Below are 144,179 nucleotides of genomic sequence, written 5' to 3'. Positions count from 1 at the left end.
TTGTTCGTGCTTGTACACCAGTGCACACAGTGTGAGACACAAACAAGGAAGCACTGGTCTATTCCCAGATCAGTGATGTCATCAGTATTAATGAAGTGTAGTGTCATGAGTCCTATGTCTAGAGTACTGGGATGGAGTGGTATAAGTTATTGAGGAGGAACAATCAGAGCAAGTGAGACACAGAAGCTGCACTGTAGGTCAGGAAGAGATTTGGCTGTACAGTGCTTACAGTACAGAATTATGTGTTTGAGAGCTTCTGGATAAAAATTAGAGGTATGGAAAACAAAGCATATCTTGTAGTGGGTGTCTGCTATTGACAGCCCAGACATGGTGATGGTACTGATGAATTACTCTATATGCAATCAGGACAAATCTCTGGACTGGTAGCCCTTGTCCTTATTGGAGAGTTCAACTTCCCAGATATCAAGTGGGAATACCATGCTGCTGTGATGAGCAAGCCTGGGAAATTCCAGTAGTCTGTTGAAGGCAACTTTTTGTCACAAGTATTCAGTGAGTCAGCTAGGAAAGATATCCTTCTACACTTGTGAATAGAGAAGGGCTTGTGGGAGATGTGTCTGACTTGGCCACAGTGATCACAAAATGGTTGCATTTCAAACTGTCAATATAATGAGAAAAAATAAATAAATGACAGCAGAATTGGTACCTTTGGACTTCAGGGAGCTATTTAGCAAAGTACTCTGGGAATCTGCTGTAGAAGGTTTAAGGCTCCATGGGTGCTGGTCAGTTTTTAAGAGCCACCTTTTAGAAGCACAGGACCTGCCTGTTCTGCAATGTTTTAAGTCATGCACAAGGGGCAGGAGACCAGCTTGTCTGAACAGGACTCAGCTCCCCATGGAGCTCAAGAGGAAGGAGAAAGAGTACAATCTCTGGAAGCTGGGTAAGGCTTCACAGGAAGATTACAGAGCTGTGGTCTGCATATGCAGGGAGAAGATATGTAAGACTAAAGCTGAACTGGAGTTGAAACCAGCCAGTGTTGTGTCAACAAAAAGAGTAGGTTTAAGGAAAAAGCTGGACTGCTACTTGTTGAAGTTGGTCACCTGACAAATAAGGATGAAGAAAAAGTTAAGTAATCATTGTTGCTTTTGCCTCCATCTTTAATAATGACAGACCTTGAGTTTTGCTGACTTCTGAGTTGGAGGATCATGACTGCAGGAAGAGTGACTTTCCATTTGTGGATGCTGGAATTGTAATGGACCAGTTGTACCAGTTGAATTTTCATAAGTCCATGGGGCCTGATGGGATTCACCTCAAACTGCAGAAGGAGCTAGCAGATCTTATGGCAGGATCCCTCTCAATCATCTATTTTGGAAGTCTGAGGAGGTCTCTGGTGACTGGAAGCTGGCCAGTGTTTATTCTGGTTTATAAGAACAGTGTGAAGGAAAACACAGGAAACTACAGACCTCTTGTTCTAACCTTATGTGACAGTTTTAGGCTGTGCCTTTAAGAAAGAGACAGCTACTGGAACACTGCGGCTGAATGTTTTGGTGTAAGAATGAAAACAAAGATATTCTAAACGAATTTCATTGGTAGATTGGTAGAATGCAACTTAAACTTTAGCTTTAGTTGAGTTTGAATCTCAGTTCAGTCTGTCTGTTTCAGTCCCTCTGAACAGCTGTTTTCTGTCTGTGCTGGCGGGTGCTGACCTTCAGCTAACAGACAAGAAACTATTTCTTGCATACGCTTTGAGCTAACAGAATTTTCTCCTTAACAATTACCTTTTCTCTCTATAACCCTTTTTGGATAAAAAAGGGAGGAAGGGGAAGAAGGTATAGTTGTGGGACCCTCCTCTTCTGGAGGGGGGAAAGGTTTTCTGTGTTCTTTGCTGTATACTTCTGTATATATTGTAAATACTGTATATATTCACTGCACTTCATCCTGCTTGTACTTATAGCTCTTATCCATTTTGCTCCTCCAACTGGGTTAGCCGTGGTTTCTTTGTGTGTGTGGGAGAACTGAACTTTCTCTCACCACCACACCTTACTATACGGAAAAATTATGAAGCCCACACTGGGCACTACTGAAAAATGTAAAGAACAATTAAATCATTAAGCACGGTCAACATGGCCTCACAAGGGGGACATCCTGTTGCACTAATTTGATACCCTTCCATGATAAGATCACCTGCCAAGAGAATGAAGGGAAGGCAGAAGAAGTAATTTTTCTGGGTTTTAGTAAGACTTTTGATACTGTCCCTCACAGCATCCTTCTGGACAAGCTGTCCAACTGTGAAATAAGCAAGTACATGGTACAATGGGTGAAAGTCTGTCTAAATAGTAGGGTTTAGAGGGTTGTAGGGCTCAGAGAGTTTAGTGAAAGGTGCTACAACTAGCTGGTGACTGGTTACCAGTGGTGTCTTTCAGGGCTTAGTTTTAGGGTGTTATGTTTAATATATTAATCAATGATCTAGATGAGTTGAGTGCACAATTAGCAAGTTTGCAGATGATACCGAACTGAAAGGTGCTTGCTAACTTTCTTGAGAGATGAGAGGCCTTGCAGGGACACCTAGATAAATTGTAGTATTGATCAGTGATTAATGGGATGAAATTTAACAAGTCCAAGTGCCAAATTCTGCACTTGGGACAGAGTAACATTGGGCATAAGTATAAATGGGGAGAAGAGTGGATGAAGAGCAGCTCTGCAGAAAGGGATTGGGAGTGCTGGTCAACAGCAGGCTGGATAGAAGTTAGCAGTGTGCCCTGGCAGCAAAGAGGGGATACCACAGTCTTGGATGCATCAAACACAGTGTAACCATCTAGTCAAAAGAGGTGATTATCCCACTCTATTCAGCGTTGGTGTGTCCTCACCTTGAATACCATGTGCAGTTCTAGGCCCCAAAATTTAAGATGTTCAGGTATTTGTGTGAGTCCAGAGGAAGGCAGTAAAGTTAGTGAAAGGACTGAAAGACATGTTATATAAGGAGCAGCTAAAAGACTTTGGTTCTGTTTAGTTTGGAGAAAAGGAGGCTGATGGGCAGTCCCACTGCTCTCTACAACATCCTGAAGAAGGGAAGTGAAGAGGGAAGTACATAGCTCTTCTCCCTGGTATTCAGTGATAGGATCATACAACCACACAGTCACTGAATGCGTTGGGTTGGAAGGAACCCTCAAAGGACATCTTGTCCAACCCCCCTGCAGTAAGCAGGGATATCTTTAACTACATCTGGTTGCTCATAGCCCCATTGAGCTTGACCTTGAATGTCTTCAGGGATGGGGCCTTCACCACATCTCTGAGCAACCTGTTCCACTATTTCACTACCTTCATTGTAAGGAACTTCCTCCTAATGCCCAACCTACTTCTACAATGCCCTATGTCCCTTTCCAGATTTCCTGTAGGTCCCCTTCAGAGGGTGAAATGCTTCTATAAGGTCTTCCTGGAGCTTTCTCTTCTCCAGGCTGAACAACTCCAACTCTCCAAGCCTGTCTTTGTAGGAGAGGTTCTCTCTGTTCATCTTGGTGGCCCTCCTCTGGATCTGCTTCAGGAGGTCAGTATCCTTCCTGTGTTGAGGACTCCTGATCTGGACATAGTACTCCAGGTGAGGTCTCACCAGAGCAATGCAGAGTGGCAGAATGACCTCTCTTGATCATCTGGCCGTGCTTCTTTTGATGCAACCCAGGATACAGTCTGCTTTCTGGTCTTCAAGTACACATTGCTGCCTCATGTCCAGCTTCCCATCAGCCTGTACACCCTCTCTCTGCTCTCTATCTCATCATGCCCCAGCCCGTGTTGGTACTGAGGATTGCCCCAACCCAGGTGCAGGACCTTGTACTTTCCCTTATTGAACCTGAGGAGGTTCTCCAGCCTGTCTAGGTCCAGCTGGATAGCATCCTACCCCTCAGTCATCAACTGCCCAAGCCACCTCAGTTTCATCAGCAAATTTTCAAAGTGTGAACTCAACTTGCTGACTATATCATTGATGAAGATACTGAACAGCAGTGGTCACAATATGGACCCCTGAGGGATCCTCCAGGATGCATGGGAATGGTTCAAAACTGCACCAGGGCAGGTTTGGGCTGGCCATGAGGAAGAATTTCTTCACCAGGAGGGTGGTCAAATACTGTAACCAGAGAGCTGTCAGTGTTTAAGAGGGCATTTGGGAAATGTCCTTAATAACGTCCTTTAACTTTTGGCCAGCCCTGAAGTGGCCAGACAGCTGGACTAGATGATGTTTGTAGGTCCCTTTCAATGGAATAATTCTGTTATTTTCTGTCCAAGAACATACTCAAAATCCATACCTTCAAAATGTGCTGGTGCTTAATATGGGCAGTTGAATTAAATTCTCCTTCCATTTAAAAAAAAAAGCCTCCATAAATATAATGCTGATACTATGAAACCGATATTCCAGGCAGTATTGTCAAAGAGATGGGTTACAGATGATGCCAGAGGAAGTCTGCATTTAACTAGATCTCAGGGAGGAGCCCAATTCATGAATTCCAGTGTCTGCTGAAGTCAGTTACAAGGCTCTACCTTTCTCTAAAACTGGTAACTGTTTCCCTGGTTTTGTGCATTGATGTAAAACATTTGTTTAGAAAAAAATGTAAGCTTAATTCTTGTCATGTAGCTGGCAAACCAGCAACCTTCTGCTTCCCAGAACAGTAATTAGTGAAAAGGGGAACTGGGTCTGGGTGTGGAGTACCTTGATACCTCTGCAGAGTCTGCCCAAGAGCTAGTAAAGCAGAGTGTTCATACAAAGGAATAACAGGGCCCCAAGACTGATTCCAGGTTTGTCACACTCTATTCCTAATCAGCCACAGCACAGAGATGTGCTGACCAGGGAAGTGGTGGAGTCACCATCCCTGGAGGTGTTCAAGAGGGGACTGGATGTGGCACTTGGTGCCATGGTCTAGTCATGAGGTCTGTGGTGACAGGTTGGACTTGATAATCTTTGAGGTCTCTTCCAACCTGGGTGATACTGTGATACTGTGAACCTGCAGAGGCAGCTGTAGCTCCTGTGGAAGCAGGAACATGTGCACTACACGCATCACCATTTAATGTCTGCAGTCAAGGGATAAAGGCTGGTGGTGTGGGTTTATGCTTCAGCTTTCTGTGGAGCTCTGGTGCAGAGATTGTGGTTGCAGGGCATTCAACCACTTGGGTTTTTTTTTTCTGTTCAGTGTGATTTCTGGGGCTTTTGATGTGAATTTTTTTTTTTTTTTGCTATGAAGTAAGGTCATTAGTTACTGGCATGCAAAACAGCTGCATACATTCCATTTTGTGGTTTTACATTGCCTGGATCTATGTTCAGCTGTATGGAGAGAGCTGGCAGGCACCGACTGATGTAAGAGTGGAGTATGGCTGAGCAGGTGTGTGGTTTAGAGTAGTTTTCAAGGTACTCACCTTGATCCCACCTGACTGTATTAATGAATTTGTCCAAGATAAATAATTTTAAAGACTTTTATTGTTAGCTACAGTTTTGGAGGAAAGCTTGTGGAGGTTTCATTTCTCGTAAGCAAAACCAGTAATACGTAACCTGGGTTTGCTTGCAGTAACCATTGTGGTAGAGGGTCTTCAGCCTAAACATTGAAGCTCAAACATACCATGAAGGTCAAACAGGTTGAATATCAATCTTTGATTCTGCCTCCTGTGTGTTTGTTACTTGTGCAAAATTACTTCTGCTGAAACAAAAACAACAAAAATGTGAAATTAATACATTTGAGGCAAAAATTTTAATAGTGAGCTTGTTTTGAACTATGGGTTTAGTAATAGTCTTGGCTTCTGTTGAAAGGGAATCAAAAATTGGAGATCCACTTAAGTTGGAGGCCTCAAGCATCACAGAGCATTCTCAATCATGATATAATCCTTTGGTAAACCAGAAATTTTTTAGAATCTTGCATGGAAAAAAGTGCATGTGTGCCTAGGGAGATGGAGCAAAAGCTCTTTCTGTACTTAAATGTGAAGATATAAGTAAGGCAGACCTATTGCTTTGTCCTTGCTTCTATTCGGCTACCCAAGAGAAGAATTTTCTTGCCTCTTAGCTATAAATATGTTTGTTTGAGATATTTATGGTATTAAAATATTTGTGTGATGTTCACATGAGATTGGTGATATGTGCAGTCTATAATGGCATCTTGCTAGTATGGGAATGCATACTTGGGCTGCTCAGAGTGAAATCCACTACACTGACATGGTAAGAAGCCATACCTCTTGCTATAGCACAGAAGGAAAGTCCTTAGTAAAGACAACCAAGAAGCATGCACAAACCTAGTGGCAATGACCTTCATGAAGATAGGCAAGCCTCACTAAAACTAAATTAAATATAACAATGGTTTTGTACTGTCCTGCAAGCCATTACATCCTTTTCTTTGATGAATTAGTGGAGTCCAGGATAAACACTTCATCTACCTGGAATTCAGCAAGGCCTTTGACACCATCCCCCACAGCAAACTCCTGGCCAAGCTGTCAGCCCCTGGCTTGGACAGCAGCACTCTGGGCTGGGTTAGGAACTGGCTGGAGGCTGAGCCCAGAGAGTGGTGGTGAATGGTGCCACAGCCAGCTGGCAGCCAGGCACTAGTGGATCAGTACTGGGTCCCATCCTGTTCAATATCTTTATTGATGGTCTGGAGGAGGGGATTGAGTCCATCATCAGTAAGTTTGCAGAAGACACCAAGCTGGGGGCAGAAGTTGATCTGTTAGAGGGTAGGAGAGCTCTGCAGAGAGACCTTGCCAGGCTGGACAGATGGGCAGAGTCCAAGGGCATGAGATTGAACACATCCAAGTGCCAGGTTCTACACATTGGCCACAGCAACCCCAGGCAGAGCTACAGGCTGGGGTCAGAGTGGCTGGAGAGCAGCCAGGCAGAGAGGGACCTGGGGGTACTGGTTGACAGGAGGCTGAATATGAGCCAGCAGTGTGCCAAGGCAGCCAAAAAGGTCAATGGCATCCTGGCCTGCATCAGGAATAGTGTGGCCAGCAGGAGCAGGGAAGTCATTCTGCCCTGTGCTCAGCACTGGTGAGGCCACACCTTGAGTCCTGTGTCCAGTTCTGGGCTCTTCAGTTTAGGAAAGATGTTGAGATGCTGGAAGGTGTCCAGAGAAGAGCAACAAGGCTGAGGAGAGGCCTTGAGCACTGCCCTGTGAGGAGAGGCTGAGGGAGCTGGGGTTGCTTAGCCTGGAGAAGAGGAGGCTCAGGGGAGACCTTCTTGCTGTCTACTACTATGTGAAGGGAGGTTGTAGACAGGTGGAGGTTGGTCTCTTCTCCCTGGCAACCAGCACCAGAACAAGAGGACACAGTCTCAAGCTGCGCCAGGGAAGGTTCAGACTGGATGTTAGGAAGAAATTCTACACAGAGTGACTGCCCATTGGAATGGGCTGTCCAGGGGGGTGGTGGAATCACTATCACTGGAGGTGTTTAGGAGGAGACTTGACAGGATGCTTGGTTGCATGGTTTAGTTGATTAGATGGTGTTGGATAATAGGTTGGACACGATGATCTCGAATGTCCCTTCCAACCTGGTCTATTCTATTCTATTCTATTCTAGTCTATTCTATTCTAACATATTTAGCAAACCCTATCCTAGTTCTCCCTAGCTCCTAGTTTGCCAATCAGCGCCATTTAAAGGCAAAAATAATGCATTATATGGATGGTATTCCCTGGCTGGCCTGATCTGAAGTTGAGTGAAATCAGCAAGGAGATCTCTTCAATAACATATTTAAAGCAGTGAGTGTTTTAAAGGCAAAGCCCCTTGTATTCTTAAAGATAATTAGTTAGATAACCTGGGAAAGGAGAACTTTCTGAAAGTTGTGCTTAGAATGTCTAAGCCCAAGAGTTAGGTAGCAACTGCATAGATTTTGGCTGCAATTTATTTAGTATCCTGGACTTGCTTGGACCAAGATTTGTCTGGTGGTGTCACAAAACTATCAGTGAGACACAAAATATATTTTTGAGAGTTGAAGGGGGAGTCTGCTGCCCTTAGAGTGCTGTCACAAAGTAGTTCACAGGGGGCAACAGGAAAGCCAGTGTTTGTCCTAAATGGATGAATTATAATTTCCATTAACTTATTGGCAAAAGTAATGAGAATGGGCAACAAGCTTGCCTCTGAAGAATGGGAAGGGAGTGTTGCACAGGAAAAGGGTGTGGGGATTCCTCTTCTGTTTTAAGATAATTGCTTGAAGAATGGAAAAGCCCAGGGCATGGGCCAGAAGTAGCAAAATCTGCCCTTGAAATTAAAATGCAGAAAGGAGATCCTAAAAGAAGTATCTTGCCCAGATATCAGGATGAATAAACATACATACTTATGTACATGGCACTTCCAAAATCACAGAATGAAAAGCTTCATTTGGCCTTCCTGGATGTATGAGTAAGAGTCTAAACCTACATTTCCCCAAGGGGCTCTCAGACAACACTCATCTATTTCGGTTGTTCATGATGGAGTTTTCAGCGATTTTCACTAAGGAGGAGGACACGTGCAAAGGCCTTAGGAGCTACAGGGGTGCCTGGAAGTGGTGGGCATTGTGCCTTGGATGAGGTGCAAGACTGAACCCTCAGGCAATGAGTAATGTGCAATTAAGTCGAAAGGGCTCTCTGCCTTTGGCTGCTCTTCTTTTTAAGAAACTTGTGTCATTGTGATGTACGACAAGGATTTTACTGAGGTGCTGACATCAGGATGGCAGAAGATTTATTTGCCCACCATGAAAGCCCTATCCTTTCAAGGTCTCCTTCATTTCTTAACCAAGGCAGCAGCCTAACGGCAGCAGATACGGTAACAGGCTAGCTGCTTTGCAGGAGATACAAAAGCAAGCTGCACATGAATCGAAACAGCATTTTCAAATGAAATAATCAACAACCTATTCAGACAGAGAGGAAAAGAAATCTTACAGTCTTGCATAAATATCATATATATTCTCTGTTAAATCAAACAACATATCTGGAAAAAATGTATTTTTAATCAGAAAAGAGTTTCTGATCATTTCCATCAATTTTTAAAGAGAATTTATGAGGAGGCAAACCCTGTAAAGCTTTCCTCTGGATAAAAATCAAGAGATCATTTATGATTGCTGCAATAAATCACACAGGTATGTACCACTGATCTGAGCAGCAGTGTAAACATGTCCCTTGCCTGAGGTATCCCAGAAAGCATGATTTTCTAGACAGAGCTGCTAAAAACTTCTTGTGTTCTTCAAACAAAAATGCTGGCTCCATACACTTGAAACTCCTGGAGATTTTTAAAACTTTTTCCCCCTCCCCAGTTGTTTAGACACAGTTTTTCAGCCCAAACCCCAGCATTCAGTTTCAGGAGGTACGGTGTGGCTGTACCCAGCTTGATCCTCTCTCTCCTGCACCCCTGCCCCCTTTCTGTGGCTGTTGTCACCAAGCCTGTGGCCTGTGTCTAAACCACACAGTAAAGCGAAGTGACACAGAGCCCTGTATCTCCGTGAAGATTACAGGGTATCACTCTGTGCACCACATCTTGAATACAGTCCTTGTGCTACACAGAGAACCTTCCTGCTAGGAACAAAACTACATTTACAATAAATTCAGGGAAAACAAAGATGAGGTGGTAGAAGACAAATATTTTTTGAAAGGAAGTACATTAAAATCTCTCATTGGCACCTGAAATATCTGTCCTGTGCCTGCTCATTATCCCAGAAAAACCTTTTTGACCTCTGGACTCAGAAGAAACTCATGTTTATTTCTCCATATTGTAGTCCTTCTGCTCTGGGGAGGGTCATAGTGCAGGCACCATTTGAAAGAGGAAAACCAGAATTTCATCATTGTGTTTTACTTGGAAGACTGCCAGGGACCCATTGCTCCCATCAGCCTCGGCCTATTCTCACACTGCCTGCTCTGTACTGTCAATGTAAACAGCTCTACTTGTTTCTGTGGGTTTTGTGACCCCTGACTGAGTTTTGAGGGAATCAAAACTTGTGCCACAGATGTGACCTGTCCCAATGAGAAGTCTTGAGTCTTACGTGTTGGTAACTTAAGGAGCACTGCCTGAGGCAGCCACATGAAACACAACTGCTTTTGCCTCCTGACAGCCAGCAGACCTCAGCTAGCAGAGCCCAAATGTTGCATGTGTGGATGGAGGACAAGGGGGTTTTTAGCTTGATTCATTGCAAAAGTAATCTCTGAGGGAGTTTTTTGGCCTGTCTGCCATCCTTCTTCTTCTGGAATGTTGCCCTCATCAATGACTGATGCTCTATAAGAAAGAATAGTATTCAAAGGTTGCAGTATCCTCTCAATATATGCAGTTTGCTCCTATAATGGAAGTGATGCTTGCAGTAGTGGTGTTGAAGCAATTGTGGAAGTACCAGTAAGACTTTACATCCTGTGTACTTCAAAAGCAGGAGCTATCTCAGAACACTGCTTGTGATAAGATTTATACCAAGTCTCTGTATTTATCAGACTAACCTACTAGAGCGTGTACATAGCACCTCAGAATGTCAAAGCAAAGCAAGAATGAAGACTTTAAACTGCCTAATCCTGTGCAAGTAGTAATCAAAGATACTATAGCCCTTACTCTGGGACTAGCAAAAGGTTATTTATTGGTTTATAAAGAAAGAAGTGAAGAACTGTGAGAGTGCTAGGTAGATTAATTTTAGACAGTCTAACATTTTCAAGATGGAATGATGTCTCCTTCCCCCATAAATTGCAGTTCTTTGAGGCCTTATAATACACCTTAGCCTATTATAAGTATAGTTTCTTTTCTATACTTCAGGAGGTAAGTGATAGTTAAGAGCAATAACTCTATTTTCTTGATATGGAAAGATGTACTTGGCTTTGCTGAGGCAGTCCTTTGGGTAGGACATTTTACAAGGACCAGAATAGTAAATGTAGGGAGAAAATTTTTACACTGCAGTGCTCAGCTTTGCTAATGATCCCGGTGGCACTGTCAGCCACTGAACTGACTGATCTGCTGGGTGGACCTTGAGTAAATCCTCTTTTCTTCTTCCCCTTCATAACAAAAGGGTTGTGCTTAATGGCTTACCTGATGTTTCCCTGATTTCATGAACAAACATCTTATGGTTCTTCCTGGATCCTTGTCTCTGTCTAAGGAAGGAGAGAAGCAGTAGTTCAGGATGTAGTCTTTGTTTTTCCTTTACTCTCTGTAGTGATGCTTGGTGAGTGTTTCTAATAGTTATCTTTCAACGATTTTAATAGCACTACTTAACAATAAATCACACCAGGGTATTTAACATCCTTGCCCCCACATATTTCCATCTTCTGTGATGGAAGGAGGTTAAGTATAGCTGCAATGTCTTGTGTGGTTTTGTACTCCCCCTCAATTACTTTCTGCTTAGAAAAACAGGAAGCTATGGGAATACTCCTTTCATGTTAATTTTCTTCCTTTCTGGTTCATCTGCAAAGGGTTCTCAGAAGATTTTTATTCCAGGATACACTCAGACAAGCTGTAACCAAATTGGTTTTCTGTGAGGCAGAAGAGACTTCTGGAATTCAATCTCTCACCACCTCTATCCTTTGCATTCACTTTATCTTTTCCTTGCTTCACCAAAAATCTCTAGCCTTTCTTCAGATGTTACAGGGATCAGGAGAAACATATGGGCTAGCCTGAGGGTTTTTTCACTCATACAAATCCTTCGCTTCCCTTTGCTGCCACATTCATGTTAGAAGGGGAGGAGGCAACTCTCTTCTGCACTTCAGAGGGGTGTGCTCCACCTCTCCCACTTTGACCTTCCTCATGTTGTCTGTCAGATTCACTGCTGTAGCTTCAGTTGTTTCCAGTCCTTTGTGTCTGAAAGGCTGGGACACGTGATTTGTTGTTGCTTTGCTTCCTTCTCAGTTTTTATCCATTTTTGTAGCAGGACACCCACAAATTAACGTGGATTGATTATCTTCAGTCCTGGATCTAGACCCAAAGATCAAACTTAGACTCATCTACAGACCAGGAGAGCAGATCTCATTCTTAGACCTCCCTAAATTGATCCAGACGGACGTACTTTACTGTAGATGGAGAGGAGCCCTGCAGGTGATGGAGACTGGGTGTATGACAGCAGCAGAGGTTGCCACTGACATTAACCTAAATAGGATTTTTTTTTTTTTTAATGGAGTGCCTACTGATGCTACTGATGGCATTTCCTAAAGGTTCTGGGCTGCTGCAGTATCTGTGAAAATGTAGCAAAATGGAGATAAGTCTCTCATGTAAAATTTAGGTAGTAGACTCCTGGTTATTAGCAACTTAAAAAAAAATAAGAAAGGTATTTATCAGAACCTATCTCTCCTTCACCATCCTCCATTCAGTAATCCAGAAACACTAGAAAGTAGGCAAGTTTCTCAGGATTGATGACTTCTAGTGTTTCATGCCTCTTTTACTGAGGCAGGCATTGTTCTAGAAAGGTCACACAAGAGAAAATAAATGTAGCCTCTGAGACTGCAGCCAGAGATCTGTGACTTGAGCTCTGTTGAAAGACTGTTGTCTATGAAACCTAAATACCCACAAACCAGCTAGTGTAAGGTAACTTAGCTCAAGTAGCTCTGTATGTTTTCATGATGCTGAATCCCTTTGCGTTAGGTAAAAAGCTGGCTCTTTGAGACCATCAAGCAAACAGTTCCAAGACCTGAAAAAGCTGTGGTCTTGGTTTGAGGTTTCAGTCAGCCAGCACGTGTCAGTGTATCTGTCTATGTGCAGCAGATGTACCTTCTTCTAGATAATACCCTAACAGAGAAGCAAGTTGCCCACATAAAATATTACTAACCACAATTTCAGGTGGAAAGACACAGATACATGATTATTTGTAAGTTTAAGAGAACCTTAGCCAAAATATCCTGAATTTAGAGAATTCTGACTATCAGTGCACTTGCCTTCTTGGGATGGACTGGAGAGACTATCATTAGTTACTATTGGTTTCTAAGTGAGTATCATAAAGTTCCTTTTCATACACTAGTAATGTGCTTGTTGAATATGCCTGCCTCTGAGTGCCTTTCCCCTTTCTGACGATGCAGTGTGTGATTCACTGCCAGGTGACCTTGAGCACAGCCCTGTGAGGAGAGGCTGAGGGAGCTGGGGTTGCTTTGCCTGGAGAAGAGGAGGCTCAGGGGAGACCTCATTGCTCTCTACAGCTACCTGAAAGGTGGTTGTAGCCAGGAGGGAGTTGGTCTCTTCTCTCAGGCAACCAGCACCAGAACAAGAGGACACAGTCTCAAGCTGTGCCAGGGGAGGTTTAGACTCGAGGTGAGGAGAGTTCTTCACGGAGAGAGTCATTCGTCACTGGAATGTGCTGCCCAGGGAGGTGGTGGAGTCACCGTCCCTGGAGGTGTTCAAGGGGAGATTGGACGTGGCACTTGGTGCCATGGTCTAGTCATGAGGTCTGTGGTGACAGGTTGGACTTGATGATCTTTGAGGTCTCTTCCAACCTTGGTGATACTGTGACAGGTTTGTGTCTCGGCAGCACAGGTGGCTAAGCTGCAGCTAACACTACAGTGCTGCCCTTCAGTGAAGTATCAGTAATGCCACTTGCAGGCACATTGTAGCTAGAAGTTAATCCATATGCACTTTATCTCCCCTCACAGTGTGCAAGGTTCTGTTTGGGCAGAACCAGGATGTTTAGCAGATCCTCAGGAATTAACCAGCCAAGTGGCTTCTGCTAAATTTGCATCCCAGTACTTCCATGCCCCATTACCCAATCATTCAACATAGTCCATTGTATCTCTCAATCTTCCCAGAGGCTTGTGGGTGATAGGGAATGTGATACACCCATTCTATGCCATGTCTCTTGGCTCAGAAACTGATGGCATTGGTCCTGAAATGAGTCCCATTGGCATGTTCCATTCAGGGGTACCATGTTGCCACAGGATTTGCCTTTCAAGGCCTAAGAGGGTGTTCTGGGCAGTGGCATGGTTTACAGGATATGTCTCCAGCCAGCCTGTAGTTATCTCTGTCATGGTGAGGATGTGGTGCTTGCCCTGGCATGTTTGTGGCAGTGGTCCAATGTAGTCAATCTGCCAGGCCTCACCATAGCAAAAACCCAGCCCTCACCCTCTGCTCCAGGGAGACTTGGCTCTGGTGGCCCTCTTGATTGCAGCACAGGTTTCACAGTCAGGTGTGACCTGTGTGATGGTGAAGGCACATTATACCCAGATCTTGACTCTTGTCCCAGCATGTGGACAAGTTCCCCCTCCTCATGAGGGAGACAAAAGCCAAGGCATTAGCCAGGCCAGCAGGGATCTCTGCATGCACCCAGCACATGGGATGCTTGTGGCATAATTCCAGCTTCATGCTTCCTATAGGCTGAAGCCAGTTGTTTACAAGAGTGCCAACTGGTCAAATCCAGCCTCGAGGAACCTATAAGTATTACCCCAGTTGGTAAACAAGTTGGCCCCCTCTCTCACTTTGTCTCTCTCCTTGCTTGAGAGGACAAAGCTCGTGCCATATCCTCTGCCATTGAGCTCATTGCTATTAAGTCTTCTCTCTCATATATGCAAGCAAACTAGTAGCCTCTGCACGACGAGAAGATGCCTGCATCCAGGCAGGCCTGTTGAGCCTTAGCCCTGAGAATTATCTCCAGAGCAGGGACCTTTGCTGAGCCTGAGAAGCTTCAGTGTCATTACAGCCAGTCTCATCAACCGGGAAAGCCCACCACGCTTCAAGAGGACTGGACCCCCAAGGGTAAGATCTGCCCAACTGTCAGGGAGAAGGGACTTGGCCGAGTCCAGCAGTCCACACACGTCTGCATTAGCCTTAAGCAACAGACTGACCCTGTGTGTCAGATCGGAAGGTAGGACTGCATGCCTGCATAACCCCACCATCGCGGGAGAGGAGTCGCTACTTCTGCTGCTCTGTGCCCTGTAAACCTCAGGGAAATCCAGAGCACAGACCTCACGACTAGACCATGGCACCAAGTGCCACATCCAATCTCCTCCTGAACACCTCCAGGGACGGTGACTCCACCACCTCCCTGGGCAGCACATCCCAATGGCGAACGACTCGCTCGGTGAAGAGCTTTCTCCTCACCTCCAGCCTAAACCTCCCCTGGCACAGCTTGAGACTGTGTCCCCTCGTTCTGGTGCTGGTTGCCTGGGAGAAGAGACCAACCCCTTCCTGGCTAGAACCACCTTTCAGGTAGTTGTAGAGGGCAATGAGGTCACCCCTGAGCCTCCTCTTCTCCAGACTAAACAATCCCAGCTCCCTCAGCCTCTTCTCACAGGGCTGTGCCCCAGCCTCGTTGCCCTTCTCTGGACATATTCAAGTGTCTCGATGTCCTTCTTAAACTGAGGGGCCCAGAACTGGACACAGGACTCAAGGTGCGGCCTAACCAATGCAGAGGGCACAATGACTTCCCTGCTCCTGCTGGCCACACTATTCCTAATGCAGGCCAGGATGCCATTGGCCTTCTTGGCCACCTGGGCACACTGCTGGCTCATGTCTAGGCAGGTGTCAATCAGCACCTCCAGGTCCCTCTCTGTTTGGGAGCTGTGGTGGGTTGAAAGGAAAGGCCCAGCTTTCCCTCCCCCACTAAGAAGAAGTAAAGGTTAAAAAAACACAACTAGCCCAGCCGGTGAAGTGGAGGGAATGCTCTATTTACAAAGCAATTTTGGAATGCAGGGAACTTATCACAGTATCACAGTATCACAGTAACTAAGGTTGGAAGAGACCCCAAGGATCATCAAGTCCAACCTGTTCCAACAGACCTCACAACTAGATCATAGCACCAAGCGCCACGTCCAATCTCCCCTTGAACACCTCCAGGGACGGTGACTCCACCACCTCCCTGGGCAGCCCATTCCAATGACGAATGACTCGCTCAGTGAAGAACTTTTTCCTCACCTCGAGTCTAAACCTCCCCTGACACAACTTGAGACTGTGTCCCCTTGTTCTGGTGCTGGTTGCCTGGGAGAAGAGACCAACCCCCACCTGGCTACAACCACCCCTCAGGTAGTTGTAGAGGGCAATGAGGTCGCCTCTGATCCTTCTCTTCTCCAGGCTAAACAATCCCAGCTCCCTCAGCCTCTCCTCATAGGGCTTGTGCTCAAGGCCTCTCACCAGCCTTGTTGCCCTATGTACACAAATATACAAAATTTACAATATATACAGAAATATACAGCAAAGAAACAAAATCAGAAACCAGACCCCCGACAGAGGGGCTTCCCTCTGTGCCCCCTTCAACCCCCTACCTCCATTCTTCCCCAAAGAGGAGTAGAAAGAGCTGAGGGGTGTTAACAAGATCAGAGGAAAGGGCCTAAGTACAGGAGGGTTAGTTCTTATCTGTTATTTGGCCAGAAGCCCAGAAGTGGTCAGCTAGAAGGGAGAGCGAAGGAAACAAAACTAAACGAAAGTTCCAGCCGCTCCGGGTCTTAAGAGCTTACTCCCCCATAATCCACCAATGAAATTAATTTAGAATACAGTATATTTACAAACATTTAGCCAGAGTGCCCCTTCCTTAAAGGCACAGACTCAAACAGTCACAGGAGCTCTCCAGCCACTCTGACCCCAGCCTGTAGCTCTGCATGGGGTTGCTGTGGCCAAAGTGCAGCCCCTGGCACTTGGACTTGTTAAATGCCATCCTGTTGGCCTCTGCCCATCTGTCCAGTCGGTCAAGGTCCCTCTGCAGACCCTTTCTACCCTCTAACTGGCCAACATCTGTTCCCAGCTTGGTGTCATCTGCAAATTTGCTAATGACTGACTCAACCCCCTCATCCAGATCATCAATGAAGATATTGAACAGGATGGGGCCCAGCACTGATCCCTGGGACACACCACTGGTGACTGGCTGCCAGCTGGCTGTGGCACCATTCACCACCACTCTCTGGGCTCGGCCCTCCAGCCAGTTCCTAACCCAGCTCAGAGAGCTGCTGTCCAAGCCACGAGCTGACAGCTTAGCCAGCAGTTTACTGTGGGGGACAGTGTCAAAGGCCTTGCTGAAGTCCAGGTAGACTACATCCACAGCCTCCCCACATCCACCAGACAGTCACCTGATCATAGAAGGAGATCAGGTTGGAGAGGCAGGACCTGCCCTTCCTAAATCCATGTTGGCTGGACCTGAGCCCTCGGCCATCCTTCAGGTGCAGTTATTGCCCCCAGGATAATCTGCTCCATCACTTTCCCTGGCACTGAGATCAGGCTGCCAGGCCTGGAGTTTCCAGGTTCCTCCATCCGTCCCTTCTTATGGATGGGGACCACATTGGCCAGTTTCAGTCATCTGGGACCTCTCCAGTGAGCCAGGACTGGAGGAAAATGATGGAGAGCGGCTTGGCAGCTCATCTGCCAGCTCTCTCAGCACCCATTCTTGATAGCCCTGGGAGTTCTGGTTGCAACATCATCTTTCCCTAACTGCATAACTAGTAAGGGTTAGTAGTCAGAGGGCTGCACAAAACTGGGTATCCTTCTGGTAATATCTCTAACCTTAGTTCCTGGGAGGCAACAAACTTCCCTGTGAGTAGGGTCTGGCCGACATATGGGACTTTCTATTCCCCTCAGGAGGGAATCACCAATGACAACTACCCTCCTCTTGTTTTTTTAAGGGAGCAGGTCCTGATGCCAGGGGAAGGCTGTTTAACCTTAGGCTGATTTGCCTTAGGCTGTTTTGCCTCAGGGAAAACTCCAGATGTTGTGTCCTCCATCAGAATCACCTCACCCTCGACCTTCAATGCCCTGTACTTGTTTTCCAAGGGCAGTGGGGAAGGTGATGGGAGGCAACGAGGTTTAACCTTGCATCTTTTGAGAGGAACCCGTGTCCATTCCCCTCTGCTTTTTGGATAACCAGCCTCTGCCTGGGGGGCCTGCAGAGCCTGCTTACTCAGGTTCATCACTCTTCTACAATCCCTTACATCTCTAAGTCTAGCAACCTTGTCCTTCAGTCTGGCCACCAGGTTAAGCAGATAGTCAATCTGCTCACATGTTATGCAGGAGTTGTCCCCACTACTCTGCATCTCAAGCGCCAGGCTCCAGCACTGTCTGCAGCCAGATGCCTGGACACCTCCCTCTTGCTTATGACACTTACCTACCTGCTTATATTCCCCCTCAGTCTGAGTCGAGACTGATCTCTTAAAGGCGTTATTGCGGCGAGTCACCACCATGGCCAGCCCTGCGCGCGGCACCTGCTGGGCAAAGGTTTAGAACGAGTGCGGCGGTGCGCGCGTCTGAGTGAGAGGATGGGCTGACCGCTGGGATGGACCCGCCACGTGCTACCGCGGCAAACGCACGGAGCCCAAGCGATCCCGAGCACGTGGAGCATCGGCAGGAGCCGGTCTTAGTCGAGTGCTGGGAAAAGAAAGCAGTTCGTGCTTTTCCGGGGCTCTTGTTCGCGGTGTGTTCCCGAGGGAGCTTACCGCTGTCTTGAGACAGCCTCCAGCTGTTTGTAGAACAATTCATCAGCCTCCTCATCCTGGTTGGGTGGTCTGTAACAGACTCCAACCAGGATGTCAGATTTGTTGGGCTGCCCTCTGATTTTAACCCACAGGCTCTCAATTCCCTCATCTTCCACCTCAAGTTCTGTGGCAGAAAGTGTCTCCCTAATATACAGAGCCACCCCTCCTCCTCTTCTCCCTCGCCTATCCCTCCTAAAGAGCCTGTAACCCCCCAGTGCAGCACTCCAATCATGCCTGTTGTCCCACCATGTTTCTGAGATGGTGACTATATCATAGTTGCCCTGGTGGGCCAGGACCTCCAGCTCCTCTTGCTTATTGCCCAGGCTGCCTGCATTGGTGTACCTGCACTGCAGCTGGGCTCCTGAGCTCTCAATTGACCCTACCTTGTGCCCTACTCTTTCCTCTGCAGAGGGACCGATATCCTCACCCACCCCCTTCAGACCTAGTTTAAAGCCCTCCTAATAAGCCCTGCCAACTCTAGTGCTAGGACTCTCTTACCCCTTCTAGATAACTGCACCCCATCAGGACCCAGCAGGTCAGGTGCAGTAAAAGTTGCCCCATGATCGAAGAAGGCAAAGTTCCTCCGTTGGCACCATTCCCTGAGCCACTTGTTGATGGTGTGGGTTCTGTTCCTCTCAGTGTACTCCCCTGCCACTGAGGGAACTGAGCAGAACACCACTTGAGCTCCTGCCCCATCAATCAATTGTCCAAGAGCCCTGAACTCCTTCTTAATCGCCCTGGTGCCCTTCTTGTCAATCTCATCACTCCCAGCCTGTATTACCAGCTTAGGGGGCTGGTAATTGACTGCTCCATCCATAGGGCAGTCAATTCCAGGTGTATTGCCCTCCAGGTGAAAACAAACTGTGGCCTGCACTGTGCTGCTGATGGAATTGAGAACACATTGGTGATGTCGATAGGAGCAAACCATTTGATTGCCTTCAACTCCAGCTCATCCTGGAGCTCCAGCATGTCTGGCACAGCTGCACTCAGTGGTGGCATCACTTCCTTCAGGCCTTGATAGTCCACTGTTAATCTCCACCCTCTGTCAGATTTCCTCACTGGCCTGATGGGACAATTGAAAGGCAAGTGTGTCTTGCTGATCACTCCCTGGATCTCCAGATGGTGAATTAGTTCATGAATGGGAGCCAGGGAATCTCAGTTTATGTGATATTGCCACCAGTGCACCGTCCTGGTAGCAGCTGGCACCTGTTGTTCTTTATCATTCAGCAATCCCACAACAAAGGGATTCTCTGCAAGGCCAGGCAGGGTAGACAGCTGTCTGATCTCTGTATTCAACATGGCCATGTCAAAAGCCCATTGATAGCCCTTTGGGTCCCTGAAGTACCTTCTCTTGAGGTAATCTATACCAAGAATGCAAGGGGCCTCTGGGCCAGTCAAAATGGGATGTTTTTCCCACTTATTCCCAGTTAAGCTCATGTCAGCTTCTAGTACAGACAGCTCCTGGCAGCCTCCTGTCGCTCCAGAAATCCAGATGGCATCAATGTACACTGTGTCCCTGTGTCTACCATTGCCTTGTATTTCTGTGGCTTTCATGTGCCAGGCCATCAAATCCACACAGTCCAATATACTCTGCCATCCCTTTCGTCCTCCTGGCTGCAGGCAGGGACTCGCTACTCCTGGTCTTCATCAGAGTATTCACTGTCTGATCTGGGCGGTACCTGGCCGGAGGTCCCCTCATCAGGATCAAGGGATGTAACTTCCATTATTTTCCTCCTGGAAGATCGTTGATTACTCTCTTAGCTTTCTACAGCAGCTACCTTTGCTGCCTTCTTAGATGATCCCTTTTTAACCACCATCTTCCCTCTCAGTTCACATACATGAGTTCACCGTCCCACTTCTTCATGCCCTCCCCCTGGTCACACAGGAAAAACCAAAGTGTTCCACATGGCATGCTTTTGGGGCATGTTATATTATCCTGGATTTCAGCACCAAAATAGACTGTGATGGTTTGGACCAGCCTAGGGGCCAGATGCCTACCAAAGCCACTCTATCACTCCCCCTCTTAAATGGACAGGGCAGAGAGGGAAAAAAATATAACAAAAGCCAGTAATAAGATAGAAGCCATTTAATAACACTAATAAGCAAAGGCAATAGACCGTGTGGAAGCAAAAGCAGAGAGAGAGAGAGATGTTAGTCTCTACTTCCCATCAGCAGCACAATGGTCGGTCTCAGGAAGCAGGGCTCTCTAAGCTTGGTGGTTCCTCAGGAGGATAGACACCATGGATGAATCCTTTACTTCCCTCTTTCACTTCATTCTTTTACCTGAGCTGATGTCATATGGCATGGAATACCTCTTTGGCCAGTCTGGGTCAGCTGGCTCAGCCATGTCCCCTCCCCACCCCTCTTCAGGTAGGGAAATGTTGAAAAGAGGTAAACATACTTATCCAAGAGTAGCCAACACAGTGCTGTGTTACCAACTACTGCTGCAAAACACAGCACTAGAAAGATGCTGTGAGAATTAATTCCAGCTCAGCCAAACCAAATACAGTGTCTTCTGAATAAAACCAATTATACAAGACACATGATTAATTATACCAGTCCATTATACCTCCTCTGTTTCACAATGCCATGATTCTTAATAGTTAGAAGTTTAGCCTCTTAGCAGTGTTTCAAATACCAATTATCTCTTGTTGTTATATATTACAGTAACTATGGCAGTAGTGTTCCATCCATGAGTCTCTGGAAGTGCATACGTATGTATGAAAAGGCAGGAAGTGGAATAAGAGTTGGAGTTCAGACCAGAGACCTCTGGGATTAGGGATTGCAGGAATTAGGAATGCAAAGGGCATGGTAAAATCACCTATGTGAAACCAAGAGAGTACAAGTGCAGCTAGTCTGTTGATGGTGTTAATGCTCACAATGGAGACAGAGAATTCAAATTTTCAGCACGTGGGACAGCAGCAAGCTTCGGCAACTTTTGGCAGCGGCTTCCTGCCTACAGCGTGCAGAATGGCTTTTCTCTGGCAAAACAGGCTTCTGGCAAAACACAGCTTGGAGTAAACATGGGCAAGAGCGCACTGGGGTTTACCACTTCAACCCATATTTGATGAGGACAATAGGCCAATGGTCTAGAGTAATACAAGAAACTTTATCCTATGGCATAGAAAAGCACGGAAAAAACACAAGCACAGCACCAGGCAAGCCATGGTTGAGCCATGTGGGCTTGTTTACCAAAACAAGGGACATGCCTAGATGAGCCCAGGCTTGCAGAGACGTGTAGATGATGCCTGGCTTTGTCTAATTTTCATGCCAAACCCCAGAACCAAAAGGAGGGGCTGGCAAAAGGGGGGCTTGTTTACTACCACCACACTGAGGTACTTGGAATTTACGGTCTCCCCAATCCACCTAATACATGTTCCCATTTACATGTGCTCCACCCTGCATCACACCATATGTTCATTTTAATTAGGTTCCTCACTTCTCTAGGTGGAGAAGTTAATATTCAGCAGCCTATTAAGCCTGTGCTCTGTCCTAAAAGTTCAGAAGTTCAGGCTGTCTTCACTGTCTGCTATCTTTGGGGAAACACCCTGCTGATTTACAGCAAGACCCCTGGCAAGGTAATAGCAGAGGCTCTGTGATTTACATATAACATAGATAAAGGTGAAATTAAAGCTCACAGAAAAATGACATTTCTTCACTTTGTATTGAGGAACATGAAGTTGTTTTCATCTCAAGCTTCATAGCTAACTCTGCTGTCCTCTAGGCTCTAGTGGTCTTCCTTGGGGATCCTTTACTCGATACCCATTCAGGTCTCCCTCTCCTGCTCTCTGTCTGCTGCTCTCCCTTCCCTGGCCACCATCCATGTGTCTGCTTATGCCTCTGATTCTCATTTGTCTGGGCTGATATTTGTTGACATAAAATGGGGTAGTGCCACGGGAAACCCCAAAACAAGGAACCCTTGGCCTGCAGAAAGGAGTTATGAAGAGGTATGTTTATTAACAGCACTGGATGTGAGTGGGATCATTCCACCTATCTCACATACCAGTCACCTGCACAAGCTGGGTTTTAATTTACAGAGGTGTGGTGGGTTGAAATTTCCACCCCAACATTAACTTTCACAGTATCACAGTATCACAGCAACTAAGGTTGGAAGAGACCCCAAGGATCATCAAGTCCAACCTGTTCCAACTTTGCCAGACTAACTCAGCTGGAAGCAAATGGAAGCTGTATTTACAGGCAAAACTGCAATCTACAATGGAATGCAATGAATATGTATAAAATAATACAGGAGTTACAATGTTTACAGATATTTACAATTAACAAATAACATGAGAACCCTCCCTGGTCAAGAAGATCAGGGAAGCTGTCCCTCTGCCCCACCACCCCCTGTCCAAAAGGAGCAGAGACAAAGTAGTTGTTAGATTTCCCCCAAACAGTGCAAAGCTTAGGGTTCCATGGGAGGTCATCTCTGGGTGGGTACCTCATAAGGGCTGCCAGTAGGAGGCGTGTCCACAGAGAAACTTTACCAAGCCACCTGCCTAGAAGCCTATCTATTCCAGTGTCCTTCAAGCGGGTACCAAGCTGCAATGCTGACTTGTCACCTACCACCTGTGCAGGAACACCTGTGCCATAGCATGTCCTTAACCAGATCAGCATTGGCTCGGCTGCCCCCCTGCTGGCTCAGCGCCAGTACTGCCGCCATGTTCACCCAGCAGCTTTCCCATTAACTCCTGCTTGCCTGCTACTGCCTGTCTCTGCAACTTGTCCTGTCGCTGTGTCTTCCTCATCACTGGAAACCTCTGCATTAGAGCCAGACCTCCTATGTCTCCTTCTGCACCTAAAGACAGAGCAATTGTCTGCACATCTCTCCCGGTGCAGTGCTATCAGCAGGCATACAATTATTATCACAAAGAGCAGATTCAAACATAGTGAATAAATCATTTTGGGATCCCAATTGCTTAGGTAACTCTCTGACACCAGAATGCTGAACTCATAGATCTCGGCAGAGACAGTTACCATTACATTATTATATTTTCTTAAGCAAATAAACCCCAGGCAGTAATCATTCAGCATTTTCAGCTTGTATTTAAAGCAAAGGAATATCTTATAGGCTAAATATCTACCTAATTTATCAACCATTGCAGAAACACACCACTTATACAACATCACAGTTAGAGCAGAATAGGAAAATGTTTTCAGTTTGACAGTTGTTCCCCATCTGGGCCCCCTGAGACCCCAGGTGTCTTTGTTCTCTCAAACAGCGCCACTGAGGGGTGGGGGTGCACAGGGTACTCTGCTTAGATTGGGGAGTTTGCCCTTGGCTCATGCCTGCTGCACAGGGTCTGAGGGGAAAACAGGAGACTTCTGGGGGAAGCAGAAAGGAGCAGGGGACAGGAGGAAGCCACACCCGGCCCAGCACCTTGGCAGGCAGCAGCTGCAGCATGGCATGGCCCTGCACCACTGTCCCTCCACTCAGTCCCACACCTTGGCAAGAAGCAGAGGCAAGCAGCAGAAGCTACATGGCACAGCCCAGTACAGGTCATTGTGCCCCTGTACTCCACACTGGTTAGGCCACACCTTGAGTACTGTGTCCAGTTCTGGGCCCCTCAATTTAAGCAGGACATTGAGATACTTGAACATATCCAGAGAAGGGCAACAAGGCTGGTGAGAGGCCTTGAGCACAGCCCTGTGAGGAGAGGCTGAGGGAGCTGGGGTTGTTTTAGCCTGGAGAAGAGGAGGCTCAGGGGAGACCTTATTGTTCTCTACAGCTACCTGAAGGGAGGTTGTAGCCAGGTGGGGGTTGGTCTCTTCTCCCAGGCAATCAGCACCAGAACAAGAGGACACAGTCTCAAGCTGTGCCAGGGTAGGTTTAGGCTGGAGGTGAGGAGAAAGTTCTTCACAGAGAGAGTTGTTAGCCATTGGAATGGGCTGCCCAGGGAGGTGGTGGAGTCAGCATCCCTGGAGGTGTTCAAGAGGAGATTGGATGTGGTACTTGGTGCCATGGTGTAGTAGTCATGAGGTCTGTGGTGACAGGTTGGACTTGATGATCTTTGAGGTCTTTTCCAACCTTACTGATTCTATTCTATTCTATTCTATTCTATTCTATTCTATTCTATTCTATTCTATTCTATTCTATTCCTGCTGCATGTGTGCCTAGAGGGCTCTGCCACAGGCAGCCTGTACTGCTGCCTGGCCGCTCCACTCAGCTCTGCCCACTGCTGCTTGAGTCTCAGATGACAGCCACATGGTACAGGTCTGCTCAGCCACTCCACTCACTGCCTGTGGCCTGGAGACAAGCCACATGGCATGGCCCTGCTTCCCTGCCACTGCCAAGAAACTTGGAACTGCTCCTGCGACAATGCCATGATTTTGAAGCCAAGGAAATAGTGATATTCCTTCTCTTTGATATGCATTTTTCCCACTGCTTTCCTTCCCATCTTCCCTCTGCTCCAGTTTCAACCTAATAAACCCAGTTCATTTAGCCATTTAGTGTCATTTCACCTTCACTTACTCCAAGGTAATTATTTGAATCATAACATGGCCCCCCACACACACCCCCCACACCCTGCTGACCAGAGTTGGTAAAGGGAGAACCAGGTCATGGCAACCCCAGGAGTTGGCAAATGAATAAACCTCATGATATTCTAATTATTTTATGCCTGATTGCCAAAACATTTTATTTAAAACTGAGTAAAGTGAAACTAGGATGGATCATAGAATCATAGAATCATAGAATCAACCAGGTTAGAAAAGATCTCAGAGATCATCAAGTCCAACCTCCTACCTAACACCTCCTGACAACTAAACCATGGCTCTAAGTGCCATAGCCAATCTTTTTTTTAACACCTCCAGTGATGGTGACTCCACCACCTCCCTGGGCAGCACATTCCCATGGCCAATTACTCTTTCATAGTCCTTGAAGTCCCTTCCAACCCTGACAGTTCTGTGATTCTGTGACACTTTGAGGTGTTTTAGACTGTTTATGGCTCATTTCAATATAGTGTAAGGGTTTGTACTTGGGATATGTCAGATTGGACAGCAATAATCAAGGTAATGGTGCTCAAACATGTTTGTATACAGTTGCTTCTTCTTAGGCTTTTTAGGAGAGGTTGATGCTTAACATTTTTTGGAGTCTTTTGCAAGCAGTAAAGCAATTCTGTGATTCAGTGATAGTAAAGAAATAAATATTTCTCTTGTACTACCAGCAATGAAGGACTGGAATTACTGAATTTGATACAGAATGTTATACAGAATACAGAATTAACCAGGTTGGAAAAGACCCCAGAGATCATCCAGTCCAACCTACCACCCAACACCATCTGATCAACCAAACCATGGCACCAAGAGCCTCATCCAGGCTCCCCCTAAACACCTCCAGGGATGGTGACTCCACCACCCCCCCCGGGCAGAACACTCCAATAGCCAATCTCTCTGTCTGGGAAGAGCCTCTTCCTCACCTCCCACCTAAACCTACCCTGGCACAGCTTGAGACTGTGTCCTCTTGTTCTGGTGCTGATTGTGTTTTGTCTAAAAGCCCACTCATCCCATATAATCTTCTTGCAAGCTGTGTGGGTTGGTTGTAAGAGAGTAATCAGTTATATGTCCCTCCCTTGCAAGAAGAGATTGCAATGAAGAGCAGCAATGAACTTTGCTGGCATTAGCAGGCCTTTGTCTCCATAGACGTCATGGTGGATTGGTCATGGACTCCAATGTGGTAGTTGAAGGCATTTTATTAATGCATCTGAGAGCCAAAAATAGCTGATGGAACATATGGGCAAAGATACAAAATCTGCAGCTGTACTAATCTAACAAACACATATTCTTTTCACTATTCAATATCATTTCTACTTATCTGCAAGGTCAGGACTGTCTGGGATAGTTAACTTTCTTAGATAGCATTCCATGGATTTGAACTTACAAGCATAGAGTTTCCTTCGTTATTTGTCTGATCTCCTAAGGGGCATTTAGATCCTGCTGGTCCAACTTGCACATGTCCCCCTTCTTTATTAATAAAGAAGACTTGGTTAACCGCATGAGTTACCATACCCTGCACACACTGTAGCATACAGTGAACACATACTGAGATACAAAGACCCACAAACATATCAACCTTCAACATTGTCTTTACAATGTGCTTCAAAAGCATGGATGTTAAGCCTCTTCCTTTTCCTAAGATGGTTCAAAATCATAGAATTGTTTGGTGTCAGCATGGTCAAAGACCAAGGCTGCAGGGTCCTCCCCTGATCCTTGAGGGCAAGGCTGGCCAGACCCCATCCCCACAGATAAGGAGAAGACCTGCCGGCAGACAGCGAGGGTGAGTAAACCCCTTTGCTGGTGTGACTATAGTTTTATACTCCCTGCCTGACAGAATGACATCCTGAATATATGTGGGTCTACCCCATGTAAAATTAAACATAACACAATAATCCATTTTTACTGATCCTAACATACTAATCTCTTGAGGCTCTGCTTCAGCTAAGGGAAGGTACCGAGTCAAATTGTTCCAACCCTTGGCAATGTATTCTAATGTTAAGTTTGTTTTTGCAAATTCTCCCAACTACAGCCACCAAAACTTTTAAATCCTTCATAAGTTCTGCTAAACCACACTAAAAAAAACACATATAAAATGAAAAAAAATAAAAACATAACATGCTTTAGCAGTTCTTTCTTGTGACATAATATGTGCACTCTCCCTTTTTTGTCTGTATAACATAGAAAATGAAAATGTCTTTTGTGCTATAGTCCATTTTAACCATCCCTTTAACCATTTGAGATTATTACTTAACTATTACATTCTGGTGAGCTAACACATAAACCCATGTGAACCTGTTCCCTAATCACACAGCAATTAAACAGTCATCATATTCAGTCCCAATTCAGATGTCTTCTAGTGTCATTCTCGTGTGATCAGCCTCAGATCCATGCTATCAATCTTAGTAACTGTGATCGGTCTTAGGTCTGCTGATTTTCATCTTCATGGGCAATGTTCTTTCATACCTGCCTTGACTCCTGCACTGTCAGCTGAGACGTTTGCAGAACCGAGTTGCAGAACTGATCTTTCCAGCTCATGACATAAACTGACTTTTTCATTCTGGTGTCACTGAAAACCTGTAGGTGACAAATATACCTCCCTTTCCTGCACTAACAAATTATTTGCCTTTTTCTAGGCTAAAAGTCTGTGTGATGTTATCAAGAAATTTTTTTGGTGTGTCTGTATTTTTTATAATCCTTATCTTAAAACACTATCAGAAATATGGAAAAAACCCTACAATATTCCTACCACAAACTCCTAACTTATGCTAATACCAAAAATCCCTAAAAAACTTTAAAACTGTGTTAAAATTAAACCATCAAATTAACATCTGAAAGAAAAAAAAAAAAGGACAAAAAAGATTCTATATTACACAGAGCTCTTTGAAATGGTGGCACACAAAAAAGGTTCAAACCAGAAGAAAAGCTTAACCTATACATTTATAAACCAACTTATTCCATTGAAAATTACCCATTATTACTTACATCTTATTATATTTACTTATTACTTAATATACCTTGTTACAATTACTAAACACTTATCATAATTGCTCATTATTTAGTATCCTTACCATAAAAACTTAACTTCTACAAACATTAAAAAACCACATCTCCAAGATCCATCATAATCAAAAACAATGCTAAAACATTATCCAGATCAGGTCTACACCTACAAAATGCTGAAATATCTGTACCTATAGTATGTTAAAATTTAGTACTGTTACTTTAAATCATATACAGCTTCTGCAAAACTGCAAAAGACTGCAAAGGAGAGAGATAAGAGAGAGAGGAGGGAGGTGAAGGAGGGTAGAGAGGCTTTGCAGAGGGACCTGGACAGGCTGGACAGATGGGCAGAATCGAATGGCATGAGACTGAACACCTCCAAGTGCCAGGTTCTGCACATTGGCCACAGCAACCCCAGGCAGTGCTACAGGCAGGGGTCAGAGTGGCTGAGAGCAGCCAGGCAGAGAGGGACCTGGGGGTGCTGGTTGATGGTAGGCAATGAAGTTGGTGAGGGGTTTGGAACACAGCCCTATGAGGAGAGGCTGAGGGAGCTGGGGTTGCTTAGCCCGGAGAGGAGGAGACTCAGGGGTGACCTTATTGCTGTCTACAACTACCTGAAGGGAGGTTGTAGACAGGTGGAAGTTGGTCTCTTCTCTCAGGCAACCAGTACCAGAATAAGAGGACACAGTCTCAGGCTGCGCCAGGGGAGGTTTAGGCTGGATGTTAGGAAGAAGTTTTATACAGAGAGAGTGATTGCCCATTGGAATGGGCTGCCCGGGGAGGTGGTGGAGTCACCACCATTGGAGGTGTTCAGGAGGAGACTTGATGGGGTGCTTGGTGCCATGGGTTAGTTGTTTAGGTGGTGTTGGATTGGTCGATGGGTTGGATGCTATGATCTCAAAGGGCTCTTCCAACCTGGTTTATTCTGTTCTATTCTATAACTGCAAACAGACAGCAGTAGAAAAACGCTCTTCTTCCATTCTTTACAAGCTGTTATCTTCAGAAATGTGCAGATTTTCAACCTTTAGAACTGAAGTTCTGACTGCATGACTACTGAAAAAAATAGCGTTCCTTTAAAAAAACAGGGACTGGTAACCATTGCTGCTGCCTGCTGTACGAGAGTGACAGGAGCTGCCGTTACCGCTTGGGCTACGGGAGCGGCTGGCAGTGCTTCCCCAAGCTTCCCCTCTCTGAAGCCAGATCTGTGGAAAGGAAAACCAAAGGCTGGGGGAGAACCTGCCAAAACCTCTGCTGCCAAAGCCTCTCGATGTTGGTGCATGCACACCATCGACACATCACTCACAGCAGGATTTTTAAGGGGCACAAAACTCTTTGGCAATTAATGTTTTCCACTTGGTTCTCCAAGACAGCTCCAGCATCAGGCAGTGCTTTAATCACTCCGATCTCATCATCCTTCTTAGCACACTCCCAAAACTTAGCTCCGATCTCATCCCAGACCCCTGGATCATACACTATCTGTCTAGTAATAGAAGCTTGGTAGCCAAAAAAAAAAAGCATGTGCTGAAGAGCAGAGGTACTGATAGACTTCTCATGTTGCTTAAAGATTTTCTGAATGGCTTCCAGGACAGTTTTCTGCTTCCAAGCCAGACCATTCCCCTGGTCTTCAACAATATCGCTAAAACTACTCAAAACATCTCCCTGTTCTTGTGTCCTTCCTTTCAGGATTCTTGCCTAGGGGGTCCCCAAGGATTCGGGTCCCTTACTCAGGCACCATTTGTCACAGCAGATTTTTCACGGACTCCAATGTGGTAATTGAAGACATTTTATTAATGAGGGCCTTATATATGCCCGAAATAGCTGACGGAACATATGGGCAAAGATACCAAATCTGCAGCTGTACCAATTTAACAAACACTATTTCTTCACTACTCGATATTGTTCCTACTTTCTTATCTGCAAGGTCAGGACAGTCTCAGTTAACTTTCTTAGCATTTGAACTTAAAGCACAGAATTTTCTTAGTTATTTGTTTGATCTCCCAAGGGACATTTAGATCCTGCTGGTCCAACTCCCACACATAGGCTTTGCTATTTGCCTTCCATGTGCATTTGTGGGTACAACTGTGTAACTGTAAGACTATGAGGCATTTCCTGTTTATCTACAAAATCTCATCTTCTAAATTAAAATTGGCTCTTTGAGGACCTCATTATCCCACGGTTTAGCTTTGTAATACATGTTAATATTTCACTAGCCTTTGCATCCCTGTCCTGGGATGCACCACAAACCCTCTCTTCTGCCTCCTCTTTTCCAGAGCCTGGAGACAGACCAAGAGGAGACACCAAAAAGTCTGGCGGCAGGGGTACACACATAGACCTGTCCAGACTTGCCTATGGTGTAAAGCCAATAAACCTGATTGGCAGGTACCCAGGCCCCACACTGCTCTTCTGGTGCTCAGAATTTGACTGGCTAAGTTTGAAATTACCTTTTTCTGCCAGTGGTCCGTTTTGGTTCTGCAATGGGTTGGGGCAGACCCCCTCCCCACCACGGGCAGAAATAACGACTCAGACAGATTGCAAAAGTGATGGAAAGTTTAAATAGAAAACAGTGAGTGTGTACAGAAACCAGAAACACAGTGACAAAAGAAACCCCCAAACATACCCAAGAATGTCCCATCCCCACCTGGGGGTACACCCAAACCCTCCAGGGCTCTTTCTCCCCCCCCCCCCACCCCAGCCTTGGGCCTGGGCAGGCCCAAGGGAGGCAGCCCAGCCATGTTACCTAGGCAGCAGCAGGGGATGAAAGACGAAGTGAAGACCCCACGTGGATGTTTTATAGGGGAGCAGGGCATTATGGGAATGGAATACCTGGTTTCCTGTGACCACCACCCTGGGCTGGGCCCACCCCTTGGGACCTCCCAGGTGTGGTCTGTGCAGTGGCATCCAGGCCAGCACCCAGCCTAAACCACCACAGGTTCAAAATGTAATTAAATAGGGTTGTTTTCAGTAACCTCGCCCTGCTCTTTGCCCATGGACTGTGTGCTGCTGGCTCCCTGCCTGCCGCGTGGCTTCAGTTTTCCTTTCAGTGTTTGGCCATGTGCTTGCTCTGCCTTTCTCTTTGGCTCTGCAATTGCATCAGAATTTTGAACACAATTTTGGATTACAAATTTTCTGACCGCAGCTCCCGGAACAGCATCTCGGAGTGACCAGAGTTCTCCTCAAACTGAACACAGATTTTGTGAGTGATTTGGTTATTGATTTTCTGGAAAGCCTCCGGGTTGCTCTGCCAGCAGCTCCGTTTGAGAGCAAAGGGACCCATCTTGTGGCTGAACCAGAAAATCGCAGCTCCTCACTCCAAGTGCTAGGTTTATATGTGTTCTTTTTCCTTTTTCCTCAATTATTTCCACGATTATTAATTGTGCCTTTTGTGTAGACGATTCCCAAGTGGATACATGAACCTTAAATCAATTATATATTTTTTTTAATGTCTTTTTTAGCAGAACCTTTTGTGTTAACAAAGTTTACTATTTTTTAAACATTTCTGCTTATTACAATTAATCATAACTGTAAAATCCCTTGATGGTGCAATATTTATTCCATATGTGTTCCATCTTGTTCTAGATTCCAGTTGGCAGTTGTCATTCTGAGGCTATTCTGAATGGACCTGCTGGTGCTTTGAGCTCATAGGGCTGACAGAGCTCATTGGGCTTTATGTGACCAGGTGAATGGACTGCTGAGGTGGCTAGAAACTCAAACAGGTAACCTGCCTGTACCCAGCATCTCCCCTTATCCTCCTGAGAGTCTCTGAATTCTTCCCTATACATATTATGGTATGGGCAGAGTATTTCAAAGTGTCTTTGAGAACCATGTTGTTCTCTAGAAGGATGGCCTTTTTCACTCTTTCTGTCTGCAAGGTCTGACTCCAGGTCATGTAAAGCAATTAGAGACACTTGATGCCATTTGTTCAGTCTCTACATTAAATGGCAGTCCTTGTTTTTCAGTTTAAGACCACTAAAGCAGAATGTTTCAGAGACACCTCTTTTTCTTACTGTGAAAGCTACTTGTAGTCTATGTAGTCTATGATCAAATTAATACAATTGAAAGTCTGTCAGTCTGTTTATACCTAATTTGCTTCAAGTTTCCTTGTCCTTCACCTAAAATAATAATTCTCTAGCCACCTATGGATTGGCCCACTAAAACAAAACCAGCAAACCATTTTTTTCCTAGAACATAGGAAACAACCAACCAACCCCAAAACAAAACACAAGACTCCCAAACCTAACAACAACAACAGAAAGCCCAACAACAACAAAACAACAACAACAACAATAACAATAATAATTTTAAAAAGCAAGCTATCTAATGACCTGAACTAACAACTTAGAGCAGAAACCATTTTCATAGATTGTTATCCACACAGACACTGTGACTGAGTTCAAAGGTGGGAGTAAGTGAAGCATAAGTGTACCATAAGTATATGATCAGGTGACTGCCTGGTGGATGTGGGGCAAGCTGTGGGTGTACTCTGCCTGGACTTCAGCAAGGCCTTTGTCACCATCCCCCACAGCAAACTCCTGGCCAAGCTGTCAGCCCCTGGCTTGGACAGCAGCTCTCTGAGCTGGGTTAGGAACTGGCTGGAGGGCTGAGCCCTGGTGGTGAATAGTGCCACAGCCAGCTGGCAGCCAGGCACTAGTGGTGTCCCCCAGGGATCAGTGCTGGGCCCCATCCTGTTCATCTTTATTGATGATCTGGACAAGGGGATCGAGTCCATCAGTAAGTTTGCAGATGACACCAAGTTGGGAGGAGTTGATCTGTCAGAGGGTAGGAGAGCTCTGCAGAGGAACCTTGACAGGCTGGACAGATGGGCAGAGTCCAACAGGATGGCATTCAACAAGTCCACATGCCGGGTGCTGCACTTTGGCCACAACCCCATGCAGTGCTACAGGCTGGGGACAGAGTGGCTGGAGAACAGACAGGCAGAAAGCGACCTTGGGGTACTGGTTGACAGTAGGGTGAACATGAGCCAGCAGTGTGCCCAGGGGGCCAAGAAGGCCAATGGCATCCTGGTCTGTATCAGGAACAGTGTGGCCAGCAGGAGCAGGGAAGTCATTGTGCCCCTGTAATCAGCACTGGTTAGACCACACCTTGAGTACTGTGTCCAGTTCTGGGCCCCTCAGTTTAAGGACATTGAGACACTTGAATGTGTCCAGAGAAGGGCAACAAGGCTGGGGAGAGGCCTTGAGCACAGCCCTGTCAGGAGAGGCTGAGGGAGCTGGGGTTGCTTAGCCTGGAGAAGAGGAGGCTCAGGAGAGACCTCATTGCTCTCTACAACTACCTGAAGGGAGGTTGCAGCCAGGTGGGGGTTGGTCTCTTCTCCCAGGCAATCAGCACCAGAACAAGAGGACACAGTCTCAAGCTGCACCAGGGTAAGATTAGGCTGGAGGTGAGGAGAAAGTTCTTCACAGAGAGAGTTGTTAGCCTTTGGAATGTGCTGCCCAGGGAGGTGCTGGAGTCATCGTCCCTGGAGGTGTTCAAGAGTGTAAGAGTCTACTCCTGGTGTGACTCAACAAAGATAAAATCACTTGCTGCTTGCCCACACAGTACCAATCCTGGATGCAAATCACCTTGTGATTGCATCGTGATAACACTGGACTGCAGCTGGCCTATAACAATGACCCAAGGACCCAGCCATCACGCCTTCAAGACAGCTATCAGATACCCCCAGGAAGGGAGGGTGATGAGTCAATGGACTCTCCACCTGTTTCCTGATGTGTAATGGGTGTGTGGACAGGTTAGATGGAGAAGGGAAGGCGGAGGCCCTCCCCCCCACCTCCATCTAGACCCCTGCCTAAACACACAGGATTACACAGAAAGACTTCCTGGGGAATGATACCTGGATACTTATGATTTCCTGGCTCCTGAATTCCTGAGGGACAATGCTTGGACACATACCTAAGGACTAAAAACTGTATAAAAGACTTGACCACTACTGGCTCAGGGGAAGAAAACCGCAGAGGAAGAAAACCGCAATGGAGGGAACAAAAACGCAGAGAGAAAAACGCTGAAGGAGGACCATGCCGCTGAGAAGGAAGGAAGCAGACTGAACCCTCTCTCCATGTCCTCTACTCATGGAGCTGACCCACGCTGCCCAGAGGGACCTCATCTGTTCTCCAGCCAAAGCCTCAGCACCCTTTCTCTACAGACCCAGGCTGCCCAGAGGGATCACATCGCATCTCCAGCCAAAGCCTCAGCACAAACCCAACACCTCATGCAGCACCTCTCCTCCACAGACTCAAACTGTCTTGGGGTGGGTGAGGGGTGTGGTAATATAACTCCTTTCCTCTTCTCTCTCTCTCTTCTCTCTCTCCCTCTCTATCTTCTCCCTCTCCCCTTCTTATTTCCATTTTCTCTATGTAATAAATAGTCTAGCTGTTGATATTTTGGCCTCGTTTGTGCCGATTAATTTCACAGCACGGGAATATTCAAAAGAACTAGTCTCCTTCCCTCTCCGGACCGAGACAAAGAGGGGAGTGGATGTAGCACTTGGTGCCATGGTTTAGTCAGCAGGTGTTGGGTGACAGCTTGGACTTGATGATCTTTGAAGTCTTTTGCAACCTTATTGATTCTATGATATTAAACCACCTAGCTTACCAAAGTAGTAGGGTGAATATAGATGTGTTTAACAGCTTTGATGTTAGCTGGAATGATATCAAGAAGAAATATGAAGATAGAAGAGCCTTACTTTTTTCCACTAACTCAAGTGCAAATCATTCAGTGTTACAGAATCACAGAATCACCAAGGTTGGAAGCGATCTCAAAGATCATCGAGTCCAACCTGTCACCACAGACCTCATGACTGAGCCATGGCTCCATGTGCCACGTCCAATCCCCTCTTGAACACTTCCAGGGATGGTGACTCCACCACCTCCCTGGCAGCAGGGATAACCATGGCTCAGGCTTTTATTGTTAGGTATTCAAAAATATATATTCCACCTAAATTCTATGCTTTATCTGCGTTGCCACAGAGGCAGCTGCCCCAGCACCTGCAGTTGGGCAGAAGGCTCTGCAGCCACAACGGCGTCGTGTGCACTGCCCCGGTGGGTTTTAACTTCCCGCAGCTGACATCACGATCCCGAGCGGGCTCGCGAGAGGACGGCCCTGCCGGACCTCGCCACCTACCAGGGGTGCTCCCAACCCACAAAGCCCCAAAAAGAAAGCAAAAGCAAAGGAGAAAGCTCTGGGTTCAAGCACAGCGGTCCCGGGTGCCGGTGCCAATCAGCTCTGCAGCCAAAAATGGCCTCAGAAGTTAAACATCCTTCTTCTTGCTGCTGTGAACTTCTGCTTCAAATAGCACTGAGAGTCATTTTAAAGGACATTATTTTGCAAAAGCAGAAGTGTGGTATCCAAGCTAGAGCTGATTATGTGGTACAAAAGAAAGGCTTGAGCACTCTTTTCAGGTTTCAGTGGCACTTTGGTCATTACCTCCTATTTGGTTTTTTCTTTCCTACCAACATGGCCATGAAGCACAATCTCTCTGGAGGTGTTTGAAAAGAAAACCTAGCATGACAGAGTTATTCACCGTTATTTGTGAACAACAAATGGGATTTTGCATGGTGTCAGTCATTGCTGATCATCTGTCATTTCCATTGATTCACCATGGACAAAAGCAACATGCAGTAACTTAGACAACCAAGAGATAAAAGGAGTGTCCTATATTTCACTATTTTCTCACCAATTATTTGTGAGAATCCTTTGCAAAAGGAAGACAACCTTCCCTGTCTGCCACAAACAACCAAACACATACTAGCGTTCGGTTGATTTGGGTTAATAATAGTTTTAGACATTCATGTGGCTCAAGAACTTTGCGAGGAAATTGAGTAAACTAGAATGAAAAACTGAATCATTGGAAATATGTTCATAGAAACTCAGAGGAAAATTCTTCCACAAACATTCTTAGCTTTCACTTGGAATCAATTAACCTGACTCAGTATCATCTTCCTCTCAGATTCACTTTTACACGTATCTTAGGAAAACCCTCCCCTCCTCCCCTTTGTCTATATTCAAATTGTAACCAAGTCAAAGACTAGAAGCAGAATCCTGAAAAAAAAGAAAAATTACAAAACTGGTTTTATTCCCTCACTGAGAGATAAACACACAGTGCAAATACCTGCCTATTGCCATGGGCTATGCTTTGAATTCTCCATTACAGGGGAATGTCCATAGGTTCTTCTTAACAAAATGGAAGTTCTCCTGAAAAAGGAAGGAACAGCATCCTGGAGGGAAACATGCAACATGACTGTCTGGAGACATCCCAGCCATATTGACTTTTTGTGTTAATGGAGGTGTATTCTGTAAATTCATTTTCTACAGCTAGTTCATTTCTGTTACAGTTTGGAGGGGGAAGTTTAGCCTAGTCCCTGACTGCAAAGGCTGAAAGTTAAAAAATTACCATTGGATACAGAAGAAAAATAATTGTAAGGTCTGTTTAATTCACTGGATTGCTAATGGAAATACAGAGTAGAGGCATAAAAATTCTTTCTCTTTTTTTTTATTCTTCTGTTGCTTCTGCTTCCAACTTCTCTCTCTCTCTCTCTCTCTTCTGTGGCCTTGCCGGGGTGTATCTGTTTTGACAACTGTGTGAGGTAACAGGAAGGAGGGAGGGAGTGGGGAAGGAGGTGAACAGTCCCCCTGGGTCTGTCCAGAGGGGTCTGAGGAGTTTGTGTTGTTTATAAATTGTAAATATATATATAGTACCTACATTGTATATTTTGTACATCTGCATTGCATTGGATATTTCTGGATTTTAGTTTGCATGTACATAGAGTTTCATTTGATTCTGTGCTGAAGGATGAATATGCCCCAGGATTATGCCTCAAATATTACCAAAACATGACCCTACATGCTTTGCTTAAACCCCCTTTTCACCCTCCCTTCTGGAGTAGGGGGGGATTTTGGCATCAAATGGACAATGGAACAAGGTGTCAGTGAGTCTAGGTAAACAACCTGCCTGGGCATCTTTTCCACCTTTGTGGTCAACAAGGTTCATGCAATTTACTCGTGCTTGCCTTGTGGGCTGTGTATGCATATACTGTGCTGGGCAAAACGCCACCTTATTGGTTATGGGTTAATTATTCTGTGTACAAGTGTTGCTATTGGTCTCTGTGTACAAGTGTTGCTATTTTGGCTCTGAGTGTTCTGGGGAGGAACATCATTGTCATAAACTGCATTGCTGTGCAAAGCCTGCAGTGGGCTAGTCATGGAGCAGTAGTGAAGTGAGAAGTTTTCTCCTGAACCTTTAGTTGGTACAGTAGCATGAGATACAGCACCTGCTGGAATTCTGACCTGCAGAGACCAACAGGGTACAGTTCTGTTGCCTGTGCTCCTGCTAAACAAAAGGCAGGTAAGATCTTGTTGAAGTTAGTTTATCCTCTTAAAGCTGCTTTTAAGCACAGATGAAATGGGTTCACCTGGTCACTGTATATCAAACTGATTTTGAAATAAAGTTGGAACTCATTCTTGAGTCATTTGGGATAATTATCAGGGAATTTTCATCCACCTTTAAGTTTTGTGAAGCTGTGAAAAGAAATGGAATCAAGTGCACACCAAGCAAAGGTTAGATGGTAAAACTACTTGTGGTGCCTTCAACAAAACATGAATACCGCAATGTACAGACAGCGTAGTCTCACAGATGCTGAAGCATAAATGATGTGCAGTATCTTGTAATTTTCAGATTCTTGGGACCCTTCTGAGATGCTGGTGGTATCTAAAATTGTATTACATGTATTAGTGAGAGAAATATTTGAGGGTTTGGGGTGTTTGTTTTGTTTTGTTTGTTTGGGGTTTGCTTTCAGTATTAGACCCTTCTGATGAAGTTGGCTGCTTAATATGCTTAAACATTTTGTAACTTGGTACAGCATGTCATGAAACAACCTGATCTCCATGGATATTCTAAGTATGAAAATACTTGAAAGGAAGTTACACAGGAAAGTGTAATTGATGAATGATGCATGGCAGAAGGCTGGTGAAAGCGAAGAAAGAGTCAGAATTAGAACTCTGCTCTGAGCTTCCAGTATATTTTTTCAGCTGTAATTGTGAGCAATAACCAATTCTGAGTAAAAAACATGCTTCAGGCTGTGTTAAAGTGAAGGTACAGCATTGTTCCTAACACACTGCCTTATACCACAGGAATTAAGAAGTGTGTCAGAAGTGTGCAATACACCACCAGGAGATAATTTGATTGGCTTTGTCCTTTTTATTCTAAATAACAGACAGTCCTAGCCTTGAGAACTGTGAACCTGGAGACTTTACTTTGTTCATGTGAGAATAAAGCAATTGTAGTTTATCAATGAGTGAAAATTTGCCTTGACTGCAAAACACTCTAACCAGAAGTTTTTTTCTCTTAAAGAGGAAATAAAAATCAGACATGGGACCCTGTGACAAGTGTGGGCATCGCTGCCAGCATCAGAGGTGCCCTACCTCCAGCCAGGTGGAGGCCAGCGACAACAGAGTGTACTGGGATGTCTATGTGAAATGGCCTGGCACTTCAGAAGCCCTGAAGTACTGAGCTCTGGTGGACACCAACTGGCCAGAGGGTGCTGACTTGGGAATGCCACCAGAGCAGACAGTGAGCCATGCTGAGGAGGTTCCCCATACAACCATCTCCCTGACAATGAGAAGGGCTATGGTCTGTTTACAGGCGGGTTCTGCCGGCTTGTAGGAAGCAAGCGGAGATGGAAGGCAGCTGTCTGGAGCCCGACAAGGCAAGGAGGAATGGGTGTCAAAGAAAAGGGAAGCCTGTTTGGGCTGCTGACCTGTGGCAAGACATTGCTGCCCACCTGGACAGGCTGCCAATAAAGGTGTGACACATGGACGCACACATCCCCAAGAGCAGACCACTGAGGAACACAAGCACAACCACCAAGCAGATCTGGCTGCTAAAACCACCCAAACAGACTTGGCCTGGGAACACAAGGGCAAGCTGTTCTTAGCTCACTGGGCCCAGGACACTTCTGGCCACCAAGGGAGAGATGTCACATACCGGTGGGCTCAGGACAGATCCGTGGACATCTCTATGGAGGCCATCTCACAGGTCATCCATGAGTGTGACATCTGTGCCGCCATCAAGCAGGCCAAGTGCATGAAGCCTCTGTGGTATGGGGGGAGATGGTCGAAATATCAGTATGGAGAGGCCTGGCAGATCAACTACATCACCCTTCCTCGGTCTCACAGCGGCAAGCAGTACGTACTGACCATGGTGGAGGCAAGTACAGGGTGGCTGGAGACCTACCCAGTACCTCGTGCCACTGCTCTCAAAGCCATGGGGGGTGGAACCTTTAGGAACTGGGAAAGACACCTAGCTCAAGCCACTTGGTTAGTGAACAGCAGAGGATCTGTGAACCGAGCTGGTCCTGCCCAGTCCGACCTGCTGCAAACAGTGGATGGAGATGGAGTTCCTGTGAGTTGTGACAAATACCTGCTGGGGAAGTCAGTGTGGGTTTTCCCTGCTGCTGGTGGGGGCAAACCAACCCAAGGGGTGGTCTTGGCTGAGGGTCCTGGTCACACCTACTGGGCCATGTTAGAAACTGGGGACATTCAGTGTATCCCAGAGCAGAACGTGACTCTGGCTGAGAGGGGATGCACTCAGAGGGGTAACACAGATCAATGTAACGTAGTCAGTATATAATAGTTATAAGTTCTTGTAAGTTTTCTTTCCTAGTTTAATACCAACCCAGCGTCCAGGACTCAACATGAGCACACCGCATACAAGCACCAAGCCAGAGGGCTCCTGCATCATCTCACCTGCACCTCTTCCTGATGCCCCACAGCAAAAGACTTCCTGTTTCCCTACAACAGCAGACTGTTCCTGATTCCCCTTCAGAGATAGATTGTTTTCTGGTTTCCTGTTCTTCTCCACATTCCTGCTCAGCTCAAGCACCACCTGCATCAACTGGCACTGGAGAGACAGACTGCCCTGTGGGAGAGACAGCTGGGATAAAGAAGGACTTGCAGCAAGAACTCTAGTACTCACCACAATTCATGATGGGATAAAGAGACTTGGACAGAAAAGTGGAAGTGGAATAGAGGGGTGGACTATGCTGGGTGTTATGGGGTGCTCCAAACCCCCTTCCCCCACCTCCATCAGTGGAGGTTTGAATGGAGGAAGACAAAGGTGCTGAATTGCCTTCCCCTGCCCCTGGGGACAGGTAAAAGGCTCCATTCTCCCTGCCGGGCCGGAGGTCCCTCACAGGTATCTGCCTGTGGGGTAAGTGCGCTGGGCTTGGGAACTATGATTAGCAGGGTGCTTCACACCCAGGATACGCTGGCACTGGCCACACTGTCTAGGAAAGCCTTAAACACAGCGAGCAGGCCGTGGCCGCGCTCTCATTTTCCACTCTCGTTTGGCTCATCTTGGACTCGCTCTGCATTTGTGGCAAAGCTGGAGAAACCAGCACCGGGACCTGGCTTCTCCCTGGCCCTGCCTGCCCTGGGGTCCTGCTCCCTGCCTGCCATAAAACTGCAGCTTTGCTTGCACTGTTCAGAGTGCTGCTGCTCGCGAGTTTCCCCTCGTGGCAGCAGTGTCTAAGGACACTTTGATTCTGGCAGATCCCTTTGGATTTGTGCCACCTTACCCACAAATCAGATTATAAAACCTGCAGTTCTGGAGCCTGCCACCAAAGAGAGACCTGGGGACCATCTCCAAATCCCTGCCCCGTCCTGGTGAGTACACAATATGCACTCTCATTGGCTTTCCTGGGTTGTCTCTGTTTTACAAGTGGGGTGAAGCTATTTTGTGGCTTAGCCTCTTCCATTTTCTGAATTCTCTAAATTGCAGTAAAGTTGCCCAAGAGCATCCTGGTAGAATTTGTGACCAAACAGAACCTGCCTTTCATTTAATCAGTTTTGTACATAGTTTTGGGATGGGGTTTTCAAGAAAAATAAAGATAACCATATTCTTATCATTCCCACCTCATTAAATTAATTCCAATCAACACACTGGGTTACACCCATTGTGACCTGAAGTGCAAGAGTTCATAAATATCATAAGTTGTTGTAACAGACACCCTGATCTTTTAGTTTTTCTCCAACGCTTGCTAACACCTTGGTAAGATACAGGTGTGAGTGTGATGCATTTTCTGTAGCCAACCCTGAGTTGACAGCTGTTGCTGGAACGAGTCTAATAACCAATCACAAACTGCTTTTGAGTTGTGTAAGCCTTTACAAAGGAAAGATTTTGAACAACAAAGTTGACACGTAGCCTGGATCAGGCTGCGTCCCGTCTCTCAATTGCGGCACAACGGGATACCTCCACAGGTACTGAGGGAATTGGCAGACGAGGGCACTAAACCACTCTCTATTGGATCCCAAAAGTCCTGGCAGTCTGGTGAAGTCCCCACCGACTAGAGGAGTGGAAACATAATCCCCATTTTCAAAAAGGGAAAGGAGGATGATCCAGGAAACTCACCTCTGTGCCCTGTAAGATCACGGAGCAGATCCTCCTGGAGGCACTGCTGAGGCAGAAGAATTAACAAAGAGGTGATGGGGTACAGTCAGCATGGCTTCACCAAGGGCAAATCCTGCCTGACAAACCTGGTGCCCTTCTATGACAAGGTCACAACATCAATAGACCAGGGAAGAGCAGCCGATGTCATTTATCTGGACCTGAGCAAAGCCTTCAGCACTCCCCCACACCACATCCTGGTCTCCAAGCTTATGCAGGATGGGTTCCATTGATGGACCATTCAGTGGATAAACAACTGGCTTGATGGCCACACCCAAAGAGTGGCTGCACCCAAAGAGTGGCTGTCAATGGATCTGTGTTCAAGTGGAGGCCAGTGACAAGTGGAGTCCCTCAAGGAGTCCCTGGTCTTATTTAACACCTTCTTCGGTGAGATGGACAGTGGCACTGAGTGCACCCTCAGCAGGTTTGCTGATGACACCAAGCTGTGTGGTGCTGCTGGCAGCTAGAGGGAAGGGATGGCATCCCTTGACAAGCTGGAGAGGTGAGCCCATGACAACCTCATGAGGTTCAACAAGACCAAGTGCAAGGTCCTGCATCTGGGTTGGGGCAATTCCCAGGCACCAATACAGGCTGGGCAGGGACTGGCTTGAGAGCAGCCCTGAAGAAAAGGACCTGAAGGTGCTGGGGGATGAGAAGCTCAACACGAGCCACCAGTGTGCACTTGCATCCCAGAAAGCCAATCACATCCTGGGCTGCATCAAGAGAAATGTGGCCAGCAGGCCAAGAGAGGTGATTCCCCCTCTCTACACTGCTCTTGTGAGACCCTACCTTGAGTCCAGCTCTGTAACCCTCTATATTACAGGAAAGATACGGACGTGCTGGAAGGTGTCCAGAGAAGGGCCACAAGGATGATCAGAGGGCTGGAGTTCCTCTCTTAGGAGGACAGGCTGAGAGAGTTGGGGCTGTTCAGTTTGGAGACGTGAAGGCTCAGAGGAGACCTTGTTGTGGCCTTCCAGTATCTGAAGGGGCTACAAGAAAACTTTTTAGGTTGTCAGGCAGTGATAGGACTAGGGGGAACAGATCCAAGCTAGAGGAGGGTAGATTTAGATTAGATGTTAGGAAGAAGTTCTTCCCCATGAGGGTGGTGAGACACTGGCACAGGTTGCCCAGGGAGATGGTGGAAGCCTCATCCCTGGAGGTTTTTAAGGCCAGGCTGGATGTGGCTCTGGGCAGCCAGATCTAGCGTGAGGTGTCCCTGCCCGTGGCAGGGGGGTTGGAACTGGATGATCCTTGAGGCCCCTTCCCACCTTGACAATTCTGTGATTAAATGCATCCCAGAGTCCTGAGGGCATTGGCTGAGTGGTTGCCAGGCCTCTCTCCATGATAGTGGAGAAGTCCTAGCAGCCAGGTGAGGTCCCTGGGGACTGGAAGAAAGGAAACATCACACCCATTTTAACAAAGAGTAGAACGGAGGACCCTGGTGACTACCAACCTGTTAGCCTCCCCTCCATGCCTGGCAATAGCATGGAACAGATCCTCCTAGATGCCATGCTGAGGCACATGGAGGACAGGGAGGTGACTGGAGACAGCCAGCATGGCTTCACTAGGGGCAGGTCCTGCCTGACCAATCTAGTGGCTTTCTGTGACAAAGTGACTGTGTCAGTGGGTAAGTAACAACCTGTGGATGTGATCTGTCTGGACTGCTGCAAGGCCTTTGGCACTGTCCCCCCCAGCAAGCTGTAGAGCTATGGATTTGATGGGTGGACTGCTCAGTGGATAAGGAACTGGCTGGATGGTCACATCCAGAGGGTGGTGCTCAATGGCTTAAAGTCCAGATGGAGAGCAGTGACAGTGGTGTCCCTCAGGGGTCTGCACTGGGACCTGTACTGTTTAATATTTGTATCAATGACACAGACAGTGGGGTTGAATGCACCATCAGCAGCTTTGCAGATGACACCAAGCTGTGTGGTGCTGTCGATACACCACAGGGACAGGACCTCATCCAGAGGGACCTGGGTGGGCTGGAGAGGTGGTGCCCAGGTGAACGTCGTGAGGTTCAACAAGAGCAAGTGCAAGGTCCAGCACCTGGGCTGGAACAATCCTTGTTATCAATACAGTCTGGGGGATGAGGTGTTAGAAAACAGCCCTGAGGAAAAGGATTTGGGGGTGCTGATGGATGAGAAGCTGGACATGAGCAGGCAGTGTGAGCTTGCATGCCAGAAGGCCAATCACATCCTGGGCTGCATCAAAAGAAGCAGATCCAGAGAGGTGATTCTGCCACTTTGCTCTGCTGACACCTCACCTGCAGTACTGTGTGCAGCTCTGGAGCCCTCAACACGGGAAAGGACATGGACCTGATGGAGAGGGTCAGAGGAGGGCCATGAAGGGGGCTGGAGCAGCTCTGCTATGAGGACAGGCTGAGGGAGCTGGGGCTGTTCAGCCTGGAGAAGAGGAGGCTCTGGGGAGACCTGATAGCAGCCTGCCAGTACCTGAAGGGGGCCTACAGGAAGGATTGAGAGAGACTGTTTACAAAGACCTGCAGTGCCAGGACAAGGCATAATGGCTTCAAACTAGAGAAGGGCAGATTTAGATTGGCTATCAAGAACAAGTTCTTTACCATGAGGGTGGCGGAGCAGTGGAACAGGTTGCCCAGGGAGGTAGGTGGTGGAGGCTCCTTCCCTGGAGATATTCAAGGTGAGGCTTGACGAGGCCCTGGGTAGCCTGGTTGAGTTGGCAATGCCCCTGCTGACTGCAGGGAGGTTGGACTGGATGACCTTTGGAGGTCCCTTCCAGCCCAGCCCATTCTGTGATTCTGTAAGTAGGAAAATAAGAATTGTTCCAAGAGAGAACTGGGAACTGCAAACAGGAAGAAGTGTAACTAGAAGAAAAAAAAATATGATAGCATTTTTAACCAGTTTGTGTGTTTTTTTAAAGTGCCTGTTGATGACTCAGATGATTTTACCTCAGCTGTGAGGCTTCAATATTAGCTAATACTTTTGCTACGAGGTTTTTTTTCTTGCAATGTTTAAAATGGTCCCATTCTGAGTAGGCCACTATGCCCCGTGCTGTACCTGAGCGGTCTTCAAGAATTTGCCTCCTTTTACGACCCAGCTGTGTGAGAAGCGAGTACCCAGCTCTTTGAAGAAGCAGCTATGGTTTCACTCTCCTCCTGGGGAAAGTTGCCCCCATCATTGCATTTCATCTTACCTGTTGAGCTCCTCTGAAGGGTAAGCAGGAACCAAAGACATCTGTTATCAGCATGGTACTCACTTTACTGAGGGGAAAATGCTATCCCTGTCTGTGGGTCCAGACATCCCAAATGTCTCTTCACAGGTTGGAGCTATACAATTCCTCAGTTGGCTGAGCAGAATTGGAGGTGACAGTTTTGGAGGCAAAGGTCAGCTGGGGAGGGTGTGGATGGGTAAGAATCCCAAAGCATTAGAAAAGATCTTGAAGACCAGTGAGTCCAACTGGACATTAAGAACAATTTTTCCCAGAAAGAGCAGTCAGACATTGGAACAGGCTGCCCAGGGAGGTGGTTGAGTCACCATCCCTGGATGTGTTTAATGGTCATGTAGATGTGGTGCTTAGGGATGTGGTTTAGGGGTGAACTTCGTAGAGGAGCCTCAATGGTTGGACTTGATCCCAGGGGTCTTTTCCAGCCTGAGTGATTATGTGATTCTAGGAGTTACACATGCAGATAGCTGTATGCACACACAGGTACTTAGGCAGTTGTCCAGTTTGAAAAGAAGACTGGCCCCATCCCGCTCTTTTAAGTATTTATAAGCGTTGGTAAGATCCCCGCTCAGTCTCCTCTCCAGGCTAAAAGGGCCCAAGTCCCTCAGCCTTTTTTCAGAAGACAGACCTTCTAGTCCCCTAATCATCTTTGCAGCCCTTTGCTGCACCTTCTCAAGTAGTTCCCTGTCCATCTTGGTCTAGGGAGGCCAGATCTGGACGCACTACTCCAGATGAGGCCTCACCAGGGCAGAGTAGAGGCGGCAGATAACCTCCCCCAGCCTGCTGGCCACACTCTTCTTGATGCAGTCCAGGATACCGCTGGCCTCCTTGGACACAAAGGCACATTGCTGGCCTTGTCTGTTGTCCGCCAGGACTCCCAGGTCTTTTTCCACAGAGCTGCTTTCCAGCAGATCAGTCCCCATCTTGTACTGATATGTGGGGTTATTCCTCCCTAGGTTCAGTCCCCTACACTTGCCCTTGTTGAACTTCATAGGGTTACTCTCTGCTCAGCTCTCTCCAGCCCGTCCCGGTCAGGGTGATGACACGCATCCCAGCCTGTGTCATCAGCAAACTTCCTGTGGCTATGCTCTATCCCTTCATCCAGGTCGCTGATGAACCTATTGAACAGGATTGGAGGCAGTACTGACCCCTGGGCCACACCACTTGTTACAGACCTCCAACTAGACTGCCACTGAGCGCAACCCTCTGAGCTTTATCTTTCAGCCAGTTTTCAATCTACCCCCCTGTCCATTCATCTAACCCGCACTTCCTAAGCTTGCCTATGAGGATGCCGTGGAGACGGTGTCAAAAGCCTTGCTGAAGCCAAGGTAGACAATGTCCACTGCCCTCCCCTCCTCTGTCCATCCAGTCATGCCCTCATGGAACGCTTGTCAGGTTATTCAGATGTGAATTCCCCTTGGTGAATCCACGTCGACTGCTTCTGATAACCTTCTTTTCCTCTACGTGCTTTGGAGATGATGCCCAGAACAAGCTGTTGCATCATCTTTCCAGGGATGGAGGTGAGGCCTGGAGCTTCCTGGGTCTTCCTTCTTGCCCTTTTTGAAGAATGGAGTGACACTGGCTTTCCTCCAGTCCTCAAGCACACCACCTGTTCTCCAGGACCTTTCAAAGATGATGGAGAGTGGCCCAGCAGTGACTTCTGCCAGCTCCCTCAGCTCTCATGGGTATATCAGGACCCATGGATATCCAGGTTAATTGACCTCTACCTTGATCCTCTGTTGTAGTTTGAGCTGGGTGCCCCCCTGGTGCATTCACTTCCTGTGTCCAGAAGTCCAGCCCAGAGGGATGGACACAGGAAATTGTGTATTTCCTACCATAATTCTTTGCACCACTATAAGATCCAGTGCGGAGTCTGGCACTTCCTCTTTCCTTCCCTCTCCGAGACTGGGTAACTGGGGGAGAGATCTCCCGGCCATGGGCCTGATTGGGCCCAAGGCCACAGGGGGATGGGCAGTCTCAGGCCTGGCCAGCTGAGACTAGCCCAGCAGAGGGAGGGGGAAGAAGGAGCCCTGGGGGTTTTGCATGCACCCTCAGGTGGGGATGGGATCTTTCTTTGTCACTGCGCTTTGGGTTTTCTGTAACATTCACCGCTTTCTATTTAAACTTTCATCACTTTTGCAATCCGTTTGCCTGAGTCGTTATTTCTGCCTGTGGTGGGGAGGGGACCTGCCCCAACCCATTACATTTTGGCGCGCCAACGTGGGGCCAACTGCAGCTCGGATTGCAAAAGATGGAGAGTTTAAATTTAGTTCTGGGCGTCGGTTTGGGTTTGGAAAGTTGGGGCTCAGGTTTTGTGCTACCGGGGCGACTGTGTGAACTCCTGTGGACTGCAGAAGGATAGCTGGTGTGTGGCTGATGGCATGGAATTCCCTCCTGTTGTTTGGGAACAGCGAGGGGTGGTTCTTTCTGTGACTTTCTGCCCAGGGTAGCTTAAGAATGCTCGAGTAGCCTAAGAAGGCGAGACCTGCCTTCTCCTCGTTCTCTGCGGAGCGGCAGGGAGCGGAGGAGGGGCAGCGGCAAGCAGAGTGTGGTCGGCCCGCGGCCGCTGCGGGGAGCGGACACCCGCGGCGAGCGGGCAAGCGACTGCTGGAGGTGACTCGGACTCTGCATCGCGGCGACAGAGACGGCGGGGGCCGGGCCGGGCCGCGTTCAAGCGGCGGCGGCGGCACTGCCCGAGCCGGGCTGCGTTCAGGCGGCGGCGGCAGCTGTAAATCTCCCTGGCGTTTTCGGACGTGTTCCAAAAATGGCGCCGAGCACCTGGCTCCGCCTCCCTGCTTCTTCAGCGGGCTGTGGCGCAGCTCCTCCCTCTGCTGGGGGTGGAGGTTGTGCAGCCGGATGCTGTCCTGCCTCGGTACGCGAGCGCCCAGCCGGGGGGTGCGGAGTGCCTCTGACATGCATCCGTGCAGCTTTGGTCCGCGTGAAAGCGGTTGGCTGCGGCACCCTGGATGGATTGAAAAAGGCAGTCGTGGAGCCGGATTGTTCCGACTGGCCTGCCCCAGGGGTGGAGAATTTGCCGCTGAATATGAGAGTAAAGGCTTGGCTGAGAAGTTGTGAGGTATTTCCAGGTGACCAGGATGTCCCAAGGAGTCCACAAGGAATTCACACTGCAGGAGAAGGACTGCGTCGCTGGGAGGTTCCATCACATGAGGAAGAACAACTGGAATGGACTGACACTTGAGCCTGAATGAGAGACTGTTTGAGTGGACGCCCAGATGAAGATGTGGACTTCGCCGGACATGTCATCAGAAGTTTTCTGATCTGATGATGTGTTTGGGTGCAAGGATTATGGTATGAAATACAGGGGTGGCATGTTGTAGTTTGAGCTGGGTGCCCCCCTGGTGCATTCACTTCCTGTGTCCAGAAGTCCAGCCCAGAGGGATGGACACAGGAAATTGTGTATTTCCTACCATAATTCTTTGCACCACTATAAGATCCAGTGCGGAGTCTGGCACTTCCTCTTTCCTTCCCTCTCCGAGACTTGGTAACTGGGGAAGAGATCTCCCGGCCATGGGCCTGATTGGGCCCAAGGCCACAGGGGGATGGGCAGTCTCAGGCCTGGCCAGCTGAGACTAGCCCAGCAGAGGGAGGGGGAAGAAGGAGCCCTGGGGGTTTTGCATGCACCCTCATGTGGGGATGGGATCTTTCTTTGTCACTGCGCTTTGGGTTTTCTGTAACATTCACTGCTTTCTATTTAAACTTTCATCACTTTTGCAATCCGTTTGTCTGAGTCGTTATTTCTGCCTGTGGTGGGGAGGGGACCTGCCCCAACCCATTACATCCTCCTCCAGGCTTTTTCTGTTATCCCCAAAGTCAGGGACTCCTGGGGGCTGAGCTGGGCATTCAGTAAATTCTGCCTTCTCTGCATCACCATGGCACCTGCCTCATTCAAGAACGAGCACACATTCTCTCTAGTTTTCCCTTTGATACGCTTGAAGAAACCCTTCCCGTGGACCGTGATGGCCCTAGCCAGGTTCGGTTCCAAGCAGGACTTGGCTTTCCTCGTTTCATCCCTGCACACTTGGACAGCCTTCTTGTAATCTTCCCAAGTGATCCGTCCCTTCTTCCATGTCCTGAAAAAGCTCCCTGCTTAACCATGCAGGTCTCCTGTTTCCCTTGCCTAATTTACTGCTCTTAGGGATCCACTGATCCTGAGTTTGGAAGAAGTGGTTCCTGAATATCAACCAGCTCTCTTGAGGCCCCTACCTTCCAGAGCCCTAAACCACAGGACAAAGTTAGCCTTCCTGAAGTCCAGGCTTGCAGTCCTGACTCTTTTGTGCCTACTACCCATGATCTTGAAGTCTGTCTTCTCGTGATCACTACTGCCAAGGCTGTCCCCAGCCCTAACGTTCTCCACCAGTCTCTCTTTGTTTGTCAGCACTCGATCCAGTAGTATGCATCTCCTTGTTGGCTTCCCCACCACCTGAGTCAAAAAGATATCATCAACAGACTGGAAGAAGCTCCTGGCATGTACATGCCTAGCTGTGTGGCCTTTCCAGCAGATATCAAGGTGATTTGAAGCCCACCGTGAGAACCAAACCCTTTGATTGTGAGGCTGCTCTCATCTGTTTGTAGGAGGCCCCATCTGCTTCCCCGTCCTTATTAGGTGTATAATCACCCACAGCTGTCTCTCGTATTAGCCTGCCCCTTAATCCTTACCCACGAGCTCTCAACTAGCTCTTCATCTGCTCCCAGGGAAAGCCTGATACATCTCAGTTGCTCTTTCAGATAAAGAGCAATGCCTCCACCTCACCTTGCTGGCCTGTCTGTTATAAAAATGACATAGCCATCCATGACAGCGTTCTGCTCATGGGAGCTATCCCATCGTGTCTCAGTAACTGAATGAGATCGTGTGCCTGTGACTGCACAGGAAGATCTCCAGTTGTTCTTGTTTCTTCTCCACGCGGCGTGCATTGGTGTATAAGCATTTCGGGAAGGGAGTTGAGCATGCAGCTTTCAGCCTTGAAGGGGTGCTAAGCTTTCCAGCTTTCCAAAACACCAGCACGCTGCCCCTACTACACCAAGGCACCTTCCTGGCAAGCCCAGTTGCACCACCCTTCCCCTTCAAATGTAGTTTAAAGCTGTCTCAATGAGCCCTGCTAACTCTTGTGCTAGAACCCATTTTCCCCTGCAAGATAAGCTTTTCCTGTCTGTTGCCAGCAGGCCTGCTGTCTTGTAAATCAATCCATGGTCAAAGAACCCAAAGTCCTGCCAGTAGCTCCAGGCTCAGAGACAGGCATTAATCTGCTGGCTCTTCTGTTTACCACCACGTCATTCCCTGCAGTTGGAGGGAATAACAAAGAACACAAATTGTGCTCCCAATCTCTTCACCTTCTTTTCCTCCACACGCTTTGAGATGATGCCCAGAACAAGCTGTTGCATCATCTTTCCATGGATGGAGGTGAGGCTGACAGGCCTGTAGCCTCCTGGGTCTTCCTTCGTGCCCTTTTTGAATTATTGAGGACTGGCTAGAACATAAATGGATTTGTCTCTTACCAAATTTATCCCTCTCTAAATGCAACAGTACCTTATCTGCCAGAGCTGCGAGATCCCGTTCCAGGCCTTCACGCTTGTACAATAAAGCCTGCTATGCCGGCTAAGTCTCTGCCAGAACTGTCTGAGGCCATCAGCTGCCCTTTCTTCTTAATCCAGCTGATTGTTTCATCCACATCCCTTCAAAATAAAGCACAAAATTGAAGCCAGTCTATCTTGTATGGAAAAATGGAGAAAAGCAGGATGCTTCCCTGTATGTATGCCAGATGCTCTTAATGTCCAGTTGGACTCACTGGTCTTCAAGATCTTTTCTAATGCTTTGGGATTCTTACCCATCCACACCCTCCCCGGCTGACCTTTGCCTCCAAAACTGTCACCTCCAATTCTGCTCAGCCAACTGAGGAATTGTATAGCTCCAACCTGTGAAGAGACATTTGGGATGTCTGGACCCACAGACAGGGATAGCATTTTCCCCTCAGTAAAGTGAGTACCATGCTGATAACAGATGTCTTTGGTTCCTGCTTACCCTTCAGAGGAGCTCAACAGGTAAGATGAAATGCAATGATGGGGGCAACTTTCCCCAGGAGGAGAGTGAAACCATAGCTGCTTCTTCAAAGAGCTGGGTACTCGCTTCTCACACAGCTGGGTCGTAAAAGGAGGCAAATTCTTGAAGACCGCTCAGGTACAGCACGGGGCATAGTGGCCTACTCAGAATGGGACCATTTTAAACATTGCAAGAAAAAAAACCTCGTAGCAAAAGTATTAGCTAATATTGAAGCCTCACAGCTGAGGTAAAATCATCTGAGTCATCAACAGGCACTTTAAAAAAACACACAAACTGGTTAAAAATGCTATCATATTTTTTTTTCTTCTAGTTACACTTCTTCCTGTTTGCAGTTCCCAGTTCTCTCTTGGAACAATTCTTATTTTCCTACTTACAGAATCACAGAATGGGCTGGGCTGGAAGGGACCTCCAAAGGTCATCCAGTCCAACCTCCCTGCAGTCAGCAGGGGCATTGCCAACTCAACCAGGCTACCCAGGGCCTCGTCAAGCCTCACCTTGAATATCTCCAGGGAAGGAGCCTCCACCACCTACCTCCCTGGGCAACCTGTTCCACTGCTCCGCCACCCTCATGGTAAAGAACTTGTTCTTGATAGCCAATCTAAATCTGCCCTTCTCTAGTTTGAAGCCATTATGCCTTGTCCTGGCACTGCAGGTCTTTGTAAACAGTCTCTCTCAATCCTTCCTGTAGGCCCCCTTCAGGTACTGGCAGGCTGCTATCAGGTCTCCCCAGAGCCTCCTCTTCTCCAGGCTGAACAGCCCCAGCTCCCTCAGCCTGTCCTCATAGCAGAGCTGCTCCAGCCCCCTTCATGGCCCTCCTCTGACCCTCTCCATCAGGTCCATGTCCTTTCCTGTGTTGAGGGCTCCAGAGCTGCACACAGTACTGCAGGTGAGGTGTCAGCAGAGCAAAGTGGCAGAATCACCTCTCTGGATCTGCTTCTTTTGATGCAGCCCAGGATGTGATTGTGTTCCCATGGTTTATGACCCGTCAAGGCTAATACATCTCCCCCCATCAGCCTGGTGGTGCTTGGAGCTCTGCTCTCCAAGTTTAACCCTTCACCGTTGGGTCCCATGGACTTGTGTATTCTCACACTCTTCAGGTGGTCATGAACCTGATCTTCACTTACAGTGGGCTGTTCCTTCTTCCAGCCCCTGCCTTTATCTTCTGTGATATCAGGAGTGCAGCTGGAGCCCTTGCCAGTGAAGACTGAGGTAATGAAGTCATTGAGAACCTCAGCCGTCTCCACATCATTTGTCACCATTTCTCCCACTTCCTTTCTGAGGGGCCCACACCTTCTTTAGTCTTCCTTTTGCCATTAATCCACCTATAGAAACTTTTGCTATTCCACCTGATCTCCCTGGCTAGATTTAACTCCAACTGATCACAGTAAGATCACAGTACTGAGCTTCAGATTTTCTAACCAGGTCTCTTGATGCTCAGTTTCCTTATATGTCCCCATTCTTCTCTGCCAGTTCCACCAGTAAGTGTAAGACCCAGAACCTGGCCTTGCTCGTTGTTATCCTCAGCCCATCAATCCAGTCTGTCCAAGACCCTACCCTTGAGCAGATCAACATCCTCACCCCACCCAATCTGTTGTTGTCTACAAACTTACTGAGGGTGCACTCTATCTCCTCACCAAGATCATAAAGATGGTAAACAGAAGATAAACTATACAGTATTAGGACCATCATTCCCTGAGGAACACCACTTGTGACCAGCCATCAGCTAGATTTAACTCCGTTCACCACCACTCATTGGACCTGGCCATCCAGCCAGTGTATGCCCATCCAAGCCAGGAGCAGACAGTTTTTTCATGAGAATGCTTTAGGTAGACAACATCCACAGCCTCTCCCTCATCCACTAGGCAGGTCATTTTGTCATAGGAAGAGCTCAGGTTCATCAAGCAGAATCTGCCTTTCATAAATGCATGCTGACTGTGCCTGATCACCTGGTTGTCCCATATATGAGGTCAGGTTGACAGTTCTGTATTTCCTTTCAGCCTTTCTTGTAGATGGCTGTCACATTTCCTACCTTCTGGTCCACTGGGACCTCCCCAGTTATCTGACTGAGGCAAAGAAGGTATTAAGTACCTCAGCCTTTTCGTCATCCTTTGTCCATGTTTCCCCCTGCATCCAATAAAGAATGGAGATTCTCTCTAATCCTTTTTTTGTTAATGTATTTATATAAACATTTTAAATTGTCTTTAACAGCAGTAGCCAGGTTGAGTTCTAGTTAGATTTTGGCTCTCCTAATTTTCTCCCTGCAGAGACTTCCTACATCTTTTTAGTCTTTGTGAGAGCCTGCCCCCTCTTCCAAGGGCCATAAATTCTCCTTTTGTTCCTGAATTCCAGCCAGGCTGGTCTTCTTCTCAGCTGCCTTAGCTTTTGGGACGTGGGGACAGCCTACTGGAGAGCAGTCAGGCTGAGAGGGACCTGGGGGTGATGGTCGACGGTAGACTGAACATGAGCCTGCAGTGTGCCCAGGCAGCTAAGAGGGCCAATGGCATCCTGGCCTGCATCAGGAACAGTGTGGCCAGCAGGAGCAGGGAGGTCATTCTGCCCCTGTACACTGCACTGGTTAGGCCGCACCTCGAGTACTGTGTCCAGTTCTGGGCCCCTCAGTTTAGGAAGGAGGTTGACTTGCTGGAACGAGTCCAGAGAAGAGCAACAAAGTTGGTGAGGGGCTTGGAACATAAGCCCTACGAGGAGAGGCTGAGGGAGCTGGGGTTGCTTAGCCTGGAGAAGAGGAGACTCAGGGGTGACCTTATTACTCTCTACAACTCCCTGAAGGGAGGTTGTAGACAGACAGATGTTGGTCTCTTCTCCCAGGCAAGCAGTACCAGAACAAGAGGACACAGTCTCAGGCTGCACCAGGGGAGATTCAGGCTGGATGTTAGAAAAAAGTTCTATACAGAGAGAGTGATTGCACATTGGAATGGGCTGCCTGGGGAGGTGGTGGAGTCGCCATCACTGGAGGTTTTTAGGAGAAGACTTGACGGGGTACTTGGTGCTGTGGGTTAGTTGTTTGGGTGGTGTTGGATTGGTTGATGGGTTGGACGCGATGATCTTGAAGGTCTCTTCCAACCTGGTTTATTCTATGTATTCTATGTATGTACTCCTGTATCTTGAATACTTCCTTCTTGAAGAATGTCCAGCCTTCCTGTAGTACTCCTTTACCCATCAGGACTACCTCCCAAGGACTTTGTCAATCAGTCTCCTGAACAGGCCAAGGGCTGCCCTCTGGAAGTCCAGGGTGGCAGTTTCACTGATCTTTGTTTCCCTAAGAATTGAAAACTCTGTCATTTCATGGTTGCTGTGCTCTGGACTGCCTACAGTTGTTACTTCCTCCACAAGTCCTTCTCTGTTCATAATCAGCAGGACAAAGAGTGCACCTTCCCTATTTGGCTCCCTCACCAGCTGCATCAGGGGTAGCGATCATGAAACCTCTCCCAGCTTCTTACAGAATATTTCATTCACCTTCATCCTAGCTGGATGGTCTACAGCAGACTGCCACCACAGTATCAGCCTTGTTGGCCCTTCCCCTGATTCTTACCCATACAGACTCAACTCTGTCATCATTACCACTAATTTGTAGGCATTCATATGTCTCCCTAATATAGAGGGCTGCCCCACCATCTCTTCTTTCTCACCTATCCCTTCTGAAAAGTTGGTAGCCATCGATTGCAGCTGTGTGAGTCACCTCACCAGGTTTCTGTGATGACAGCTATCTCATAGTTTCTTGCTCCAGCTCCTCTTGTTTATTGCCCATGCTGTGTGCATTGATGTATATGCAATTCAGCTGGGCTAATCATCCTGCCACCATTTTGTGGGGAGAAGCCCTAATTCCTACCTGACTATTCTCAGCCACTTCTAGACTCTGCAGCAGAGTCTTTCACCAAATCATCTCAAACATATCCATCTACCTGTTAAACCAGGGGACCCCCAGCACTGCACACAGAATCAAAGATGCATCCTCATACTTCCTTTGCTCTGTTGGCCACTTTCCATTAACATAAATAATTATAAAGTTCACCTTGAATGATGATATTCAACCCAGTTTCATCACCACCCCATAACCCCCAGATACTTTCCATCAGTATTGCTATGATGTCTCACTCTGTACTAATGCACAGGATTATCCCATCTCAAGTGCAGACTTTTGGATGTCATCCAAGCTAGTGACAAAGCTGGCAATAAGTCTGAATCTTCTGAAGACCAGCACGGCATTATTGCCACACTCAGCAAGTAGCAAAGCAGCCTCAATCACAGCTGCTATTATTGGAAATCTGAAGTAATACTTCCCTTTCTATTTTCTGTTTAGCAGTGGTAATACTTTGTGACCTTCACAGTACTTATACATGATCTATTTAAATTCAGAAGGTGCTTTTGACATCTCCTGGCTATGTAATAAATGTACTTATACTACCATGACATTTTCTTCAGGACAAGTACTCTTTTCCTTGAGATCTAACAAAACAGTGGATCAGAAGTCTCTACCCATGCTCAGTTCTAATGGCCAGCTGTGACCTGTAGATAACTACATATGTCAAGAGGACCTACATTCACATGTCTGAGGGTAGAATTTGTCCCCTAAACAGTTTGAAAGCTCATACATCTCATGTTCAATGTGTGTGCATACAACTACCTGTATGTGTAAATCACAGAACTGCAGAATCACTCATGTTGGAAAAGACCCCTGGGATCATCAAGTCCAACCATTGAGGCTACTCTACAAAGTTCACCCCTAAGCCATATCCCAAAGCACTCTATCTAAATGACCTTTAAACACATCCAGGGATGGTGACTCAACCACCTCCCTGGGCAGCCTATTCCATTGTCTGGCTACTCATTCTGAGAAAAAAAAAATCTTAATGCCCAGTCTAAACCTACCCTTTTGAATCTTGAGCCATTCCTTCTTGTTCTATCACCAATTACCTAGGAGAAGAGACCAGCACCAACCTCTCTACAACACACTTTTGCATAGTTGCAGAGAGGGATGAGCCTCCTCTTCCTCAAACTAACCATCCCCATCTCCTTCAGTAACTCTTCATCAGATTGATTCTCCAGGCCCTTCACAGCTTCCTTGTCCTTCTCTGCACTTGCTCCAGTACCTCAACATCTCTCTGGTATTGAGGTGCCCAATACTGGACACAATACTCAAGGTATGGCCTCACCAGTACTGTGTACAGGAGGACAATCACCTCCTTACTCCTGCTGGACACAGTATTTCTAATACGAGCCAGAATGCCATCGGCTTTCTTGGCCACCTGGACACACTGCTGGCTCATATCAGCTGCCTGTAGGTTAGAACCCCCAGGTCCCTTATCATCAATAAAGATGTTAAACTGAAGTGGTCCCAACACTGAGCCCTGAGGAACACCACTTGTGACTGGCTGCCAGCTGGATTTAACTCCACTGGTCACCACTCTTTGGGCCCTTTCACCCAGGCAGTGCTTTATCCAGCAGTGCATGTGTGCACCCAAGCCACGACCAGCCCATTTCTCCAGGAGAATTCCGTGAGAAATGGTGTCAAAGGCTTTTCAAAAGTCTAGGTAGGCAATATCCACAGCCTCTCTCTCATGCTGGCAACTGTAAGACCGGGAGGTTTTTGTGGTATCTGTAAAGCATCAACATCACATTCAAGTATGAGCAGTCAGTACTATCTGTGTGCACAAGGCAACAGAGGAGGATACAAATAGATGCCAAGGTTAAGTCACGCAGTATCTGAGGAAGGAAGGACATATTAAATCTCTGCCTTTTGCCCGTTGCTGAGTGCTTTTGAGTATCCAATGTCTCATTTAGCTGACTAAACAGTGATTGAGCTGTAACAGAAACACAGACCCAGCTGCCAGAGAAAACTGGAAAATATGTCCTGGAGTAGTTTTGAAAAATCAAATTATTTTTCTCTATATAGAACCCTGGCTGATTTTAGTTTCCACTAAGCTAAGTTTAGCTGTGTGTTATCATCTGAAAGTAGAAAAGACACATTAAAACTACTGAGGTTAGCCCAAGTGCATGCTGACTAAAACTACATGCCTTCACCAATTCATGACACAGCAGAGAACCACACTGTGACAAAGACTGCAGAGAAGGTAATTTTTCATTTCCATTTTTTTTTCCTTATTCTACCATCTAGAACTCTAAGTACTTACTTTAAAAAATAGTTCCATAGCACAAGACTGTGAGGATAGCTTTGGAATACTGTAAAATAGCTTTTATCAGCAATGGTATGAGGGTTTTCAAGTTTGAAGAGTTTTACCACCTTCAAGACTCTACGAATGCCCCAAAGAAAGTGGGAATGGCCTGCGTCCATTTCTGTCATTATTTGAGCCAAATACTTAGAAGGTGTGAAATAAATTCTATAAACAAAGGAGATGTGAATAATCATTGAAGAAAACAGTAGCAGCAGTGAAGAGCTTATGAAAGAACTTTAAGTGTCAGATTAAAAGCGAGTGTAAAGGAGCAGCAAGAAATCAGAAGCTTGTGAAAAAATGTAATGATCAAATTGCTCTGCAAAGTATCTCACAGAGGTCAAATCTCAAGCTGTATGGCTGTGTGACTATAACCTCCTCTCCTTTTCATATCATAGAATCACAAAATCATGGAATGGACTGAGTTGGAAGTGACCTTATAGATTGCCTAGTTCCAAGCCCCCTGCCATGGGCAGGGACACCTCACACTAGAGCAGGTTGCTGAAGGCCTCATCCAGCCTAGTCTTAAACACTCCAGGGATGAGGCATTCACAACTTCTCCAGGCAACCTGTTCCTGTCTCACCACCCTCCTAGTGTCTAATATTTCTTCCTAATGTCTAATATTTCTACCCTGCTCTAGTTTAAAACTGTTGCCCCTTGCCCTATCACCACATGCCCTTATAAAAAGTCCCTCTCCAGCTTTCCTGTAGGCCTCCCCCTCAGGTACTGGAAGACCAACAGTTCTCCCTGAAGGCTTCTATTGTCCAGGCTGAACAGACCCAACTCCTTTGAGCCTATTCTTGTAGGACAACTCTGATCATCTTTGTTGCCCTCCTCTGGACCCTCTCTATGGCTTTTTCTTGCAGGCTCCAGAGCTAGATACAGTGCTCCAGAGCTAGATGCAGTACTCCAGGTGTGGTATCACAAGAGCAGAGTAGAGAGTCAGAATCACTTCCTTTGACCTGCTTTTGATGCAGCCCAGGATATGGCTGGCTTTTTGGGCTGCCAGTACACATTGCTAGCTCATGTCAAGTGCTTCATCAACAAGTACCCCCAAGTAGTTCTGTGCAGGGCTGCTCCCAACCCACTCATCACCCAGCCTGTATTTGTGCTTGGGATTGCCCCAACCCAGTGCAGGACCTTGCAAACTTGGCATTGTTGAACTTCATGAGGTTGACACGGGCCCACCTCTCCAGCCTGTCAAGGTCCCTCTGGATGGCATCCCTTCCCTCCAGCACGTTGACTGCACCACACAGCTTGGTGTCATTGGCCAACTTGCTTCAGGATGCGCTGGATCCCACTGCCCATGTCACCGACAAAGATGTTAAACAGCACTGGTCCCAGTACTGATCCCTGAGGGATTCCACTTGTCACTGGCCTCCATGAGGACATTGAGCCATTGACTGTAAGTCTTTGAGAGCAGCCATCTAGCCAACTCCTTATCCACTGAGTTGTCCATCCATCAAATTGATGTTCCTTCCAATTTAGAGACCAGGATGTCATGCAGGGCAGTGCTGAACAACTTGCACAAGTCCAGGAAGATGCTATCAGTTGTTCTTCCCTCCTCCATCAACGCTGTGTCCCCATCATAAAAAGCCACTGAATTTGTCAGACAGGATTTGATACCATTGTGCCCTATATGGCATACTTTCATTGTCACTTGGCATTTCAGCATACCACACACCTTCTGCTTCCTTGTGTTGCTTATTTCCATGTAAACTATCACAAATCCCTGAAATCTATACCTACTGATCTGTAGCTGAACACGAATTTGCAAAGGTCATTCAAATGAACTAGAGAAATTTGCTTAATTTTCATGGACCCATCTCCTTATACCTACAGGGTAGGAGAACAGTTTTGCTCTTTAATTCACATTCTTTATCTCCACTCCTCATTTTCAGGAATATTTCAGCTTCCTGTGTGCCCAGGGACCTCCTGTTATTTTGGCAGTACTTCACGGTATGTCAGTATTCCAGAGGTCAGCTGAGGATCCACTCTAGTTAAAAGGCACTAAAATAGGCTGCAGAGGACAAAAACTCAAAACCCCAGATCTATCATAATCTGAGCCAACTAGATACTTAAAATATGCATCAAAAGTAATTTTTCAAACCTCTTCTCCAAGTCTCCACTGGCACCCCCAGAGGAGATTATTTCAAACTACTCAGAGTAGTTTGAACTCCTGTTCAGGCCCTTGAAATCCTTCGAGCAACACACACCCACACAGCAGCATTATTTTCTCACCGCCTCCTTATAAAAACAAAAAAGTAACGTGAGAATAGTGGGCTGGAGATGAAGCTGTTGAAAGTGCAAGTTGGAAAGATTAATTATGTAATACGCCCCCTCTCCCGCCCTTTCCCACAGCAACATGAGTGAGGTAAATTTAATCCTCCCTGCTGACAACTCAGAACTAGAAAGTACCCGGAGGAGTGAAAGCAAGATAAACGTGTGGGGAAGGTGGCAATGCACTCCCACAGAAGAAGATGTCATTAGGAAAAGGTTAAAATGAACTTCAAATCATCTTTAGCCCCTTCCCTCCCCAGCAAGACCCCTCTCTCCACCCCCTCCCTTTTCAGCAGGAGATGCAGCCCTATCGGCACTGTATTTCTATGTAGTTCACAGCAATCTGATGGAGTATGGCCCTGCTGAAAAACTTCCAAGTACAACAGAAGCTGGGAGCACACACGCGCAGGTCTGCTCCGAGGAGAGAAGCTGGAGCAGACTTTTGAGATTGCTCTCTAAGAGCCTTGCCGAGAGCCCTTGTGAAGAAAAGCCTTCCTGATTTAAAAGGAGGGATGGAGAACAAAACCAAATCCTACATGTCTGCGAGGCAGACAACGTGTGTCTGTGCATGCATGCTTGTGTGTGAGAGGATGCTGGCGATGGCTGGGGGGGGGGGCTTCATACGTGTTTTGGTTTGTGGCTTTTTTCATAATAAAGACACAGGAATTGCAATTCCTATAGAAGGGCACCGAGCTCTGCCCAGGAGTAGGAGTAGGGAGAGAAAGAACAGGAGAGGGCAGGGCAGGACGGGGGAAGGAGGAGGAGAAGGGGGAGGAGAGGAAAAGGACAAGGAGGAGGAGGGATTGCTATTTCAGAAGATACACATAGGAAGAGGGTGGCAAATTCTGTGACCATCTTTAAAGGAAGTTTTTTGGAACCTAGAGAGAAAGAAGAGCCCAAAGAAGCAAAATAAAGGGCTATGATTTCCTTGTCCTGTTGCTTTGTCTCTGGCTCCCTCTGCCTCTGGAAGAGCAGCCACAGGACACAAAGATGCCCAGTTGGTCACTGCACGCCCAAGTTCAGTTTAGCTGGTGCTTCTCTTCTCTTTAGCCCAACTGCTTTCTCTGAAGGGGAGGACTCGCAGCCCGGCAGCCTTTAGTTTAACCTGAAGAGCGTGTGCCGCCTCTACCCATACCAAGAGCTCAGCGGAGGTGGAAGAGGGGAGAAAGAGGACTTGCAAGTGCCCAAGGAGCTCCCGATGCCAAGAGGAGACAAACATTTCTGTGGACGACGCAGAAAGGACAGAGCTCACTGAATTATTGCTGGGGTTTGGGGTTTGTGGGTGGGGGGGTTGGTGGCATTTTTCTTCCTTTTTTTTTTTTTTTTTCCCCTCTCTCCCTATCTTTTGACGCGCACCCGTGTCTGGAGACCTTGGAAAACACAAACAAAAACACCAGCCCCGAAGACCCAGTCCCTTGGCTAGCTCTTATGGGAATGAAACATTCCTCCCGCTGCCTTCTCCTCAGGAGGAAAATGGCGGAGAACGCCGCCGACAGTAGCGAGGTAAGGATGCGCGGCGGAGCCCGGCGCCCGAGCTCCTCCAGCCCCGCCAGGCGATCCCTTAGCAGCAGCAGCAGTAAGTGCAGATAAACTTTCCTGGGTCCCTGGCTGCTCCGGCTAGTCCCTGCCGCCGGTGCTGCCATGATTTCCCGCATGCCCCACACCTCCTTTCCCCCCGGGCAGGGAACTTCGCGCCCCGCTGAACCCCTCCCGCGGCTCGGCAGCCTCCCGGAGCTCCTGGCTTTCCGCCTGGGTCCCCGAGAATGTGGGTGGGCCGGAGTGGGCCAGGCGGGGGGAGACGCCGTGCAGGAGTGCCGTGCTTTGCCTTGCAGCCCAGCGGGCAGCCCTGCCGGCTCTCCCGATTTTCTGCAAGAATCTCCTCCCCCTGTACCTTCTGTTTCCTCGGCACGGGGCTTGAGCAGCCCTTGTTTACTTGTCTAGGGCTGTACTGACCTCGCTGAGGTCACCGAGCAGAAAGCTGCGGGATGCAGCCCCAGCTTCTCTGAGAGCATGTGAGGAGACAGGCCGAAGTGCCAGTGCGTGCCAAACTTCCCGTTTCTATAAACAGACCTTCCACTAATTGACGTGCACTTAGCGAATTGACGAACGCGACACACGGTTGCACGATAGGCAGCACAGCCCTGCACAGACCCCCAAGCATTATACCCAAGCTGCAGCGACTTTGCCCTCACCTACACCGGGGGCACTGGCTCCTCCCCAGTTGCCCTGCGGAGGTAGTTAAGAATAAAAGCGCCACTTAAGTGTGGGTGAGCACGATTGTTCTCTCTAATGTCTTCTCCTTTCGGGTAGCCCTCCCAGTATGTGCCCTGCTCTCATGAATATCGCATTTCTCTTCCTCATAGTGCTCTCTCTGCTTCGTAAATATGCCTCCTTTGCCATGCCAGGTAAAGAGTAGAATTTTCTTGATGTGGTGGAAGCATAAAATCAAAGAACATGCCAGCCACTGCATAACAACCCCGTACAGTACTGATTTCAAGAGAGGGATCTATAAATAGCAGAAGTCTGGCTGCACATCTGTAAACTGTGGCAGTACTGACAACACGTATGGCATTAAAGGTCCCAGAATCCTGAGCAGTATCGCAAGGAGAAATGTACAACCACAGCCAGTTCCTTACAAAGCTGGTTTTCAATGGAAATTGCCCTTAGACAGGGAAAATAGGTGAGAGGAGCTCTTTAAATATTCCTCTACTACTTCAATTCCCCATTAGTACATTTTCGTTGTTCAACTGCTTTGGTCTTTCTGCTTGTGCAATGGTGCATGCACTGCGATGTCATTTTATGGAGAAGGCTTTCTTAACAATGACAGTTTTATTCCAACGTTGCATACAACTTAGGAGACTATTAAAATGCTATGCTTCCTCTCAGATTATCCATCAGTGACATATTTGTGAACTGAGAGTGAAAATGTTGCAGATGGGGCATATCCTGCTGCACTCTACCTTCAGAAAATCAGAAAGGATACATTCATAACAGCTGTCAAATATTTTCTATTTTATTAATTTTCACATTTGTGATGTTAAGATTTGTTACAAACCAGAGAAGTGTACCAAGCAAAATACACCAAGACCTGTGAAGCTGTTCCGCCCATTGAGCATCTATATTTAGCAAATATAGCAAATTTGACCTTCAAACCTGTATTTCTCTAACTTTCTCCTGAAGTTAGCAAATGTTCTATGACAGAAGGAATACAGGACAAAGCATCTCTTTTGAACTTACCACAGTGTTAGAGAAAATTAGGAATTGATATGGATTTGCTTCTTCTGAAACCAATGACAGTATTGATGCTCACTAAATTTCTGAAGTGCTTCGTGACATGATTATAGGATGACAAACAAAGAGTTAAAACATTTAACAATGGTTAAAATGCCTCACTTCCAAGTAATTCCAAAAACCTTCTGGTTCTTACTTGGATTGATATGAGGCAATTACTTATGGTACAGCTTCACAGTTTTGTTTGGGTTGTTTGGTTTGGGGTTTTGATGTTGGTTAGTTGTTTGGTTTTGGTTGTTTTGTTTTTTAATCTAGCACAACTAAGAGCATTATCAAACCTCTGGCCAAATATGACAAAGTGTACTGTTTCAGTAACAGGGTCGTTCAAACAAACAAACAAACAAACAAAACCCCAAAACAAACAAAAAGCCCAAACTCTATTGAGACAAAGAATATGGACACTGTATGAGAAGTTTTTAGTCCCTTAATTACACTCCAACTACCCACCATTAGCCTAAAGAATTTAAAGAAATTGCAACAAATATAGACAAACCAGCTAAAGTAAGACAATGCTCAGTTTCCTCAAACAAGAGAGTGGAAGAGCAGCAGCATTACTTTTCAGCCAAGGAAGAGACCTTATCTTACAAGGAAACCTCAAGTGTGCTCCTGTGGTGCCACATTGTACAGACATTGTGGTGGTTTGGCCCTGGTTGGGGACCAGATGTCCACCAAAGCCACTCTATCATTCCCCTCCTTAGATGGACAGGGGATAGGGAAAATATAACCAAAAGCCCACAAGTCAAGGTAGAAGCAGTTTAATACAATGAAAAGCAAAAGCAAAGGCTGTGTGTGGAAAAACAAAGATGTTATTCCCTACTTCCCATCAGCAGATGATGTTTGGTCACTTCCCGGCAAGCAGGGCTTCAATATGTGCAGCAGTTGCTCCAGAGGATGGATGCCATCAACACTTCCTTCTTTCACTTAGCTTTTCTATCTGAGCTGATGTCATATGTCATGGAATGCCCCTTTGGTCAGTTTGGGTGAGCTGGCCCAGTTGTGTCCCCTCCCAAGATCTTGCCCATCACTCAGCCTCCTGTTGGGGGGAAAGTGTTGGAAAGGCATGGCCTTGGTGCTTGACTTAGCAATAGCAAAACAGTGATGTGTTATCAACACCCAGCTACATCACTGCAAAGTACAGCACTATCAAAGATGCTCTGGGGAGAATTAACTCTAGCTCAGCCAAAACCAATACAGACATTTGCATTAACACTATCCCCATAGCCTTATAGTCTGATACAAAACATAATTCAATGAGTGGAAGTATTGCCACAATTGCTGTTGCATCATACATCAGGCTCAGAATAGTTTTGTAGTTCTATTGTACTGATAACAGCCTACTAGAGTTTAAGTGGAACTGCTGGGGTTTTGTGTATGTTGATAGCAGGCTTGAGAGTACACAGTGCTTTATAAAAAACTAAATTCAAGGAGAATAAAATTTTAAGTCTTTTCTACTTAGAGCCCAACTTAAAGGCCATAGGGGTCCCACTAATAGGAGGCTTGTTGGAATGGTGTTGGATCCTTGTTTGGAATGTATACAGAGAAAAAAAAGGTACAGAAAACCTCTATTCCCCTTGGCCATCCCATGAACTTTTAAGTGAAGTTCCATTGGAACAATCAGTGAAATAGTGGAACAAGTTGGAGACATTGAAGGTCTGGATTGATAGGACTCTGAGCAACTTGGTCTCGTTGGGAATGGCCCTGCTTTTACGGCAGGGGAGCTGAGCTAGGTGGCTTTTACACACATGCTACACAGTGCATTCTAGGAAAAGCTGTAGAATCCCTCATTATTTAAAAATGAACATGTGTATTGCTAGTCATGAGAGAAAGCTTGCCTAAATAAAGCAGAACGGTTTGCATCAAGAACAGAGAGCAGAGCAGAGCGGAGTTCTCTGCAAATAATGAAAGGCACTCGGATAATAAAAACAGTGAAAGAGAACATGTTCATTGAAGCACATACTCAGGAAGAGTCAGCAAAATTCATGGTGCAGACTGGTTGTAGATTTCTATTTCTGTGCCTTTTTATTTTAAATTTATTTTAAATGGAAGCCATATTGATAGTAGACCTGATATCAGTGAAAGAAGTGAGATCTCAGGAGTGTGCCTGAGTGTAGTTTGTGAACTTAGGCTGGGTGAAGGGAATAGAATCACAGAATAGTTAGAGTTGGGATGGACCTGTACAGGTCATCTAGTCCAATCCTCCTGCAGTGAACAGGGACATCTCCAGCTAGAGCAGGTTTCTCAGTGCTCTGTCCAACCTTACCTGGAATGTTTTCATAGATGTAATAGCTACCACCACTTTGGGCAACCTTTCCAGTGTTCCACCAGTCTCAGTGTAAAAGATTTCCTCCTTACATCTATTCTAGAGCTGTGCTATTTTCATTTAAAACCCCTATTGCAACAGGCCCTTCTAAAAAGTCTATTCCCATCATTCTTATAATTCCCCTTTATGTGCTGAAAGGCCACAATACGGGCTCCCCAGAGCCTTCTTTTCTCCAGTCTGAACAACCCCATCATTCTCAGCCTTTCTTTGTAGGAGAGCTGTTCCATCCCTCCAATCTTTATTGTGGCCTTCCTCGGGACCCATTCCAGCAGGTTAATGTCCTTGTGCTGAGGACTCCAGAGCTGGCAGAGTTCCACCAGAGTGGCATAGAGAGGCAGAATCATCTCCCTTGATCTGTTGGCCACACCTCTTTGATGCAGCCCGGTATACGACTGCCCATTTGGGTTGCAATCACATGTCACCAGCTCATGTCCAGCTTTTCACCAACCAGTGCCCCCAAATCCTTTGCAGGGCTGCTCTCAATTCCTGCATCCCCTAGCCTGTATTGATGCTAGGGATATAGCCTTAATACAGTTATTTTACTGTAGAAAAATGTCTCTGTACTATCTTTATATCTGATAGGCCTCTTCCTTTCACAATAGAAAGCCATAGTGCACATAAAATGTGTCTTTGCCCCTTTGTTAAGTGAAAAGCAAAAGTGTTTATACTTGTAAGACCTATTTCCACCAGGTAAAACAGTGTTCTAACCATGCCTACTGGAAACAAAGGCACTCTGATCTCAAGACAGATTTACCCTCATGTAAATGCACCAGTTTCAGCAGAATTATTTGTGATTTATGTAGATTCAAAGCCAACTCACATCTATATATAAAATCATACTTAAAAGGATGAATCACCAGTGGCTTTGCCCAAGAATAAAGTTTTCATAATTCTGTTTCAGGATTGTACAAAAATGTTGAGTGTACTTTTCTCCTATCCCTTTCTTCACTGTGTTTAGAAGATGAGTCTGAAGCAGGCAAATGCTTATTTTCTTGTTAACATAAAACTACACAAGTCTGATTCGTATCGACATGGCTATCAACAACTGCTTTTGAAAATACATTATTGAGATATCTTTTTAACATATATGGTTCAGAACCTGACATAAATTGCTGAAGATCTTTGAACACTTCAGTAACTATAGTAGTAATAATGCAGGAGTGCTATGTACACTGGCTTACTCGTGTGCATTAGTAGCACTTGGTGTGATTTCATACTGGCAGTGTAATTGAAACCCTTTCTTACCCAGCTTGGATAATATGGAGCAAAAGTAATTCCTGTAGAACTAGTGGGATTACCTGTGTTCTGAATGTTCTGAATGTTAGATACATACATTTAGGTAGGTTGGATTGGTTGATGGGTTGGATGTGATGATCTTGAAGGTCTCTTCCAACCTGGTTTATTCTATGTATTCTATGTATTCTATACTAAGTTTCTTAAATAGCTGCTGAAAACACATCTAAGTCAATTGTAGTATTTGCAGCCCTCTTGAGAACAAATTTGGTACTCAGGCCTGGAGTTGATGGGTTCTTAATCTCAGTGTCTGTGGTGGTTTGAAAGGAAAGGCTCTGCTTTCCCTCCCCCACTGAGAAAGAGACCACGGCTAAACCCAGTCAGAGAAAATGAGATTATATTTTACAAGGAAACAGATTCTATGTAACACAACAAATACAGGGATTTTACAATATATACAGGAATATACAGCAAATGAACTCAACCAGAAACCAGACCCCCCACAGAGGGGGCTTCCCCCTGTGCCCCCTTCACCCCCCTACCTCCCTTCTCCCCCAAAGAGGTAGAAGAAGAGACGAGGACGGTTAACAGGGCAGGAAAGGAAGAAAGGCCTTGCACAGGAGTTAGTATCTTATCTTAGTTGGCCAGAATCCCAGAAGCAGATCCAGCCGAGAGGGACAGCGAAGGAAGGAAGACTGAGAGAAAGTTCCCAGCTCCCCCGGGTCCAATCTGACCTCCCACAATCCTACCAATGAAATTCGTTTAGAATACCAAAATATTTTACAAACATTTAGCCAGTGTGCCCCTTTCTTAAAGGCACAGCGTCAAACGGCCACAGTGTCTTACAACAAAATTTCTCAGACTAGGTAAACCAAAACTACATCATGTTTAATGGCAGAATATGAATGAGTGTACTTCATTAGGCTAAATGTGGGAAAAAAATTAGAAAGGCAAAAGCCCATTTAGAATTTAGACTGGCCACTGCTGTGAAGGACAATAAAAGATGTTTTTATAAATGTATTAATGGCAAAAGGAGAGGCAAGGACAAGCTCCACTCTGTAGTGGACATGGAGGGGAATATTGTAACAAAAGACTACGAAAAGGCTGAGTTACTTAACACCTTCTTTGCCTCCATTTTCAATAGCAGGACAGGTTGTCTGCAGGACAAGTGGCCTCCTGAGCTGGCAGATGGAAACAGGGAGCAGTATAGTTCCCCTGTGATCCAGGAGGAAGCAGTTAAGAGACCTGCTGAGCCACTTGGACCCCCCACAAGCAAACTCCTAGCCAGGCTGTCAGCCCCTGGCTTGGACAGCAGCACTCTGAGCTGGATTAGGAACTGGCTGGAGGCTGAGCCCAGAGAGTGGTGGTGAATGGTGCCACAGCCAGCTGGCAGCCAGACACTAGTGGTGTCCCCCAGGGATCAGTGCTGGGCCCCATCCTGTACAATATCTTTATTGATGATCTGGAGGAGGGGATTGAGTCCATTATCAGTAAATTTGCAGATGACACCAAGCTGGGGGCAGGAGTTGATCTGTTAGAGGGTAGAAGAGCTCTGCAGAGAGACCTTGACCGGCTGGACAGATGGGCAGAGTCCAAGGGCAGGAGATTGAACACATCCAAGTGCCAGGTTCTGCACATTGGCCACAGCAACCCCAGGCAGTGCTACAGGCTGGGGTCAGAGTGGCTGAGAGAGGCCAGGCAGAAAGGGGCCTGGGAGTACTGGTCAACAGTAGGCTGAATACAAGCTAACAGTGTGCCCAGGTGGCCAAGAAGGCCAAGGGCATCCTGGCCTGCATCAGGAACAGTGTGGCCAGCAGGAGCAGGGAGGTCATTCTGCCCTCCGCTCAGCGCTGGTTAGGCTACACCTTGAGTCCTGTGTCCAGTTCTGGGCCCCTCAGTTTAGGAAAGATGTTGAGTTGCTGGAAGGTGTCCAGAGAAGGGCAACAAAGCTGGGGAGGAGTCTGGAGCACAGCCCTGTGCGGAGAGGCTGAGGGAGCTGGGGTTGTTTAGCCTGGAGAAGAGGAGAGGGTTCAGGGGAGAACTTATTGCTGTCTACAACTACCTGAAAGGAGGTTGTAGCCAGGTGGAGGTTGGTCTCTTCTCCCAGGCACCCAGCACCAGAACAAGAAGACACAGTCTCAAGCTGTGCCAGGGGAAGTTCAGGCTGGCTGTTAGGAAGAAATTTTGCACGGAAAGAGAGATTGGCCATTGGAATGTGCTGCCCAGGGAGGTGGTGGAGTCACCATCACTGGAAGTGTTTCAGAAGAAACTGGATGAGGCACTTGGTGCCATGGTTTAGTTGATCAGATGGTGTTGGGTAATAGGTTGGACTTGATGATCTCAAAGGTCTTTTCCAACCTGGTTGATTCTGTGATTCTGTAAATGTACAGAGTGCTGAAGGACATATATGTCATCCTTACTGTAAGTAAGGACTGTTCAGTCACAGAAGTACACAACTGCTTTTACAGTCTGAAGATATTTATTTGTCCATTACTAAGCAGCCTTAGGAAAAGCTTTCCTCAACAAAGTTTTTTTAAACTTGAGATGTAAGTTTAATTAGCTGCTTTAATGTGGTTGCAAAATACCACCATCATTTAAAAAAAAAATCCAGTGTAGTTCCATCCTGATAATTACCTAATTGCCAATAGGACATCCAGTCACACCGACACAACAGCTTCCACTGTGACACTATTTGAAGTTACTCTACTTCCATAATAGAAATAAAATGCAAATGCAACACACAGCCCTAGTTCTGATTGAGCAAGACTCTGCTGTTTAATAATTCAGTGACTGCATTAACACTGTGCTCATGTGTTATCTCAGCCACACAGGAAAGTTTGCAGTTCCTTAAACACTTCCTAATATGCTTACTTACAAAATGACTTACCATATATGCACAGTGTCATATTTTAATAAACTCAAAACTGAATATTATGATTTGACTTCCATTTCTTTGTGCACCCAGGTTGTCAATGTTCCTAAAACTGTGTCAGAGATGGTGATAGCGTGCCCATGTGGACTCATGCTGTAAAATGATAACATTCTGGTTAAAGTCTTATATGGCATAAAATGTTTATACATTTATGTACTTATAAAAAAATGTATATACAGATGTATATACCTGCCCATGGCAAGGGGGTTGGAACTACATGATCTTTAAGGTTCCTTCCAATCAAACCGTTCTGTGATTCTATGAATATGTAAAAGCCTGGTTCTCAAAAATATTTTTCTCCAAAACCTCTGAAAATTTAGGCAGTGTTCCTATCATTCCTTCTTAGTCACTCTCTTCAGGCACATTTCACCATACCCAGCTAATCTTGTAGGGAGAATACAACCAACTCAAAAGTACAAAGAGATTATTTATTGTTTAGCCCCTCAAAGGCAGTTATTAAGCAAAGCACTAATGTGCCTGTCGTTTCCAGCATTAATGTGCCTGTCATGACACAGCATCTTTCCTGCCCAAGAATCACGAAGCAGCTGCTGCTGGGAACATTGGTGTTGTTTCATGTTGCTTCATGCTCATGCTTCACATAGCTGTTGCCATCTTTAGAGCCCTTTGGTATACTACATCTCTTCACATTATTGGTCTCTTTGTGAAGCCTTGAACTTTACAGATTTATTTCACCTTATTTTCTCTTTCTTGCCTCTATGCTATGTGCTTTGTCAAACCTCACACAATTTAAGATTTTTCTTGGGCTACATCTGAGCAGCTGATCATTGCTAAGCCTTGAATCACTGTACTGAACCTCTTGGAGAAGGGGTTGGAGGCTAGAGAGTGGGGTGCAGCAGCTAGGAAGATACTGAGCTGAATCAGTACTTTTGTAAACCGTAAGTTTCTGAATGCTTCTTCGCTTCCATACTGTTAAGTGATGTACAAAGCTCCACTCGCCTCCTCCAGCCTCTCTCAAGCCCAGGACCTCTCCTGACTGGCCACTGAAGCCCAGTCTGGTGCCCCAGGGACCCAGAACCTCTGATTCTTTCTTGTTTGCAGGTTGAACCAGTGACAAGGCTGTGCCCAGACCTACAGACACACACACAGAGGACACCAACATGGCCATTTACCCAGGCTGCCACAGACAAGGTGCTGCCTTCAACAATACATAGAATAGAATAGAATAGAATAGAATAGAATAGAATAGAATAGAATAGAATAGAATAGAATAGAATAGAATAGAACAGACCAAGTTGGAAAGACCTTCAAGATCATGGCGTCCAACACCACCTAATCAACTAACCCATGGCACCAAGCACCCTATCAAGTCTCCTCCTGAACACCTCCAGTGATGGTGACTCCACCACCTCCCCGGGCAGCCCATTCCAATGGGCAGTCGCTCTCTCTTACTAACCTGCAGCCTAAACCTCCCCTGGCACAGCTTGAGACTCTGTCCTCTTGTTCTGGTGCTGCTTGCCTGGGAGAAAAGACCAACCTCTGCCTGTCTACTACCTCCCTTCAGATAGTTGTAGAGAGCAATAAGATCTCCCCTGAGCCTCCTCTTCTCCAGGCTAAGCAACCCCAGGACTCATATAGAAGACAACTCACAGACAGCCAAGGTCCCCACACCTCTGTCAGGCAGAGGCAGAAGGTCACTGATGCAGGCACACATTCACACATCACCCTCCATGTTCACAAGCATGCACACATTTGCAGATCCCTTGATTACTAATGTGACTCCTCTGCCTGCCCAGACCTCTGCTGGATCCTGGGCCCCCTTACCTGCCCCACAGGGTCCCTAGTTGTGGGTGGTCCAGCTTGGTACTTGCTGCAAGCATGCAGCACTCACACACTTGTGCCTTATGTAATCCACATTCACAAGTCCCCGTGTGTGTTTGAGCACAGCCACTCTGCTTGGGGACCCTGGCCTCAACCCTCGGCCTGCCTAGCTGCCAGCTAGTCCAGTTTATAGTTTGCTGGTGAATATGCATATGTGCCCCAGGCACCTCAGAATTGGGGAAGATGCGCTCTCACTCCACAGATGGCACTAGGCGCAGGGACAGTGGCATGGGCTTGTTCCAGTGCCTCTGAAGTGGCTTTCTTGATAGCCTATCAGTTAATTTGCCTGGTGAGGTTTGTTTCTCACCATTGTTTCCATGTTTGTTTTGTCTGATCTGTGTCTCTGTGTTTTGTTTTGAATTCCCCACCTTTTCCCTTAGTTTCTTAACTGACAGGTCCCCAGTCAGATAACTTAACTGGAATGAACTTTCTGACACTCTGTTATGTCCTTAGCAGTTGATGCAACGGACCAGGTTTGGTTCTCATCACTGCCTCTGTTACCATGTCAGTAGGTTTGTGTTCCTCTGTTCTGCTGTGGAGGAGGTCCTTGAGCAGATACCCTTACCTGGAAATCCTGCCCATCCTCTTAACTATACTGTATGCCTGTACTTGCTGAGACATTTAGTCTAGTTCTGAACAGATGTTTTGTATAGATTACATGTATGGATTTTGAAAGGTTTACCTGGGAATGGCCAAATGAGCTCTGTGTTTTTGAATGGTGATTGTTTTGCACGCCACGCACATTTGTGTAACATAAACCAAGTCTGGGATTAGTAGTATAATTTAAACTTGTGGTATAATCTAAACCAAGTCTCTGGTATACTTAAACCAAATCTGGGACTTACTATGCCTATTGTACAGTAAGTTTGATGACTCGTAAACATGCTGGATTTAGCACACACAAACCACATTTTTCTGTAAGCAGAAAACAGAAATATTTTCTGAAATTTCTTGAAATACATTATGTCTATCCAATCACAGACAAGTAAGCCTTGTCTTAAGACTGGAATATTTCAGATAACTATAGATACACCAAGAGAATTAATTAAAAAGTTGGTTGTACCTCATAGCTTACCTATGCCAAATACCAATCATATATTAAATCCCTGAAGACTTTGAGAAATAAGATCCCTGTTTTGTTTTATTTAGAACCTCAGTGCAATAGTAATCATCAAGTCACTGTTATGCCCATCATTATGTATGATCAAGAGTTGTCTTTCTTGGAAGCTGAAGTTATATCCCTACATAAATCCATGACCAGAAAGGACAGAAATAAATGCTACAAGTACCTAGTTATGGTGAATGTTCAACAGGATTTAGTGATTCTGAATTGTACTATGTATCTTTTATATAAAGGGCGAGAATAACTCTCTAGCAGCTAGTTTCTCCCATGTCATTAACAATACATTTTCCTGTAAGATGTCATAATAATGAACATCACTATTTATATTCTATGAAGCACCATTTATATTTTTCATGCTGTTATATTTTGTGCCTCTTGACTGCATTTGATGTTTTGCATTACTTGCAAACTTTTCAGAAGTATGAAAGCCTAACCCTATTAAAAACAGAAGCCACTGGGGGTCAAAGTTTCTCTTAAAATCCACTACCACTTAGAGCTCTGCTAAGGGGATTGTGAGTTACAAGGGTATAGGAGGAGCAAAATAGGGCAATGGAGAATTAATATTTTTGCCAGAGAGAGGAGATCTGATATATGATTACTGATTTCCCTGTTCAATGATCTCCAATAATGAGGAAAAATAAACCCAGAAAATAGCTGAAACATTGATTTTACATCCAAATAAATTTGAATAAACAAATCAAGGCTGGCAGGAACGTCATGAAGCTCAGCAAGGGGAAGTTCAAAGTCCTGCACCTAAGGAGAAACAACCAATATATGCTGGGGGCCACCCAACTGGAAAATGCCATGGCAGGAAAGGTTGTCCTGATGGACAGGTTGAACATGACCCAACAGTGTGCCACTGCTGCAAAGAAGACTGATGGTATCCTTGGCTCCATTAGACAGAATATCGGCAGCAAGTTGAGAAATGTGATCCTTGCCCTTCGTGGAGCATGGGGCCACACATGGAGTACTGTGTCCAATACTGAGCTACTCGGTTTAGGACAGGTGCAGACATGCTGGAGAGACTTCAACAAAGGGCCATGAAGATAGTTAAGGAACTGGAGCACCTCTCATATGAGGAGGAGTGGCTAAGCGGGATGAGACTGTTTAGAGAAGAGAAGGTTCAAGGAGATCTTATGATGGGCACAAATTTAAACACAGGTTCCATCTGAACATGAAGAATTGCTTCAGTGTGAGGATGACTGAGAACTGGCACAGGTTGAGGGGGGGAGGTAGTTCAGTCTTCCTCCTTGGAGATACTTAAAAGCAGGTCTGGGCAACTGGCTTTAATGTGGCCCTGCTTCACCAGATTGGATTAGATGACTTCCAGATGTCCCTTCCAACCTTGACTATTCTGTGGTTGTGTGAAATGAAGCACAAGACATTAATAAAATTGGAGAATTGGAAAGTGGAAATATCTGTCTATATAGGTATGTTATACATTGCATTCTCTCCTTGGTTATTTAGGAATTTGTAACAGATTTAGGAACTTTTACATATTTAGGAAATTGGATTGGATTTCCTCAAACATTCAGTCCTGTAGAATATTGTGTATGTTCACATCTCTATGTGTTGGTTTTTTTCACCCCTGACAAACTGAGGTCTCACTAAAATGAGAAGGACCTATGATTTATTATAGTTACTCAGTTGTACAGTTTACACAATCCAGAACAAAGGAAATCAAGATAATTATTACTTCATGTAATTACCAACAATTCTGTGTTTGGCTTTCATCACTTTGCATTAAAGTCTTTTAACTGCTGGATATAGCTTCACTATCTCTGACACCAGTTTTAGATCAAATCCTACTTGATCACTTTAGTAAGAAGTCCTAAGCTGAATAAAAATGGTATTTTATATTTGGAACCTTTTTAAGGAGGTAGGGGAAGTGCTGTTTTCAGTTTCCTTTGTTCTTCTCTATTTCTTTCTAATCATTTCTCTCTTTCTTCGTGATATGGTCTTCAGAAGAAACTTGTGTCAGTCGTGCTGCTGGGGGCAGAGCAGTGCATTCTTCTTATTCTTCTGACTCCCATGATTCAGAATTTTGCTGAAAATTGCTATGGTGTCAATAAAAGGAGGAAAACAAGCACTGTTTTTTATTTGGTGATGAATAGTTTTTCCTCCAGTGATTTCATGTCTCAAGAAAACCCATTTTTGCAAGCCTTTTGCAGTGCATCTTTCCTGATAAAGCTCAAGTTACCAGGTCACTCTTTTGGATCTTCTTAATGACAGTAATTTGTTTTCTGTGCTGTGTTAACAAATACACAGAACTTATTGGTTAGGGTCTTGGTATTTTCTGTAATTGGACCAAAAAGATTTCTTGTTTTCTAGGATCTAGATTCTGCTCACATAAATTCAAATGCTTAAACAAGGTGTGTGAGTTGGTGGCCTACTTGTTCCATCTAGTCAACAAACACCTCTGTATGGCAATTGCTCATCTCAAACCTGAATCATACTTTAAAGCAACCTCTTTCATTCTATTGATCCTAGACACAGCCGAGGGTGATTTGGCTGCCAAACATCAGTAATGCTAACAGAGCAAACACTGTGTTTGTTCATGTATGACAGACCTGAAAGCAGATTCCTTGATTCCTACCTATGGAAAATTCCTTTTTGTTTTTTTCCTGTGGTGTTCACATACTCAGAATCATCTTCCTGTGCTATTAGTCATGAGTGTGCAGCCAGTTCAGAAGTGAGAGCTGATGCTTCTTCTCTTCTATCCTACTCAGCTGCCAATCATGCTATGAACAGTAGTGTTGTGGTTTGAGCCTTAACGGGAATTTAAGAGCTCAGATGGTAACAAACCGATAATTCTTCCCTGCTCCCCCTTCCTTTTTCCTGATAAGGAAAAAAGAGGAAAGAAGGGGGGGGGGGGGGGGGGAGGGGATAGGGAAAAGGGGGAAGCAGGTAAATCTACCAAAAAACAAATCTGGAGTTGGTTTGGAAGTAGGAGAAGTAAATTTTTTTACAAAAAATATATATAGCAATAACAGAAAGGGTTTGCAAGGGTAAGGAATAAGGATGAGTAGGAAAATACACAAAACCAAATGTGGATGGCCTTGTATCTCCCTCAATGTGTGTGGGTTTCAGTCCTTTTGAGAAGCCTGGATGCAGCAGGGAGAAGGTCAGGCCTGCCCACATGGCAGAACCAGGAGGCCAGCAGCAGCTGTTGGTCCTTTCAAACAGGCAAGGCAGGAGCCAAGAGGCAGATGGCCTCCACGGCCTCCCCTTTATAGTCTTGCTGGACAGGAAGGGGGAGTGGAACAGACCAACTTAGACCCAGGTGACCCCTCCCCCTGGGAGGGAGAAACCACATCCACCTGGATCAGGTTTCTTTTGTCCCCTGGGGGAAGCAGGGCTCTTCAACCCTTCCCCCCAGGATGGGTGTAACCCAGCACAAGTAGAAATATTTAAAGAAGCAGGATCCCAAGAAGCCTGGTATGTTCCAAAAAGGGGAAAAAAATAACAACACTCTTCTGTCAGTAAAACCTTGAATCATCTTCACCCTTCTCCCACTCTCTATGTTAATTTATTGCAGCTTCCAACAGCCACCACTAGACAAACTGGGAAAAATGTTTCTTTCTTGGGAATGAGGTATGAGTAGTACTCAAGTGAGCCAAATGCTGTTCTTGTAGTCCTTAGATTCACGAAGAAGATAAATCAGCTTTGGCAGATCTCAGTTCAGTAACGTGGCCAACAACAGGCTATAGGGGAATATGAATTTTGCTTCTGTTACCTTTCTTGCTTCTGGTTTGTTGGTTTGGTTGGTTTTTATATGGTTTGGGTTTTTGGGGGGTTTGTGGGTTTTTGTTTGTTTTGTTATGTTTTTAATACTGTTTCTTAAATCATACTAAGGTTCAGAAAACTAGCAAGTGAAACTTTCAGTCCTGTGGTTTGGCTCAGGGTTACCTTAAACCACAAACAGATTTTGATGGATTTTTTTTTTTCCTATCAGCACATCAAAAGATGAGAGAAAACACTGAAACACAGATGGAGTTGGTGCAGTAAAGACTTATATTGCTGTACATCATGCTGTGCCCGCGCTGTGGCTACGGAACAATAATGCCAACCTCATCTATGGAAAGGTGATAAGGCTGGTTAAAAAAAGACTCTGGATTTGCGTCAGTGCGTTCCTTTCACAGGCCTCTCAGAACCCAGAAACTTTACTCAGGATTTTCAAGGTTTCTTCATAACTGTGAATAGTAAAAACCTTTCTAAAACTGAGATTTATTCCCTAAGCTTTTCAGGTTAAGAAAAGTCACTTGAAAAACTCAGGTCAGAAAATCGCAGGTCAGAGGCATCATAGAACATCAGTCTTCGTGCTAATCAACCTATGGACACAGCATCAACGCCAGACTAACTTGAACAGAAGCCCAGTTGTATGCATCTTTCTACTGTCAGTTACATTTTCTACTCATGTTGTCTCTAGTAGTTGAATTTTTGCTCTACAGTTCTTCTAAGTGAAGACACTTCTTCAGTCTGTAGTGATTCTACAGTAATCATTTGAATTACTTTTCTGTTACTGCCACTCGTGTATTTACATGCAAGTCCATGTGCTCTTGTATGTGGCAGAAACAAAGATTTTCACAACAGAAAGGAACAATCAGGACCCATAGAGGATGTCAATGGATAGCAGAAAGCAGGCTATGCTTGCGTGCTTGAGACCTGCTGGAAACATTCTGCTTCAGCTGATGCCGTGTGGTGCAAGTAGCAGTTCCTTGTGGCAAAGAGGCACTGGCAGCTGTCACCACCCTCACAGATTAAATTTTCTGGACAAAACATTCTACATTGTGTCTGTGAATTAGGCAAGTATTTCCATTCAGTTTTAGCCAAAAGTGCACCTGCTGTTAGCACACACTAACATATGCTGCCTTATGGATCAGCATTAGTGCTGAGACAGGGCACCTAACCCCTTAGGAAAATGGCAAGAGCAAGGCAAATGGTAACGGCAAAACCTGGGGTGGAGACATCCCCTTAACGAGTAACAATGGAGGTGGTTCAAAGTAGACTGATATTTTTCCTGAACTGAAAGCATTCAATATGACATTAAAACAGTCACATTCACACTCTCAGGTGAGCCTAGAAATGGAAGAGAACATGCACGCTTCATTGTAAATCTCAAGAGGAACAGTCAGAACTTTCCTCCCACCTTATACTTAACCATGCTTGTGAGGCAGAAAACCTACTCTTTTTGTATTAGCAGCTGGGTTTCCTGAGTACAAGTTAAAAGCATTCTGCCAGTTTTTCCCCCAGTGATTTGTTTATAGTTGGGGCCATTACATTTAATAAAAAGTAAGCTTTGAATGTCTTCACAAGACTTTTATTCTAATGATTGCAAATGGAAATGCTAGTTGTTAGTGTCCAGTACCCACCCAGTTTCTTCCATGCACAGAGGATGTAATGTTAAATATCAAACATCTTACTATCATCTTACTTGCAGGCAGTTGATAGATGTGATTTCTGATGTAGTAGAGCGATACAAAATACACTGAAAATACAATATAAATATATGTTGCACTTAACAAAATATAGGACCAGCAATTGCAGTTCAATCCCAGTATCAATGTGATGCCCATTACTGTTTTGTAATGTGCTCACTGTGGTGATGCTGAGCATCCCCAGTAACCAGGTTAAAGATACCCATTGCTCGTGTCTCTCAGTTGAGGCTTAGGTTCATGCCTGTTGTGCAGGAGCCAGTGAGTTGATATCCACCTTCTAACCTTGAATGATCTCCTCAGAGTTGTAGGAGTTTGTACAGGTCACAGCAAAGAAAAATGACACAGTACTTGTCCATAGGTCACCTTTTGGTTACATAACTAATGGTCTGCACATGTTCTCAATAGTGACTAGTTCATTATACAAATGTAATCTGACGTTAGTATGTTAGGTCTCCTTGCAGAGAAACTTGGATACTTCTTAGACAGAGACTTCCTCTAGAGCTGAACTACATCTGAAACTGCAGTGGAGTGTATATCAAAAGTTTGGCTAGGATATGGAGTAGGTGATCAACTGCAAATTATTCCCCATTCCCCATTCTAAAGCTCAGCAAATGCTGCAGAATTTAATGAGTTCCTAGAGCTATGTGAGAAATCTGAAGCTCAGTGAGAGGGGAAGAGAATGACTGGGATATCAGATGCAAAATTGCTTTCAGGGATCAGTGAATTAGAAATTTGCTAAGTAGAGGAGGACTTATATTAAGTTTTCCACTAATTTAAGAAAACTATTTATACAGATAGAATGCTCTCTTTATTTTTGTTAATAATTATCTTCTAAAAATAGCTAAGTTCTACTTGTGAATTTCAGCTTACTGCTCAATTCCCAGAAAGAGCCTAAAAATAACTGTGTTTATAGTTGATTAGCACTTTCTGATTCTTGTTCTCTCACTAGAGTCAGTCAAGGTGACCATGGGGCTGGGAAGAAGCTGTCAGTGGTATATCTACTTCTTCAATAAGAAACATACCATGCACAACGATAACAGGGGTTGCAGCACACACACACATCCCCTTTCCCAACAGATTTTCCTGCAGTTGTGAGGGTGATCTAATGCAGCTTTAAAGTACCAAGTTATTTTGTTTCCTTCCCATTTTGTGTCTATCACAGAATCATAGAATTGTTAGGGTTGGAAGGGACCTCAAGGACCATCCAGTTCCAACCCCGCTGCCTTGGGCAGGGACACCTCACACTGCAGCAGGTTGCTCACAGCCACCTCCAGCCTGGCCTTCAAAACCTCCAGGGATGAGGCTTCCACCACCTCCCTGGGCAACCTGTGCCAGTCTCTTGCCACCCTCCTGGGGAAGAACTTCTTCCTAAGATCCAATCTGAATCTACCCATTTCTAGTTTTGTTCCATTCCCCTCAGTCCTATCACTCCCTGACACCCTCAGAAGTCCCTCACCAGCAGTCTTGTAGCCCCCTTCAGATACTGGAAGGCCACAATTAGGTCTCCTGGGAGCCTTCTCCTTTCCAAACTGAACAGCCCCAACTCCCTCAGTCTGTTACAGTATCACAGTCTCACAGTATAACCAAGGTTGGAAGAGACCCCAAGGATCATCAGGTCCAACCTGTCCCAACAGACCTCACAACTAGCCCATGGCACCAAGTGCCACATCCAATCTCCCCTTGAACATCTCCAGGGACGGCGACTCCACCACCTCCCTGGGCAGCACATCCCAATGACGAACGACTCGCTCAGTGAAGAACTTTCTCCTCACCTCGAGTCTAAACCTCCCCTGGCACAGCTTGAGACTGTGTCCAGGTGAATGACCTCAGGTGCTTGGCCTTCATCTACTGATGTTGTGACCTTGTCACAGAAGGCCACCAGGTTTGTCAGGCAGGATTTGCCCTTGGTGAAGCCCTGCTGATTGTGCCCAACCACCTCTTTGTGAGACTGCCTGGCCTATAGTTCCCTGGGTCATCCCTCTTTCCCTTCCTGAAACTGGGAGTGGTGTTTCCCCTTCTCCAGTCAGTGGGGACCTCCCCAGCCTGCCAGGACTTTTGGAATATGATGGAGAGCAGTTTAGCAGCCTCCTCCCCAGCTCCCTCAGCACCCCTGGGTGTATCCCATTGGGTCCCACGGACTTGAACACTCAGGTTCTTCACATGGTCACAACCTGATCTTCATTCACCGTGGGCAGTTCCTTCCTCCAGCCCCTGCCATTACCTTCCAGTATTCTGGGAGTGTCTGGAGCCCTTGCCAGTGAAGAGTGAGGTAAAGAAGTCATTGAGAACCTCATCCTTCTCCATGTCACTCATCACCAGCTCACCTCTTCCCTTTCTGAGGGGCCCACACCTTCCCCAGGCTTCTTTTTACCATTACTGTACCTATAGGAATATTTGCTGTTCCCCTGGCTCTCCCTGGCTAGATTGAATTCTAACTGAGCTTTAGCTTTTCTAAGCAGGGCTCTTGCTGCTCAGGCAGCTTCCTTACATGCCCCCATTCCAGCTGTCCTCTCTTCCACTCCTGGTAGAGTTTCAGTGTGCCAGTGTGTCCAGGAGCTCCTTGCTCATCCAGGCAGGTCTCCCAGCATTCTTTCCTGCTTTCCTCTTTGTGGCTATACTTTGCTCCTGGGCACGGAGAAGGTGATCCTTGAACACTGCCCAGCTGCCCTGGGCCCCTCTTCCCTCTAGGGCTTTGTCCCATGATACTTTGGCCAGCAGATCCCTGAAGTGATCAGAGTCTGCATGCCTGAAGTCCAGGGTTGTAAGCTTGGGATACATCCTCCTAGTTGCCCTGAGGATCTTCAGTTCTATTGCAGCCAAGGTTATCCCCGAGCCTCATGTTGGTGACCAGCCCTTCCCTATTGGTGAGCACAAGCTCCAGCATAGCCTTTTCTTGTTGGTTCCTCTACCATTTGGAGGAAGTTGTCATCTATGCATTCCAGGAACATCCTGGCATGCTGGTACCTGGCTGTGTTGTCCCTCCAGCAGATGTCAGGGTGGTTGAAATCCCCCATGAGGAGCAGGGCCTGTGAACATGAAGCCACTTCTGTTTGCCTGTGGAGTGCCTCATCTGCTTGGTTCTGCTGCTCAGGTGGCCTGCAGCAGACCCCTACAGTAACATCACTTTCCCCTGGCTTCCCCTTCATCTTCACCCATATGCTCTCCACCAGCTCATCATCCTTGCCCAGGTGGAGCTCCACTGATTCCAGCTGGTCACTGATGCAGCCTCCTCCCCTCCTGCCCTGCCTGTCCTTCCTAAAGAGCTTGTACCCACCCATCCCTACCTTCCAGTTGTGGGTGTCATCCCACCCAGTTTCAGTAACAGCCTCTGTGTCATGGCATTCCAGCAGTGCAGTGCCCTTAAACCTTGCTGTTTGTTGCCCCAGCTGTGTGCATAGAGGCACTTCAGCTGTGCTGGCCTTGTCACCCTCTTAGGTGAATCCCCCTTGACTCCCTTGGGGTGACCCAGTGCTTAGTCCTTGGCTTGCCTCAGGGCAACAAGTGGAGAGCCCTTGCTAGCATCCATCCCTCTGCCTCTGGTGAGCTGCCCCAATGTTTGTCACAGGCCAGCATGAAATTAACAACCCCTTCCCCCTCTGAATCTAGTTTAAAGCCCTGTCAATGAGCCCTGCCTACTCCTGCTCCAGAATCCTTTTGCCCCTCTGGGCCAGGTACATCCCATTGGTTGCCTGCAGCTCTGGTGCCTTGCAAACTGAGCTGTGATCATAAAATCCAAACTCCTGTCGATGGCAGCAGTCCCAGAGCCATGAATTGACCTCTTGGCTCTTCCTGAATGTTCCCTTGTCCATTGCCAATGTCAGAGGGATGATGGAGAACACAATTTGAGCTTCTGATCCCTTTAGCAGTTGCCCCAAGGTCCTGAAGTCTCTTTAAATGGATTGTGAGCCTCTCACTGCTGCATCATCACTACCCACCTGAAAGACCAGCAGTGGGTAATAGTCTGAAGGACTCACAAGGGTGGGAAGTTTATCCTTCACCCAGGCACCAGGGAGCCAGCAGAGTTCTCTATGGAGTGGGTCTGGTCCTCTGCTCCCCTCAGCAGGGAGTCACCTACAACAATGACCTTTCCATTTGGCTTTTTGGGGTCAGTTTTTATGGCTGGCCTGAGGCAGGTTGGCCTTGTGGCACTTTCGGCCTTCGTGAGCCCTCATCCTTGCCCTCAACCAGTTCCTCCTTGAGAGCCTCATACCTGTTCTGCAGGAGCACTGTGGGTGGTGTGCTTCTGAAAGGAGCAGGTTTGCTCCATTGGTATTGTTTGTTTTGTTGGGTAGCTGCCTGTTCCCATTTGCCCTGCATGGGTGAGCTACTGCAGGAGGGCTGGGGGCTACCTGATGAGAGGATATTGAATGCTCTGTTCCACTAAGAGTTGACTTCTGTCCTGTACTTGTAAAGATCAGTTTGTGGAAGTTACTTATCTCCTTCTCACTCTCCCTGATGCTTCTTAACCTACTCACCTCTTCCCTGAGCTCCATCACTTCACCTGGAGCTGTGCCAACCGGCTGAGCAGGTCAAAAACCTGCTCACACCTCACACACCCACAGTTAGTGTTGCCCTCTGTTGCCTCTGAAAGGCTGTGGCATCCCTCACAACCTGGATGCCAGTCTCCATTTTGGTAGGTGCAGAGAGCAGTCTTCCTCCTCCGAGTAGCCACCACCATGCCTTCAGTAAGGCTGAAGCACCTCGTGCCCTGCCACACAGCCTGCTCATGCCAGCTACTGAGCTGATTCACAAGGAGCCCCTGGGGCACCCTCAGTCACTCTTGGCTCTCCCTGTGCCGGCCTGGCGCTCCCAGCTCTCTGCCCATGCCGCTCCCTCTCACACCCCACTCATAGGCTGCCAGCCGCGCACAGGCTGCTGCCTGCAGCTCGCAGCCTGAGAGCCTCTGCCGGTGTCGCCGGGGTTTAAATCTCCAGCGGCTTCTCCGGGAACGTCCCCAGCCCTCTGAGGCAGCCTCGAGGGAGCCTCCGAGTCGGGTCGGGTCGCCTCTGCCCCTCTCCCTCTCGGTCTCCCTGTCCCCGGGAGCCCTCTCTTCTCAAGAGCTCGGCACGGAGCCAGCCGGTGCGGATGCAGTTGCCTCACGGCTTGCAGTCTCATGATGAGATTCTCATAGGGGGGTTTATCACTTTGTCGCTGGAACCATGATTCTGTTCAGCAAGACAAGCACTTATGCAGCAGCACTGATAGTAGCAACCCATAAGAAAATCACAATGGAAAGTTCACACTTCAAGATTTGTAGCTTCATAACTCTTCATGCCATGATCTGAAACAAACTCTTCTTCTTTTCAGTGTTGATATTTTTAATAGAGGCTCCTCTAACTTCTGTTGCTCTCTCTACAACGAGCTGTGCCTTGTGATGTGAGTAATCTGTCACATGAAGCTGTCACTCTTTACTTGTAGATGAATAAAGAACATCAGCCATGTTTACATGGCTCACTACTTTCAGATCACAGTAGCATGTCTTTCCTGGTTTATAGTTGATCACAAAGGGAAAACAGCTACTAAAAAAGGCTGGGATTTTGTGCTTCAGAGTATTACTTGTCCTTAAATTTTTGTTTGTTTGTTTGTTTGACAAAAATACCTCTAACTACCCTCTGTCAACAGGTCCCTAACTTGCAGATTACCGATCCCTGTGCACCTCTCACAGCCTTGATGCTAAATAGTCTGTGTTCAGAAAGTATTTGTAGACATCTGTTACAGGGCCTTGCACAATGAATGTTGAGCTTTGCAGACAAATGAGGGGGTAGTCTTTTTATCTTCCAGTGTTCCATCTACATTGTGAACTATACTGTGGAAAAGAAATGCTGAGGTGACACTGATCATTCTCCTCTGATGCACATAGAAGGGCATAACAGTGAGAATCTTAAATCCTCCTCCCAGCTAGTCCAACAATTTTGTGCAGAGGCAATCCTAGGAAACTGCCTTATTATTTACTGAGCCTCACGGGAGGGAAGGGAACTGATTCATGACTTGCTAAATAACAGTACAGGCTTTGAGCTATTCCCAGGGAAACATAACTTGGAACAATTTGTTCAACCTATTTGATTGCAAAGTGCCAAATCTACCCAAGCAGCAGAGAACACTACTCATCAGGAACCTTGAACTATCAGTGTTCATGTGCACACTCATGGTATCCAGGTGTCCTACAACTAGCACTAGATTGACAGAACTTCACTCAGACAGCCTGAGGGTCTCCATCTGGTCTCAAAAAATGAGGCAAGGCTGGTGCTATTGGACCACTTGTGTTGCAGAATACAAGAGAAAGGGAAAGGCTAACAGCTATAGTTTAAGCCAGTGCTGTTCCAGCAATATGATGTACTTGCAACCATCTTGCTCTGTCTTGCCAAACCTGAATGAAATTGAAAATGGTAGTTTGGCCCCTGAACCAGCACACTCTAGCTGTTACTTGTTGTTATAGAAGTGCTTGCCCAATCAGACCAGATGGGATATTAAAGTACCAGTGTCAGTGCAGTGGTAAGCATTTCATGTTAAAAATTGTCACTACCAAATATAGAGGTGATGTATAATGAATGCTCAAGAACAAAATTGATAGAGTATATTTTTAGACTCCTTTAGTTTGTGACCAATACTTTAAAATCAGCTGGAAGACCTGATGTGTTTTATTAATGCAGAGAGATTTTCTGTTCTTGTGCAACTCCCCAAAATGAAAATCAGGAATAAAATGACACTAGGCACAGAATAGCATCATTTCCCAGAGGTTACAGCCTAATTTAAACAGAAAATTCTGCTATTAGTTTTTCCACTTCTATCCCTTCAAACAGCAGGCAGGCAGCAGATACACCTCAAACCTCGCCTCTGAACTATCACAGTATCACAGTATAACTAAGGTTGGAAGAGACCCCAAGGATCATCAAGTCCAACCTGTCCCAACAGACCTCACGACCATGGCACCAAGTGCCACGTCCAATCTCCCCTTGAACACCTCCAGGGACGGTGACTCCACCACCTCCCTGGGCAGCACATCCCAATGACGAACGACTCGCTCAGTGAAGAACTTTCTCCTCACCTCGAGTCTAAACCTCCCCTGGCACAGCTTGAGACTGTGTCCCCTTGTTCTGGTGCTGGTTGCCTGGGAGAAGAGACCAACCCCTTCCTGGCTACAACCACCTTTCAGGTAGTTGTAGAGAGCAATGAGGTCACCCCTGAGCCTTCTCTTCTCCAGGCTGAACAACCCCAGCTCCCTCAGCCTCTCCTCACAGGGCTGTGCTCAAGGCCTCTCCCCAGCCTTGTTGCCCTTCTCTGGACACCTTCAAGTGTCTCGATGTCCTTCTTAAACTGATGGGCCCAGAACTGGACACAGGACTCAAGGTGTAGCCTAACCAGTGCAGAGTCCAGGGGCACAATGACCTCCCTGATCCTGCTGGCCACACTATTCTTGATGCAGGCCAGGATGCCATTGGCCTTCTTGGCCACCTGGGCACACTGCTGGCTCATGTTTAGGCAGCTGTCAATCAGCACCCCCAGGTCCCTCTCTGTTTGGCAGCTCTCAGCCACTCTGACCCCAGCCTGTAGCTCTGCATGGGGTTGCTGTGGCCAAAGTGCAGCACCTGGCACTTGGACTTGTTAAATGCCATCCTGTTGGCCTCTGCCCATCTGTCCAGTCGGTCAAGGTTCCTCTGCAGAGCCTTTTCCACCCTCTAACTGACCAACATCTGCTCCTAACTTGGTGTCATCTGCAAACTTGCTGATGACTGACTCAACCCCCTCATCCAGATCATCAGTGAAGATGTTAAAGAGGATGGGGCCCAGCACTGATCCCTGGGGCACACCACTGGTGCCTGGCTGCCAGCTGGCTGTGGCACCATTCACCACCACTCTCTGGGCTCAGCCTCCAGCCAGTTCCTGACCCAGCTCAGAGTGCTGCTGTCCAAGCCAGGGGCTGACAGCTCTGCCAGCAGTTTGCTGTGGGGGATGGTGTCAAAAGCTACAAAAGTTACGCCTCTGATAGCCATGTTAGAGCAACAGACTGTTTCCCCTTCTTATATCTATGCATTTTGATTGCTCTAGACTAAAGTTTTGGATGTTGTGCCACAAAGAGAAGAGATTTGTCCAAATCACAAAAAGTAGAAAGAAGAAAAATATGCTGCAGGAAAACATACAACAAAGTTTATACCTACTGAGTTTTTTCTGGATAATTAAATGCAAGAGAAAGAAATTATTCTGTGGTGATCAGAAAGTTTATGTGCTCTCTGCCTTTAATGGCTATTTTAGGTATTAAGTGCACTTCAGATTGTGATAGAATACCAATTCTGCAGCATATGGCTCACCTCAGTGAGTGTTTAATTTTGAATTCCTGTGATGATATCAGAATTTTACCCAGTCAACACTGACTGGCTGAGAACCACCTTTTTAGGCACCTTTCTGTTTCTCACTGTTGTGATTTCTCAGCTTATACCAAATTAATGAAGTAAAGTAAAATTCTCATCTTCTTTAGCCAGAAAATGAGAGACTTAAAACAACAGGAAGGTGGGAAGAATTTTAGTTTTTTTGTAATTTGGTTTCATTTGCCTTTCATGTTCCCTTAAAAGTGATGGAATGCCCCAGTGGAAAGCAGGAACTTTCAGTGTTACTATGTCAGATGTAGCTGCAAATCTGCACAAGACTAGAAGCCGCAGCTTACGAGAGCTACTGGCCTTGTGAGGCTGCTGGTTGCAGTTTGTGCTGTTCTGTGCTCTACACGCCAGAGTCAACTTCTCATTCCAGATTCTGGGATAGGAAAGAAGGTTGCTTTAACATACAGAAACTTCTTGGTGAGGCACCAAATTCAGAGGCACTCATTAGAAACTGTGCTGTTCCTAACAGTCCTGATACATGGTATTGAGCTAGAAAAGGCTGAGAAGTGTGGAATGCCTGTCAGAAACACCATAGCCCTGGTGGTCTAGCCTTTATTTCTCATCCTGCCAGATTTACTTAAGGTGATAATCTTGTGTCAAAATAACCAGTGTGCTCGAGTGTAGCCACCTCTTCCATTCCTAATGACACTAAAAAATGGAAATAAAACCACAGGACATGACAGTTTGCCTCCTTCATGAGTTTTGAAGTTATCCTGTATTTAATTTCACACCTCTTGCCTCACGTGACAGAGCTCATTGCACTGTAACAAACCCATATGCTATTTTGAGAGAACAGTATGATTTTATTTAGAAATCTGTTTCCAAATTTGCAGTAACTTAGTTTCTACCCCATAAAATGAAGAATTCATTTAGCCATCTGCCATCTGTACTTCTCTTTTAATATTATTTACCAGAGGGCCACACTTCTAAAACATGATTCCCCTTTGAGCAGAAGCTTGGAAACTCAAGTAGAAGTGGATTTGAGACTCTAGCCAGGACTTGAGAAACTCCTCACTGTGTGACTTAGCACACTCCTCTTGAGACTTAAGGTGCTTCAAACAAACAGATGGGCAGCAAAGTCTAATGATAGACCATCTGTTCTACACAACAGAATGTAGGTGAAAGCACAAGGCATTTCTCCAGCTGTTCTTTGTAACAGTGATCTTGTGAATCAAGGTGTTGCAGTTAAGTCTGTGACATTAAACCTACAACTACAACTATAATAATCATTAGGTCCATCCACATACCAAAGATTAGCAAAGTGTGACTTTGTCTTAAGGAAAGGTACCTCTCAGCATTTTTAATATGCTTTCCTGTCCTTTCAGGAGGCACTTTGCAAAGAGTCAATTTCAATTAATGCATTTGTCTCTTATTTCCATCTGCTGTGTTCTGAAACAGAACTGCCAGTGCCCTGCTCTGGAACTTCCCCATACCCACTGCAAAATCTCCCCCTTTTATAAAAAGGAACACCACCTCAATTAGCTGTCAGCACCCATAACTACACTTTGTCACCTGTTTCTTGCTGTTGTGCTCAAGCTGCACTCTAATGTGCAGTAAGCCCTCAAGAAGGCAGGCTGGTTAAAGCGCATCGTTACGTGTGCTGACACAGAGTGATCATCTCATAATGTGCATTCTTTAATCTCAAGAAAACAAGTTCTGTGCCTGGTGTTGGTACTAATCTATAACCCCAAATTTATAACCCACCCCATAATCTACATTAGGCTTAGATTTACAGGTTTCTTCTGCCGTTGCCATCTCCTGCATAGTACAACTGTAACTACCTGTGTCTTACACCATAGAACAATGTGGGTGGGTGGAAGGGACCTCTGGAGGTCATCTAATTCAGCATCCTGCTCAGATAAAAGATAACTTTAAAGCTAGATCAGGCAGCTAAGGACTTTATCCAGCTGAGTTTTGCACTCTGCAAGGTTGGAGACCCCACAGCTCCTTTAAGCATCTGTTTCAGGGCTTAACCTCAATTTGGGGGCAGAATTATTTCCTTATATGTATCTGGAAATTTACTTGCTTACTTTGTGACCTGTCAGTAGGAAGATTCTGGCTTTCCCCAGCTGAATCTTGACAGTATATGGTACCCTAAATCAGATCCACATATTTCCAGGTCCTTTCTTGTATCTAAATTCCTTTTTAACTCTCAAACAATAAGTAACAGATTTGCAAGCTTTTGTGATTATTGCATTCCATCTTGCTATGTGGTGTTAGGTCTGCTGCAGCCAAAGTGTTACACCCATGCCTTTATCATACTGAAAACCTGCTTGCATCTTTGTGACTTTTTCAGGGTTTGGACACAGTTTCCAATCAATTTCCCTGTATGACTGCTCGGATGTTCTGGACAGAGGCTTTATTCTAAAGCAAACAATAGAGCATCAGATTTCAGACCAGCACTCTGTTTGCACAGTATTTTTACTATTGGCACAGGGATAACATGGTAATTGTACTGTAAGCTATCACTGTCTGTAAAGGACAATGAGTTTCCTGCTGCTAATAAATGGACAGGTTTGTCTGTGACAAGTTGATCTTACATTCCAGACACTCCATGTAGAAAGTTCAGAGCAGTGTTTGACTGATGTGGCTGAAAAAGGAGTAGCTTCAAAGCAAGCGGTTTTAAGAATCACTTGTTCTTCACAATTTTCTTACAGTCTGGATAGATTTGCAGTTTGGGAGTTTAGAAAGATTTGAGGTTTCCTTGAACTCATAGTTATCTGCAAATTAAAATCAACTGAACCTGATTTTTATCAAGCAGATAGCAGGCTTATAGCTGCTGAGGAACTGGCTATTTCATCCTGATTTTGAGAAACATCACAACATAAAGCCTCCACTGAGAAAAACAATATCCACAGCAAAAGGCAAACATTCTTTACTGGTGTCAGAGGGCCCTACTTCCTGAAAACATGTACCTAATGCACACATGTGTAACATCTGTGTTTCCAATTAGTAGAATAGAATACATAGAATACATAGAATAAACCAGGTTGGAAGAGACTTTCAAGATCATCGCGTCCAACCCATCAACCAATCCAACACCGCCCAAACAGCTAACCCATGGCACCAAGCACCCCATCAAGTCTTCTCCTGAAAACCTCCAGTGATGGCGACTCCACCACCTCCCCAGGCTGCCCATTCCAATGGGCAATCACTCTCTCTGTGTAGAACTTTTTCCTAACATCTAGCCTGAACCTCCCCTGGCGCAGCCTGAGACTGTGTCCTCTTGTTCTGGTACTGGCCGCCTGGGAGAAGAGACCAACATCCGTCTGTCTACAACCTCCCTTCAGGTAGTTGTAGAGAGCAATAAGGTCACCCCTGAGTCTCCTCTTCTCCAGGCTAAGCAACCCCAGCTCCCTCAGCCTCTCCTCGTAGGGCTGTGTTCCAAACCCCTCACCAACTTTGTTGCTCTTCTCTGGACTCGTTCCAGCAAGTCAACCTCCTTCCTAAACTGAGGGGCCCAGAACTGGACACAGTACTCGAGGTGCAGCCTAACCAATGCAGTGTACAGGGGCAGAATGACCTCCCTGCTCCTGCTGGCCACACTCTTCCTGATGCAGGCCAGGATGCCATTGGCCCTCTTAGCTGCCTGTGCACACTGCAGGCTCATGTTCAGCCTACCATCAACCAGCACCCCAGGTCCCTCTCTGCCTGGCTGCTGTCCAGCCACTCTGACCCCAGCCTGTAGCTCTGCATGGGGTTGCTGTGGCCAAAGTGCAGCACCTGGCACTTGGACTTGTTAAATGCCATGCCATTGGACTCTGCCCATCTGTCCAGCCTGTCGAGGTCCCTCTGCAGAGCCTCTCTACCCTCCAGCAGATCAACTTCTGCATCTGTCTGCAGCTGGTTGGCTCTTTTGTAGCACCATGAACGTGCGCTGCTTGTGAACTTCACCTACTTAGCATAAAACATTTTTTTCCATTAGTAAGGGAAGATACAAGCCTTTTTTTCCTGCTCTTCATCCCCCAACCTCCCAACCTAGCTATAAGCTCTTCCTGCACCTTCATTACTGATCATACATTATGGTTGCTCAAGGATATGGCATAATGGTGGCCCTAGAAGAGTTAGATGATGATTGGACTTGATGATCTTGAAGGTCTTTTACAACTATAGTGATTCTGTGATTCCAGGTTGGTCTGAAGATTACACATTACATGTGTAACACAAGCCAGTTAGATTAATAAATCTAGAGTGAGTAGAAAGAATGACAGCTGAAATCTGGTAGCTTCAGTTTCAGTGGATGGGTGGATGGGTTCCATAGATGGACCATTCAGTGGATGAAGAACTGGCTTGATGGCCATACCCAAAGAGTGGCTGTCAATGGTACATGTCCAGGTGGAGGCCAGGGACAAGTGGAGTCCCTCAGGGATCAGCACCGGGACCAGGCTTGTTTAACATCTTTGTTGGTGCCATGGACAGTGGCACTGAATGCACCCTCAGCAGGTTTGCTGATGACACCAAGCTGTGTGGTGCAGCTGACAGCTGGTGGGAAGGATCCATCCAGAGGGACCTTGATAGGCTGGGGAGGTGGGCACAAGCCAGCCTGCATCTGGGTCAGGGTAATCCCAAGCACCAGTATAGGCTGGGCAGGGACTGGCTTGAGAGCAGCCCTGCTCAAAAGGACCTGGGGGTGCTGGTGGATGAGAAGCTCAACAGGAGCCAGCAGTAAGCACTTGCAGCCCAGAAAGCCAATCACATCCTGGGCTGCACCAAGAGAAGCATAGCCAGCAGGTTGAGGGAGGTGATTCTCCCCCTCTGCTCCACCCTGCTGAGACCCCACCTGGAGTACTGCATCCAGTTCTGGAGCCACTATCACAGGAAAGCTATGGACATGTGAAATGTCCTGTGTTCTGATTTGTACCTGTTGCTCCATGTCCTGTCATTGAACATCACTGAGAAGGGCCTGGCTGTTCTTGGAGCCTCCCTACACTCACCCTTTACATATCTATAAACACCTCTCAGTGTCGTCTTCTCCAAGATGAAGAGCCCCAGCTCCTTCAGCCTTTCCTCATAAAGAAAATGTTTCACTCCCTTAATTATCTCTGTGGCTCTGTGCTGGACTCTTTCAAGCAGTTCCCTGTCCTTCTTGAACTGAGGAGCCCAGAACTGGACACAATGTTCCAGATGCAGCCCCATGGGGTCAGAGTAGGGAGGGAGGAGAACCTCTCTTGACCTACTAACCACACCCCTTCTAATGCACACTAGGATGGCATTGGTCTTTTTGGCCATGAGGGCATATTGCTGGCTCATGGTCATTGTTCTACCCACCAGGACCCCCAAGTCCTTTTCTCCTGTGCTGCTCTCCAATAGGTCCCTGGGGTTGTTCTTTCCCAGATGCAAGACTATGCTTGTCCTTGTCGCATTTCATTCATTTCTCCCCACCCAACTCTCCAGCCTGTCTAGGTCTCTGAATGGCAGCACAGCCGTCAGGTATGCCAGCCACTCCTCCTAGTGCTCTGTCATCAGCAAACTTGCTGACACTACACTCTGTGCTCTCGTCCAGGTCAGTGATGAATATATTGAATAGTACTGGTTCCAGGATTGACCCCTGAGGGACTCCACTACATACAGGCCTCCAGCTAGACTCTGTCCCATTGACCACAGCTATCTGACTTCTTTCTTTCAACCAGTTCACAATCCACCTCACTGTCCAATCATCCAGACCACACATCCTCATATTAGCAACAAGGATGCTCTGGGAGTTGGTGTCAAATGCTTTCCTGAAATCAAGATAAACCACATCCACTGCTCTACCATCATCTATCCACCTGGTTATGTCCTCATAAAAGGCTGTCAGGTTGGTTGAACATGACTTTCCCTTGGCAAAACTGTGTTGACTGCTCTCAGTGTCCTTCTTGATAATCCCAGAGACAGCACCAAGGGTAAGTTGTACAATCAGCTTTCCAGGGATGGAGGTGAGGCTGACAGGTCTATAGTTACCCAGGTCTTCCTTCTTGCCCTTTTTGAAGACTGGAGTGACATTTGCTTTCCTTCAGTCCTCAGGCACCCCTCCTGTTCCCCATTGCTTACCAAAGATGTGGGAGAGTGACCCAGCAATGACTTCCACCAGCTCCCTCAACACCTGCACGTGCATCCCATCAAGACCATGGATGTCCAGATTGCTAAACTGATCCCTAAGCCAGTCCTCATCAACCAAGGCAAACTCCTCCTTTATTCTGACTTGCTCTGGGCCCTCAGTGATCTGGGGCTCCTGAGGACAGTCTCCACCAGTATAGACAGAGAAAAGAAGGCATTCATTAGCTCTGCCTTCTTTTTATCCTCTGTCACCAGGGCACGCACCTCATCCAGCAGTGGGCCTGCCTTGCCTCTAGTGTCGGTTTTGTCTGCAGTGTATTTAAATAAGCCCTTTTTGTTGTCCTTAATCTCTCTTGCAAAGCTTAATTCCAAGGAGGCCTTAGCTTTCCTAGTTGCCTGCCTACATCCTCTTGACAACAGTTTTATATTCCTCCCAAGTGGCCAGCTCCTCCTTCCATGACCACTTGACTTTACCCAGCGGTTCCCTGTTTAACCATGCAGGTCTCCAGGCTCCCTTTCTTGATTTCCTATCCATTGGGATGCTCTGATCTTGATCTTGGAAGAAGTGGTCCTTGAATGTTAATCAACTGTCTTGGCCCCCTTTACCTTCTAGTTCCCTGTCCCATAGGATTTCACCTACAAATTGCTTGAAAAAGCCAAAGTTGGCCCTGCTGAAGTCCAGGATTATGATTCTGCTTGGTACTCTGTTCCTACTGCACAAGACCTTGAACTCTGTCATCTCATGGTCACTGCAGCCAAGGCTACCTTCACTGCTTCAAGCAGACCCTCCTTGTTAGGCTTTCTGGTCTTCATTAATACTGGAACACTGGCCCACTGGTGCAAAACCAGCAGCAACCCCATCCCTCATATCTTGGTTAAAGCTCTGTGAATGACCTCTGCATTTTTTTGCTCTAGAGCCCAGCAAAATAAGTCTTTCCCACATATTACTGCTAGCCATGTCATTCATGTACTGTGGGGCCCAAAACTGAACAAAGTATTTGAGATTCAACCTCACCAGTGTTGAGCACCAGGTCGTGATCATTTCCTTGCTCCTGCAAGGAAATGGATCACAGTATTCCTGATACAGGCCACGATGCTGTTGACCTTGGCCACCTGAACTCACTGTTGGCTCATGTTCAGATGGTTGTCAACACCCCCAGGTCCTTTTCCACTAGGAAGGTTTCTGGTCACTGCCCCAAGCCTGTAGCATTGCATGGAGTTAGTGTGATCCACGTGCAGGACCTGACACTTGGCTTCATTAAGCCTCATTGATACAGCCTGTGCAGATCTCTTTGCAGAGCTTTCCTACCCTCAAGCAGATCAACACTCTCATCCAATTTAGTGTCATCTGCAAACTTAATGAGGTGCTCTCAATTTCCTTATCCAGGTCACTGATAAAGATATTAAAGAGAACTGGCCCCAATACTGAGCCCTGGGGAACACAACTAGTGACTGGCTGCCAGCTGGATTTAACTCCACCACCACTCATTGAGCCCAGGCATCCAGCGACTCATCTACCTATCCAAGTGTCATGGTCTAGAGCAGGACAGATTGCTCTAATACTGCTGGGGCAAAAGAATACTGTTTCATACACAGGACTGGACTATTGGGAAGTTTATTAAAAAACCTATTCATAAGCTACAATAGTACAATGTTACAATGCATAGTGGTAAGCATAGCAAATCCTGTAAAATACAGAGGAATGGGTTTAACATAGAATCATAGAATCAATAAGGATGGAAAAGACCTCAAAGATCAAGTCTAACCTATCACCCAAGACATCATGACCACTAAACCATGGCTTCAAGTGCCACATCCAATCCCCTCTTGAACACCTCCAGGGATGCTGACTCCACCACCTCCCTGGGCAGCTCATTCCAATGGCTAACAACTCTCTCAGTCAAGAACTTTCTCCTCACCTCCAGCCTAAACCTCCCCTGGCACAGCTTGAGACTGTGTCCCCTTGTTCTGGTGCTGGTTGCCTGGGAGAAGAGACCAACCCCTTCCTGGCTACAACCACCTTTCAGGTAGTTGTAGAGAGCAATGAGGTCACCCCTGAGCCTCCTCTTCTCCAGGCTAAGCAACCCCAGCTCCCTCAGCCTCTTCTCACAGGGCTGTGCTCAAGGCCTCTCCCCAGCCTTGTTGCCCTTTTCTGGACACCTTCAAGTGTCTCGATGTCCTTCTTAAACTGAAGGGCCCAGAACTGGACACAGGACTCAAGGTGTGGCCTAACCAATGCAGAGTCCAGGGGCACAATGACTTCCCTGCTGCTGCTGGCCACACTATTCTTGATGCAGGCCAGGATGCAATTGGCCTTCTTGGCCAGCTGGGCACACTGCTGGCTCATGTTTAGGCGGGTGTCAATCAGCACCCCCCGGCCCCTCTCTGTGAGCACTCAGCCACTCTGACCCCAGCCTGTAGCTCTGCATGGGGTTGCCGTGGCCAAAGTGCAGCCCCTGGCACTTGGACTTCTTGAATGCCATCCCATTGGACTCTGCCCATCTGTCCAGTCGGTCGAGGTCCCTCTGCAGAGCCTTTCCACCCTCTAACTGACCAACATCAGCTCCCAGCTTGGTGTCATCTGCAAATTTGCTGATGACTGACTCAACCCCCTCTTGCAGATCATCAATAAAGATATTGAACAGGACGGAGCCCAGCACTGATGCCTGGGGGATGCCATATAGATGTGCTAAGCTTGTAAATCATATCGAGGATTCTCTTCAGTTCTGGAAAGAGTACAAGAAGCTGTCTTTTCCTTGATACCTTTTCTCTTGAAGGTGTGTCTCCTACAGCAGGTATACCATATTCCTACAAGCTTAATTGGTTTCAGTTTTACAGTCCCAGAGATTTTGTTATGGAATATAGTTCTTTCATTTATAAATGATATGGCAAGTATTAATAAAAATATCCATAACCTTTTATTAATATGAAAGATTGCCAAAACTTATCAAAAAGGTTTGATGTACAGTGAGAATATATTTACAATGGGAATGTACAGGATTTAGGCAACCATAACAATGTCAACAATTTTATGCAAACCAGGAGGAAAGAATGGAAAGAGAAAATCCCCAGGAGCGAAAGGCTCTCGACCACAGGGGGACACTCGACCAGCACCGTTAAGCCAAAGCGGCAATGATTTAACTACTCACAGCTGGTTCCACCCAAGTGCTCCCAAGTGCTGCTGTGTGTATCTGGTGGGGCTTTGGGGTGCTCTCATGAGCCAGGCACGGCAGGTTGCCGGCAGGAATGCCACGCGGTCGTCGATGGCTGGTCTGGCTTCAGCGGATGGCGGGTGGTTTTCGACGCGTTCTTCGCCACGGGCGCTGGCTTTGTCCTGGGGAAACTGAGGCACAGCAAAATCCTGGTTGCAAGGGTATGCAGGCTTGGCTCTGACTCCTAAGCTCATGGCTTCTCTCATAGCTTGCAGTGTGTAGGCTCCTGCCTTTATCCCAGGCTGTGGACCAGGCACTGGAGGCAATGTGACTCGAGGCAACTTCAAGCAGGCTTAAGCAAGGAAAGGCTTAAGCAAGGCAAGGCAACTAGAGATCAGCCTGTATATAAATATTGCCTGAGATTCAAGTGGGCCAATAGGGCAACTGAAGCCAGCACATAGTTACCCAATGAAAAGGGCTCTGCCAGGCTGTGGTCATGAAAGGCAGAACCATAGGCCTGGTCAGGCAGGAGCAGTGAGCAGCACATGTGCCCTTACCCCAGATGCAGGTTGTTTGCCAGACCTGTCCCCTTTGTTCCTTTTCCTGTGTTACCCTGGCTTTCTGCAGGAAGAAGGGGGAGAGTGGGACCATGTCTAGACACATTAGGGTCTGTCTGGGTATGGACTGTTGCCATTTGGCCCTACCATGACTGATGCAGACTTCATTGTGTGTGATAGAAGTAATAGCTTTCATTACATTGGTGTGTTTTGCAGTTGTCCACGATGTTTATTTTCCTGAGATATATTGTTGGCATAGGACTTGAGTTACTCTTAACTGAAGTTGTTCACAATGTCTATGGTGGATGTGTGACAGGGGGTTCCTGAGCACTGCATTATTCTTGTAATTGTGACCGTGAGGTGAGGTTTCAGAACGGCAGTGCCATACGCAGGTATTGTAGCTGTGGGTGCTGCAGATGCTGCAAGAAAATACTTTGCTATAATTTGAAAGGTCTGTATTGCATTAATATACCTAAAGCAGAAATGAAGCAGCTGATTTAGGGTCCCTGTGACAGAGTGCTGCTGGCTGAAAAGATTGCCACCCCTATGCAGTTTTCTATCACCCCTTCTGCATGAGGCTGTGATACTCACCGTACAGGTGTTACAGAAACATAATCCACTAGTGTTCATTTTTCAGAGACAGAACAAAGAATCCATCAGAAGGTGACACATTTAAATCTCCAAATGAACAATGTAAAAACTGCATGGGATTTCTTTTCCTCTTTTTTTGGGGGGGGGGAGGGATTGGTGAGGGTTTGTTGGGTTGGGCTGGGGTATTTGTTGTTTTTGTGGTTTTTTTTTAATTCAGGTAACCTTAACTAGGCTAATTAATGCTATTCAGAGAGAGTACATTTTGTGAAAGTATCTAGGCACATCTGGCCCCACTGGGAAAGTACTAAATCTGAAAACAAAACGTGGAAGAGGAAGTGACATGCTGTAAGTAGGACTGACCTTCAGAATACGTGGTGTGGTTGACCCATCATTTGCAGGTGACAGTGCATACATGAAGCTGTAGTGTCTTGCTCAGTCTCAGGTTTGGGTGTTTTGCTCCATGATGGGTGTGAGCATTCTTACTCTGTTGAAATTTTGGTGTTGAAAATTAAGACAGAAGATAAAAATGAAGTGCAGTGGGCCAGGGGCTGTTGGTAGCACATGACTCCTGCATCTGGCAACAGTAGGAAACTAAAGATCACATACTTCATGCACCTTCCTACACTGCTCCCTGGACATGCTGAGAGACCTTCAGATAGTATCAGGGACTTTCAAATATTGTGAGCGTTCTTAGACCTACCTCATAAATACAGCTGGATATATTGCCTTACAATTAAGAATTGACTGTGGATCCTGTCCTTCTTGGCAACACTGTGTTAAAGAATCCTTTGATAATTTCTTCTTGGCAGTGTAACTGTTTATTTATTACAGCTTACGTCTCAAAGCTATGGCAGTTTGAGAGAAAATGACAATGGAGAAGAAAACCTAGGTCTTACCTGCCTTGTGTCAATGTTTGGAATCACCTACTTCAGCCAACATCAATAATTTGCCATCAGTTTGCACTGATGGAGCTATCTGCAGAGGAACATAAAGGAAAGAGACTGTAAGGTTTTTTTCCCAAGAGAGATCAAATAAGTTAGAGTAAGGAACAGAAGGCAACCTAAATTTTGCTCAGCAGGTTCACCATGAGCCAGCAATGTGCCCTCATGGCCAAGGCCAATGGTATTCTGCAGCATGTTAAGAATGTGGCCAGCAGTCTAGGAAGGTTCTCCTCCCCTTCTACTATGCCCTGCTGAGGACACATCTGGAGTTCTGAGTCCAGTTCTGGACTCTCCAGTTCAAGAGGGACAGGGAAAGAGTCCAGTGGAGGGCCACAAAGATGATTAGGGTATTGGAGCATCTCTCTTACCAAGAAAGGCTGAGTGATCTGAATCTATTTAGAGAACAGCAGACTGAGATGGGAGCTTATCAATACATATAACTATGTAAAGGGTAGAGCTCTTGAGGATGGGAGTGGACTTTTCTCAGTGGTGGCCAGTGACAGGATGAGGGATAAGGGATACAAACAAGAACACAGGAGTTTTCACTTGAACTTAAGGAGAAACTTCTTTAATTTGAGGGAGCCAGAGCACAGAACATCTGGCACAGAGAGGTTGTCAAGTCTCTTTCTCTGGAGACTTTCAAAACCTGCCTGGATGCATTCCTGTGCAACCTGATCTAGGTGTACCCATGTTACCAAGAAAGTTGGACTAGATGATATCCAGAGATACCTGCCAACCCCTCTACCATTCTATGATAAATGTCTTTGATTTTGCTGTTTCATAGCTAATTGTAATAATATCACTATGCTAGAGAGAGAAATGTTTTCTTTTAATGATGCCTCTTAACATGATTCCATATTCTCCTAGGTTTGCACCAGCCCAGCCCAGCCTCCTCATCCTGCTGTTGTTCCAAAGCCAGTTCAATCTGTCATACATGTCCCATTGCAACCAAGCTGCCCAGGCCGAGGCAAGATGGCAAAACTCATAAATCCAGAAGAGATGACATCCAGAGATTATTACTTTGATTCCTATGCTCACTTTGGAATTCATGAGGTAATGTTTATTTCTATTTCAGCAGTTATTACATCATCATCATCATGTGTTTGTATTTATTAGTTATTTATCCCTATCCCTCTTGCTCATTATTGTATTCCTGTGCCTTTCCTCAGAAAACTGTATAATCTAGTTCAAGTGCCAAAGATATCATCCACTCCTCTGGAGACCTGTACTCAAAAATCTCCGTCCTATTTTGATCCTCACATATGAGTTCTCCACAGAGCTTATATTAGCTGTTTAGACAGTGATCTTTATGAGTGCATCAATTTACTGCATTTGTGAGGGCTAACCCAACCTAACCAACCCAGCCACACCTGGGAATCACCTTATTGAGATGTTAGGCTTTTTGTTCCAATAATATGGTCAAGGTGGTGGAAGCATCCCAAGGGCCTACCAAATTCTCTTTGCCCAGTACCATTCCATAGAAATCTGAAATCCTTGTAATTAGAAAAGAATTTCTAACACCATAACACCAAAGCACATAGCAGAGCAGCATCTCTAACCCCATGCCAGAAGCAATAAACTGTACAAATTCGTTAATCCACAGTGGTAAAGTCACCCACAAATTCAAAAGCAGCTCTAGAAACAAATATCAGAGAATTGCCCCCAGTGACCCTCCTACCCAGATCACCAACAGAATGAATTCTTGTAACAGCTTGGTTAAATACGAAGTCTAGCCCTTTGAGACTCTCTGTTAAAGGTCTGTAATTCTCCCAGGTGAGCTGTTTAAGTCACATGCCTGATAAACACTGAGCACCAAATAAAATGTCTGTGTTTAGTCCATACCTGGCGCTAAAGCCTAGCGGTTGCTTCACCTTCCAATGGCATCTTCCCAGCAGAGAAGGGGAATCAGGACAAGGTGACAAGACCCATGGGCTGGAATTAAAACAGATTTATTGAAACAACAAAATTGATACCAATTGAAATATAAAGTTATACTCATCCCAGTGACTCTTGATCTGCTTCCAGACCTGTAGCTACAGAAATGATTCAGTGCCTTCACTGTTGATGAGGACATGAAGTTCTGTCCAGTGAAGCCTCAGAACCGGTTTGCCCTGAGCCATGCAGAAACACAGGGAGGAAGCAACAAGACCCATCCATGGAAGGCTTTCTCTTAAAGGGAACAGAGGCCTTCATCTGCTGACCTGACCTGCTGCCCAGCTGCTTGCATCTGCAGCATTGTGGAGAGGCTGCCAACATTTGTCCAGCCTCAGATTACTGCTGCTGCTCTTTCACATGAGCACCAACGAGGCCTGGAGCATATCAAGTGTGATTGCAAGGCTCCTGGGATGATTATCAATAGCCTGGTCTGCCAGGTGGTTTTTTGCCTCAATTCTAAGAGTGCAAATAAAGACTTGAGGAGAAGTGCTCCTACAGGTTCACAACTGGTTGTACAACTGGTATCAATGACAAGCTTTTATGTCTACAGGAACTTCTTTGAGGACTGAAGTCTATTAGGAAGTGGTGAAATCCATCTGACAAAACAGGCTAAAAGCATCTTTGGCAGCAGGTTGGCCAACCTGGTGATCTTTAAGGTACTTGCAATAGAGGAAAGAGATGATGCCTGAAAGTCACATGGGGTCTGCAAGTGATGGACGAAGTTGGGAAGGAAAAGCCTCAAAGTAGTGTAGACATGACCTCCTAGTCAGTCAATGAAACATAGCAGAAGGGGCCAACCCTAAGCATAAGCACACAAAAAAGGAAACCAAGAGGTGTCATTATGGGAGAAGCTCTCGTACTTCTTCTGGAAAAGCAACATGACAGAGAGCATCTCTGAAGGGCCTGTGCATTAATACATGCAGCCTGGGAAGTAAACACAATCAAGTAGAGTCAGTGTGCAGTTGTATGGCTACAGCCTCACAAAAACAAAGAGGTGCTGTGAGAATGGAATGCCACAACAGCTGAACACAGGCTCTTTAGGAGAGACAGACTGGGAAGGTAAGAAGGGAGACAGAGCAGCTGAATGCATGGAATCATGTCCAGTATGGGACTGACAGTGTTTCAGTGGAGAGCTTACAGGTCAGGATTAAAGAGCAGACATTGGTTGACATTGTTATGGGTGTCTGCTACAGATTACTGAATCAGGAAGTAGATGAGATCTTCTTCAGACACTGAAAGAAGTCCCATATCTGCATGAGACATAAGTCTGATTTCTAGCCTTTAGAAGACTTTAATCACCCCAGTATCTGCTGAAAGGAAACAGAACAGGACATCAGCAATCCAGGACATTTTTGGAGTGCATGGTGATACATTTCTGGCATAGATGACCTGAACCAAAGCTGGGGACAGAGAAAAGAAGAGTGAGGTGTTTGTGTGGTGCTCTGCTCATGCTGATATTTACTGGAACTCCTGAGCCAGGTTGGATTGTTAATGGTCAGGACAGACTTGGCTGTGGTAATCATGAGATGATGAAGTTCAGAGTCCCGAGATGCTCTCTCAGCATCCATGCTATTTTTCCAAGGGAACAGTCTTTATCCTTTTCAGGGGTCTGCTTGGAAAATTCTCCTAGGAGATGATTCTGCAGAGATGAGTCCAGGAAAACACTGATTTTTGTGGTTCATTTCCTTGAAGAATAGTCCATTTCAACATGCAGAACGTCAGGCAGTGGTGGCAGGAGGCCTTCATGAACGAACAACAATCTGCTGACAAAATTCAAACAAAAAAAGAAGAGGCATACCCAGAGATAGAGCAAGAATCAGCTGACCCAGAAATTATTTCAGGACCAGGGTTAGGACAGCTAGGTTGCATCCAGGTGTGAATCTAGCAAGGGTGGGAAGTGTAACAAAGCAGGGCTTCTCTAGGTATATAACTGCAAAATTAAAACTGAGGAGAACATGGACTGTTGCTGAATGGGGCAGAGTATCTAGTGACAAAGGACATAAAAAATCACTTCTTCAGTTTTTGTTTTACTGGTAGGAGTTGCCTTTAATAATCTCAGGTCCCTAAAATGAGTGGGCAAAGTTGAGAGAGTAAGGATCCTCAGCAGAGAAGGATCATTTGAATTGGACATACACAAATGATGAGACCTGATGGGCTGTCTCCAGTGGGGCTGAAGGTCCTGTTTGATGTCATGGAAGAATATTTGGAAATATTTTTTTTACCAAGAGGTTGGTAAAATGCTGGCTGTGGAGCCTCTGTCCTTGGCAATATTTAAAACTTGATTGGACAAGGCTCCGAAAAATGTACTCATGTCATTTGTGCCTCTTGTTCTTTAATTCGTTACCACTGAGAAGAGTTTATCTCTGCCTTCCTTTCTCCCTCACTCAACAGGTATTTATATACATTGATAGGATGCCCCTGAGCCTCCTTTTCTTCAGATCAAACAGTCCTGGCTCTCTCAGTCTCTCATGACATATCAGATGATCCAGTGCCCTAGTCATCTTCATGGGCCTTCACTGAACCAGTCTTGTTCAACACCTTTGTGGGTGCCAGGGACAGTGGCATTGAGTGCACCCTCAGCAGGGTTGCTGATGACACCAAGCTGTGTGGTGCAGCTGACACGCTGGAGGGAAGGGATCCATCCAGAGGGACCTGGACAGGCTGCAGAGGTGAGCCCATGACAACCTCATGAGGTTCAACAAGACCAAGTGCAGGGTCCTCTATCTGGGTCAAGGCAACCCCAGGCACAAATCCAGGCTGGGCAGGGACTGGCTGGAAAGCAGCCCTGAGGAGAGAGACTTGGGGGTGCTGGGGGAGGAGAAGCTGAACAGGAGCTCTCAGTGTGCACTTGTAGCCCAGAAAGCCAATCAGATCCTGGGCTGCAGCAAGAGAAGTGTGGCCAGCAGGGCATGGGAGGGGATTCTCCCCCTCTGCTCAGCTCTGCTGAGACCCCACCTGCAGTACTGCCTCCAGGTCTGGAGCCCCTGCTACAAGAGGGATCTGGAGGTGCTGGAAGGTGTCCAGAGCAGGGCCACGAGGATGAGCAGAGGGCTGGAGCACCTCTCCTGTGAGGACAGACTGAAGGAGTTGGGGCTGTTCAGTCTGGAGAAGAGAAGACTCCCAGGTGACCTCATTGTGGCCTTCCAGTATCTGAAGGGGGCTCCAAGAAGGCTGGGGAGGGACTGCTCAGGATCTCATGTAGTGATAGGACTAGGGGGAATGGAATGAAGCTGGAGGTGGGGAGATTCAGGCTGGAGGTGAGGAGGAAGTTCTTCCCCATGAGAGTGGTGAAGCCCTGGAATGGGTTGTCCAGGGAGGTGGTTGGGGCCCTGTCCCTGGAGGTGTTTAAGGCCAGGCTGGATGAGGCTCTGGCCAGGCTGATCTAGTGTGGGGTGTCCCTGCCCATGGCAGGGGGGTTGGAACTGGATGATCCTTGTGGTCCCTTCCAACTCTGACTTGATACTATGATACTAACCTGTTCAAACATATCTTGTCCTGGGAAACCCAGAGCTGGATCACCAGTGTGGTTGTACCAGTATTGAACCACTTCCCTTGACCTGCTCTTGATGCTTTTTTTAGTGCAGCCCAAAATGCTGCAAGAGCACAATGCTGACTTACGTTCAAGCTGCCCCCCACCATGTGCCCAGGGTCATTTTGGGCAAACAGTGCTTTCCAGACAGCCAGTCCTCAGCATATACATTACTTTGTTCCTCTCCATGAGCAGGACTTTGCATTCCCCTTTGCTGACTTTCTTTTGATTCTTGTGAGTTCTTTCTTCAGCTTGTTCAGGTTGTTTTGATATGCAGCACAACCATATGGTGAATCAAACAGCCCTTCTGGTTTCTGTCAACTGCAAACTTGCTGAGACTGTACTCAGCAAGTACAGCAAGACTGTACTCTCCCATCATCCAGCAGATAGTCTTCATAGAGAGATTGCCCATTGGAATGTGCTGCCTGGGGAGGTGGTGGAGTCACCATCACTGAAGATGTTTAGAAGGAGACTTGATAGGGTGCTTGGTGCCATGGTTTAGTTGATTAGATGGTGTTGGATGATGGGTTGGACACAATGATCTTGAAGGTCTCTTCCAACCTGGTCTATTCTATTCTATTCTATTCTATGGTACCATTGCTAGCAACTGGCTTCTAAATGGACTCTGTGCTTCAGATCACAACATTATGAAAACAGCAGTTTCCAGTCCACTGTCCATTAATGCAGTCCATATTTCATTAATTTTTCAATTAGAATGTTATGGGAAATATTAGTAAAAATATTGATAAAACCAAGCATCCACTCTTTTCCCCTCATCCACACAGCCCATTACTTCACCACAGAAAGTGGTCAGGTGGTCAGTCATCTCCAAATCCATGCTGAGCACTCCTCATCACCTTCTTGTCATTAACATGTGTGAGAAGGTGTCTGTGAGAGTGTGTTCCATCACCTTTTCAATGCTGCCAGACTGTTCCTCTGCCTCTTTCTTTGTCTGATGCCAAGACATGCTTTATGATGACAAAAATAGCCTTTTATTTACCTATAGGGTTTGCATACCTATACTCTCCTGCCAAGACAGGTAAGTAAGCAACTGCTCTATGTATCACTCTGGTGCACTGGTGCTTCAGGCTGCTGGGCAGTGAACTAATTCTTTATATCCTTGAATTCAAAAACTCATTTTCCTTCTTGCTTAAACTATGAAATGATGGCAGTAGTATCAGAAGAAGTTCAGCCTGCTAGACCTAACAAGCGATTTGAGAAAATTAGAGTGTGTACTGAGTGCCCTACACTTCTCTTCAAAAGGGCACTTGAATCTTAACCTCAGTGCTCTTTATTGCTGTAATTTCACTGATACATACATACTTGAGAGCAAGGTGTCCATGGGATGAAATGCATGTGCTTGCTGCTAGCAATGAATCAAAAATCATCACCTAACAATGACAACTCACAACAGTGAGGTAGTGGTCTAAGTTGTACATTAATACCTTCTGGAAACTGGTCATATAAATGAGTGGAAAAGAGCAGTGAGAGTGCCTACAGCAGAACACTTCTAAGCTCTGCTATGGACTTCCCGCATCACTTCAGGCAAATCTATCAAGACTGCTGTTTTGGAATAGAATAGAATAGAATAGAATAGAATAGAATAGAATAGAATAGAATAGAATAGAATAGAATAGAATGGAACAGAATAGACCAGGTTGGAAGAGACCTTCAAGATCATCATGTCCAACCTATCATCCAACACCACCTAATTAACTAAACCATGGCACCAAGCACCCTATCAAGTCTCCTCCTGAACGCCTCCAGCGATGGTGACTCCACCACCTCCTCAGGCAGCCCATTCCAATGGGCAATCACTCTCTCTGTGTAGAACTTCCTCCTAACATCCAGCCTAAACCTCCCCTGGCACAGCCTGAGACGGTGTCCTCTTGTTCTGGTGCTGGTTGCCTGAGAGAAGAGACCAACCTCTGCCTGTCTACAACCTCCCTTAAGGCAATTGTAGACAGCAATAAGGTCACCCCTGAGTATCCTCTTCTCCAGGCCAAGCAACCCCAGCTCCCTCAGCCTCTCCTCATAGGGCTTGCGTTCTAAACCCCTCACCAACCTTGTTGCCCTTCTCTGGACTCGTTCCAGCAAGTCAACCTCCTTCCTAAACTGAGGGGCCCAGAACTGGACACAGGACTCAAGGTGCAGCCTAACCAGTGCAGTGTACAGGGGCAGAATGACCTCTCTGCTCCTGCTGGCCACACTCTTCCTGATGCAGGCCAGGATGCCATTGGCCCTCTTGGCTGCCTGGGCGCACTGCAGGCTCATGTTCAGCCTATCATCGACCAGTACCCCCAGGTCCCTCTCTGCCTGGCTGCTCTCCAGCCACTCTGACCCCAGCCTGTAGCTCTGCCTGGGGTTGTTGTGGCCAATGTGCAGCGGCACTTGGATGTGTTCAATCTCCTGCCCTTGGACTCTGCCCATCTGTCCAGCCTATTGAGATCCCTCTGCAGAGCCTCTCTACCCTCCAGCAGATCAAGTCCTGCCTCCAGCTTGGTGTTGTCAGCAAATTTACTGATGATGGACTCAGTAAAAAAATTTACTCAATTGCTTACAGAATGATTTCTTGTGTGTTCAAAGAACCTCAGAAAATCCCTTCACAGAGGGTTTAGGATATGGATGATTTAGGAGAAAACAAAATCTTGTCTTTCTGTATGGCTCCTGTCTATGTCCAAGGCAGTGCCATGGTTAGATTACATTCTGGTTGTGAGTTGTAACAGTGAAATTGTATTCACAGAAATAAAATCATATAAATGACATTGTGATTCTTAATAATTCACTTCTGAGTAGCTGGCATTTTACAGCTGCCTTGGTGTGTGTACCCCAAAGTAACTTGAAAAACTCTTCAGGTTGTGTATGAGCAATGCTTAAATTATAGTAAGGGAATGCTCGCAGCAGCAGTGTTGAAAGCACTTCAAATGATAACATGATGTGTTTTTTAATCACAGGAAATGTTAAAGGATGAAGTGCGCACATTAACATATAGAAACTCAATGTATCACAATAAACATGTCTTTAAAGATAAGATTGTCCTTGATGTTGGAAGTGGCACAGGAATCCTCTCGATGTTTGCTGCCAAGGCAGGAGCTAAGAAGGTATATGGGGTAAGAGGACTTTCATGTTTTGAGTTTGTGCACTTTATCTGAGAATTTGGCTTGGTAATTTACCTTTTCTTACTCGCCTTGGTTTGAATTTCTTCTCTCTAAGCTCTTCTGTGGCTTGATTTAGAGTGGCTTTGCTGGAGTTCTGTTGCTTTATATGACTTGCAGTAGTGTGCCTTTTCCAAACAGCTATGATGGTGTTCCTTGTGTGGACTCTTTGGTGATCTGAAGCATACCCACATTTATTCTCGGTTGCAAAAAATTATCAAACAAACTCACTCCTACTCAACAGAGGTCAAAGGATCTATCTTGCTTTTTGTAATCCTGAAGTTTTTAGTCCTGCAACTTTGTAGTCCAGGAAACTAGTACACTTCTCCCTGTGCATTACAGCTCAGCAAATCATGTTAAGAAAGTGCATGTTTCCTGTCCTAACAATAATGCTTTTCAGAGGCAGAAGGGCATGATTACTGTGAATACACTGAACTTTGGGAGCATGAATGTGCAGCTTTCTCAGAGAAGTCACTAGAGAGAGCATGGATTTGCTTCCTAACTATATTCTTATATTCAGAATTGTTTGTATTGATTCACAGTATCACAGTCTCACAGTATAACTAAGGTTGGAAGAGACCCCAAGGATCATCGAGTCCAACCTGTCTCCACAGACCTCACGACTAGACCATGGCACCAAGTGCCACGTCCAATCTTCTCTTGAACACCTCCAGGGATGGTGACTCCACCACCTCCCTGATTCAAAATGACAAATACTATTTCTTGTTGCTTTGAACTTCTCTTTGTCCAGCAGACGCTACATGACATAGAAAATGGGAAGTAGACTTCATTTGTGTGCTACTTTGTCAAAATTGTTTACTAGAACCTAGTTGGCTATACCTGTGCAGTTGAAGACACTGATGTACTGAATATCTAAACTGTGTCTTGTTACTGGTAATGAAATACAAGGACACCTGTTCAATTCTCAGGCTTTTATTCTCAAAATCCAGTGTTAATTCTGAGGGACTCATCTGAGTGTTAAACTAGAGTATTGATGTCTAGATAGCTGAAATCACAAAACTTCCAGAGTTTAAGCATGACACTTAATACAAAGAATAGGCAGGTAGCATGTATTACTTGTAAACAACACACACAATTTATTATCTCAAAGCCCCACAGAGAATAAACCTGTAGCCTTCTCTGGTGTAGGAATGCAGGTCTTGCACAAGGATGTTGCAGTGCTGTGGAAGTATAAGCATACACAAAAGGATGATATTGTGTGCCTTCCCTAGATTTCTGGCCATGCGGTCTTCCTCCCCACCCCTTATCCTGGCAGTGGTGCTTAGCTGATTCTATGGTGGCAGAAAATTCACCCAGCAAAAGAAAAGTATCACAGTATCACAGTAACTAAGGTTGGAAGAGACCCCAAGGATCATCAAGTCCAACCTGTTCCAACAAACCTCACAACTAGACCATGGCACCAAGTGCCACGTCCAATCTCCCCTTGAACACCTCCAGGGACGGTGACTCCACCACCTCCCTGGGCAGCACATCCCAATGACGAACGACTCGCTCAGTGAAGAACTTTTTCATCACCTCGAGTCTAAACCTTCCCTGGCACAGCTTGAGACTGTGTCCCCTTGTTCTGGTGCTGGTTGCCTGGGAGAAGAGACCAACCCCCTCCTGGCTACAACCACCTTTCAGGTAGTTGTAGAGGGCAATGAGGTCACCTCTGATCCTTCTCTTCTCCAGGCTAAGCAACCCCAGCTCCCTCAGCCTCTCCTCACAGGGCTGTGCTCAAGGCCTCTCCCCAGCCTTGTTGCCCTTCTCTGGACACCTTCAAGTGTCTCGATGTCCTTCCTAAACTGAGGGGCCCAGAACTGGACACAGGACTCAAGGTGTGGCCTAACCAATGCAGAGTCCAGGGGCACAATGACCTCCCTGCTCCTGCTGGCCACACTATTCCTAATGCAGGCCAGGATGCCATTGGCCCTCTTGGCCACCTGGGCACACTGCTGGCTCATGTTTAGGCGGGTGTCAATCAGCACCCCCAGGTCCCTCTCTGTTTGGCAGCTCTCAGCCACTCTGACCCCAGCCTGTAGCTCTGCATGGGGTTGCCGTGGCCAAAGTGCAGCCCCTGGCACTTGGACTTGTTAAATGCCATCCTGTTGGACTCTGCCCATCTGTCCAGTCGGTCGAGGTCCCTCTGCAGAGCCTTTCCACCCTCTAACTGACTAACATCTGTTCCCAACTTGGTGTCTCTGACTCAACCCCCTCATCCAGATCATCAATGAAGATGTTAAAGAGGATGGGGCCCAGCACTGATCCCTGGGGGACGCCACTGGTGCCTGGCTGCCAGCTGGCTGTGGCACCATTCACCACCACTCTCTGGGCTCAGCCTCCAGCCAGTTCCTAACCCAGCAGTGTTGCTGTCCAAACCACGAGCTGACAGCTTAGCCAGCAGTTTACTGTGGGGGATGGTGTCAAAGGCCTTGCTGAAGTCCAGGCAGACCACATCCACAGCCTCCCCACACCCACCAGACAGTCACCTGATCATAGAAGGAGATCAGGTTGGAGAGGCAGGACCTGCCCTTCCTAAATCCATGCTGGCTGGGCCTGAGCCCTTGGCCATCCTTCAGGTGCAGTTATTGCCTCCAGGATAATCTGCTCCATCACTTTCCCTGGCACTGAGGTCAGGCTGCCAGGCCTGGAGTTTCCAGGTTCCTCCATCTGTCCCTTCTTGTGGATGGGGACCACATTGGCCAGTTTCCAGTCATCTGGGACCTCTCCAGTGAGCCAGGACTGGAGGAAAATGATGGAGAGCAGCTTGGCCAGCTCACCTGCCAAATATATATAATATATATATTTCCACAATTTTTTTTTTGTTTGATTTGGGGTTTTTTTGTTTGTTTTTCTTTTTCTTTCTTTTTTAAGGTTTGGGTGGTTGGGGTGGGTTTTGTTTGGCTGGGGTTTTGTTTGTTTCAGTTTGGGGGTTTTGGTGGGGGTTTTTTGGTTGGTGGTTTGGGGTTTTTTTTGTTTGGTTTTGGTTTGTGTTTTGTTTGGTTTGGGTTTGGTTGGTTGCTTGGTTGGTTGGGGTTTTTTTCCACTTTGGAGTTCGTTACAGTTCAGCCTGTACCTCAGGCATTTATAAAGCTGTGTCAGCTGAGCAGTGTTCAGCACTGAAGCTGGGGAATGTGCTATCCAGGAAGCTTAGTTCTCAAAGGAACTCAGGTGTGAAACTCCTCTGCTACACCCTAAGAGTTTCAGCTTTCTAGGCACATGAGCTACCTCACCATGAACCCTGTCACACAGCAAGCTTCAGAGTTGTATTTGTGTTGGAAGGCAGGTATTCCAGAGATTCAGTAGTGGCAGTCTTACAGTAAAATTCATGCTTTATGGTCCTTTTGGCAAAGAGCACCATTGGAAACTGTGTGTTCCTTTTAAAAAGCAAACATTTGCCATGAGCTAGAATATAGATGTTCCAGTTTCTTCCCTACAGTTAGATGTGATTTTTCAAATAGCATGGTGTTGACAAAAAAACCCCACAACTGTTGACAAATCCAGTGTTGATTTTCTTGCTGAAGTGCCACTGAGATCACTCTCCTCTTTCACACTCTCCCTTGAGGTTCACATTCCTCCATGACTCTGCCTGATTCTTCTTATCCTCTCTTACTCACTGGTGGAACTTACTGGTTACCACTACTTTAGTCAACTAGTAGAACCATCTCTGGATCTTCAAGAGGTGTAAATCATAGAATTACTGACTCAGAGGAAGGTTTAATTCAGAAGACCTGTGGCTCAAAGCAGACTTACATTTAAAGCTATATCACACAGAATCACAGAATGTTAAGGGTTGGGAGTGAGCTCCAGAGATCCAACCCCCTGTGCCAAGCAGGGTCACCTAGTGCAGGCCACACAGGAACACATCCAGGCCATTTTTTAAGGCCCTCAGAGAAGGAGACTCCACAACCTCTCTGGGCAGCCTCTTCCAGTGCTCCATCACTCTCACCTCAAAGAAGTGTTTCCTCATGTTGAGCTGGAACCTCTTGTGTTCTGGCTTGTACCTGTTGTTCTTTCTCCTGTCTCTGGGCACTATCAGAAGAGGCTGGCATCTTCATCCTGACACCCACCCATCAGATATTTATAAATGTTGGTAAGATCTCCTCTCAGCCTTCTCTTCTCAAGACTAAACAGCCCTAGGTCTCCCAGTCTTTCTTCATAGAACAGATGTTCAAGTCCCACAGTCATCCTTGTAGCTCTCCACTGGACTCTTTCCAGCAGATCCCTGTCTTTCTTGAATTAGGGAGCCCAAAACTAGACAGAGTATTACAGGAGTAGTCTTACCAGGGCAGAGTAGAGGTGGAGGAGAACCTCCCTAGACCTGCTAGACACATTTTTTCTAATGAATCCCAGGATGTTGTTTGCCCTCTTGGCCACAAGGGCACATTGCTGTCCACTAGGACTCCCAAGATCTTTCTCCATGGAGCTGCTTTCCAGCAGGATGACCCACCTGTTGTTATTCCTCCCCAGATGCAGAACTCTGCACTTGTCCTTATTTGCCTTGCCCAGCTCTCCAGCCTGTCCAGATTCCTTGGCAGAGCCTTTCTACCTTCAAGCTGATCAACACTCCCACCCATTTTAGTGTCATCTGCAAACTTACTGAGGGTGCCCTTAATTCCCATCTCCAGATCATTGATAAAGGTATTAAAGAGAACTGGCTCAAATACTGAGCCCTGGGGAACACCACTAGTGACCTGCTACCAACTGGATTTAATTCCATTTGCCAACACCCTTTGGACTCAGCCAGTCAGCCAGTTTCTAACCCAGTGAAGCATCCACTCATCCAAGCCATGAGTAGCCAGTTTCTCCAGGAGGATTCTGTGAGAAACAGTGTCAAAGGCTTTAGCAATGTCCAGATAAACAACATCCAAAGCCTTTTCCTCACCCACTAAGAGGGTGACCTTGTCACAGAAGGAGATCATGTTCATCAAGCAGGACCTGCTCTTCGTGAACCTGTGCTGACTGGGCCTGATCGCCTGCTCACCCTGCACATGCTGCATGATGACACTCAAGATGACCTGTTCCATGACCTGCCCTGGCACCAGAGTCAGACTGATAAGTCTGTAGTTCCCCAAATCCTCCTTCAAGTCCTTCCTATAGAGGGGCATCACATTTGCCAATCTCCAATCAGCTGGGACCACCCCAGTCAGCCAGGGCTGCTGGTAAATGATGCAAAGTAGCTTGGTGAGCACTGCCATCAGCTCCCTCAGTACCCTTGGATACATGCCATCAGACTTGTGTATGTCTAAGTGATGCAATAGGTGACTAACCATCTCCTCTTGGACTATGGGGGCTTCATTCTGCTCCCCATCCCTATCTTCCAGTTAAGGGACTGGGTATCCAGTGAAAACTGTTCTTACTACTAAAGACTGAGGTATTGAGTACCCTGCCTTTTCCTTACCTTTTACCACTATGTTCCCCCCTACATCACAGATTCTCCTTAGTCCTCCTTTGGTTACTAATGTATTTGTAGAAGGATTTCCTGTTGTCTTTAACAGCTGAAGCCAAACGAATTTCTCCTTGGGCTTTGGCCCTTCTTTTTTTCTCACTGCATAGTCTCATGACAATCTTGCAGTCCTCCTGAGTGGCCTACACTTTCTTCCAACAACCATAGACTCTATTTCTCACTAAGCTGCAACTAAAGCTCTCTATTCAGCCAGGCCATCCTTATTCCCTGCTGACTTGTCTTTTGGCACATGGAGATGGCCTGGTTCTGCAACTTTAAGACTTCTCTTTTGAACAGTGTGTAGCCTTCCTGGATTCCTTGGCCCTTAAGGACTCCAAGGGACTCTATCCACCAGGCTCCCAAACAAGCAAAGTCTACCCACCAGAAGTTCCAAGGGGCAGTTCTAATCACCCACCTCTTCTCCAGTGGCTGAGAACCATTTCATGATGGCTGTGCCCAAGACAGCCCCCAACCATTACACCACCCACAAGTCCTTCTTTGTTCACAAGCAGCAGGTCCAGCAGGGTGCCTTCCCTAGTTGGCACCATCACCAGCTCCACCTGGACGTTATCCTCCACAAACTCAAGGCACCTCCTGAAGTGCTTCCTCTCTGCTGTTTTGTATTTCCAGGAGACATCAGGGAAGAAGAGGACAAGGACAAGCTATCACAAGACTTCTGCAAGATGCCTAATGAATCTGTCTCTTCATCCTGGTTGGGTGGCCTGTAACAGTCTTCCACCAGGATTTCTGCCTTGTTGGCCTTACCCTGATTCTTACCCATAAATACTCAACCCTATCTTTAACCTCAATACAATCAAAACACTCCCTTACATACAGGGTGTAAGAATCCATCCAAAGAACATTATCTGTCTCAACACTGTCATCAGAAATCAGGACCCCTGAAACTTGGACTCATATTCTTGCTAACATCTTGACATGAGTTTGCAGCAGTCTGCTTCAGTAATAAGTTACTGATTAAGCTACTGAGCCTGTACAATGGAATGTGGTTTCCATGGATATACAGGTGCAAGCTCCATGAGAAGGAAACTGATTGGTACCAGGAGCACCAAACCAATTCAGTTGCCTAGTGAGCATCGTGATGATGGATCATTCTACAGTCCCAGCTCATTCTGCCAGAGAGGAAAATCATAACTGCTGTCAAAAAACGATTGATGTCCCAGGTTGATGAGGAAATTGTGATCCTTAGGTGAACTTTTCTCATTATAATGTTGTTGTAATGCAAAACCAGACCTCCTAGTCAAAAGCTGCCCACCTCCAAGACATATCATGCCTCAGACACTCCTCCCAGGGCATAGACCACACCTCGGACACTTGTCCTTGGGCATGAGTGGAAGCCTCACTTGTGAGGGGTGGAGAGAGTTGGGGAGAGGTGGAAATTGGCCATGGGCAGGTGTGTGATTGACTATACAGTCTCTCTAGCAATGAGACTTCAAAAGCTTTCCGCCCCAGGATCAAGAGAGGATCGGAAGGACCAGCAGGACTGGACCTTAGACCAGAGAGACATCTTTGGACCCTCACATTGTGTTGTGGGTTAAGGCTAGATGCCTTTAAGAACCAGAGAGCTGACAGTCCTCCAAGTGTATATCAGAAATTGTAAGTTGTGTTATTTTATCCCATAAGCCCTGTATCTGCTATATAAGCTGAGTGCAGAGATGATTCAGCCATTTTTTCCCCTGGCTTTCTACCTCTCTCTCCCTTCCAAGCTCAGATCCTTACCTCTTGCCATGTGGAGGAGGTCTCAGTCATGGCAAAGCTAGTTCTGTAGCAGAGCCATTCGGCTGAGCTTGGGAGGGTAGGGAGGAAGGGTGTGAAGCCTGGATTGTTGGAAGGCTTTTAGCTCAAGGAACTGGTTGTAGGCTGGGATGTGAACTCAGGGCTTCTGCATTCATGTAAAGAGTGTAAATATTTGTACATAATGTATCCATTTACATTTCCAATTCTGCATGGAGAGTTTGGAAGGGGTAAAGGAGATTTTCTGTCCACTCTAAACCAAACTAAGACACACTGGTTGTAGCTATAAGCCTCTTTCTCTTCCCTCTCTCTATTCTGGTTTACTTTACCTTTCTCCTCTTGCACTGTTCTACCTGTCATGCACCACCGTTATGGGTCAGTAACAAAGCTGTACTGTCGATTGAAGCAGACCCCCCGCTGTCGTTTGCCTTAGGTTTTGCACTTCAAGATCACATCAAACAAACTGTAACAAGTCCACTGAATGGACCATGACACAGGGCCACACAACTGCCTCTTTTTCCTTGCCCATCTCTTCTGAAGAGTTTGTAACCATTAGTTTTGGCACTCTGGTGGTGTGAGCTATCCCACCACGCTTCTGTGATGGGTACTCTATCAGAATTCCCCAGATACACAATGGCTTCCAGCTCCTCCTGTTTGTTTCCCATGCTGCGTGCATTAGTGTCGATGCACTTCAGTTGGTCTAAAGGTCTCACCACCTTCTTGCAGGGAGAAGTCCCAATTGCTATGTGGCTGTTCTCAGATGCTCCTGTGGTTGCTACTTTATCAGTAACCTTAGCATCCTTGCTGCCATGTGCCATTCCCTACCTCCACTGATATAGCAGACTGAAAGACCTCCCTAGCACACCATCCCTGAAGTATTGGTATGCTGTCCTCAGGCTTCTTTCTAGCAAGCCTGGTTTTGTGCCCTAACCCCATCCAATCTAATTTAAAGCTATTTCAATAAACTCTGCTAGTCTGTGGGCTAGGACCCTTTTCCCCTTTGAGACAGATGTGTCCTGTCTGTTGCCAGCAGACCTCGTGTCCTGTAAATCAACCCATGATTAAAAAGTCCTGCCAGAGACACCAGGCTTGGAGCCAGGCACTGATCTCCTGGCTGTTACTGTTTATTCCCTCATCACACCCTCAACTGTGGGGATAAATGAGAACACTATTTGCACTCCTGATTCCTTAACCAGTTGTCCTAAGGCCCTGAGATCACAGTATCACAGTATAACTAAGGTTGGAAGAGACCCCAAGGATCATCAAGTCCAACCTGTCCCAACAGACCTCACAACTAGACCATGGCACCAAGTGCCACGTCCAATCTCCCCTTGAACACCTCCAGGGACGGTGACTCCACCACCTCCCTGGGCAGCACATCCCAATGACGAACGACTCGCTCAGTGAAGAACTTTCTCCTCACTTCAAGTCTAAACCTCCCCTGGCACAGCTTGAGACTGTGTCCCCTTGTTCTGGTGCTGCTTGCCTGGAAGAAGAGACCAACCCCTTCCTGGCTAGAACCACCTTTCAGGTAGTTGTAGAGGGCAATGAGGTCTCCCCTGAGCCTCCTCTTCTCCAGGCTAAACAACCCCAGCTCCCTCAGCCTCTCCTCACAGGGCTGTGCTCAAGGCCTCTTCCCAGCCTTGTTGCCCTTCTCTGGACACCTTCAAGTGTCTCGATGTCCTTCCTAAACTGAGGGGCCCAGAACTGGACACAGGACTCAAGGTGTGGCCTAACCAATGCAGAGTCCAGGGGCACAATGACCTCCCTGCTCCTGCTGGCCACACTATTCCTGATGCAGGCCAGGATGCCATTGGCCCTCTTGGCCACCTGGGCACACTGCTGGCTCAGTCCCTCTCTGTTTGGGAGCTCTAAAGATCTCTCTTCTTTGCCCTTGGACTTCTTTTCATTACTTCATGACTGTCTACCTCAAAGATCAGCAGGAGATAGTAGTCTGAGGGCTGCACTAGGGAAGGAAACTTTCTCCATATGTCACTACCCTGGGCCCCCAGGAGGTAGAGGGCTTCCTGAAGACACGGATCTGATCTGCATATTGGGCATTCCACTCCCTTCCAAAGTGAGTCACCCATGGCAATCACCCTTCTTTTATTCTTAAGTGAAGATGTTTTAATGTGGAGTCTAGACTGTCTAAACCTCAGCAACTCCTACAGCCTGGGTGACTCTTGTCACTCCATTCCCATGCTCCAGTCTGTCCCATTCTCATGCTCCAGTCATAGGACCCATCCCAGCACATCTCAGTGATGTCATGTGCATGTCTCTCCTCCTGTTTGTTCTCCATGATATGTGCATTAGTATAGAGGCATTTAAGTTGGGCTGCTGTTGGAGCTGACTAATTTATTTGAATTCTCATGTACTTTTCAGGACTGCTCTCTATCTATTCTCTGCCCAGACTGTATTTGTTCTTGGGATTGCCCCAACACAGGTGCAGGACCTTGCACTTGGCTTTGTTAAACTTCATGAGTTTGGCACTGGCCCATCTCTCAAGCTTCATAGATATGAATGCAGACAGGAAAACTGATTATATGTTATAAATGTCTGTCAGTACAGACAAGGCATGTAGTCTGTACAGTTTACAATAAAGGACAAAGAAGCTGGATGGAGAAAAAGGATAGAGTTCTTCCCAAGGGATTGGCATGACTTGCCACTTGTGTGTCCTGCAACTGTGAGTGCCACTCTCTGGGCTCAGCCTCCAGCCAGTTCCTAACCCAGCTCAGAGTGCTGCTGTCCAAGCCACAGGCCGATAGCTTGGCTAGGAGTTTGCTGTGGGGGATGGTGTCCAAGGCCTTGCTGAAGTCCAGGCAGACCACATCCACAGCCTGCCCCACATCCACCAGGCAGTCACCTGGGCATAGAAGGAGATCAGGTTGCTTTTAGGCTAAAAACTTAAGCACAAATCTAAAACTAATTACTTTTGAATTCCTTTCCTAGTCAAAGCTCAGAACTGGTCATAGGAAAAGACTTTGAGATGTGGGTGGGTAATTTCAGTAATTTCTCCTGTGTGAAATGCCTGTGTTCTTTTTTATAGCATGCAATACCACAAATGTTAGATTTTTCATGGAAAAGAGCAATGGCTTCTTGACACAGACCTGTATTGACATAGTTTTAATTTGACATCATTCACTCAATTTGGATGTATTTTGTTTTAAAAGATACATGAAGACCATGCTAATGCATTCCCTTCAGCAGATTATTATAAAGAAAGAGGCAATATTCTGAAGTAGCAGATAAAAATTAAGTAATATGACTAATAAATTATGTAATTCTGTAGTTGGGAGCTCTTTTCCCCACATTTCAACAGTTTTAGAAACAATGTTTTCTGTGTAAGCAACTTCAACTCAATCTTTAACCTGCAGTTTATGTATGACAGTGTCATGGATCACAGTCCTGCCCACACGAGTTTGATTTAATTGTTATCGATGGTCAAGGGTTCTGCTGCTGTCAGTAGATTTAGTCATATAGCTGAGACCTCTAACACATAATAACTCTTGCTCTTGCTTTTTCTCTTTGTTCCTTAGGTTGAATGCTCAAGTATATCCGACTACTCGGAAAAAATTATCAAGGCCAACCACTTGGACAACAGTAAGGCGTATAAAAAATACTTTCTTCAGAAAAAGGAGAAGCTAATTGTTTGTTTGTTTGCTTGCTGCTGGTTTCTTTTGGTTGTGTGGTTTATGTATAAAGTGCATTTTGCACAACAGTTCCTCATGGAAGTAGTTGCTTATACACTTCATTGTGTATAGTACACAATAGAGGCTTGATGGGGCTCTGAGCAATCTGATTTAGTTATACACATGCCTCCTTACTGCAGGGGGTTGGACTTCCTATGCTTTCTGTGGTTCTGAGATCACACACCTTGGGTGCAGAGCCTGTATATTCCCAGAATGGCCTTTTATCAGATAGCTACACAAGCAGCGTGCCACAAATCAATTCACATCTGGATTTTCAGCAACAAGAACTATGTGTGAAGGGACCATAAAATCATAGAACCATTAAGGTTGGAGAAGACTTCCAACTATTAACCTCATTGTCAATCCACCACTAAAGCATGTCCCTGAATGCCATGTCCACATGTTTTATAATCAGAACAAAGAAGAAAGATCCAGTGTGCTCCAGAGGTTGTGGAAGGTGTTTATCTCTGCTTCTTCCTCCTGTTTCTCCTAGGAGCAAGTGTTTGTCAGAACTGTGGAAGGAAAAGTAGAGAGCCCTAGTCTTTGGCAGAAGATTTGCCTGAGCAGAGTCAGCAGTCTGTCCAGCTGCAGTTTAGTCTGCACTGTAAATGGCACAACTGAGCCAACATTTACAGTTGCACACTTTACCATGACTCATGTTTGGGTTTATATTAATGCATCTACACACTGAGCCGAAGGATCTTGTTGCTCATGGAATTTTTTTGCCCCCCATTGAGTAGACAAATCTAGAGTCAGCAAAAAGGGCTGAATCAAGAGAAAACCCACTGTTTCTAGAACAGATACAATACAGCTGGGGACATCACAATCTGTTCCCACATGATGCCTTATGAAGATAATTCATCACAGTAAAGGGGGGTGAGAGGAACTTGTGTTGCTGCTGCTTACATTGTGGCTGTTCCAGGTACAGAGGGCTTCAAAGTCTGCACGTATGTCACTGGCAGGTGTCAACAGTGCTGAAATTTCACCACTCAAAAAACAGTGGCAGTCAAAGGTCTCTGGAGAAAAGAGAAATAAAGAGAAATTCTTGCTGGAGCTTATAGGCAGTAAAAGCCTTCAGTATAACAACAGAACTATTTACTGTGAAAGGAACATGCTTCAGAATGGGAAGGAGAAGAGAGAACTCTGCTCTAACAGCTGATGCTTTGTGTTACCAGTCTGAACCAATGTTCCAAACTTCTAAGGGGGCAGTCTGGATTAAAAGTTTGCTATGCACATAAAGTGGCAACATCTGGCTAGAATAATACTAGTAGTGCATGTCTTTTGGGAAGACACTTCCTGTTAACAGCTAACCCAGTTCTACCTAAATCAAAGCACCTTCATTTTCCTCAAATTGAATCCTGACCACTTTTATCAGTAAAAATTACTGTTGTTAAAAATTGCTGTTTATTAATACAGCAATATCATAAACTAGTAATGTAAAGTAAAATACTCCTTACTCAATGTATTCCTCAACTGCAAGTGCATCAGTTACCTTGTCAAGGAAGAAACCCGATCCATGAGCCTTTACCCACTGCAAGAGACAATATAAATAGCAGACAAACACCAGCTGAAAATGATTTCTCTGAAGAATCTGGAATACAAGTGTAAAGAGGAAGTATATTTTTTTAAAGTGAAAAAATAATTGGTGAAATGTGTAGGGATCCTAAAGGAAATATTTGATACAACTGAATTAAATGTGCCATTCTACTGCACCCATCTTCCAGGAAATTTTAATTTCCTTGAAACTAATTTGATGACAGAATACCTGACAGCAATGTTTTCCATCAGTCATTTCAGATAACTGTTGAAAGCTGTGCAGGTCTAAAGCAGCCAGAAGATTCAGAGTGAGAAGGACAGTACACTGGACAAGATTTGGTCATGGAGCAGAAAGGAATGAAAAAATTATTCTCTCATGAGAAAACAATGTTTGTGCAAACTTTCTTGTTTGCATATTGTCAGGCTAGATGTGACTTCTTCAGCTGAGTCGGTTCCCCCTTAGTTTCCTCACTGTGAAGCCAGCATAATATATTTGAAAAGAAAATGAGAATTAGTTCCATAAAGATCTGATATCTCAGAGATGAGATCATGTATCAATACAGAGATGTTTAAAGGATTCTAGGTGAATTCTTTGCATTTTATGGCAGTGATCTAGAGATGTAGATGTGTGTAAAAATGAGATCATGCAGGTTACCAGGTAAGGCCTGTTTTTCAGTTGCTTTTTAATATATGGGTTTTATTTGGCTTGGGTTTTTATCTTTTATACTGATTCTAAAACTTCTGTTTATTGTACTTATTGAGTTTTAAAATAGCCTTGAGTCTCGTGGAGTGAAGAAAATAATACTGAAAAGGTCAGCCTGACATTCACCAATAAGGAGCTTAGTGAGATGTTTTGTTATGTGAAACATATTTCTTTGGATTCTTTTTTCAGTAATCACAATATTTAAAGGTAAAGTGGAAGAAGTTGAATTACCTGTGGATAAAGTGGACATCATCATCAGTGAGTGGATGGGTTACTGTTTGTTCTATGAGTCAATGTTAAACACGGTCATCTTCGCACGAGACAAGTGGCTGGTAGGTGCTCTGCATGTGACACTGCTGCATCAAGCATCTTCTATTTTCTGACTATAAGCCTTCCCCCTCCCGCTCTCACACTAACAGGCATGGTTACATCTCCAAGTGCCATTTCTTAGACTTTAATGTAAAGATTAACAAAGGGCATCTCAGTGAATGAGCTTTGCTCATTCTGACTGCTGGTGAAATACCTAATGACATGGCTGCAGGCTGCAGGAGTTTCTCAGATTAAAGCTGATGTGACAGTCTGAAGGAAAACAATAAAGGCATGCAGGGGGTGCTTGTCTGGTTTTTGTATGTGCAGTTCAAAATGTGATGTCTTTGTCAGGTGAATAGATTACGAGATCCATTTCCCCACAATTCATCAACAGAAACCTGGAGGGCTAATGTTTCCAGACCGAGCTGCTTTGTACGTGGTAGCAATTGAAGACAGACAGTATAAGGACTTCAAAATTCACTGTGAGTAAATGGCTAAGAGTAACACCTTTTTAGTAGTTATTTCCCCAAAATATTTGCTTTATTGTGGTTGACTCTAATTTCTTTGCTGGCAAAGTTCTGCAAAAGCCAAGAAATGATGTTGACCAGGCCAGAATTCTAATATAAACATGAACACTGATAAAGCCCTAATCTGGTGATAAATGTAAAGTGCACAAGGAAAAGATGCATGAATAAATTGATGTAGAATTGCTTAGAGTAATCTTAGTACCTTTACCTCTATTTTTAAATGTATATTTTAGGAGATTTAGGTTTTGGACTGCTATTAAAATTGATAATATTCTTTTCCCATCCTGCTGCTGGTTTTTATTTTTTAAATAAGAAAACCAAACAACCAAAGATGCAAATGAATTGTCAATGTTAAGAAGTAGGAGTAGGGAGGGCATTGTCCCCTTGTACTCAGCTCTGGGGAGGCTACACCTTGAATATTGTGTCCAGTTTTGGGCACCTCAATACAAGACAAATGTCAAAGTGCTGGAGCCAGTGCAGAGGAGGGCAAGGAAGCTGTGAAGGGCCTGGAGAATCAATCTTATGAAGAGCAACTGAAGGAGCTGGGGATGGTTAGTGTGAAAGAGAGGAGGCTGAGGGGAGACCTCATGGCGGTCTACAGCTGCCTGAAAGGACATTGTCGAGAGGCTGATGCTGGCCTCTTCTCACAGGTAATTAGTGACAGAACAAGAGGGAATGGACTTAAGCTGTGACTGGGTAGGTTTACACTGGACATTAGGAAAAAAATTTTCACAGAAAAAGTGGTCAGGCATTGGAATGTGCTGCCCAGGGAGGTGGTTGAGTCACCAACCCTGAATGTGTTTTAAGGTTGTATGGATGTGGTGCTTGGGGGTATGGTTTAGGGGTGAACTTCTTAGAGTAGGGTTATTGGCTGGACTTGGTGATCCTGAGGGTCTTTTCCAACCTGAATGTTTCTGTGATTGTATGAAATAAGCTTTAAAAAAAATCTCATAAATAGCCTTGTGGAAAAACCAGCATGTAATGCTTTTTTAACTTGTAAAGATACTTTGTGAGGACATTAAAATTAAAAACAAGTATCTCACATTTTCCTTTTATTTTGATGTGAAGAAAAATTCTAAACTTTATTTGCTTACTTCATAGATACTTAAAATTGCTTTACATTTCAAATGTGATTTTTTTTTTCCTTTAAGTCTCTTTGAAAATTGATGCTGCTAGGGACCTCTACAGCTCCAGCCTCCTGCTAAAAGTCACCATCACTGGAGTTGTTTAAGAGGAGACTGAATGAGGCACTTAGTGCCATGGTTTAGTTGATGAGATGATGTTGGGTGATAGGTTGAACTTGATGATCTCAAAGGTCTTTTCCAACCTGGTTAATTCTATTCTATTCTATTCTATTCTATTCTATTCTATTCTATTCTATTCTATTCTATTCTATTCTATTCTATTCTAAAAGCAGGACAGATTTCGGTTCAAACAGATCACTCAGGGCCTTGCACTGCAGTCAGGGTAGGGGGTTTGGTAGCATCTCTGAGCACTTTACTCTCAGGAGTAGGTATGTCTCTGAATATCCAGTCAGAATTTTCCTTGTGGAACCTTGCCTTCATTGTCCTTTATCAGATGATGGGAATCTGTTTCTGTAGCAGCAGAATGTGATTACATCTGGCCCAGGCTTAGCAAACCAAATTTGCTTGGACACCTCTCATATCTTAGCATGTGGTTCACATTCATCTCCAGAAGGTCATAGTGCTGGTTCACATTCAACTTGTCTCTCAGATCATCCAACTTCAGATTTACTAAGTCACAATAATTTTGATGAAACAAGTTCTATATTATTTCTCTCTTCTTTTTATTAAGCTTTGGTTTTGTTTTTATTTGTTGTTTTTATAGCTGGTCAATTTCACTTCAAGGCATTTTCTATTAGCAGGAGGAATAAATCCACAAAATTCCTAAGCAATTTTATTTACCAAGGATTCTTAGAAAACCTTGGGTAAGATTGGTGGGTTCAGTCAACCTTTACATGAAAATGCCTAAGTCCTCATTCTTTGCCTCCCAGCTCCTCTCAGAAGAGAAAGCTTCCTGTTTCTGTAATCAAATTCATTATCTGGAATATAGCAGGTGACATAGAAAATTGGTGTAGGGAGGAAAGAACTAAAGGAGAGCTGAAAGTTAGGGGATTGTAAAAAATGTTTCAAATTTAAGATGCTTTGAGAAACAAAAAATATTTTTCATTATTACTGCTAATCTTTGACACATCCATTTGCATTGACAGGGTGGGAGAATGTGTACGGCTTTGACATGACCTGTATTAGGGATGTTGCCATGAAGGAGCCTTTGGTGGACATAGTAGATCCAAAGCAAGTGGTGACCAATGCCTGTTTAATAAAGGTTTGGTAATTCCAAGTATATCTAATTATGAATGTTTAAACCTAACTGCAGAATTCTTTGGAGACCTGCTTCTTATGTTTTACTACTGTCTTTGTATGCCTTCATCTCGCTGCAGAATGCCATTGCTCTAAGAAGGAAAATTGTGCAGTTTTAAATTAGTCAGTACTAGTATGTTGCACATACCCAACACCATCCCTCCAGCAAAGTATGGACTACCTTGACTAAGGATGGCATACCCAAAAGCAAGCTGCTCCTTGTGATTCCTTTGGTTACTACTCACTGTAGCTTAAGACTCCTACAAATGATACATGTGCAAATACTGGCTAGAGACATGGTGTGAGCTTAATTTGTCCTACCTTCTTGTTAATAGCGGTTGCAAATGCTCCTGAGGAGAAGGTGTGAATTAATTATATTTGCAGTTTAAAAGACTGAAGTATCAGTTTCTTCATTGCTCGGCTCTAATTAAATAACTCTTAATTTATTCCAAAGCATGAGATCAGAAATGGAACTTAATTTATTTGTACAGCTTCCTGGTTGCTAGCCCAAACATCTGCAGCCAGGAGTTGATTTGTATCCCATTCTACGTATAGGACTAATCTCTGATAACAAGACCAGGTTAAGAATCCATAGACTGCAGGAAATGATGAAAGCTCTAAAATTCCTTCCATGTGAAGGAACCCTCATGTGGGGCTGCTTTTGTGAATAAGGCAATAGCAGTGGCACTCAGGTCTGTGAATCCAAGACTGTTCTCATTTATCCCAAAGACTCAGTTCTAATTTTTCCTTGTCACTTTTTGCTGGTAACAAACACAGCATTAAGTATTGCCATATGCAAAAAGGCAAGACAGAACCTTTACTGCAGAACCATTCCTGAAAGCAGCAAGAAGGAACAGAAGTAGAAATACTCTGTGAGTGTGTGTGCATGCACAGTCCATCTGCACTTAGGGGAACACAAGATAACTCTGTCTGAAAACAGCCTGGGCCAGAGCAAATGGGAATTGCCATACGCACATAAACACATAAATTATGTCTGGAGAGTGAGAGACTGGGTGGCAAAATGGGTTGGCTTCTCTGTAATAAAGTCATAAAAGGTGCATGCCCTTAAATGAAGTGCAAAAGTGATGCTTTCTTTAGAAGGTTTTTGAGAGTAATTTGGTTTAAGAAGACAGAAATTTTTTTCCTGACTGTTGCTATTCAGGTTTAATATTTAATTCTGCACAGCCTGCTATCTTCTGTCCATACAATGAATGGTGTTTTACTGTGTACCTTGGAAGCAAAGTGGATGGTAACTAGACAAGCAGCAGCCACTTCTTGTTCCAGAATCTGTCCCCCGTCCCTAATATCACAAAATGATGAGTCAGAAAAGAGAGCCCTGTCAGTGAAAGGCAGGAGAGAGAGAGGCTTTTGTTCAAGTTAGCAATATAGAAGCAGGAAGACTGAGACTTTCTTCTTTTAATTTAATTTACTTTTACCCATGGTTGATTTATATGAAGTATATTTCTTTGATGTTGAAAATAGTTGTGAAGTCAGAGAATAATATTAGCCTAAGAAAACATTAGAGAATAAACAAAGCAATAATGTTTAATTATTCAAATGTTTTATTATAGCATTTCAAGATGGCACAGCTTATTCATATTAGATTCACAGAAGGATATTGTAGGGGTATATGCAAACCACAGCCAGCTACCTTAGGGTGCTTGCTAGATGAGTCTGGGTTCTCTGTACATTAATCAGTAGATGGATTAGTCGCTAAATGCAGATCAATCAGAGCCCTGTGCTTCCGTTCTACAAAATCAGCAAAACAAGACATGTCCTCAGCAGTGCTCTCAGGAATGCTCTCAGCAGTGCTCTCAAGACCCAAGTCTTGAACTCTTCAAGAGCCTCTAGCCACTAAGCCGCAAGTGCACTGCGGATGGTGCATGCAGAAAGTAGAGCATCTTCTCTGTTGTGAAAGCATTCCTCTTGCAATGATCTCTTAAATACGTGCTAGAAGCACAGGAATTTTCCTGGCAAGTAGCTGTCTTCTGTTTGAATTGCAAACCAGTTCAGCCAGGGCAGGTAGATGGACCAGAGCATCTTCAAATTGCCAGAGACAATAACTGATTTCAGGAAAAGTGTACTAGTAGCATTCTCAGGGCCTGCTGCTTTCAGTAACATGGCCTGGAAAATGGAAGTTTGTTTCAAACTCAATAAAGCAGGTGCATTTTTTTTTCTCTGATCCCCTTACACATTAAAGAAGCACAAAGAGGTTTGGGTTGACACAAACCTTTATCTCCAGAGACTACAATAACAAAAAAAAAATCACTTATTCACATAGCTGTAGAAAAACTGCAAAGAGCGAATGGCAAAAAATACCCATCCACCCCCCAAAAAAATCAGACCATGCCAACTGCAGTTTACAATAAAATATACCATGGAGAAAGAACTAAATGAAAAACAAACAAACAAAACAAAAAAACCCCAAACCCAACCAAACAAAAGAAATCTGCTTTTGTGCTCCCATTTGTCCCACACTTTCCAGGAACAGTGTAAAGCTCCTTCAGGTCACACATCACTTTAAGAGTTTAATGGTCCCTAAAGCACAAACTGCCTTCCCTGAACACCAGAAAATGAATAAATCAGGGAACATTCTTGTTTACCAGAGAACATAGCATAGTAACAAAACAACAGAAACACAAAGAAAACCAAGATGTTGACCTGCTCAAATGGGCAGTTACTTGAGAAATTTCTGCCTCTTTGGAACCATGATTGAAGCCTTATTTGGAACTATGACAGGAAGCCTTATTTCAAAGAACCTGCAGCCTTTTCTGTTAAAAGGTATTGCTGCTCAAAGATTTCCTGCCACACAGTTGGCACTGATGAGCCCCATGTTCTTCTTCCACGTTAATCTTTACCCATGAGGTTTAAGACAAAGCCCTTCTCACAAAGCCTTTCTCAGTCAGCTCCCCAATCACATTACTTTCTCCCAGCGTCTCCTAAAGTAAAGCAAGAGGCAGCTTTGCCACTTAACTTTCCATCTTCCTTCAAACACTGGTTGTAGTTTTTCCCATGTTTTCTTCTACTCTTCTTCACATGAAAAATCTCCCTTCTCTTTCCTAAGTGACTTTCCCTGTCACTCTTTCCTCTCCAACAGTTCTCCCTACAGTCTTTTCTTGTCAGCATCCTCAAATTTACTTCCACCTATTCCCCACCCCCACCAAAAGCAAAGAAACCCAAACAACAGCAACAAAATTTAAAAAACAAAAGCTAACAAACCAACCCCCAAAGCCAACCAACAGTCGCAAATTCCCAGCATTTCCTTCTGGGCAAACATGGAAAAGTGCCAGAAGAGGGGCACTGGCAGGAGGCCAGGTCTCTGCTATCTAGAAGCTACTCTTTCTATCCTGTTATTTCATCTAGTAGAAAACCAACATATGCTTCAATATCTGGTCAAAACAATATCAGATACTGATTTTTCCTTTCAGTGCTCCTTAGAAACATCCATGATTTAACACAGTTTCTTCTCTCTCCACATTAACAGTTTGTTCTATGCAGTCCTTAAAAAAAGAAAACAAAGAAACTTATTTTCTTCTGGAAAAGTGGATGCACTCGGGGTTCTGCCTGTTGCATTCGGTGGTCAGCTCACATTTAGATGCATTGTCAAATGACAATAGAGGTAATTTTCTCAGTGCTTCTCAAAAAAGAGAGTGTTCAACCCTTTCTGCTTTCCCGAGAAATTAATTTTACTTCTCAGCCTTCAGAACAATTGTTTCCTGAAGCTGGCAATACTGCTTGTACCCCAGTGCCTCTTGTCCTCCAGCTTCTATGTCAGTTCAGCACTTTTACCTGTTACAAGTAGCACTGCCTCCACCATTCCATCCTATGTTTGGGTGACCATTTCCCTCTTTGTGCAAACTAAGACAGAAGTAGGGGAAAAGCCCCAATCCCAAATCCGAAAGCAACCCAGCAAACATACCACAAAACCCAGGCATTCACTGAGATTTAAAGCTTTAACCTTTAATCTCCATCCTCACACTGGTGATTAAGCTGTCTGACTGGAGAGGTTATCAGAAAAGAGAGGCAGTGGCACTGTAGAAGCAGCCTTAATTACTCTGCGTGAGGAAATGGGTGACACCATTCAAGCAAGAAATACATCTCAGCTGGTGACACCAGAGCTCTACCTCAGTGTCATCATCCTTGTGATTCTAAATGATCTTGTACACATTGTTTGCTCAGTCTTAGACCAACTGGTGCTATAGGAGAGCCCATCAACCATTTTTTATGCAGTGAATGTAAAAAATAGACCTCTGTCTCTCTGCAACAGGGACATATAGTCTCATGGTCAGCCACAGACCTCCTTATTTAGCTGATAGTTCTGATACTTTTATTGTTGCTTAGGTTTACACATTTATTTATTTATTTATTTATTATAATTAGAAGCTATATATTAACTGGATACCTGCTTAGCTATGCCAAATTGGTTGGTGTTGTTTTATAAATCTGAATGGAATCCATTAAATCGTGACTTTCCACCTATTTGATGCAAAAATAGATTAGTCCCATGTGTTAGGGACTAGGTATCATTAGGTATCATTAATCTTCAGTGAGCAGTAACATTTAATAAAACAATACATAGTAACTAGTGTACAATTCACAGTGACCACCAAAACAGGCCACTTTCAAAACTCTATTAATGAAACTCCAGCACATGTCATACACCTTGCATAGTAAGCAAAAGGGCATGCTTCTCTGCTGAAGTGAAAAAAATCCTGCAATACTTTGTGCATTTTATCCAGCATGTCCATTCAATGTTTTTGAGACATCTCCACTAACTTCTGTAATAAAAATACCATCTTCTGCTTTTGATTCCACTTTGCACAACACAGCTCAGAGAGAGGGAGCCAGATCCCATTTATGTGCCATATTACCAGACTTTATTCACAATTTCCCCAGAGGATGCCACTAAAAAGACACCAAAAGTTACAGACATGTGCAGCTGTCACCCACCAGTCCAGTCTAGCCTGTCAAAGAAAATTTTGCAGGCTGCTATTGAAGTCTGCCAGAAAATTAAGGAATTCTTACTCTTAGTATGCTTTTTTAAATTTTCTTTTGAAAGAAAACATTTGAAGGCTATCCCAGTTTTAAGTGACTGTTTATAAACACAGATCGCTTACAAACACTAGTGACTCAGAGTGCCACTGCAGTGTAGTAGAATGATTTTCATTATGGTTAAGGGTTTTCTCATCAGCACTGCTAATCTGACAGGCTAAAACTATAGCTTGCTTCAGTCATCTCAGCACAAGCTTTCTGGATTTCAGACACACATGCTAAGTGGTCTCTGACTGAAATATGGCTGCCTGTTTTGATGTCCATTCTTGCAGACTTCTCTTAGGCTATGGAATGCAATTGCCAAAAGAGCCTGCTGTTGTGCCCTACAAGAGCCCTGTAGTGGACATTCTAAACTCTCCATTTTTGCAGTGTGGTCTGAAATGTGATCAGAAGCTGGTGAGGTCATGTTGATAGAACCAGAGGAAATGTGGATTTCTGCCTACAAAGCTTCTATTTCTCTATGTGCATGAGCAGTTTTGTTGTTAATAATAATTTTCTGAATAACAGAAAAATATGTGTGGGGTATCTGTCTCTTTCCAAATTTGCTCTGACAAAGACAATAAGGATAGTGAAGCCAGACACATATAAGAGGATATCAGAAAGCGCAGCAGTAGGAAACATTCCCCATGGCACTGGAATACAATTAGCAGTATTTCAGGCTTAGTATCCCCCCTATCATGACTACAATGTTTGGAAACGATGCAGATCAAAGCAATACATAGTTGGGGAAATTAGATCCATCCAGACAACTCACTTTAAGCCTTAAAGACTGAGATTTAAATATTGATGGAAGTAAGCAGCTCTGGAGACTGCTCCCAACTACTGCAACCAAGCCATAGTAGATTTACATTTTTGTCCTTCTGTCTAGTTCAAGAGTATCCCTGTGCTTACTGTTTGGAATCAGTTATCTGACACAGGTCTAGAAAGCATTTCCAGCAAAAGGCATGCCCCTGCCATGCCTCATGCTTGGCAGTCAAAGTGTGTTCCCTTCCAGAGATGCTTAAACAAATCAGAAATTTATTTTTCTGCCAAACTCATCTCTGCCTTCTCTCCTCATGCTGACAGTCCCTGATTACAAAAAGTCTCAAAACTGGGTCCTGAATCTCCATTTCTACATCCATTGTGCCTACCTTTTGTCAAAGCACACTTCTACCTTGTTTCCCTCCTGCAGCCCCTCCCTGCCATTTCCAAGGAGGCACACTCTCCTTGGGTGCCTCTCAGCACATTCTGTCAGCTTAGTCAGATAAGTGAATGCTTTGCTGACAAGTGATACATTCAAATGTACCACTGATTCCTTGCAGTGGTAACAGGCCACCAGTGGTCGTTGCTGCTGGTCATTCAATAAAATGCACCACTTAACACTGAGCTGAGAGTCACAAGTAAATGTCTTTTTCTTTCTCCCCTAAACAGGAAGTAGATATTTATACAGTGAAGACTGAAGAACTGGCATTTACTTCTGCATTCTGCCTCCAAATCCAGCGCAATGATTACATTCACGCCTTGGTCACCTATTTTAATATCGAATTTACAAAGTGCCACAAGAAGATGGGATTTTCCACAGGTGAGCTGCATCCTTGTTAATTTCATTTCTGTTGCTATCAAGACATCAGTGCTACTGTCAGATGTTATGAGAAGGTTTAATGTACCAGTAGCCCTGAATTTCAGTAATGAAATTCCTTGTCACTTCGGGGAGGGAGCGGATGGATGCTTGCAGCAACCCTGCAAAAACAAAGGTTTTCAAAATAGCTGCAAAACTAAGGAGCTTAGCGGGAATTCTGACCCAGGACTTCACACCTATTGCCAGTTATATATAAATCTGTGTCAAGTTTCTGAGAATATGCAGGCAATTGTCATCTCAGTGAGAGACAGCAGCTCTGCATCCTAGTTTCCCCCGTATCTGAAATTAAACAAAAGCTCGTCTCAGTCTAGGAGAAAAACATCTTTCTCCCCCCCCCTCCAGCATATAATCACACACATACTGCTTATGCAGATCAGCTCTAGTAACCCAAACGTGAAACTCTGGTTTACCTCAGTAAGCACATATTTAAAGGAGTAACTCGACTGTTTGCCAGAGTGAACAGACCAGCCAGCGTTGCAAGAAGTGTAAAAAACTTGTAACTGCTTTAATGACAACGATAGCAAAAACATTACCTAAGGTAGAATACACTATAGGGTTTAGGTAATTGCATTTTCCTCAAAAGGCTGATTTTTTTCAGCAGAAGACAGTCCATTCATAGAATCATAGAATTGTCAGGGTTGGGAGGGACCTCAAGGACCATCCAGTTCCAACCCCCCTGCCATGGGCAGGGACACCTCACACTACAGAAGGTTGCTCACAGCCACATCCAGCCTGGCTGCAAAAACCTCCAGGGATGAGGCTTCCACCACTTCTCTGGGCAACCTGTGCCAGGCTCTCACCACCCTCTTGGGGAGCAACTTCTTCCTAACATCCAATCTCAATCTACCCATCTCTAGTTTTGCTCCATCCTCCCCAGTTCTATCACTCCTTGACACCCTCAAAAGTCCCTCCCCAGCTTTCTTGTAGCTCCTTAAGATACTTCTGGCCATAATTAGGTCTCCTTGGAGCCTTCTCTTCTCCAGACTGAACAGCCCCAACTCTCTCAGTCTGTCCTCGTAGCAGAGCAGCTCCAGCCCTCTGCTCGCCCTCATGGCCCTTCTCTGGACACCTTCCAGCACATCCAGATCCTTCCTGTAACAGAGGCTCCATAACTGGACACAGTACTCCAGGTGGGGTCTCACCAGAGTGGAGTAGAGTGGGACAATCACCTCCCTCAACCTCTTGGCTATGCTTCTCTTGATGTAGCCCATTCTTAGCACATAAGAAGTGGTAACTTGAGGAAGGAAAGAGATGAGATACTATTAGGGAAATGTAGCTACAGTTGGGCAAATCTCTAGGGCAGATACCAAGTTTGACACAGTGTTTTTCTTACAGAGAACTTTTTGCAGACTCACTTGAACTTGTATAAGGTACTTTCATGCCTACATATCAGGGGAAAGGAGTCAAGACCTCCAGTATTTCTGAACCCCTGTTAACAACAAGATTCATGAGCAGTGCTGGAAAACGTAGCTTCTCTAAAATATCTGTAGCTCCCACGGCCTGCCTCCTCAGGGGTTCGGAATGGTTAGTCATGTGTTCCCATTCTAGGATCCTTTCCGTTTTGATGGCTTACCCTTTCTCATCATCCACCTTCTTGGAGGCTTGCTTGGAGAGGCTGCCTGTGTCTCCAAATTCTGCCACCTGTCACTTGGCAAATGCTATATTTGTTCTGTTCAGTGCTTTGCTTTACTTGCCAGTTCTCTGACCATCTTACTTTGGTAACTAACTCCTCCAGCAGGAGTCCATAGGACCAGACAGGAGGCACCCAAGCATGCGGAGGGTGCTGGTCAGTATCATTGTACCCTCTAACATCTTTAAAAGGTCATGGTGATGGGATAAGGTTCTTGCACCCATCTTCAGGAAGTACAGCGAGCAAGATCGATGGAATTACAAGCAAGTCAACCTCACCTCAGTTCCTGGAGATGTTGTGACACAAATCTACCTGCAAAGTATTTCCAGCTATATGAAGGACATAAGGTGATTAAGAATGGCTAGAATGGATTTACCAAAGCAAATTATACTTGACAAAGTCTTCTAGACACCTGGCTATGTCAATGAGGGAAGATCAGTGGCTGTTGTATACTTGGACTTTAGTAAGGCCTTTTATACAATCTCGCATAGCATCCTTACAGCAATATTGGTGAGATACAGACTGGGTAAGTGATTGGAATACTGGCCTGCAACGTGTCGATCAGGAAAGCCAAATCAGAGGCCAGATAATTGTCACCAGCAGTGAGGTCTGTATCAAAATGATTCAGCTAAGCAAGACAATAAATGAATTTAGACCTGTATCCATCTCTGGTGTGTGCCTTTAAAAACCACCTTTGTGGACTCCTTCTTGCTGGATTCACATCTGACATATTTCAGTAAACATCAGAAAGCAAGCCACTGGCAATCAAGAGACATGAGTTGCTGCAAAGCACGTTTGGTAATATGCAAGTTAAGCATGATACGAGAAGAAAGGCTTTTTTCCCAAGCTTTAATTGGATTTGTAAGACAAAGATGAATCTTCTATAAATAATACCCCTATATGTCTTTCAGCCCCTGATGCTCCCTATACTCACTGGAAGCAAACTGTCTTCTACCTAGAGGACTATTTAACTGTGAGACGAGGAGAAGAAATCTATGGGACTATATCCATGAAACCAAATGCAAAAAATGTGGTGAGTCAGAATCACTGATTCTAATCCCAACCCTACTGATCACAAAATATAATCAACAGAAAATAAATGACATCTAAGTAAAACAATTAGCATGCTGAAAGCTTTACATTCACATTTAGTAGTAAGACCTCTAGTCACAGCTTCACCAAAGCTGGTGATAGCTGTGACGATGCAGTGCTAATGTTACAGAACTTGGCTAGCATGAGAAGGAAGAAATTATTCAGGTACATTTCTAAATCAGCTGCCCTCTGAATCAGTTTGCCTCACATTTTGTGACACAAATAGGCAAGGGTCTTTTCGTACTGTCACTAAAATCACTGGCAAGATCCCTTCCGTCAATGCAGGTTGATCAAGACGAAGGACTTCAGTTCCAGATCTCTGTAGACAGATTTCCCACTCCGTGCCTAAGAACTCTGCTTTCGTAAATTAAGTAACAGATTTCAGCTGAGTATCTGGATGAACTCACTGATAAATGTGCTTGAACTGACTAAACAAGTGATATGGCTGTTTAAAAATTCTGGCTTTCCACAGAAAATACAGATGTTTTATTGAAGACTAAACTGCCTCAGTTTCTGTGCTCCGGGCTGAATCCTTCACAAGTGTGTTGGTTATTCAATGCTTCTTTTAATTGGTGAGAAGGCTATAAGGCATGGTCTGGTGGGCAAGCCATACAGAAGTATGGCTCTGAGAGAAACAGTGACCTGCCAAAATCCTTAAGCAGAATCTCTTCATTTTCTATTACAACATTTAGCCATTAGAATAACTCTGGTTATAATACGTCCATGCAGCTAGAATTGTTGGCAGTTGTTGACCGCAGCAAATCTTAACATTTCATTGCCATCCTTATTTTGCACTCCTTTTCCCTTTCTGTACAGATTGAATGTGGTTTTAATAGTAATGTTCATACAGGGGAAGAAATAAACACAAGATCAATTTTGCACTGAAACAAACACATTCACTTATGAAGCTGCCACTTGCTGTGAAAGCAGAGGAAAAGTCTGTTTCCCACCTTTAGGTTGTTCGTTGGGGAATAGAACATTTTCTTTTGAGTTGAATGTATCAAATTTCTTCTGAGGGAAAAATGAAGACAATTTCAAATGGCTGCACAGCAGCCAGCACTTGAATGCAGATTTAGGTGCTAAAATTAATGTGTTTGTGATAGTTACCATAAGACAGAGAGACCACTTTGTTTCAAAAGGATTTGTTAGTGCTTTAAAGTTTCTTCTGAAGCACAAAGCCTTTCAAAAGTTTGTGGAGAGATGCTTCATTTTGTGGAGTTATGGAGTACCTCTTTCCAAACAAAATGTGTCATGATAAGATTAAAGAATGGCTGAGAGTGGCTCTACAGTGGGAATGTTACTGGATCTGTTCTGGAATAACTCGCAGTGATAAAGCCCTTTACTCTAGATTAAGATCATCTCAATGGGAAATACCCTTACGAAATTGTTGTAGAATACATATGAGAGCACAACACTTCAGAAGCTTCAAGCTGTCACCAGGATACTAAATCACCTAAGAGTACACCAGTGTGCCCTCAGACATAGATTGTACAGGGAATGCTATTGCGCATCCTGCGTGCTGCCTTTTCAGCGTTAGCACCATTATAAATCATAAGAAGTTAGAAACCTCAGTAGGCATCTCTTGAACCTACAGGTCTTTCCAACCAAAGCATTGCTAACTGGACTCATACCCCAATATGGTCTTACTTACATGTTACAATCAAATCTTTTTACAGCGTGACCTGGATTTCACAGTAGACTTGGACTTTAAAGGACAGCTGTGTGAAATGTCAGTATCTAATGACTACAAAATGCGCTAGCAAGAGACTCCATAAAGCTGACCTTCCAGAGGGATGAAAAGGAGAATTTTATCAAGCCCTGAGTGGCTGAACTTCAAGCTAGGAACAATTGTTCATAAGATTATAATATCAAATACTAGAATGTTTACTCTGATGGAAAGCGGTAACCTGATTCTTCTTGCAGACAGTATAGAGGGCTGGGATCCCACTGTGAACGAACCGTACACGGAACTGTACTTTCGTCCAAATTGTGGGAAAAACAAGGAACAACCTCGAGTGTTTTGGTCAAATTTAGGATGGCAGGAGATACATATACAAATTGTACTACTTACTGTGAATTTATGGTTCTTCCAAGCTTTGCATGCTAAAAGATGAATGGGGCAGTTTTCTCACTATGAAAGACCAGTACAGCACATTACTGTGATAGTATTACTAGACTTACATTCAATGAATATATATATTGCACTTGAGGAAAAAATGTCATTTCATAATAGGAATTTGTTTTGTGATTATTTAATTCTCATTATACAGTTATAGAAAGATGATGCTATCTCTGGCACTATTCTATATATTCTAGTAACTGTCCAAAGTTAAAGCTTTGGTAAATACTCCATGCAAAGTGTAGATAAGAGCTGAGCATTTACAGAAAGTACAACAATCTTTTGGGATGGCCTCTGGAAAACATGGACCATCAATATTAAAATTCACCTTCACAAGTGGATGTCTGTCAGAGATTTAAAAACATTAGCTTTTTATCCTTGAAAATATTCTGTGGTGAGATTTTATAGATGGATTTTGCATGACACCTGAAATCACACACTTAGTATTTAAATGTGATTAATGCAAAGTCTCTGAAATGGTGGGTAATTAATGTTCCTTGTCTATGCCATGTTTCAGTTCTTTGCAAGATCCTTAACACAAAATAAATAAAACTAAAAAAAAAAAAGGAAATAATGTTTCATTTTGGTTATATTTTAGCTGTTTTAAATTGCAAATACTGTTCTCAAGAGTGCAGGCATTTGCAGGAAAAAGCTAATGTCTTTGAAAAGAGTTATGGCTTCTGATATTACTAAGATGTTTGTAGCTTCCCCATCCCCATATACTCCTTGTTTTTCTGACAGTATCTCCTGCTTACAGTTAAAATATTAACTGCTTATAATTCCTCATATGTATGTATCAGCTCTTTTTGCTATATGAATGTTGATCATTTAACCACATGTAATTTATCAAGAACTTCATCATCGGTCCTATCTACCCATTTTCCAGTCTCTCTGGCGTTAAGCACTAAATCATAATCCATGTATTAGATGAGATTTACTAATTTTTTTTCCCTAAAATCTCTTTAATCACCTGCAAATAAAGCATACTTGAAGATGTACTTTGCCAGTATTTGTCAACTTCTCAGGAAGTTATTTCTGTTATTTTTTCCTTTACAGCAGCTGTACGGTGCCTCCGGTCTCTTACCGACTAAAGAGTATGGTCTAGGGGTTGTATCAAATGGTATCTCTGTAGAAAGAAATTAAACTGCAATTCAGCAGTAAAAGATACTGTTTCTAGTGTAGTTCATTGCTTGCTTTAAAGCACCTACTTTGCATTTTCTTGAAAAGAAAATGAACAACTTTCATCACAAAATGAATACAATTTTATCTGTCAAACATTGCTACTGTTTTCCAAGGGACCAGTGCAGAGCTAGATCCAGAGAAACCTCTCAAAGTTCCTTTCTACTAACATAGGACTTTTAAGGTAAGGAATTCTACTAGCTCTTTTCTCAGCCTCTTCCATTCATTTATATACTCCAACAATGTTTTCTTCTTCTCCTTTGCCAGTAATCACTGAGCTAACTGAAAGAGGAAGGATTCTTTCTTTTGCTAACTTCACAGCATCTACTTCTCTTGCCCATTGCATGACTCTGTAATATCTTTAATATTAAAAGAAGAATAAAGAAGGAACAAAACCCCAACCAACCTTCTTCAAAAAAAGAAAAGACAAATCAGTAACAAACAAGAGAATTTGCAATGTTCTGCCTGACCTTATGGAGAATGTCATTTTTGCCTGATAGAAAGCAGTGGACAAGAAGCAGCAAAGAAAAGTTGATCAGAACAGCTCATTAAACAGTTGAGAGGTATTTAAGCACTGCTTTGTACTGCTGTTTCTGTCTTATCTTTCACCTAATGACAGTGAAATGCAGGTCTCTCTTCAACAGTGGCCACCTTGCCCATTTACTAGAAGTGCCCATTCCTTGCAGTCCAACATATATTTAAAGCTTTTATTTTTGTTCCCACTGAGAGGAAAAGATCATGGTGTGAGAAGAAAGCATGAGAAAGACATTGAAATATGGTATTTACACAAAAGACTGTCCTGATAAGTAACAAATACAGCAATGGAGCAAACAGAAAGCAGGTTGCTCCTGCCTTGACTCCAGTCTAAAGGCAGAAGTTTCAAAACTCTCCTCAGGGATTGTCCTGTGAAACAGAAAGAAGCATTAAAAAAAACAAAAGGTAGATGCTGAACATGCCTCTAAAAGGAATAGAATAGAATAGAATAGAATAGAATAGAATAGAATAGAATAGAATAGAATAGAATAGAATAGAATAGAATAGGTTGGAAGAGACCTTCAAGATCATCAACCAATCCAACACCACCTAAACAACTAACCCATGGCACCAAGCACCCCATCAAGTCTCCTGAACACCTCCAATGATGGTGACTCCACCACCTCCCCGGGCAGCCCATTCCAATGGGCAATCACTCTCTCTGTATAAAACTTCCTCCTAACATCCAGCCTAAACCTCCCCTGGCACAGCCTGAGACTGTGTTCTCTTGTTCTCGTGCTGGCTGCCTGGGAAAAGCGACCAACCTCTGCCTCACTACAACCTCCCTTCAGGCAGTTGTAGAGAGCAATAAGGTCACCCCTGAGTCTCCTCTTCTCCAGGCTAAGCAACCCCAGCTCCCTCAGCCTGTCCTCATAGGGCTTGTGTTCCAAACCCCTCACCAACTTTGTTGCCCTTCTCTGGACATGTTCCAGCAAGTCAACCTCCTTCCTAAACTGAGGGGACCAGAACTGGACACAGGACTCGAGGTGTGGCCTAACCAGTGCAGTGTACAGGGGCAGAATGACCTCCCTGCTCCTGCTGGCCACACTGTGCCTGATGCAGGCCAGGATGCCATTGGCCCTCTTGGCTGCCTGGGCACACTGCAGACTCATGTTCAGCCTACCATCGACCAGCACCCCCAGGTCCCAGGATAGTGTGCAAGTCACACTTGCAATACTTGTAGGATTAAGGGAAGTCTGTAGAAGAGGATAGTATAACTCTGCTCTGACATGTATTTCTCATTCCTAGCACCAACTAGCCCTCACCAGATGTGATTAACATTTCACAGTTGTGGTTTGATTTGGTTTTCACAGGGCTTTTTCTGGGGACCTTCCTGTGTGCAGAATTAGGAGGTTCAGAGCCTTTTTACACTGTCCTAGACTTCTAATAGGAGTTGAAACAGTCTAAAATACATCAATATATATAAAAAATATGACCCATGACATGTACTGCAGTGCCACTCTGAAAAAAACCCAGAGACAACTTCTTACAGGACTTATCTGAATATTGGTTCATAAATTAATTTAGCACATACAGATTTGATTGTAAATAATCAAGAGAAACTTCACCTAGAAGGTAGTTGCTTAACTAATACATGGTATTCTAGGTATACAGTGAGATTAATCTAACGGTCACTTTCCCTTACAAGTAAAATACATCCCACACAGGTCTACAACCTCCCTTCAGGTAGTTGTAGACAGTAATAAGGTCACCCCTGAGTCTCCTCTTCTCCAGGCTAAGCAGCCCCAGCTCCCTCAGCTTTAGGTAAAAATTACATATATGCTGTCATTTAAGCATCTATCTCATCAAGGACATTGTAAGTGGCCCAATTCATATGCAGTGAACTCAGAGTAACAGAGGACAATCTGTCTTGCACCACTGGTAACTTGAAGTACTGTGCATACTGGTAGATATGTTCTCTGAGATCAGGATACAATGCAAACTATTTAGAAAAAGGCTTAAATAACACTTAAGAAGGAAAGACTTAATAAAAGCATGTCTTGTCACTGCTGCATAGACAAAGCAACACAGTAGTATAATTACTCTGAAATGACAAAGTCCCGTGAGTGTTAAAGAAATGGGGAATTAGCTTTCAGAAGCCTGCTTTCGATGGTGAGCACGCTTGTTCTTGTCAGGCAGAAGTCACAGGAGAGGAGTGGGGAGGGCAGTGTGAATTTACAGCACCTGAACATCTTTTTTAAAGGCAGCTGAAGAAACAAACCTGATGTTTCAGATGTAACATAGCCATGTTTGGTTTCTGTACAGAAAACTCTATAGCCTCACTGTAAAGGAAAAAAAAAGGCACAGTAATTTTTTATTTATTGTTTTGAAGTAAAGAATTTGTGACTCCTCAGCTAGATATTCTCCAAACACTGGCATTTCTGCACAGTCTGTTGACTGAGGTGAGCCAAGGCAGTAGGATGCCTACAAGTGTAAAAGGCTGTTCCCTAAAAATAGCTGCTGCTTCTGGGGCTAGACACAAAATGCGTATGAAAGACGTCTTATACACAGCTGAGATGGAAAGAGGCAAATCACTGCTTTCAGATGACTGCTAAAGCAGAGCACCCACCCTTCACACACACAAAAATATTCCAGGGTCCAGATATTGATGAAGGGAAAGGAAAATGGATTTTTTTGTTTCAAGATTATTACAGTCACTACTGTTCTCTTTATCTGTCTTTCCAGTCTCTGCAGGTACTGATACAATCTCTCTGACTCCCTTTCCTTTCCTTTCTCTTAGTATGTTTCTCGGTTTTCAGAGGACACAAACATTGGACATAAGTGACTATGCAACAAGCATTTTCTTGGAGAGAACCAGGATGTGATTGTAAAACAGAAGGACACCGTGTTAGCTTTGTGATGAGAGCCACAACCAAAAATCAGTCCTACTTCCTCACAGAACATCAGAACACAGCTGACCCCTGAATCCTCATGTGGAAAACAGGACATCCTCTTTCACAGTTCAGTTCAGTGCTTTCCTGTCTAGCCATTTCCATTTCACAGAATTGTAGGGGTTGGAAGAGACTTCTAGAGATCACCTAGTCCAACTCCCCCTGCTAATGCAGGTATGCCTAGAAGCAGTTGCACAGGAACACATCCAGGTGGATTCTGAAACTCACCAAAGAAGGAGTCTCCTCAGCCTCTCCAGGAAGCCTGTTCCAGTGTTCTGATGAGCTCAAAGTAAGGAAGATTTTCTTTAAGTGAAACCTCTTGTGTTTTGGTTTGTGCCCGTTGTCCCTTGTCCTTTCACTGGGCACCACTGAAAAGAGCCCAGCCCTATCCTCTTGACCTCCAAACTCCAAATATTGATAAGCATTGAGAAGATCAAAGATAAAACTCTCTCTTTGGGCCTGGCCATCCAGCCAGTTTTTAATACAATGCAGAGTGCACTTATCCAAGCCCTGTGTCATGAGTTTCTGAAGGCAAACACTGTGGAAGACAGTGCCAGGAGCTTCAAAGTCCAGGTAGACAATGTCCATGGCCCTCCCCTCATTCACTAGGGTCACCTCATTGTAGGAGATCTGATTAGTCAGGCAGGACCTGCCTTTCATAAACCCGTGCTGACTGGGCCTGATACCTGGTTGTCTTGTTAGTGCTGTGTCATGGCACTCAGGATGATGTTCCATAACTTTTCCTGACACCAAGGTCAGACTGACAGGCCTGTAGTTCCCAGGGTCATCCTTCTGGCACTTCTTGTAGATGGGCATCACATATGCTAGCTTCCAGTCAACCAGAACCTCCCTGGTTAGCCAGGACTGTTGACAAATAATGGAGAGCAGCTTGGTGAGCACATCTGCCAGCTCCTGGGCACCCTGGGCTGGATCTCATCTGGTCCTTTAGACTTGTGCACATCTAAGTGGCACAATAGGTCACTGTGGGGGATTCTTTTTGTCCCTGTATTCCAGTTCCAGGGGCTAAACCCTCATGGAGCAACTGGTGTCACTGACAAATATTGAGGCAAAGTAGCCACTCAGCAGCTCAGCCTTTTCCTTTTCTTTGGTCACCAGGCTCCCTTTTATATCCAGTAGTGGGTGGAGATTCTCCCTAGCTCTTCTTTTACTGTTAACATTCTTAGAAAAGCTCATTTTATTTTGTTTAACAACACTGGCCAGATTGACTGTTAGCTGAGCTTTGGCCTTCCTAATTTTCTCTCTGCAAATCTTTGCAACAACTTTGTACTCTTCCTGAGTTTCCAGCTCCTTCTTCCATAGCCAGGAGACTTTCCTTTCCTTCCCGAGTTCTACCCAAAGCTCTGTACTTAGCCAGGCCAGTCCTCTGCCCTGACTGCTCATCTTCCCATGCACAGGCACAGCTTGTTCCTGTGCCTTGATTTCCCTCTTGAGGAATGTCCAGCCTTCCTGGACTCCCTTGTCCATCGGGATGACCTCACAGGGGAGGGAGGAAGATAATGAGACCTGATTAAAGTAAAACTATTTACTTCCATAATTGCCTGTTTATCCTATAATTACATTATCATCCCTGACAGAGCACATTTTTCTTGCTTTCCTGTGGGATGAGTGCAGGCAGGCAAGCAACTGAAGTGTTATGTGAAGCTGAAAGACCTGTACATGATGGGTAGCATTTGTGTATCGAGCAGCCAATAAGAAAACACAGATTACAACACATTCTGAACTGCAAATTGAGGATATGGAAGCAGCAGAATCAAAAACCTGCATGCATCCTTTACCAGTAAAGACATGGAGATAACTGAGAAAAGGACTTCTGAAAATATTCAGATGGCCAAGTAAATTGGAGAACATGCCATCTGAGTTCTACTGCTAAATGATACCACTGAGCAGGAGTCCTGCTAAGCAGAGGGACATCTGGTCTCAATCTAGACAAACGCATAGACCCTTCCAACATCACAGTCATGGGTCCAAAAGCACAATTCACTTCTGCTTAGGAGAACATTGATTGTTTTTTCCACCCTTGTCCTTTTAACAGTTAAAGTAGAACATGCACCATGAAACCAAAAGACTAAAATATCTGGGGGGAAGGGTGGCTGGGGGGGGAGGGTTCAGGGTGGGGTTCTTCCACCTGTAGCAGAGAAATGCTGGCTGTAAGGGAAATGCAAAGGCTTGTAGTCCAGCTTACTGCCCCAAGCAGAACTTTCCTCAAAGCTATGCCAAATCACTATAGCTTTGGGTAAAACCTGAACACTTCCGAGGACAGATATTTTGTAACCTATCAGCAGGTCTGATAAAACATTCTCCTTCATGATAGGCCATGTCTTGCTTATTTAGCATTTGTTACCGTTTAAGCTTTTCCTGGAGCCCAAAAGCCCAGTGGAAAAGATTTAGGTTGCCTCCCCTCTCCCCTTTTCCTGGTAGGGAAAGAAAATTAGGCAGAAGAAGAGAGGTAAAACAACAAAAGAACAGTCTTGCATCGATTTGGAAGTAAAAAGGTAAATTTAACACAAAAAAAAAGGTATTTAAGAAAAAGGAAGATTACAAAGGTGTAAGGACAAGGGATAAATAACAATATATACACTATCAGACACAGCTGGCAAAGGATTCTCTGATGGATTCTCATTAGAGGCAATCCCCTTAAGTATCTGGGACTATGTGGAACAGGCCTGACCACATAATAATAAACCAGGTTGGAAGAGACCTTCAAGATCATCATGTCCAACCCCTCAACCAATCCAACCCACCTAAACAACTAAACCATGGCACCAAGCACCCCATCAAGTCTCCTCCTGAACACCTCCAATGACGGTGACTCCACCACCTGCCCAGGCAGCCCATTCCAATGGGCAATCACTCCCTCTGTATAGAACTTCTTCCTAACATCCAGCCTAAACCTCCCCTGGCACAGCTTGAGACTGTGTCTTCTTGTTCTCGTGCTGGCTGCCTGGGAGAAGAGACCAACCTCTGCGTGTCTACAACCTCCCTTCAGGTAGTTGTAGAGAGCAATAAGGTCACCCCTGAGTCTCCTCTTCTCCAGGCTAAGCAACCCCAGCTCCCTCAGCCTCTCCTCATAGGGCTTATCCAGCTGGCAGCCAGTCACTACTGGTGTGCCCCAAGGATCAGTGCTGGGCCCTGTGCTACAGGCTGGGGTCAGAGTGGCTGGAGAGCAGCCAGGTAGAGAGGGACCTGGGGGTGCTGGTCGATGGTAGGCTGAACATGAGCCTGCAGTGTGCCCAGGCAGCCAAGAGGGCCAATGGCATCCTGGCCTGCATCAGGAACAGTGTGGCCAGCAGGAGCAGAGAGGTCATTGTGCCCCTGTACACTGCACTGGTTAGGCTGCACCTGGAATCCTGTGTCCAGTTCTGGGCTCCTCAGTTTAGGAAGGAGGTTGACTTGCTGGAACGAGTCCAGAGAAGGGCAACGATGTTGGTGAGGGGTTTGGATGGTTAACAGCTCACAGCAACAGCAGAAGGGTTTCAGAGAGCCAAGGGCAGGAGAAGGAGAAAGGTAGGAAGAAAGTGGGAGGAAAGTGGGAGTGGAATAAACTTTGATGCAGGGGCCCCTTCCCCTGGGAGGGCACCGGGTCTCCCTGCCCACCTGGGTCAGGTTTCTTTGCCTGAGCCTAGGTTTTTTCCAGCCCACCCCTCCTGGGCTGGGCTTAACCCAGCACAGCATTACATTCTGAGAGCTGGTTTTATCATTCAATAGATGTCCATAATGCCAGTTTTGTACCCTATCACTTTCTTGATCTTTGACACCTAGGCAACAGTCCAGGTATACTACATTGCACAGCTACATCATCACCACAGGAATGATTGAAAGACACTATAGCTACTGTTCTATACAACCCTAAGAATCAAGAAACATTAAACAAAATTTCCACTGTTTCATAATCTGTGTATAAGGTCTTCATCTGCCCTGATGTGAGTGGCACTTGACTACCCTGTGTGGGGCATGGATATGGCAGAAGCAATGTTCAGAACTCCTTGCACAATCTCCTCTGTATTAATGACACCAATGCATTTCAATGTAGGTGATTTTAAGTGCAGTTACAAGTAAAAATAGCATACATGTAGAAAATTTCACTCATATAATTGGTCTTTGTTGACAGATGTATCATTTAATGCAAATCAGTTTCTCTATTAGACTAATACTTAAAGAAGTCCTTTCACTGGGAAGCTCATTAGTGACTTATGCCTTATTTCAAAGGCATGAGCAACAGTTTTAATACAGCTTCATAACATAAATTCACACAATACAGAGTTGCTATGACGATTGATGAACCTTAGTAGTCTAGATTCAAAGGTCCTTGATCAAAACTGTCTTATAGTCCTGTCAGTTGCACCTGTAATGGATGTGGAAGGCTGTGCAGAAACAGAACAAACAGAACTCCTATGCACAGAAGAACCACACTGAGCTTTGCAGCTAAGTGCTATTTACTTGAGCTATGCAATAGAAGTCTTGAGGCTTTTCTACCTCTGGCAGAGGTATCCAAATTGGTGTTTAGCTGCAGCAGTACTGAACTCGGCACTGACTCCCAAAGCCCCTTGAGATGCATGGTGAAATAGTTCTCATCCAGTTATATTTAGCTGTATTTTAAGTTACAGACAGAAGAGATAATTGAACACCTTGCTGCTACTGCAAGTGGGCTTCCCACCCCTCCAGACTTGTTTTCTCACAATTGATCTTACCTGTGTTTTTGCACCCATGTCCTCCTACTAGCTCTGGTGTTTGTCAGATTTTCCTGGGCTGGTTCACTGAGGCAGTAGTGAATTCTGTCTCTTTTTTTTTTTCCCCTTGAGATTCTGCCAAGGCAGAGACTTAAACTGGTTTGTTGCAGAGTTCTAATGACTTGTGAAAGGTAAAACAGAGGAGCAATGACTGACAGGAACGGTGAGTTGCAGATCTACCCTGTACTCTCCCCTCTGAAGAAGATGGCACCTGAGCATTAATGACAGCTACACAGGTACAGCAACATTAACATTTGTTATTCTTATGTTTGATTTGCTCTGCAAAGGTAAGGTTCATGTTTAGTGCATTTTCTCCCACCAACTGATCATCCTCTCAAAGCACTTACAGTGGAGCACACTGTTTGTGAGGTGATTTATGGTAAATGGAGTGGTATCAGAAGAAACATTACTAAATCAAGAAATTACATAAGTGAACTTGAGAGACTGAAGCTTGCTGAGTTTAAGGACTAATTTTTCATCAGAATTTGCATTCACTACTGTAAGTAATTTTCATTCTACTAAGGGAAATTTTCAAGCTATAGTTCCCTAAAAGAAGACACCACAGTCACTGAATTTACACCAGCTATGAATTCTGTCCAAGGACTATTTAGGGTCTGACAGAACAAACAGAACAACATGCTGTAGTTTCAATGTCCTGGTTTATATACTTGTATTCAGATATTTACATATCAGCACTCTTCTAAATGAAGCCATTTTAGTGCTCTCAGAGGTAGTAGGAACAGGTGAAATACACTTCTGCTTGGTGTTCCTCTGCCTACTGCCTTAGGATTCATTTACTTTTTGGTACAAAGACATCACCTACATCTCGAAAAATGCCTACATAACTCACAAGAGTTATGACCCAGAGTTCAGTTCCATGATGCACACAGCTGTGTCATGATCTTGGCTTATCTTTAACAATAAGCTGTGGGAGGGGGGCAGAAAGGGGGGTGAGGGGGAAGCACTGTGAGCAAGGGAAAGAAATCTTCATTGCTGTTAAGCCAGTATTAGCTTTCTGATCTGAGAAACATATCAACAGAGAATATAGAACCCTGGTAAAGTCAAAAACCAGCAAACCAGCAACATAAAGGATCAGTTAGCATTAAGGAACACTGGAAGCTCACAGGTCCAACATCAGTGTGACCTCCTGGTCAGTAAAATCTGCCCAGAAGCAGAGTGTGGTTGCGTGTTATTGATACCTATCTTCTGTGAGCATTAATCAACAAATAATTGCTGTTTGTTATTGTATGCAGGGAGATGACTAGGACCTGGCCTGAGGCTGAATTCCCCAAACAGACCATGAGAAACCCTGGACATAATAAATAGTGGAGTGAGAAGCTGGCAATAGTTACAGATGGCACTGTGGGCATTGGCTGGGTTTCACAAGTGGTTAAGTAGGAGATGGAAGGTAACTTCATGACTAGTTTCAAGTAGCAGCGACTTTTTTTTTTGAGTGGAAACTTGAAAGGCCAGCAGCCCATAAGTAACTATAATACTATGTGAAGCCAAGGTGACCTGGGTAATGGTAGAAGAAATATGAAATCTAAAAAACTGGAACTA

The 144,179-nt window shown here is 45.4% G+C and overlaps 1 protein-coding gene across 1 annotated transcript; it reads left to right on the top strand.

Moving 5' to 3' along the window:
* The first annotated feature begins 60,313 nt into the window (after positions 1-60,313).
* On the top strand, positions 60,314-134,351 carry PRMT8 (protein arginine methyltransferase 8). Its single transcript, XM_009902852.2, has 10 exons — positions 60,314-60,472; positions 97,662-97,847; positions 105,213-105,368; positions 116,148-116,211; positions 118,729-118,871; positions 119,243-119,330; positions 121,606-121,721; positions 128,219-128,369; positions 130,968-131,089; positions 132,825-134,351. The coding sequence occupies exons 1-10, from the start codon at positions 60,398-60,400 to the stop codon at positions 132,906-132,908; spliced, it is 1,185 nt and encodes a 394-aa protein (XP_009901154.2). The 5' UTR covers positions 60,314-60,397; the 3' UTR covers positions 132,909-134,351.
* Positions 134,352-144,179: the final 9,828 nt, after the last annotated feature.

Source organism: Dryobates pubescens, chromosome 8 (genome assembly GCF_014839835.1).
Source record: "Dryobates pubescens isolate bDryPub1 chromosome 8, bDryPub1.pri, whole genome shotgun sequence".
NCBI classification, from domain to species: Eukaryota; Metazoa; Chordata; class Aves; order Piciformes; family Picidae; genus Dryobates; species Dryobates pubescens.
Note: the sequence above shows the minus strand (reverse complement) of the source record. Positions and strands in the feature narration are given on the sequence as shown.

Excerpts from the sequence above, each read along its gene's own strand:
- PRMT8 (XM_009902852.2), top strand. The coding sequence starts at position 60,398 with ATGGGAATGAAACATTCCTCCCGCTGCCTTCTCCTCAGGAGGAAAATG. Across the intron at positions 118,872-119,242 it reads TCGCACGAGACAAGTGGCTG|AAACCTGGAGGGCTAATGTT; the intron begins GTAGGTGCTCTG and ends ATTCATCAACAG. Across the intron at positions 128,370-130,967 it reads GAAGATGGGATTTTCCACAG|CCCCTGATGCTCCCTATACT; the intron begins GTGAGCTGCATC and ends TATGTCTTTCAG.